Source organism: Sus scrofa, chromosome 8, assembly GCF_054392235.1.
Source record: "Sus scrofa isolate SSC_HxYL_T2T_F1_AM1 chromosome 8, Sscrofa_HxYL_maternal_Yorkshire_Landrace_v2.0, whole genome shotgun sequence".
NCBI lineage: Eukaryota > Metazoa > Chordata > Mammalia > Artiodactyla > Suidae > Sus > Sus scrofa.
In genome coordinates this window covers 100,994,846-101,139,024 of record NC_139390.1, presented here as the reverse complement: position 1 = coordinate 101,139,024, position 144,179 = coordinate 100,994,846, and positions in this window count along the sequence as shown.

The following is a 144,179-nucleotide window of genomic DNA, read 5'->3' as shown; positions in this document are numbered from 1 at the left end:
CCACTCTGAAAATATTACATGGAAAATCAAAGAAATAAATTCATAAGTTTTAAATTGCACACTGAATCATAGAACCTAAATAGAAAATGCAAAACTATTAAATTCCTAGCAGAAACATGGGAGAAAATATAGGTGACACTGAGTTTGGCAATGAATTTTTTGACACTACACCAAAAGCACAATTCATGAAAGAAAAAAATTGATAAGCTGGACTTAATGGCATTTTTTCACTGAAGTTTTTAATTTCAATTAAGAGAATGAAAGACAAGGCATGCCCTGAGATAAAAATTTTACAACAGACATGATAAAGGACTATTGTCCAAAATAATACATTACTCGTAAAACTCAAAGAATACAAACATCTTGATTAAAGTTGGGCATCACCAAAAAAAAAAAAAAAAAAAAACAACAAAAGCTGAACAGAATGCAAATAACCATTTGAAAAAATGCTCCACATCATATATCATCAGGTAAATTGAAATTAAAACAGTAAGATATAACCACATACCTATTAGAATGGCCAAACACCATCTCAAGTAGAGGCCATGAATGTGGATCAGCAGGAATTTTCATTCATTGTTAGTGGGATTGCAAAATGGTGCAGCCGTTTTGAAAGACAGTTTGCCAGTTTTATTCGATGCTATACATACTCTTACTGTAAGATCTAGCAGTTGACTTACTGAAAGTGGGGTTCATCTGGTCACCACTTGAAAGTCATTACTGAAGAGGCAAGGCTGGTAGAAAGGAAAGTCTGCTTTATTTTGGAGGCCAATAACCAGGGGAGAGAGCAGACTCATGTCCAAAGGCCACCTCCCCACTACAATTAGTTGGCAAGAGCAAATAAAGAGGAGTTTTCTGGGATGTGTAGGCAGAAGGAGGGAGCTATGTGTAGAAACAGCACAGTTGATTCTGACAGTCATCTTGAAATTGCTCATGCAATGGTCTGATCAGTGTCATCTTGATTATTTTGAGTACAGTTAATCTTTAGTTTCAGGGTTGATTTGTTCCCACTTCTTTGAAGCCAGTTCTCAGAATTGTGGCAGCCTGTGTCATGGCTATAGTCTAGTCATCATGTAGTTAACTTCTTCTGTCTGGTGGGGGTTTCAGTATCTGCAAAACAACTCAAAGGATATGGCTCAGAATATTATCTATAGCCCTTAAGTAGTAACTAAAGATCCTTAACTGTTTAATGGCTGAACTATTAATATTTGGTTCTGTTTTATTGCCTTCCTTTGTTTCTGCATTTACTTCTCTGATTAAACTTATTCTTTGGCTAGAGTTTTTCTTTTTTTTTTGACTATTTTATTTTTTTCATTTTTAATGATTTTTATTTTTTCCCTTATAGCTGGTTTACATTGTTCTGCCAATTTTCTACTGTACAGCAGTTTGACCCAGTTACACATACATGTATACATTCTTTTTTCTCACATTATCATGCTCTATCCTAAGTGACTAGACATAGTTCCCAGTGCTACACAGCAGGATCTCATTGCATATCCATTCCAAAGGCAATTGTTTGCATCTATTAACCCCAAATTCCCAATCCATCCCACTCCCTTCCCCTCCCCCTTGGCAACCACAACAGAAAGAGAAAGGCAAATACCATATGATATCACTTATATCTGGAATCTAATATACAGCACAGATGAACCTTTCCATAGAAAAGAAAATCATGGACATAAAGTTTTTCTACATACAAAAGACAGGTGGAGCACATGGGGAGGAAGGACCATAGGGTCCTGGTCCATTTCAGTTGCATTCCTTGGTTTTTACTCTAATGAGTTGGGAACTTGTTTATACACACTAAAACTTGCATGTGAATGTTTATGGTAGCTTTATTCATATTGCCAATACTTGGTAACAAAAAGATGCCCTTGAATAAATGAATCGATAAGCAAACTGTAGTACATCTAGATAATGGAGTATTATTCAGTGATAAAAGGAAATAAGCTATCAAGTCATGAAAAGATATGGAAAAATATTTAATGCATGTCTTAAAGAAGCAAATCTGAAAAGGCTACACACTGTATGATTCCAATTATATGATATTCTGTTAAAGACAACATTAGAGAAGAAAAGGATCCATGATAGCCAGAGTTTGGGAGAGGCAGAGACGGCAGAAAAGAATGATTCAGTGGAGCTCAGAGGCACCTTAGGACACTGAAACTATTCTTTGTGATGCTGTAATGGTGGATACTTGGCACTCTGTGTTTGTGGAAACCCATAGAATATATATATAAAACACTAAGAGTGAAACCAGTGAAAATTGTGGACTTTAGTTAATAATGTATCAATATTGGTTCATCAGTTTTAACAATAGCACCTTATAATGCAAGATGTTAATAACAGGGTGAACTATGCATGTCTGTGAGGCAAAGGGGGTATATACATCCTGTTCAAGTTTTTTTGTGAACTTAAACTGCTTCAAAGAATTTTAATAAAAAACAAAATGTGAAACAGGTGGAGTTGGCTTTAACTTTATTTTTAAAATTGTATAATTTCCCAATTTTTAATTAAAAAAATTTTTTTTTGTCTTTTTGTATTTTAGGGCTGCACCAGTGGCACATGGAGGTTCCCAGGCTAGGGGTCAAATCGGAGCTGTAGCCTCTGGCCTATGCCAGAACCACAGCAACACAGGATCTGAGCTGAGCATGCGACCTACACCACAGCTCACGGCATCTGTAACCCACTGATTGAGGCTGAGTATTGAACCCACATCCTCATAGATGCTAGTCGGGTTCGTTAACCACTGAGCCATGATGGGAACTCCCCACCTTTTTTTTTTTTTTTTTTTTTGATAGCTATGAACAGCAGTATCTCTTTGGTGTTCCAGGGCTAACTGCTAATATTTGTCATTAAATCCCCTCTGCCTCCTTTTGAGATTTTGCCTAGTTAATTATTGTATCTTCTTCATCAAATTTTCATTTTTTTAAAACCCCTATCTCCTTTCTTAGTATCTGTGAACACAAGCACAGGTGTTTCCTGGAGTTTCATCTTCACATTCTCCTTATTGGACACTTTCTTATAAATACCCACATGTCATTTCAAATTCAGCATGTATTAAACGAAATAAATACCTTTCCCTCAAAAGAAACAGCTCCATCCCATTCATCCACTATTACTTATCCTAAAGTTAGACATTGCCAAATGAAATTGAATTTTCCATGTTCTTTCTCCAGGTAGACAATAAGGTTACTGTTTTCCAGGATGTCTTTCACTCAATTTTTCCTAATTCCAACTGTCATTGTCTTGCCTGTTAACTTACTAGTCTATGCTTGGTTTGCTGAAACAGTTCACTGAATAGCCTTCTGACTTTCAATTGTGTCTTTTCCTGTCTGTATTTAAGAAACCACCTATATCAATCTTTAATAACAGATTAGTCTAACATGCTTCTTAAATTTTATCAATATTCCATCTCTAATATGGTCTTAGATATCAACTAAATCAAATTTTCACCAAACATGTCAATTGTATTCTTAAAGCTTCCATGCAATTTATGCTATTTTTATTCTGACATGCCTATCTTATACATGACAAACTAACAAGTATAAGAAAAATATAAAATGCTATTTGGTCAAATTTCAACTTCAGATCATCTACTTTTATTGCTGATATTAAGTTTTCTTTTTTAATCAACAGATAGGTTTTTCTCTCTTAATTCAGTTTTCCAGATTTATTTATCCCTTTTTTATTTATACCAGTTTGGTTGCAAACTGTTTCATTTCCACCTTCAACCTGAATGCATGTTGATATAACTTAAGATGAAGTTTCTGTACACATATACTTCTGTTTTCTAATTTTCAACTTCAGATGATCTAAAATTAATGACTGAGAAGTTGATGTCAATCTTTTTCATGTCAGATAAATGAAGTTTGGGAGGGGGGGAATCATTAAGTTAACAAACTTTTAAAATACCTATGTAACTAAACTTTTCGTATCAAAATTGTTTTCAACCACATGGTTAGTAAAATTCAAAATTGTACAGCTAAACTATGTATTAAAAAATAGAGGGCTTGTTTATCTAATAAAGAGCTTTTTACTCTGCAGACTTACATAGAAATTTCTGTGAACTTTTATGCACTGATGGACCTCTTTTAGAAGTTAAGCTTTAAGGAACTGATGTGCATTCAGTTGGAAGAGTTTTTTGATTATGGTTAAAAAAGTATGTATTGTAGCTTACCATAAATGACATTGCTTCATAAGACAATATAGCTGCCTAGAAATGTTTTTTCTAGAAAAAAAAAAAAAAAAGACCTTAGCAAATACTTAGGAAATACGTCTTTCAAGCAGTGAAATTCCTTAAGCCTCAGGCTTTTGTAGCAGCAAATGGGGGGGAAAAGGACAACTTCATTTATCTTAATGTTTTTTAAATGGGGAAGTAATTTTGTAAATCTTGTATTACCCAAGAAACATATGTATCATTAAATATTATTTTACATGGGATCAGAATCATCCAAATGAAATATTGCCCTTATGCCCCCTCATCTGTGTTCTAACAAGAGCTGAATTTCCAGTGGGATGTTGTACTCTAGGATGGCAGAGAACCAACAGTGGTGATGACCTACTGGAGAAGGCAAGTGGAGAGCAGTGACTGGACAAGTTTCTTACAAAGAAGAAGGAGAAGTCAAGGCAACCAGGCAGCTCCAGGGTGGGAAACTGGGAGAGCTCTTATTGAAGTGGGTAGAGCATAGGGATGGAGGGATATTGGAAGACAGTGCTCCCTTAATGCAATTTGTTGGAAAGGCAAAATATCCAGGTGCCAGGATTCCCTTTAAGAACAAAAGTATGACTGAGCCCTTGGAGAGAAACTCAGTTTCTTCTCGGGAAGAAAAGATTTAGAATGAAGCATGAGGATTAACATTTACTGATTGCCTGCCGTGTGCTAAATACTAGCCTATGTATTTTGCAAGAGTTATTTTTATTATTTGTCAACAGTTCAGTGATTTATTTATTCATATCCTTATTTCAATATTAAAAATCTCACACAGAAAATTGGTAGACTGGATATTCCATTTAATATTGTTCAGTTTCGAAGATAATTTTCTTATCTACTCTATTGGCTCCCTAATTTTGACAATTAAGGTATAGAACAGGGTTTTGTCATGCACTTGGCTAAGGCTGTCAGTGGTGGTTTAAGTGTACCGTCAGTGAGTAAAAAAACTCTGGAAGAGAACAAGTAGTAAAGATGAATTGCTGCTTAAGCCATGAAGTTGCTGTGCTAAAAGCCAAATTAATAGAAGCTCCAGCTTCACTACGGATGACTCATGCTTATTTTCAGTTAGCGGAGAAGGAGCTAGAGGGGTTGCATGTCTTAAATGCCTTTGCTTAGAAATGGAATGAAGCCCTTTCTTTCACAACCCATTTCTTACAACTTACAACTTGATCCAGAGCCTGCCTAACTATAAAGAGTGGGAAATGTTGGCAAGCTCATGGATATTTAGTGAGTAGTAAAAGAGAATTCTATAAAAGTTACATAGAAAAAATAAGAAACTGTATTTTTCTGCTCCTCTAGTTGATACGTAAATGAATTTCAATACAACTATATGTCAGATTTCCTTGAAAAAACATTTCTCAAACTTGTCATATTAGTTTTTACTTCTTTCTTAATTTTAGGGTTGCTTTTATGTTTTAAGCATTAATATTTATTTGTTTTAATACTTCATTAAATTTTATATGGGGATATGTTTTGTTCTAACTTTTAAGTTGTTATCTTTACCTGAAAGTTTAATTTCTTGCCCAATAAGGGTGTTTCATCACGTTGATATTTATTATTGTCACTTTGGTTTGTATTTTTGGTTGTTTTATATATTTTTAATCTATCCATTATAATTTTCTCACAAAAGGACTTTTATTTTGGCTCTACTTTCTGATGTGGCAAACATGATATATAAATCATGCCTTCGTTTAAGGGAAGTGTTTCAAGTTTAAATCTATTTTCTTAAATTCAAATTACCAAGGAGTGAAGGAGCATCATTTTAATTTTTTCATGTTAGATGTAAAAGTAACTGGCACAAAAGTATAATGTCAACTGTCTTTGGTTGTATATTACTTACTTTTAAAACATCACTTATGTATAAGGCCAGTTTATAAATTGTATTTATTAATATCAACAGGATTTTTAAAATTATGTAAGCAAATGCTTTATATGATAGACACTGATTGACAGAAAAATATTAAATCTAGCCTTATACTTTTATCTAACTCATTCAATCTACTTTTATTAATTATAAAAATTTTAATTGTTTTTATTTTAATAACTTAAAGTTGTTTAAAATTATATAATATTATAAATCAGAATTTATTTATGATTGATTATATGTTAAAGACTTTAATGTTCAACCTTAAGGCATTTCCAATTTTTTAAATCACTTCAAAATTTGTTCAATAACTTCAAGGAATTCTTTTCATACAATCTTCTCAGGTAGCATATATTTTTAATTCTTGACATACTGTGCATGTATGTATATCTTGTTATATTATTCATAATCTTTTCCTAAAAGGAATTTTTGAGAAATTTTAGAAATTAAGCCACTGTCTTTAAAAGGTCAATGTTGTGAAAGGGAAAACTGAAAGCCTATCTAATATATTTTAATTTTTTTGTGTTAAAATGCTTTTCTCTTCTTAGGATTTAATTTTAGCCTTAAAACTCAGCTTCTGCCAGATGCTGATTTCTTTTTGTAATAAACACAGATGAATGTTCAGCTCTATCAATCTACAGGGTCAGGTGTTGCTACAAGTTTTATTGTATTTTACTAAATATCCAACTATTTAGATCATTTGTTCCAGTTACTTAACCATAATACTAGTTTTTTTAAGGCTGAAACTCTATTCTTGTCCTACTTACTTATGAACTTTTTTGCATAACTTTCTTTTCTCTGCCTTGTGGTATTTTCAATCTGTATTTTATATATTCCTTACCTTTTTTATTATGCATTTGTAGGCAAAAAAACATTTTAATGCACATTACCAATAAGTGAATATTTATAAAATCTGTGTGTATATGTGAGTGTATACACACATATGTATATTTGAATCAAAAAGATAGTTTTCCACAATAGGTAAAATAATGACTCATACATGTATAAAATGAACATGTCAATCATTTTCTTTAGTTATTAATTAGGAAAGCATTGAAATGTTTTAACCAGTCCAAAGGAAAAACTCAAAGGATCACTTATAGGTCATGTGTCAATAGAGATTATAAAGTACATTTATAAATACATGAAAATAAATCTATCCATTGGAAGTAATCAGTTGCATTCCAGGTGACACAATTTATTTGCATATTTATTGTTAAGACCTGTTTGCTTTTCTCGAAGACAAAGTAAAGCTGATATGACCCTGAAAGGTGCATTAGATAGGAAAAAATGATCTTTTTGGTGGATTCTAAAGTCTCACAATTTTCCCTACAAATGAAAAATGTTACTTGTATTTATGAACATAAAATATGCACAATAAGAAATTTTTAGTGAGGTAAAAATAAAATAAACAATTTTAATGTTATGCTAACTCTGGTGATATTAACCAGAATCTGAAGATCTAAGTTAGGATAACAGTTTGTTACAGTATGGTGAATTAAAAACTCATACTTCAAAAAATCTTGATAATTTAAAAATTGTCTGAGCAGACTAGCCAGTGATAGTCCAAACTAGAGAATATAGCCCATTAAGCCACAATGAAATCACAATTTGCTGAAAAGAAAAGAATAAAGGGAGCTGTGGCATTAGTAATAGAATTCTAGCTTTATATATTAAGTGCATAATTAATATGCAGCCAAGTGCATAGTTAATATAACAGTTGCCTCTCTAACCAAATTTTTAATGTCTGTCATTCTTCTGGTTTATTTTTGTTGAAATCTAGAAAGGAATCTCCTATTCTCCCTCCTTGAATTTCTGTCTCTGGAGTGTCATACTGAAAAGTTCAGATGCCTGTATTTCTTCCTTTGTCAGAACCAATACTCTACAAACAATAACTCCCATAATGCAACACTTCCCTTTTCCTTCTCTGCCTCTTGTAAGTACTCATTTCACATTCTAGCTGTAATGCACAGCCACATGTCTACTTGTACCCTAAATGGATGTTTTTGAGTACCAACAATAATTATAGACATGATTAAATATAGAAATGTATGTACTGATGTGCCAACTCAGAAAACAATTTATAGATTGAGAGAAGTTACTGAATTTCAATAATGAAAGCCTTGTTTCTAAGTTAGGGATTATCAGTAATTATATATGAGATATACTTTTCTTTCCTGACTTCTTTTGTTAAAAGACACTCTTTTTACTTTTTTAGTTTTTCCTGTGAGTACTCTTCTGAGTCTAGAGAGTTATTGATGGCTATTTCAGATTTCTGTGTTTTTTTCAATACGGCATACCTTTGTATATTTTCATACACATTTCAAATTTAAGGAGGTAACAAAGTCAGACTTCAGTTTGCCATCCTAATTTGGATGCCCCAGTGTTGATGTGTGCCGAGACCAGCTCAGCAGGATGGGGCTGAAGAACAGGTGCTGTGAAACTTAAGGAAAAAGGTTAACATAAAACAAGACACAGAGACATTTATCTTAAGTAAAGGTGGGAACCAGGGAACTCAAAGTCTCAGGGACCAAGAGCACCACCTCAAGAAACCACACTGCTTTTATTGTGCTCTGTAGGATTACCTCGAGTGAGAAGGGGATTATAGGTGCAGGATATAGGTTTTTTTTAAATTATTTTAAAGGTCACATAGCCAGTTGCTGATTAAGCTTTTATTCTGACCTTTAGACACACAGCAATTATTAGTATTTGAGGAAGCTTGGTGTCAGCTATCTATGCATAGCATCTAGGGAATCACCATTGTGTTTCTGCAGACACAGCAAATTAGGTTTGCACCATGGTTCTTTCTCCTTGCCAATGCATATCCTGCTAACGACTCCTCATAAAGCCCTTGGGGCCATGAGGCTCCTCTTTCTTTTATTCTTAAGAGGACGTATCATGCTGTGCAAACGGCCCAATCTGTACAGGTCCAGCATGCCTAGACCAAGGACCAACGCATTAGTCCTCAATCATCGGACCCTATGAATAACTTATGCCTTTAGGTCTTTGTGCTTAAGCTTAAGTCATTTATCAGCACTGCGACTGTTTTCCAAGTGGAAAGGTAGGGTAAAGTAAAGCAGGACAGGATGGAGTTTTCAGCAAAGAGGCTAAGAAAATATTGTAGAAACATGTCTCATGACAGATGTGCAACCCTTGCTTTGCTGGACTAATTTTAATACTTCATACATTGACCACTTCTTCCCTGTCTAGCAGTTTCTTACACTTTTTAAATTTCCTCTTCTCTATCTGTTCCTTCATGAATTTTTTTTTTTGCATTATCTCTAAAAATAACTGGTCACCATGGACTTTATTTCTTCTAGCCACTCTTACTAGGTAGCTCATCTGTTTAACTGCAATCACAGCTATAGATTAATGACAGTATGCTATTGATCTCTTTAACTATATCCCAGGACAGTGCATGTCTAATAAATTCCAGAATGCCGTATTCTATTCTATAATGGAGTGTTCTTATTTGAATATTGGACATATCAAATTAGCAGTTAGTATTTTTTCTTAGCCCTCTCATATACTTTCATTTCCTTCATTTCTTAATATAGCCAGTGTCAATATTATCCATTCAGTGTACCAAAACCCTAATATGTAATTTATCTTTGAAATTTTTAAATCAAAGCCCTCATGTTTAATTGTACACCAAATTTTGTTGATAGTACTTGTTCAGTATCTTTCAAATATGCCTCCTCCTCTTTATCCTCACTGGCTATGCTTTAGTTCAGATCATTAATACCTCTTTCCTCTGTTAACACAACTACTTCCGAGGTGACTATAAAGCCCTTAGAACAACAATTCCCTTTTTATCTTGCTTGTCAGAATGATTCCTATAAATCAAACTGTTTTTAAGACCTTAAAGCCATTCTGTTTTTTTTAATCTAAGGCTTTCAAGAAAAAATCTAGCTCATTGTCATGACAGACAAGTGTGTAAAGACCTCTTTAGTGGCAGTTTCACCACTCCTTACATGAACAGTTAGGTTTTCTTCTGTTTCAGTGAATCTGTCTCATGCACCCCAGTCCTTTCTATCTGCCTAATGCTTTCAAAGAAAATCAGAGCAAGATAGCAGAGAAGGCAAGTTTTATTCAGGACTATTTCACGAGGGGATACTAATCCCTGATGTAGTACTGGACCCCATTCAAATGCAACAAGGGCAAGTAGGGATTTATAACTAAGGAGCAAGGAAGCTAGTGTATAGAAACTAAGAGGAGAGTGTTTGTGGGGGTGGGGTTGTTGATCCTGACTGAACTCACCTGGCAGGATTCCTGCTGAAGGCAGATTATGGTGATCAGGTACTAAGGGTGGAGAGTGAGAAATTTTAATTACAAATCAAGGGTGATCAGGTATCAAGGATAGGGAGATTCTTGCTAAACCTACTTAGCAGGGTTCTCACTAAAATTGTATTTTACAAGAAAATGCACAGATGGGCCAAGGAGAAGGCTCAGGAGCCTGACTAAAATTTGGTCAAGCAGAGAGTATTTGTCAGTGCCTCCTCATTGCACAAGACCAATCTGGGTAACAATATTTTGCATAAGATTTTCCTTGATTCTCCCATAAGGACCAGTGCCTGTTTCTGTTGAAGCATGCATTATACTACACGGCAAAATAGACTTTTGTTAACATTTCTGCAGTCTTTTCTACAACTAAACAATAGTTCTTTAGGAGATAACATTTTTTGGGTTCTCAATACTAGGCACAACATCTGACACATAGCAGATGCTCTATTTTTTTGTTTTTTGATAAAAATGAGGTGAATAATATTAAATTTACATGACTGATAGCATCTGTTTTTTATTAAGTGATTTTTAATAGAAATATGATGACGGTAAGAATCAAAGAGATATCAGAAAAGGGAAACAGTATTTGCTGAAAGCAAACCTCATCTGAGTTTCGTTATATACATAGTTACTCTGCTTAAGCAATGATTTATCTTGAATTCATAATGCAGTTTTATGAATTTCTATATTATGATATAATTCATATTTTGATAGTTTGAGAACTCTAATATTTAGTAGCTACAATACTAATGAAATATATTAATGCTAGATATTTAAAATTGGTGGTTAAATATTTACTACTTATTAGATTTTCTTACCTGCTGCTTCCTACAAATATCCTGATGATTTGCAGTACTAGGAAAGACTCTACATCTCTTTACACAGGGAGCCAGATGGCCCTCCGCCATGACCTTTGCCCAATGCTATTAGCATCCAAGGGAGCTGAGATACTCTGGCTCATTATCCACAACCAGATGTTTTCTACTTCTCTATCACTATTGCTAAGTGGCAGTTAATGTCTAGCACAATGGGTATTTGCTCGAGCCTATGATCCATGAAATGCTGTCTCTTAAAATACAAATACCACCCACTAGCAGAAACTTCTCTCTGTGCATTTGTAATTCAATCATTCTTCTTGATTAGAAATCCTGCTATAATCTTAGCACTATTTTATTTAATATTTTTCTCTCTCTCTCAGCTGTCAACAAGTAGGGCTATTTTAGCCTAAGAAAGAATAAAGTTGTACATTCAAATAACAGAAATTATTTCTGAATATTTATTGTTCCAGATAAATTATCACAATGTGTTAACTCCATAAACAGCACACAAACATCTAATTACCCCATCTCTTTCCTGAAAGTCTGATACTAAGAAAGGGAGTAGGAACTATTTTAGTTACTAGCAAGCTCTGTGCTCTGACAGGTTTAATAGTTAGTTTCCCCTGAGTTTGGCTAATGAAAGTCAGGCTTTTAGAGTCTGATCTATTCTGAGTAAACTGACATAACTGAAGTCATAGATAGACTCTAGAAAGTACCCTGACATAATTATGGGTGAGGTGTGGTAAATATCTTACTTTGTGCTATGCCAGGTGATATATGAAATATTATATCTGGTATGTGTTTTTTTCAGGTGTCTTTAAATTGCAAAGGCTTTTCATTGTATCTACTCATCTATAATGCCAGAGATAGTAGAAAGAAGGGTGAGTGTTATATACTATTGGTAAAGTGAATTCATCTATCAGGACCTACAAAATGGAAACTGCCTGTAACACATGACAAAAACAATTCCAAACCTAAGTCAGCCTGGACTTGTGGGAAACGCTTGTCAAAAAACATTAACATACCTCAATTGCCATCCTCCAGCTCAGCTTTTGCCAGCTTATTTTACCCTAGAAAATAGGACCTACTAACCTTAGAGAGAAATGCCTGACTTCCTAGACAATGATGGCCCTATTTTTGCATTGCCTTTTCTAATGCTCTATAAAACTCACTCTTACCCCAATGTTCAGGCAAAGGGCTCCGCTCATTACGAGGCATTGTACTCCCCTAACTCATGGATCGTTTTCCCTTGAGTAAAGAATAGAAAACTCCTTGGTACTAAATTGTTTTAGTTTTGTCTTGTGACATTATTAAAAACTTTGTCAAAGGCTGTTGCAGTTTTTATTAACTGGTAAGACATGCCACAAAACTAGCCCCTCTTTATAAAAATATTACATTATTTAGACTGATGATCTGTCAACTTTTACTTTTTCATCCAGTTAAGTATTTGTTACATGTTAGACATTCTCTGACAAACTGTGTATGTATTGGTAAGCATTAAAAGTAGAGAGTCTTAAAGGAGAATTGAGAAACCATATTTTGATGCTTTTATCCTTTTTCTCACAAAAGTATGGGGCTACAGTCTTCAATAAGTAAAGTTATTTTTATTTCAGTTGACTGTCTTATAAATGTCTTAAGTTAGATTTTGACTGCAGATTATATAACTTCTTTTCCCTTTGGAATTATTTATCATAATAATTTTAAACTTTAATTTTTATATAGCAATACAGATGGATAAAAGAGCTGCCAATATCCCATATCAAATGTAATAATGAAGTGTATCTGAGAAAATGCTGCTCCAAAACCAGGACAAATGGCTTGATGAGCAAATATGATTGAGGCAGGATTTGATATTCCCCTCAGTTCCTTGATGGGACTATTGTGAAAAACACATTATAGCCATATGGAGAGATTGGGCCTTCGATGTGATTTGTCCCCTGTTTGAGGCCTATTAAAAATGCTGTTTTGGGAGTTCCCATCATGGCTCAGTGGTTAACGAATCCAACTAGGAACCATGAGGTTGCAGGTTCGATCCCTGGCCTTGCTCAGTGGGTTAAGGATCTGGCATTGCCGTGACCTGTGGTGTAGGTTGCAGACATGGCTCAGATGCCCCGTTGCTGTGGCTCTGGGAACCCCCATATGCCACGGGAACAGCCCAAGAAATGGCAAAAAAGACAAAAAAAAAAATGCTGTTTGAATATGGCTCACTATTTATAAGGATTGAATTTTTCTTGCATTAAAAATAATGCCAATATATTTTTTATTTGACTTCATGCAAACATTAGTTGGTTCCTTAATGTGGTAAAGCCATGATCGCTTTCCCTAAGCAAAGCCAACCACATGTAGTAACTCAGATCTCCTAGAAGCAGAACCAGAAGCAAGGTTTAAAGTGTTAATACTTGGGAGTTGCAATGCTAGGGTGATGACACTGAGCAGAAAAAAAGAGTAAGGACATAAATAAATGGTGCTGTATAACCTTACCTACTTGGCTACTGCCTCGGTATACTTTGTAAGAAGGCACAGGAAGCTGTTCCTCAGTTATGTTTGCTCAGCATGTGAGCTGATCTGGAAAGTTTGTAGCAGTATTCTCTAGAGGAGAGGGGCTGGGGGAGCTATAGCAACGCAGGTCCTGTCTGATCCCTTTTGCATTAGTCGGACTATGTCATAGAAAGCTGGTATTCCAGTTTACCTCATCTTGCCCCTTAGAGCTTGACCAAACACCCACTGTGGGTAGGACTGTCTTATAAATGTCTTATCTAGATCTAGAGTTGGATTGGTGATTTGTTTCATGTTTCACTAAGAAAGAAAAAGGAGGGAGTAGGTGATAGGGGAATTCTCAGAATGCACACAATTTACGTGTTCAGTAAACATTCCCCCTGGGTATTTCCATAGCACTGAATTCTAATGGCTAAAGGCTACGTATAATAGTATGTCTTCATTTTTAATATGTCTGTGTCTCACTAGACTCCAGGGTCCTTGAAAACTAATATGGTACCTTTGTTGCCTCATTTATGTTTAGCATATTTCCTAAAGCCTAAAATATATGGAGTAAATGTTGAATTAATGGTTGGTTATATGAGGTAGAAAGCAAAGAGATGGGAATTCTCACACAAGGAAGAGTTTACGTATCAATGGAATCTAGCCATTGTGTTTAAGAACAGAAAAGGAGAGAACATTTATTCTTCATGCCTTAGGGCAGACATTTGGTGCCAGTTTGTTTTCACTCTTCATAATATTTTCTTTTTCATTTTACTGAGGATAGACACCAAATGGGTTATAGGGAGTACAATTGTCAAAAGCCTATTTATCACCATTTATGGAATTTAAGTTCTGGAGTGCCCTTGAAAACAAAGGAAGGATTCAGACTCTCTTCAGGGTCTCCATGAGCTGGGCTAATATCAGTATCCTCTAATTAGAAATAGAAATCATCTGTTTAAAAAAGCCAGCCAACCAAAAAACATTCTGTATCTACCACATGAAAACCATGTAATGAGTTCACAGACAACACTAACACATAATGTTTAGTAGTTGTGTATTCCTTAATAATTCTTGCTTCAATTTGTGAATTATCTATCCGAATTTTAGGAGTCTAAGAGTCACCAGAGGTGGGTCCATTTCAGAGCATTGGTTGGATAAAGAAGACTGAATAGGAGCAAGGCATATAAAACCTTATTATTAACTCTGTGTCCTTCAGCATATTGAGAGCTCCACTTACATAACTAATACATATCTCAAACTTAACATACTGGTTATTTACAGCCAAACCAATTCCTAAATTATAAAAATGTCAATATAAAATGGAAGACAGAATTTCATAACTGGAAACAGTTATGAAATTTAACATATTTAGCATATTTAACTTTACTGAAAATTAAAGTATCATATTTCTCTTTTCTAATGTCATAGGTAAATAAAAAATTTTATCATGTTTATGCCACTCTTTAACTTTGGAAATTACTAAATTAATCCATATTATATCGAAGAGGCAGTATCTAAAAGTGTGTGTGTGTGAGACATGTGTTAAAAAATAACCAAGTCAGTGAGCAGTAAAACTGGAATGGAAACCTGGCCTTTTAATATTTATTTTAGCATATTATTGCAAACCAGAGCAAATTAATTATAATTTGAGGTAAGCTATGAATCAATACATGCTTTCTTGCTGGTAGGTTTTCCTTATTGAGTTGTTGTTAATATCCTCTATACTCTAATTAAATTCTTTCCTTTTAAACTTATTCTTTTTCTTTCCTCTCCTGAAACCGTTCCCTATTTTCTCCTGTCCTTGTCAGAAGTCAGAGAACTTTGGGCTTCTAGCTAATAACAGACATTCCTAGAGGTTGAATGGTTTAATATAAATCTTCAGTGTTTGTAAGAATACTGCAAACCCTATTTGTTTACTAAATTCTAAGAAAATACTCTACTGTTAGGAAATATATCAAAATGATGAAACTCTTTGATGCCATCCATGGGAAAACAATCAATTCCCCAACAGGATAACTTTTAGTACATAGATTTTAGACTGAGCATTTTAATACTTCCCCATGGCTATGACACTTTAGGAGTTGGAAAGACTCTTCAGATTACCGAAAAGAATACCTAATAATTGTTATTTTAGTGCTTACGTTTTGTTTAGCAGAAAGGGAAAAATTGCCATATGTGGGCACCAGTAGACTCTGATAGTAGGTTGTCGTATTTCCATATGAGGGACATTTTATATTGGAAGGAGAAATACTTCCCAATGGAGCTAGAAGTGTGATGTATTTGAAGAGATTCCTTTCCCGTCCCAAATTTTTGCTCATCACCACTAGCTCTCAAGCATATGTTTATCTTTTTCCATTCACTCTGGTCACAATTGGTTTTTTTTTTCTTCACAGTTGTTACATGTGGTAAAACTATTATGGACTGCTTCCCCCACTATATTGCGTTTATCTGTTTTGTATGACTATGGGCCATTAGGATGCATTTACTCAACTGTCCATTTTCCATTTTTAATTTTCAGGGAATTAATAAATAAAACTCAGGATATAAAAACCACCAATTACTGGAACAAACTCTGTCCCTTTGTGTGCTTGTCTATATCAATGTAATAAGTTTTGATATGAACATTCATACTTTGTTTCCCATCCTTGGTTTTATACAGGAATTTCATACATGAAATGATCCTTTAAATGCATTGAAAGAAATAAGGCTTTTATATATTCAGAAACTGTTCTGATACATTTATAAAGGTCACAAAGGGACATTAAAAGATAATTTTCAAGAAAAAGGTAAAATCATGACTGGCATACAGTATCATAATGAACACATATTAACTTATTTATTTTACTCATATACTATGAGGGAATATGGAAATGCTATAACCAACTCAAAAAAAAAAAAGTCAAAACAGCACAAAAGTATATTAAGTAAAGGAATGTTGAAATGAATTACAAATAGGAACAAAACATTTTTTCCATAGTGGGGAGAAAGTCAATTAAAATCTCTACCCAAAGGACAGGACAGAATTTACATACCTATCAGAAAGGAATTTATTTAACTGACTCAAATGGAGGCTAAAAGGATTATTCAGCCCATGTACTCCTGGGAATGCTGAAGACCCAGAGTTGCCCCACTGAAGCAGGGTCAGGGTTTAACAGCATCAAGAAAGATAAGTACTTGTCTTTGAGGTTTTGGTTTAAGCATCAGTTTTTGATTTTAACTGAAACTTACAGTTAAACTTATAGTCTTATTCTCACGCCCTTTACCCAGGATCGTTGGTTCAAGGCCGAAAACCGTCAAAACAATATTTTCTGGAAATTATTTTTGGCAGCCTGAGAGTATTATTACCCAGCAAAAGTTCACAGGGCAGGAGAAGTAGATCACAACAAAGAGAGAAAAATGGCAATGGTGGAAGACAAGGAGAACACTGGGAATCCTCTAGAGTGTCTGTTATCAGCTTTTTTACAAATCCTATATTTATTCGAATCAGGTTGCCCTTTTACACAAGAAATGGAAATAAATTGACCATTGATGACTGTAATATAGGTTACCTTTAAAGCTAGACACTATGCAATATTGTCCCTAAGGAAGAATGCTTAGAAAGAAAATGTACCTGCATTGAGAATCCACCTGCCATCATAGCTACCCTTCCAGTAAGGACCTTTGAAGAGTATGACAGTCTGACCACAAAATCAAGCATAAAAACTCACAACACCCTACTGACCAGGAAATAGGTGGTCACAGAAAACTCTCCACCCTTGCGTGGCTGAACCACACTGACCCCATTTTGTCAGCTCCATCCTCCCACCCACTTCCCTCTCTTTGTGACTGAGCTGTAGCCTAACTCACAAGAATGAACCTAAGCAAAGAAATTCCCTGTCAGCTTTCACCCTTGCCTTTATCTGATATGAAAACTGGAAGAATGTCTTTTTGATGCAGATGCTTAATGGCCCACAAGGAATAACAGTCATGAGACACTATTGTTGAGAGGGGGAGGGGGTAGAGAGAGAAAAAAGCAACAACTGATTCCTAATATTGCAGACCGGCTTCTCTAGTAAGTCAGAGTCTGCTCTTAACTTTAGCCCCTTTAAGTCTCACGTGTTCCATTCCTCAATGTGTATCTGCTTTCTACTTAACAATTCTTAAATAGTGGTGTTGGCGTCAGCAAAAGTCACAGGGTGGAGATGCTTATGGATCTCCTGCCTGGGTTCCTGTACGTAATTTGCCCACAATAAACTTCATAGTTGCCTTTTACAGAGTTATTTCCTTTGTTTTTTAAATAATATTTTTCTTATTGGTTCAGAGAATGTTATTCAATATCTCTGCTGTCCAACAACCCTTAACATTGAATAATCCTCCCTTTACTGAAATATCCCAAACTGCTCCCATGGATGCTTGCTGACAACCCAGGACTGCCAAATGTGACTGAAGAAAGCAGCCTTCACTTCCAAAAATCCCAGTTTGACAGAATACTTGCCAATCCTTGTTTCTGAACCATGTCTATTTCAGCAATGCATAAGTTGTAGGAAAGCTTACAGCAGCTGAAATTGCATATTTTTTTTAAGTACTCATTAGGCCATGGACAGCCCAACTTAATCCTTTAAAGAGAATTATGAATGTATTATTGGCTTGCGTTTGTATGCTAATAACAGTGAGCTATGAAATCAGTATTAGCATAAAATGCTTAATTAAAAGTAAATGTGGCAGTAATGTGATAAATTAGAAGTTAAATTCAGATCATTTCTAATAAATGAAATGGGAACTAATTATCTGCTTCCTACTTAACAATTCTTAAATAGTGGTATTGGCATTAGCAAAAGTCACAGGGTGGAGGGTAAGACTGTTCACTAAATTTCATAGAAGAAAATAAATCAGTTACTCTTCATAAAACACTATTTGGGCATTCTTGTTTTTGCATTTTCCTAGAAAGCTGGGTGAAAATATTTCTTTCCAGTGAATAAATCTGAACTTGATAACTGATTAAATGTCTAATTCAATTGATTTAAAATTCTGGATTATAGCACAAAACATAATCTTCATTTAATTTGGAATTTTCTCCCAAATGCTCAAAAAGTAAGAGAAAAATGTAAAAAAATCTTTATTTGGATACCAGGCTAGGAGATACAAGGGGATAGATTTTTGGCAGCATTTAAGTTTAAAATTATATTTTTCTCCAATAATTATAAAAGTAAATAAGATAACTCATTTTTACTCTAATTTAGGAAAATTAGAGTAATTGCATGCTCGTACACATGCATTAACTATTCTTTGAACCTACTTACAAAACAGAAAATTGCATGCAAATTTCTAATAGAATAAAAAGCTTTCAATTCCAGTAATTCAGTTTGAACCGATTCAGTCACTATTTGGTGGAAATTTATATTTTCAGAATGTTGACATGGTTTTTTTTAACCTTAAAATAGTGCATATTCTTCAACCAATTTTGTTTTGAAAAAAATCCATAATATATATTATGTATGTAAAAGTCTTTTCAACTAATTAAAGCAAATCTAACAGTTTGTTTTTTTCAGTTACAAAGATTCTTTAGTTATAAAACCTAACAAAATCAAATTTAAACATTTAATATTATATATTTACGATAGTGTATTCTTGTTATTTGCTAGAGCATTCCTACTGAATAGTGTTTACCTTGCATAGTTGCATTTCTGTACAATTAAAAATCAAAAATATAAACTATGAAGCAAAAATATTAATAGGTAATTGTGTGTTCATAAAAATAATGCTAACGATAAGTAAAGAGGACATTTGATACTATTTTTATTCTAACTTTTACTTACTATATTTTAGGGGCATATAGTTTACAAATCATTTTTAAGTAGGTTTCTGATGATACCCTGATTCTCCACTATTTCCTAGAAGACAATATTATAAATTGTGTTAATATTGTCATTAGTAAACATAATAGATATTAATATTTTATTTTTAGATACTTTCTAATTAATATTTTTCATCAAGCTATCCATTTCTTATACACATTGGACTGTATAATTCACATGTATACTTCTAACTAAAAGTAAATGATTGTTCCATGTTAAATAAGAGCATCTCCCACATACTGTTTATCTTAAAGAACACCATCAGCCATGGTAAATGTGGTGTGATTATTCTTTAAAACAGGCAATTCTACAGAGAAAGGTAGGCATGTAAATATTACTCTTAAATTTGTATTTTGCCACACTGAAATGTATCCTATTATTCATTGAACATTCTTTTATACATGTATCAAAAGTTTCTCTCTCTAGAAATACTTGTGTGGCAAACATACTGTTTATAAAAAGCTTCTAAAAAGAAATTCATCTGATCCTATTTTTTCTCATTTTTTTCCAGTTGATTTATTTTTATTTTTTTTAATTGTTATTTCCCCAATACATTTTTTTTTTCCTACTGTACAGCATGGTGACCTAGTTACACATACATCTATACATTCTTTTTATTTATACATTTAATAAATATGTTTTTACTCATATAAATGAGTATGACACAATTCCGTAATTTGAATTGGTAAAAAATATTTTTAATACAACACAGATTTGTTTATCAAAATTTATTTTGTCTTAAGTATATAAAATTTTTAAATATTAAAGATGTATACATTATCAATTTGTTTGCTAAAAACTCCCTTATCAGGGCAAGGGTCAGTTTTGGACTAAATTCACATATTATAAATTTCATATGGTTTGTCTCAATTTGTTCATTTATTTCATGATTACATCATATTGAGAAATTATATTTATTTATCATAACCCTTGTGTGTTACTTGAATCCTAGAGTCTACTCTTAAGGATTATTGCATCTTACTAAGTAACTGGTTGAGAATAAATATATCCAATTATTTGCTCATTCAGTCATTCAACAATTTTTTTTTTTTTTAATTTAAAGCATGTTTGAAACCTACTTTGTATAAAGTACTTTGCTTTGCTCTGGAAGTAAAGAAATGAAACAGGCACAGTTATTTTCATGAGGTAATTTATAGTCTAACAGCAAGTTAGGCAGATGAAAAAAGTTTGCCAGTGTTAACATAATTTAGAGAAGAGTGGGAAAACCAAAAAGGTAGTGGTCAAATCTGATCGGAAGGGCCATAGAAATTGTTTTTTGGGAGTTTCTGTTGTGGCTCAGCAATAGTGAGCATGACTAGAAGATGTGGATTCCATCCCTGGCCTTCGCTCAGTGGGTCTGGGATCCAGCATTGCCATGAGGTTACAGATGGGGCTTGGGTCCCAAGTTGCTATGGCTGTGGTGTAGGCTTGGCAGCTGCAGCTCTGATTCAATCCCTAGCCTGGAAAGTTCCATATGCCACATGAGCAGCCCTAAAAAACCAAAAAAAGAAAGAAAGAAATTGTTTCTTAAAGCAGGAAATATATGTTAAATGATCAGGAAGTCAAGGGTAGGGAGATGTTTATAACATCAATAAGGGAAGGAATAGGAGAAAAAGCTTGAAATAGGTGGGCATGTTCAAACTACATCAAGAATATTGTTATAGTTGGACATAGAGTATTTGTGCAAAAAAATCAGGTTGCAGAAGTATGAAGATGTCAGGTAACAATGGCTAGAAATGGCCATATTGGCTAGAAAACAGTATATTTGGGATATGTAGCTTTTGAGGGATTTGAAATCATAGAATAGATGTTAAATCATAAATATTGTAACTCTCATAGTTCCTTTTAGTTGATAATAGAAAGGGACTAGATAAAAACTGACCATTTGAAGAAGGTATAAACAGATACTTTTTTTTCCAAGCAAGATTAAATAGAATGACTAGACTTATCTTCTTTAAACAAATAAATACTGGAGAGGTAATATAAAATATTTTTTCAAATATTGGATAACATCCAACAAAGGATATTGATAACAGCAGAGGGGATCCTAGAATTGCCCTAGGATACTGCCTATAGAGTTTCCACATTTGAGCACTTGAAGGGGAACACAAATGAAGCTCAAAAGTCAGATAAATTTTAAACTTAGGGGAGGACAAGAAATCTAATGTTTGCCTGACAGAGAGCAGTCAAGGAAGACCTATACTGATAAAGAGAAGTGAAGATCTACAGCAGTCGTAAAAGTCAAGAAAATTGATGCCTCCAGAAAGGAATACAGCTCTGCTAAGTCTTTGATTTTAGTCCAGTGATACTTCAGACTTCTGACCTCCAGAACTGAAAGGTCATAATTCTTGTTTTAAGTGACTATATTATAGCAGCAGTAGAAACCAATTTAAGAAGTGAAGATCATCGGACTTTAAGATGTATTATAAAGCTACTGTTATCAACATAAACGGTGTCAGTATTGACATCAAAATAGACAAGTTGATCTATGAAACAGAAGAGATTCATGAAATAGACCCACAGTTATATGAATACCTAACTTTTAACAAAAGATCTAAGACATTTCATTTGATAGACCAAGCGTTTTCTACAAACTGTGCTGAACCATTTGGCTATCCCATTGGAAAGAAGTGAAATACATATGTCAGAACGTATCAAGTTGTATATTTTAAGTATATGCTTTTATTGTACTTCAGTTATATCTCAGTTAAGCTATTTTTTCAAAACTCTTTTCTGCGATAACTCCAATTTCCCTAATTTCCTATCATGTGTTTACTTTATTGGTTGTATTAATTCAAGGTTATACTTTTCCTCTTTCCTCTGCCTGGAATATTATTCCTCTAAGATAGTTGCATGTTCTGCTCTGTCACTTTATGTAGATGTTCTGGTCAAGTGGTATCTGCAAAAGGAGCCTGTCCTTGCTCAACAGGCCACTGCATCTAGAGCAGATTGTCAAAAGTGGAACAATATAGAAATATAGAGGTAGCCAGAATTAGGTGTTACAGGTTCTTATTATTACTTCAGTGATTTTCATTTTTCCTTGTAGTAAAATAAGCCATTGTAGGATTTAAGCAGTGGCTTCTTACATTACTACAGGAGGAAAAACAAACATGATACTGACATAAACTTTAATAAAATCATTCTAGCTGCTGTGTTGTATAGGATTATAGGTGGGCAATAATGGAAGCAGGAGAGCATTTAGAGATGATGGTGATTAGAACAAACTGTTAGCTTTTTCTCTATTAATTTTCTGGTGGCATGAGTAATTCACTTCTAGAAATATTAACTATGTAATACAATAGTATTTGAAGTATTAGTTTGTGCTCAGAAAATCCTCTCTTCAACACAGTATGTTATAGACTCTTATTTGTTAAGAATCTCTACCAAAATCTCTTATTTGAAGCAGCTTAAATTAGATGAAAATAAAATCCATTTAAAGAACTGTGCATCTTGAGTATATAATCATGTGTTGTTTTTGTTTTCATTGTTTTTAGACTATCATGTTTTTGTTTGTTTGCTGGCTTGCTTGTATTATTTTGGCTGGTAATGATGCCTAATATGTAAATAGATATGGGTAGATGTATATGGTGGTATATGCTTGTCAGTGAATTGTGTGTGGTGTCTATATTTATTCATGATATTCCTGTCACTGATTTTTGTTAGGCATAAATCGAGCTAGCTGGACATCACGTGGTCTTTTCTAAGCTCTAGGGATAACATGTCTAAAATTTAAGACAATTGCATTTTGAAAAACATCTGTGGTAACTTACGGGCTAGTTGAAAGATTTTCTTTCTTAAATTGTTTTAGAGAATTCCTCAGTATGGACAATTTCCTTAAGTGACTTAAGCTCTTTACAAATCCAACTTCATAATTTATGTTCATTTTATTAGAGAACACCAAGCTTGAAAAAAAAATGAAAAATTTGTTTTTAACTCATTTGCTTTTAGCTAGTGATATACAAATATTCCTCTCTATCTTAAATTCACAATTCTACTAGAAGCCATTCTTAGGTTTGGTAGCCTTTAAGTTGGCCTCCATTGATTCCTGCGTCCTGGAATCCATGCCCTTGGATGTGGATTGGATCTAGTGACTTACTGCTAACAAATGAATACTGAAAAACTGATGGAATGCCATTACAAAGAGAATGTGAGTACCTTTTTGTACTCCCTTGCCAACTCATTATGAGGAAAGCCAACTGACACATTGTGAACTGGCCTGAGTCTCACGTGGCACAGAAATAAAGGTGGCCTCCAGCTACCAGTAAGCAAGAAACTGAGTTCCACATTTCAGTAGCCCACGAGGAACTTAATCCTTCTAACAGTCATGTGACATATTGGAAGACAATCCTTCTCTGATTGCCTTGAGAAGGCTGCAGTCTTAGCTAGCACATTGACCACAGCCTTGTGACTACACTAAGTCTTAGGACCCACATAAGTTATGTCCAAATTGCTGTAGAAATAACCTACAGAAGTGGTGCAATAATACAAAGTTTTTTGTTTTAAACTGCTAAATTTGGGTGTAAATTTTTTTTACATAGCGTTATATCACTAATATATTTTCCAATTTGTTATGTGAATTAGCACATTTAAAATGACATCTTAATTTAAGACATATAATACATTATAGCATGATATGGGGCTCCAATAATTTTCTAAACATTTATTTCTTAAATAATTGTTTATGGAGTTCCCACTGTGGCACAGTGAGTTAATAATCTGGCTTGTCTCTGTGGTATTGCCAGTTTGATCCCCAGCCCAGTGTAGTGGGTTAAGGATCCGATGTTGCCACAGCTGTGGCATAGGTCGCAGATGTGGCTTGGATTTGATCCCTGGCCCTGGAATTTCCAAATGGCATGGGTGCAGCCAAAAAAGAAAAACAAATTATTATTTTAAAACATAAGCCTTTTGAGCAATCTCCAATTTCATCTTCACATAAAAAGTTAAATAAACACAAACGTAAAATTCTCCTGGAGTTCCCATCATGGCTCAGAGTAAACAAATCTGACTAGGAACCATGAGGTTGCGGGTTCGATCCCTGGCCTTGCTCAGTGGGTTAAGGATCTGGCGTTGCTGTGAGCTGTGGTGTAGGTCGCAGACGAAGCTCAGATCTGGCATTGCATGGCTCCGGCATAGGCCAGCAGCAACAGCTCTGATTTGACCCCTAGCCTGGGAACCTCCATATGCAATAGGGTACGGCCCTATAAAGACAAAAGACAAACAACAGCAACAAGAAAATTCTCCTGAATGTTGTTGATTATCATAGTGCCAGTATTAGGCAGGACAGTCTTATTATAATTGTGTGTGTGTGTGTGTGTATAATAGTGTTAGAGGATATAGTAAACTATAAGGGTCCTGAGGGTCATAGATATGATTATTTTATTATAGCTAGAGTGGATGTTAGCATTTTTTTTTTTTTTTGGTAATTATACAGTATCCATTATCTGTATCAAAGATGTTCCCCTCTCTATTTGCATGCTATAATCTGTCAAACACTCTCCTAAACTTTTGCCCCCTGGGACATTAAACCTCCTTCTTAGCTACCTAGTTGTGCAGCACTGGCATCTCTGAATTTGGTATTTGGCTAATAGCTCTATTACCTTTCATGCTGAGTCCAAAGCTTTACCTCCTCCAATCTTTACTTTTGCCAACTGGAAAATTTTCTATCACGTCAAGAAAACCCACTGTGCAGTGTGCTTAGGGAACGGGCCCTCTCTTGCTGACTGACAGCTATTCAATAGAGAAAAGAGCCACAGAGAGATGCCGATACGTATTAAGCTCACTGAAGAGAATAAGCTTTGTATTTCAAAATGTCACTTTTCTTAGAGTTCAGTGGGAGTGAGTAGCTATAATAAGGTAATTTCTAGAGGGAACCATACTGTAGTTCATTGTATAAATAATTGATTTGATCAGCTGAAATTATTGTGCCTAGTCCTGAATGACCTTTCAGATGAATTGCTAGGTTTTCACTACAAAAGCAACCAGAGCTTATAGTAAGATGTCAAAAAAATCCATATACAGTAGTTTACTATAAAAAGAAAAGGGTATTTACATGGCATTATTTCCTTAGAATAACTACAGTATAATCACTTGTTCCCCTGTGTACAAAGTAGAGAGAGCATATTTTGGGATTAATTCTTATGTTCAAGGTCAAACACTAACAGTAAATTATTTCAACCACGTCTTATATGTGAATGTTTTAAAGAATATTTTAAACATAAAATAGAGAAACAAAAATATAAATGAGATTATACCACAGGGAAATGATTTTCTTTCTCAAGATGAAGACTTATCATTATAATATCTTAAGAGAATAGCTTCCATTAGAAAATTAACAAGCACACTTGGAATTCTACACAATGATAGACTCAATATCTCACCATGGTCTCATCCCTTACTTTATTTCCCAAACCTCATTATAATGAATCACTGATGTCTGTTCAAATAAATTTTATTCTTTCTGCTCAGAAAATTTACATAGTTGATCACATTGTCTTTCTTTCATATGCTCATTTAACACATTTGTTTTAAATTATAGAACATTATTGCTCCTTGTTAAACATTATCCAAATAATACAGATATAATAATTTAAAAATTCCTCATTCTCAGTTGCCCTAATCTCTGTTTCATTCTTCTACTCTCCATCTGTAACCGTGATCCAGTTTGTGTGCATTTTCCCAGACCTTTTAAAATGTACACTTAAGCATGTATCTCTAGCCAAATCTATGTGTATACATGTATATTCAAATATATATTCATATGAATATATTCAGTCACATATATTCATCTTAGCTACCATCTTATAATCATTTAACACAAGAGATCATTGTGCATGCTTCTCAGCATTTACCACTTAAATATTGTACATATTTTCCTCTTTTCATAATGTTTTTAATTATGAAAATTATATATATGCAAAGTAAAACTTCTTACAGTGTAGCATGAAAATAAAATTCCATGCCATATACCAGAAGTTCCTCTTTCATATTTAAGTAAAATATTTATAGCTGATTTCTTCTTAGTAGTTGCCCAGTATTTCATTGCTGAATGCATTGATATTGGTGATGGTTTTTTGGTTTTGTTTTCCCTTTTCCTATCTATGAGTTTTTTATTCATTCCTTTAAAAGTATTCTACTCACATCATGAAGCACTAAGCATTCATAGTTAAAATCAGACTGTAAAGGGCACATTTAGAGAACTGAAATGGTCTGATTCAGGTAGGCAGAACTTGGATTTAGCTGTTGAATGATTAGAACTTCTTATCACATGATCACAGTTCAATATAAACCCACTTCCCATCATCTGATCATGTAAAAGTTACAAGTCCAATTTATTTGATAATATAATGTTGGCTTATCCTTTTCAATTCTAGCAGTTCCATGGGTTGCTGTGACTGAGGGCACCAATAAATGGGGGGAATATAGGTAAAAATCAAGAATAGAATTAGCCAGTATCAGAATCCCAGGAAGATTCCATGGATGTATCTTTGGCATTATCTGTGGAAAAAATATATAGTTTTGTCAGTTCTTACATTCCTGGTCCAAGTTTTTAACTTTATCTGGAAATGACTCTGCCATTTGAGTTTGAGGAAGAGAGTTTGCTCAGTTTATCATGACATATTATTCCTCACTGCAGGGGAGTGCCACTTGGCCACCCACAATGTGAATGTGAGCCCTTTTCTTAAATTTGCTTCTGTTTTGAATAGCTAGTTCTTTAAATTCTCCACAAATATGACCTGGCCCTACTTAATTCAGTAGCCTCATTTTAAGCCACCATGCTTTATCCACATGAGTAATCTAGCATTGACTCCATTGAACCAAAGGGCTTTTCTAGTTGCAAACCTCCAAATAGGCTGCTCTTTAGAAGGCTTTGCATTTGGCCAATACCCTTTAGTTGGCTAGACGTATCACAACTTTAGCCTCCAATTACAAGGTCAAATCTGAGTGAGTCCATGTGTCCAACCCTACTCCTTTCACCTCCCTGACTAGCTAAAGAAAGAAAAATGCAAATTATTTGTGTGAACTATGAGCTCTATGAATTGAGGGTTGTCATTATATAGACGCTGCCTGGCACAGTGTTATTTGTTCAAGGCCGACATAAATATTTGTTGGTAGAAGGAAGGGAACAAAGTGGGAAGGGGGATATAAGAAGAAGGAGGAAAACAATCAGCTGTTAGAAAATGTGGTTACAGCAGTGAGAGAATGAATATACAAATAGGCAATGGCCAGATGACCTATAACAGTCAGCTCTCACTTAGAAGCCCAGGAAGCCGAATCACAGCTTCTGCAACAACATGCTCAGGACAATCAGGACCTGGTGAACAGCTACCAAATTCCATGTTTTACCCCCACTTTCAACTCAGAAAAACAAAACAAAACAAAACAAAACAAAAAAACAGTGAAAGCTAAGTTTGCATTTTCTGCCATACCAACAACCTCTAATCCGAATATTTGTGAAGGTTCCTCTTTTTCACACAGTAAAGCCTTCCTACTCCTGCCTGCCATTGAGTCTCTGCCAAACTCAAGTGATGGTAGCTGACTCCCTGCTGTAGCAAGCACTGAAGAAATGGCTCTGGCTTTTCTCATTTGATGGGCTTTCCTTTATTTCCATACCAGATGTAAGTATAACAAATAATCCTATAGGACTGTAAAATGTGGGAACATGATCAATATTGATATACCAGGTAACAAGTCATGTGTGTTGTGACCAGAATGATGAGTTAGCAGAAATTTGTTCTCAAATTCCATACTGAAGAATTCATGATGACTGGTTGGTAGTATGTAAATACTTGAGAAATTTTAATTTTTAAAAATAATTTTAAACAGTAAAAACAGTAGTAAACAGTAAAAAATACTATTTATTTCATTAATACTTTACTAGATCGTTGGTTTAGGTGCAGTGGTCAGAATCTAAATAAGTAACTCCTGGAATTCCCCTCTTGGCTTAGTGGAAACGAATCTGACTAGCATCCATGAGTTTGCAGGTTTGATCCCTGGCCTTGCTCAGCAGGTTAAGGATCTGGCATTACTGTGAGCTGTGGTGTAGGTTGCAGATATGGCTTGGATCCCTCATTGCTGTGGCTCTGGGTAGGCCGGTGGCTACAGCTCCACTTTGACCCCTTACCCTGGGAACCTCCATATCCTGTGGGTATGGCCCTAAAAAGAGGGGGGAAAAAAAAGGAACTCCTTTTTTTTTTTTTTTTTAAGAATTCTACTCAAAGATTATTACAGTATTCACTAGCATGTATTGTAAGCCCTTTAACTTTATAATGTTTAACTATTATACATGTATCCATATTATAAAGCAAATAAAGTTAATGCATTCCTAATATAGCCAGTTGCTAATAATTTTTATAAAGTCATTCAACAAGTTTTCATATGAGAAGGCTTTTTAGGAAATTCACGCTAATAAGGATGATAAAATCTGCATGAGGAATGCATACATGATAAATTATATTAATGGAGGTATAAACAATCTGTATAACGAGGTAATGAAATACTTTCTGTTAGAACAATTAAGTAAGAACTCATGGATAATGTGGCATTTAATCCATTGTCTTAAAAGTGAGTGTTTCGAAGTTGGTTAGAATCTGAATGGAAGGAAATAAGAGAAAAACCTCAAACCAAAAAAATAAAATCACAAAGATAGGAAATAGATGCTCTGGTGAGCTCTGAGTGTATGTGTGCAGAGTAGTTAAAAGGCAGTTTCACTGGAATATAGGTCTCATAAAGGAAAAAGTGTAGATAAAAGCCTGGAAACATAGGTTAGATTCAGACAGTAAAGGTAAGCACTTATTATGAATTATTGTAATGGACTGAACAGGCAGGTATTGCAGAGTGGGTCATTCACCTCCATTCTATGTCTGTTGTAACTTGTCCTACTTCAAGTTAGAGGTTATAAAGCTAAAGACTATGTTTGCCAGATGAGTTCTTAGTTCAGTTTCAACTTTGGCCTTGCTTCCTCTGAGCAGACACAGCTATATACATGTGGAATGCTGTTGGATCCCAAACTTGGGAGCACCTCACAGGTTGGGGGGCATTTAAAACTAAGCCCCCATACCCGAAGGGTGAGGAGAGACCCGAGAAAGAGAAAGCCACACTCCATGTTAGTAGGTGGCAGTTTGAATAAGCCAGAACTTACCCAGGCGAGTTATCTTGGGCGGCTGCAAGAAGAGATCTCCAAACATGCCTACCAGAACCTTAAGTTTTATTTAGAGGCCTTAGCAGGGGCCAGGCAGATGGAACCACCATTCAGTGTCATGTTTTTTTTGCCCATTCTTGCCATTGTGACTGTTAAAATGTGACCCCCAATCACTATCTATACACTGAGGATATCTGTACTGGCTACTTGGTTTTCTCTGCTTTCCTAATGCTAACTAACAGCCTGCTTTGCACAGCAGCAGGGAAAGACCCGATGCAGGGTCCAAATCAACAAAGGGCATATCTAGAATCCCCACTCAGAGGGAAAGGGCCCATATTATCAATTTGCCAATTCCTCCCCAGCTGGAAACTCTGGTGAACAGCCCTTGACTTCTTTGGAAGTTGCCTCAAGTGTTGTTAAGAACTGCATGGCATGCTGTTACTACATTAACCAAGTTACTGAATTTCAAATTCTGGCATCTTTGGCAATATGCCATCCCACTTGAATACTACCGTGGCCATTCTTCCTGTGCACCCAATAGGCTGCATCTACCAAAGGATCAGTTGCTAGGGCTTGTACCTGGGCTAGGGCATCAGCTTCCTAATTGCTAAGTCACCTCAGCGCCTTATGCACTGGATGTGGAAGACAGCGAGGGCTGCTTCAGGCTCTCACAGGCCAACCCAAATGTCTTTCCTCATATCCTGACCCCACAACACTTATAAATGATCATCCATCCTTTGGCTGCCCATTGTCCAAGCCATAGGGTTAATCCCTTAGGACAGCCCAACGATCATTGCAAAGCGGGGGTAACAGCCTGGGACTAATGAGTGACTAATCACCAGTAAAAGTGTTCTTAGCTTAGTACACTGGCTGCTGTGGTTCCTTCCTGTTTCCATCCAGATGGTGTCAGAGTTGGGCTGAATAGTGACTGCAGTCAGTGTGGGCAGATTGCCCCACTAGACCCATCTGTTATTCAGCGTCAGCAGCAATTTACCCCATTTCCTCTCTATAGGCAGCAGGGGCCACCATAAGAGTAGAGGTGGGGATTTGGAGGATCTGCATATTCTGTAGGACCTAGTAGAACCTACCTTTCCATAGAAAGAGAGCTTAGAGACATGGCATTTCTCTCCTGAAAGCCACTTAGTCAACGTGGGAGTTTGAGTCATGGCAGAGGTAGATCAGTGAAATGTATTCTCAATCTACCCATTGATAGGAAGGGAATTTTTTTTTTTTAACCATAGTATGCTATTTATGAGAGGCTTTACCTGAAGGAGTGCTGTGTACACTGCTGAGGAGGCCAAAAAGCCCTGAGAGGTACTGTGTGTTAGGATACATTCAGCTCTGATGTCAATCGGAACTATCATCTTTGGTTTCTGGGGACCAGTGAATAGTGACCCAAATGGGGCTTCTGATTTGCCCCCAGTGGCCCTCACCTGGGGACAGTCTTGGCCTGCAGCCTATTCCTGGGATGTGAGAAGCACTAACCTGAATAGAACCATATCCCAAGGTCTCTGCTGGAACAGGTGGGGCACTGAGGGAGTAGCGGCAGGATCCCACATGCTCAGGGAGATTCTCTGAGCATGTTGTTTAGGTTTAAGTCCTTTCATAGGCCAACCAACATAGCTTTGGCTTGCCAGTCTAATGTTTCAGGTGAAGTCCTGGTGGCAGAGGTGAAACCACATTTGCTTCTGGGTTACTTTTATTGGACTTTGTTCTTCTTGAGTTTTCTCTCTGTCTTGGGTCTTATCCCGAGTTCATAGCAATTTCCAGGATCTGTTGGTTTCCCCTAAATCAGCAGTGGACTTTCTGACATCATAAATGTCTTGTCTGTGGAATTTCTGCCTTGGTGCAACAAAAACGAATCCAACTAGGAACCATGAGGTTGTGGGTTCGATCCCTGGCCCTGCTCAGTGGGTTAAGGATCCAGCATTGCCATGAGCTGCGGTGTAGGTCACAGACGTGTCTCAGATCTGGCATTGCTGTGGCTGTGGTGTAGGCCAGAAGCTTGTATCTCTGATTAGACCCCTTATCCTGTGATCCTCCATATGTCATGAGTGCAGCCCTAAAAAGCAAAAAAAGGGAGGAAGGAAGGAAGAAAGAAAAGAAAAGAAAGAAAGAAAGAAAGATGGATGGATAGATGGATGGATGTCTTGTCTTAGACCTGTGTTCAGCATGGACCTCAGGGTCCCATTCCAGGTGCTAGGGGTGGAATGGAATACCTTGGGCTCTCATTCTTGTAGTGCATGAGGCCTGATTAGGTCCTTCAAGGAAAGGGACACAGATGGCCTCCTCTGTAGGCTTCTAGGATCCCACATGCTCAGGGAGATTCTCTTCTTTGAGCCAAGGCAGGATAGAATAATCCAGTCTGTTAGAGGATAATCCTTTAATTCCCTGAGTGTGATGCAGGCGCTGCTGGAGAGCAGGGTGTGTGGTAATCTGAATCATTTTCTCTGCCTTCTGCCCAGTGAGAAAAATGACATCCCACTGCCCCCCATCCCCGAGCCCGCAGCCGTGCAGTAACCATGCTGAATACTTTCCCTGGTCTTTTGTTGGAACTTGGCAGCTATATCAATAAACTCAGTGGGCATATAGTCTCTCCTTGTGAACCTCTCTTGAATTGGAAGCTGCTCCCCCCCGGCTGTGGTTGTCGTTGCTATGCTTTTGCTTTCCTTTGTATTTGAGATCAGAAAGCATGGAAGACTTCACTCATTTCACTGTCAATCACCACAGCATCCTCCTCTGAGCTTTCTTCCCTTTCCCAGGGACTCCAGCTCTGAACGTCCCAACCAGGCTTTGTCACAAACACTTAGACCTTAAGCCAAAACAGCTAGCGCCCTCCTAGCTTTGCAAAATGGTGCCTTAATTTCTCCAACTTATCATCCTGCCCTCCCACTTTGTTTGCCAGTCCTGAAGCCAGCAGAGAAGTGAACAACCTATGTGTCCTTTTTATTTGTTTTTATAATTTTCTAACTCAAATTTTGGCCTTTATTCAGGCATCAGTGTCCAGCTAAATTGCCCACAATAGAAGCCAACACCCTCTGGCAGGCATTTCTTTGCCAGAGGGTGCTATGTGCAGTTCCTTAACACAAGCATTAAACTGTTTTCAGGATGTCCACCTACTCATGTGATATTCCATAAGCACCTAATTTACGAGATATCCTTACCACATCAAGGTCAACAGCCAACATGGGATTTTTCCCACAATCTCCTCTTTCTCAAGGCCTGTTTCTTTGGTCTCCTGACCAGTAAGCTGGTTGTTGGTTCACAACCTCAGGAGTTCCTTAGCACAGGGTACTGGAAACTGGTCTCTGTACATGGAGAACAAGGAGAGACTGAAGAAGACAGGCCATTCCAGATTGGTAGGCGGCAGTTTGAATAAGCAAGAAAACACACTTGTCTTGGGTGGCAGCAAGACTGGTAGATTTCCATACATACTCTTGAGACTTTTAGGAGTTTATGTATAGAATCTTGAGTTTATATAGCCTTAATGGGGTTCAGTCATGTGTACAGTCTAGATCTCAATAACGCATTACTGTCTTAAAGATGCATCCTTGAAGTATCTCCTAGTACAGGAACAGTTGGTGGAACGTACATGATATCTTCTCTTTCTGCCGAAATGGTCATGTGTGTATACATCTGATTAACTTTTTGTTCAATGATACAAGAGAGCCTATGTATTCTTTTGGTGTTGTGGCTGTGGAAGGCATAGCATAGATTATCTGCTTTGTCACCATTGATCAGGTGTGAGAGAGTATGAACTTCAACTAGCAGCCGAGGCAGTGGTTTTGATTTCCCAATTTTAGGTAATGACAGAGATACCAGATTCCTGGTGGACTCATTTTGCAGTGTTGTTTTACTAAGATTTCATAGGAACCGGATCCATTTCTCAACAATTTTAAGTGCTTTAAATACATTTCTGTTTAAATTGGCTAAAGCCATTTCTGTAATAGGCAACTATGCTGTGTGACATGCATTAAAACAACACAAATATTTTCATTTTCTTTCATTCTAGATCAGTGGTCTGCTATTGTGGGTGATTTTGCCTCCCCTGAAGACATTTGGCAATGTGTAGAGACATATTTGAGTTGTCACAACTGGGAGATATGCTAGTGGCGTCCAGTGGGTAGAGGTCAAGGATATGGCAAATATATTATAGAATATGCAGACAGCTCTGCCACTGCCGTCACTACCATCACCATCTGCAAGTAAATTATCTAGCCCAAAATGTCAATAATACCAAGACTGATAAATCCGGACCTAAATAAGGTTCTAGGACTTTGTAAGGGTGAAGAGTAGGATGTAAGAAATATGTTCAGGACTAAAATTGATGATGCAATTAACTTAAAATGTGTATGGCAAGCCGAACATTTTTTGGAAAGGACATAATAAATTAACTCAGGATGCATTTAATGCTTTATGTTTAATTCATGAAAGAAATGCATATACAGGGTTTTACACATGTCACACACTTGTCTAAGTACATTGTAATTATTAACTTATTTAATTCTCTCAACAACTCTGTGGGATTAGTAACATTATTTTCCACAAATAAGTTAACTGCTATACCAAACCACTCTCAATTATCAGTGGTTTTATACAATTGAGGTTTATTTTTCACATACATCAGAGTCCAATGTGTGTTAGCAGAATTCAGGTTCCTTTCTTCATTTGGCTTCTCTATCCATTTTAGAGAAAAGATCCTCCCCAGTGTGCCCTCTTTTAATTCTTTAGCCATAGACTCATATGCATATTAAAATGATTATTTCACATTTAACTAGGAACAATGAAAGGATGTGTATTTCCTCCATTTCTATCTAATTGTTTACTGGAGGTGCTACCTGGTGCAGTAAGGAAAAAAAGTAAGAAAGGAGATTAATAAAACCTGTTTTATTTGCAGATGTTCTGCTGGTTGTACACAGAGCTATATACAAGATACAAAAGATCCTATAAGTCAGTGCAGAAGGACACAATGTACAAGGTCAATGTAAAATAAAAGTCATTGAGTTTCTGTGAACTTTTATTTCTACACATTTTTAAATTTAGAAAGCAATTTTAAAATAAAATTTAAAATATTTATACGGTTTACAATAGCGTAAACCATCTGAGATCTTGGACACTGTAAACTACAACATTTGGGGGGAGAAATGAAAGGAGATCTAATAGATGAAAAGCTATATTGTGTTCATACATCAAAGGATTCAATAGTATTAAGTAAGCTTTGACCAAATCTATGTAATCAAAATAATCTCTGTATAAGTCTCCTCATTATGTCAGAGAGCTAATTTTAAAATTACAGTAGAAATAAAAAAATATTCAAAATAATTTTTAAAAAGACCAAATATGAGTACTTCCACTATCAGAGTTCAATGTTTAATATGCTACTTTAATCAATGCAATATTATTATTGTAAGGAAAGAACTGAGTTTCATTGGAACACAATGTATAGTCCACAAATAGATTCTCACATGTATGGTCCCTCAAAAATGTGTCAAGTTAATTCAATACAGAAATGAATATTTTGAAACCCAGAATTCTCAGTTTATAAATCTTAGAAACCATCCTTGGAAAAACATAGTCCCTAGCTATATTCTTTATTTAATTACTACTTTCATCTTATTACCCATCAATGGAGCTTCCTTGTCTCCATATTCAACCTCCACATGTCAAATTATAGATCCAAATAGAAAAAAATATATAATCTAGATTTAATTATTTGCCTTTCCATTTAATTATTTGTATTCTTGAATACTAATATTCTAAACCATTAACTTATCTAATGTCACTTCTCAAATATCTTTGAAATATCTTTAAAGAGAACCCCAAAAATGTTCTTAGATCTCTGTCTAGCTATACATAATTTACTTGTCAAGCAACCAACTTACAGTAAATGACACAAAATATTATATCAATTGGAATTTTTGAAGGAACAAGTTTATTCTCTCTAGGTTTTTACCAATGCATAAAAATAGTTTAGATTAGTTGTATAAACTTTTAAAACTTTCCTTTTCTTTTTATTTGTGATCTACTGATATATTGTTATTCTAAATGTATACTGTCTACCTATTATGATTTAGCTTTATTAAATCTTAAACATAGCAAAGCTAAACTGAATGGGTAATGCCAATTCTATCTATGAGGCAAGTCCTTCAAACATACTCATTACCATTTGATATGTTAACTTAGCAGTGGATTCTACTCAGAACAAAAGTGACAAAATCATAATCATTTGTTTTGGAATAAATAAGGTCATTTTTCGGTGAAGAAAAGCTGATAAAACAATGTATTTGAGGGATTGTATCTTTTTTTTTTTTTTTTTTTTTTTTTTTTTTTGGTCTTTTTGCCTTTTCTAGGGCTGCTTCTGTGGCATATGGAGGTTCCCAGGCTAGGGATCTAATCGGAGCTGTAGCCACCGGCCTATACCAGAGCCACAGCAATGTGGGATGTGAGCCGCATCTGCAGCCTTCACCACAGCTCACAGCAACACCGAATCCTTAATCCACTGAGCAAGGCCAGGGATCGAACCCGCAACCTCATGGTTCCTAGTTGGATTTGTTAACTACTGAGCCACGATGGGAACTCCAGGGATTGTATCTTAATGTTAGGGGATAATAAGAATAAGGACTGAGCTATCTGATGGCCACAATGGTTGTTTTGTTATGTAGTTAAGACATTATTAATATAATGGAACATCTTCATAAAACAATGTCTTTGCTTGCAAGCCAGCTGCCAATGTGATACAAAAGCACTTACTGAAAACAAGTATCATACTAAAACTAAGATGACTTTCAAAACATGGGATAATGTTCTCATAGGTAGGCTTTATTTTTATAGTAAAATAATGTTACATCACAAGATAATATGATCCTGTGTGGAAGCAGGTGGTTAAGGAAAAAATAAATTGCTAGCAGATATCTAATTATAATATACTTTTAGTCTTTCATGATAAACAACAGATGTGTGTTTATGAAAATGCATTATAGTAGTATCAGGTCAATAGAGTTTAAATGAAAAAGGCTTAATTTATCTGTACTCCCATTTGAATTCAAGGGACTGGCCTATTTAAAAGAGCCACAATTTAATGTAACATGAGTTCAAAGGAGATTTGTTTAAACGGACCAATGAATAATTTTTTTATTAATTGTCCAGATAGAAAGGAAGATAATTTCATAGTGCAAATAAACATGTAAGAAAATAACACATCAAAACAGGACATATTAGAGCAGATATAAAAATAATATTTTAAAATAATAAAGGCTAAATCAAATCACCCTGTTTATTTCCTAAATATTGATAGTATATTGAAGTATTTCATGGTTTAATTTCCTTTCTAACATGTAGTGATGGTAAATTTATTTTGTATCATCAATTATCAATTATCTGAATTTCTTTTGTTAAAGAAGGAAAATAGGCATTTAAGGACAAAACAAGTAACCACAATAACTTGACTATTGAAATATTTCCTGTCTGTGAGTTGGAAAAATTAAAAGAATGAATTTGGAGTTCAGAGTGATAACAAACCCATTTTACTCATTAATAGCTGTGAAACACAGCAATACTTAAGTTGTGTTTTCAAAAGCTAACTAGATACATTTACAAACCTTATACTATGCCGTGAAAAGGAAGCAATATGATATTTGAAGTTATTTTCAGACCTTATTTAACTCTTCTGTATTATTATTTATATACTATTAATATGTTTTAAGGAACTGCATTGGTGCTATCAAAATATATAGTATTATTTAATGCACTGAATTCTCAATTACTAAAGGTTAATGACTTAGGTCATGTTTTTATGTATACTTTCTCCATTTTCCATGTAGTATGTAATTCATATTATCTAATCCTTTTATTTGAATTAGCCTATCACACTGTTACCATTTAGTATTGGCACAGCTCAACGAAAGAGACTATTTGCTATAGTCTTTCCTCTAATGGTAGATAATATAAATAGAGATATGTGGCATTTACACATGTAAATTAGCAGCTAAAATAAAGACAGTGGTTGTTGAAACCACACTTAAGTGCTTTAGAAGTTTAAAAACCATTAAAAACAGATTTGAAGGAATCCTTAGGCAAAGGTTCATGAAAGAAACAGCATTTAATCTGCATCTTTTATCCCAATTATCTATTGCTATATAACATACCACTGCAAGTTTTTGTGGATTAAAAAACAACCCTTTTATGACACTCATAGACTGAAGAATTCAGACAAGCACAGTGGAGATGCTTTGACTCTGTCCCCACAGTATGATCTGTGAGGCCACAATTTGCAACACTCAGATGCCAGAGGGATAGATCATCTGGAGGCTTCTTCCCTGATTTGTTGGCTATGTGAACAGAGATGCCTCAAAATCAAGAGTCAGTGGGAACTGCCATCCAGAGAGCATACACATGACTTCTCCTTTTGACTTGAGCTCCTCACAGTGTAGCGATTGGTTTCTGAGTGCAAGATCCAGAATGGGAGAGTCAGCAAGTGTCAGAGCAAGCTTTCCAAGAAGCTGCCTGGACCTTATCAGAAGCCGCATAGCATCACTTCTTCTGTCTTCTATTGGTCAAAGCAGACACAAGTCCATCCAGATTCATGTTAAGGGTATGTTAAAATGGAAACTATAGAGGGTCTGAGATAATATCCACTTGTTACATAAATGAGCCAAAGATGAATTAGGTATACTGGCCCTGTATTTACTTCACAGTAGGCTAGGGCCCATTTGCTCAAATGCCTACGGGTGTCAAATTTTTGCAATCCATTTATTTTAAAGACAGCCCAAGTAAGCAGATATTTTAACCATTTTGAAACTGATTACTTTGAATACTCACATGAAATTTGTGCTTCAAATCTGCAGCATCAGTGAGATAAACCCTGAGGTTATAAATGACAGCAAGGGCATTTCCTGCCCTTCAGAATTCTCTGACTCAGAATTTACCATTTTGCCGTTAACAGCATGCAGATGGACAGGTGAGCCCCTTTGGTCTTGTTCCTCCCTGGAAGTTTCCTTGCCTTCCTCATTTTTTGGGTAGTGGCCCCCATGCTATGATTTCTGGAAGGTCTCATGCTAGGATCCATTCCCCGTACCCCCACGCAAACCTGTCAAAGCAAACCCCCCCCCAAAAAAAGCTTGCTGTATGCTACTGCCACCTCGTGGTCACATATTTTTTCCTTGATCAGCTACCAAATCCATCTAACTCACTATTACATTTATATGCAAACAAACAAGTCAACACATTGTGTGTGTATATAGGCACGAGACACAAGCCTTTCTGGATCAGAGAAACAGACAGCTGGTTACTCATAGCAAAATGCAGCAGCCAGAGTCCCAGTCCCCACAAAGCAATATGATGATAATCAAACACAAAATTGAGATTCTGAGATTCTATATTGAATGCCCATCTCCCCTCCAGAAAGAGGAGAAGGATAGGAAAAGAGGTTCATTACCCTCGGATGTAAGCAGATGTCTCTAGGAGGGGAAAAAAGAAAGGGTATTAAGACTCTAAATCCCTTAAGAGGTTCCTATTTTTAGAGATTCTCTACAGCGTCCAAGTTTGTCATGCAAACATCCTTTCTGTGTCCTTTGCTCACAAGGCCTGGACCATGCAGAGATGTGTGTCTGTTTCAGCAAAATTGTCTCCCAAGAGGGTAGAGGCCCACCTTTTGAGAGGATAGCTTGTCTCTGTTTCATGTGTCTAAGGCTTTGGATAGGAAGACAGAAAGGGCTTGAGATGAGTCCCTTGCCTTGGGCTGCAATCTCCTGGGGGCTCCTTTACTCACATGTCTGGTGAGCTTGAAAGTTCTGCTCACTTGGGATTTTTGACCAGAACTCATACACATGGCTTCTCCATCTGTGGTGGAGTTTTCACACATGGACTCATTGGTCTTAGTGATTTCTCCACTGATCACTTGCCACAGCAAAGATTTCAAGAGGACTAGAAGGAAGCTGCATGACTTTTCATGACCAGCTTTGGAAATCACATGGAATCACTTCTGCTTCGCTCGACTGGTTAACACAATCACAAGGCTGACTAATACACTTTACACTATAGGAGGGGACATAAAGCAAACTTACCAATGAGAGGAATCAATTAAGACTGTTTTAAAATACCACAATCTTGAAAGATAACTGGAAGTGTGCCTCAGAGGGAGTATGTAAACAAAGATCCAAAGGTATATAAGCAACACTAGGCAAAAATCATAAGGTATATCAATTAGTAGTCACATCTGACCTAAGAGCAGGTATTAGAGTTGGAAGATTGGGTAATAAAACGCTAAAAGTTCATTGAGCAAGTGATCAGTATTCCTGAATGCCAGGATAAGTAGGTGTGTTTCTCTTTTAGGAAATAAAATTTGCTATATCTAAATTAGTTATTTTAGGAAAAATGAGAACTTTGTTAGACTATACTTTTTTTTTACACTTCACATTGTTGGGGAGAATGACATTTCCCCCTCTTTCCAAATTCTGGATGGTTTAAGAATTAAATTGACATGAGAAAGATTAACAGAAAATCAAACAAACTTTAATAAGGTGTACAGGGGAGAGACCCAGAAAACTTGAGTATATCTTGCCAAATGGCCAAACCCCTCACCTTAAATATCATCCTCAGCTAAAGACAGAAGAGGTTGTTGGTGGTAATGGTTTGGGGCTTGGAGGAAGGCGATTCACATAAAGGTGGGACACAGGATGAACTCTGATCTTTAGGCCCTGCAGAGTTTCCCCACCACATCTAGTTTGTATGCTCGACAGCTATCTCTGTTCTGGGAACAGCACCTTTATCTCCATTCTTTTTGTGTGTGTGTGTGTGTCTTTTTGCCATTTCTAGGGCCGATCCTGCGGCATATGGAGGTTCCCAGGCTAGGGGTCTAATTGGAGCTGTAGCCGCCGGCCTATGCCAGAGCCACAGCAACACAGGATCCTTAACCCACTGAGCAAGGCCAGGGATCGAACCCGCAACCTCATGGTTCCTAGTCGGATTCGTAAACCACTGAGCCACGACAGGAACTCCTATCTCCATTCTTTTAGGTACTTAAGTGGAAGATGACAAAAAACATTTCCTAAGACTTACTCGTTCTTAAAAGTAATCATCCTAAATTAACCCTCACTGCAAAGAGATACATTTTGAGCTGGCAACTTTTGCTCTTATATAACCTATTTACCTGTTTATTCTTATTATCTATTGAGATTTAATGTAATCTTTACACTATCCCTCTTGGTCTTATGATGCCTGGGCTTTTAATATTTTTTTTAAATAATTAAAATGTATCTTATGGCTAAAAAGGAAATTTTTGAAGAAAACATGTGATAGAGCTCATGTAACTTCTCAGAAAAAATGTTAAGTGGTCAATTCAAAGGTATAAAGGTATAATTGGCCATTTATGTATAATTTAATTGCCTGATAATTCAAAAGACTGAAAAAAGTTTTTCTTATTCCAGGAAAATCATAGATAAATAATTTATTATAATCTTCCCAATCAAGAAAGAGATGAACTACCATATTTTGGTGCCCGAAACCAAGGCAGACACTTCACTTAAAAGCATTAATTTAGGAGTTCCCGTCGTGGCTCAGTGGTTAACGAATCTGACTAGGAACCATGAGGTTGTGGGTTCAGTCCCTGTCCTTGCTCAGTGGGTTAAGAATCCGACATTGCTGTGAGCTGTGGTGTAGGTTGCAGACACAGCTCGGATCCCGCGTTGCTGTGGCTGTGGTGTAGGCCAGTGGCTACTGCTCCGATTTGACACCTAGCCTGGGAACCTCCATATGCCTCAGGGGCAGCCCAAGAAATGGCAAAAAGACCAAAAAAAAAAAAAAAAAAAAAAAAGCATCAATTTAACTCTAAAACCTATCCCATTTATTTTTTTTTAAAAATTGAGGAGTTCCCGTCGTGGCGCAGTGGTTAACGAATCCGACTAGGAACCATGAGGTTGCGGGTTCGGTCCCTGCCCTTGCTCAGTGGGTTAACGATCCGGCGTTGCCATGAGCTGTGGTGTAGGTTGCAGACGCGGCTCGGATCCCGCGTTGCTGTGGCTCTGGCGTAGGCCGGTGGCTACAGCTCCGATTCAACCCCTAGCCTGGGAACCTCCATATGCCGCAGGAGCAGCCCAAGAAATAGCAACAACAACAACAACAAAAAAAGACAAAAGACAAAAAAAAAAAAAAATTGAGAAAAATAATTTTATGCACAGATATCTTGAGGGACACAATCCTGTTTACTAATAAGTGGTAGAACCAGAATTCAAAGGCAGGCCCCTCTAGACTAAAGCCTGAGCTTTTCCTATACCATTTGTCCACCTGATTCCCATCATTAGACAGTTTGGTTGTGTCTTGTATTTTTGTTTATTTGTATTTGTATTTTGATACAAATCAAAATGCAAGTCTAAGATGTAGAGGCAGATGTTAAACTTGTTGGTCCAGGGAAATAGAAATTACTGTCTTGCTTTTTCTTGTGCTAAGATAAGATGTTACATTCTTTTTTTTTTTTTTTTTTCCAATGACCACACTTATGGCCTATGAAAGTTCCCCAGCCCAGGGATTGACTCCAAGCTGCAGCTGCAGTAACACTGGATCCTTTAAACTACTACAAAGATCTGGGGATCAAACCCACACCTCTCCACCAATCCAGGGTGCTGCAGCTGGATTCTTAACTCACTGTGCCACAGCAGAAACTTACTAAGAAGTTACGTGTTTAAAAAAAAAAAAATTATCTTTTAAAAATTCAAACTGAACACAGGATGATCCAATTTCCCTAAATTATCTTCCTATACTTCAGCTGTATCTAGATTAGACAGAGAAGTATTTTCAAGTAAAGGTATTAAAATATATTTTTGACTCATATTCAGAGATTTTAAAGGGATTTATTCATAAATTCTATTTTGAAACATTTGCTTCAGAGAAGAAAGGTTAGACAGAAAAATTTACAGAAGCATAAAGTTTCAAAAAGAAGTAAAAATGCTCATAACAAAATCTTTTAAGTAACAAAGTCAGTAAGATCCACTCTTACCAGGACCTTACCCTTCAGTAAAGTTTGTTAAGCTAGTTTTCTCATTATAAATTTTAGTCAGCTTTCCTCTTTTTTTTTTTTCTCTTTATTTCTGTGGTAAAGAAGCCAATGCCTAAGAGTGCCCAGGGAAACTGTTTAAAAAATGCTCTCTTTTGCTTCTTGGCCATAAAATAGAAAGTATAATATATTCATATGAATAAATAGACTGGCATCTGATTTCCTTATTCATGAAGTTGATGCAGTCCCGTGGTAGGATGTACTTTGCTTTATTACAAAAGACACTTTCTCCCATCATTGCAGAATGATCCATTAGGGCAGAATGCTTCATATCCTTGCGCACTCTTCCATTACCTAGAGCCCATTGGTGTTGCAACGTGACTCTGGATCACTCAGTCTAAGTGCAGACACATGGAAAGAATGTTGATGATAGCTCAGTGAAAAAGAAGAAGAAAAAAAAATGCTCTTTGTTATCCTAGGGAAAGTATAGTAATAGTATTAACAAATACAAAAATATTGAGAGAAATTAAATTTGTCAGGATCTCAGCAAAACCCCTATACTGAGGGAATACACCAGGAAAGAAAATGCATTTGAGCAAATAACTTGAAGGTAGGGAAAATTCACTACTTAAATACCCCTAACCCTCAGGACCCACTTACTACTTGAGAGAGGAAACCACTTGAGAGGAGAACTATGCTTTCTCTTTTACCCCACTATTGTACCTGTGGAAAGGTTAGATACATAAGTATATGCACAAAGGAAGGAAAGAGATGAAAGGAAGTGCACACATTTAGATATGTTAATAAAACATTTCATAGAAATATGGCTTGGAGACTGCAGAGTTTAATATGGTATATTGATAAACACAGTTCTCACAGAGTTTGGAGGCAAAATGACTCATCTTTTGCTTCTCTCTCTTTTGAGAAACAAAAGACATTTTTCGTTTTCTTCAGGATGCTAAAATAAAACCACTTAAGAGTGAAATTCACAAAGAAAGAACTATGTGGAGGAAGATGAGACACAATATATTCGTTTATGTTTTAAGCTGTCAAAATTTTTCATTTTCCTCTATGACTCATTTTACTTTAAAATATGAGATCAATGATATAAGCAGTGGCAGTTTTCAGCCCTAATTTTTCTCTCAAGCAGAAATTTCCTAACTTCTCTAAGTAAGGCTGAGGAGACTTTCTCATTTCATAATAAATACATGCATATTATCAGAAAATTACAGTTTCTCTCATAATTATGCTTTATTTGTACTTAGGTATACCCTCTGAAATTTTTCAGATTACTCCTCTTTTAGTAAATGTGAAGAACTCACTAATTATAATCTCAAATAAAGCTCTTTCAACAGGTAAAAAAAAATATATAAAACTAATTTTTGATTGGTCCTTATATAAAAACATAAAATTAAAATATAATTAAAATTATATGGCTACATCTTTCACTTCCTATGAATATTTTAATAAGCTCTAGGTAGCACAGGGTACACTCAGGAAAAACTCATTCATGTGTTTGTATACATGAATATTCTCTTGTTAAAGAATATTCATCTATACCAATATTCGAGTATTATAAATTTAGTAATTATATGTATTTCATAGTTAAGTAAATCTGCATCTCTCCATCCTATTGTTACTTATGTAATCTAGTCTATCATCATCTTTGAGCTGGAACATTGCCCTAGTTTCTAGTAATGAACATTTTGGATCTACTTCCCACACCACAGAGTAGGGTTTTTGTTTGTTTGTTTGTTTGTTTTTGAGATTCAGTGACCTCAGTGTCTTGTCACTTGCTTCAAAACATTTACTGACTTGCTCTTGGCTTCTGAATTGAGTTTATAAAGCTCTTTGAACAGAGATTGCAAATTCTTCATGGTCCAATACCTGGTTGTCTCCCTTCTTCTGGCCCTTCTCACTTTCCTCTGCCCTTCCCACTTGGCAGTCCAAGTTTCATGAATACACCAGCTACTGTAGTATGTTAATTATACCAATGGTGCTTCTTACTTTGGAGTGTCTAGATAAATTCTCATTCTTGAAGCCTGAATTTAGACACTGTTCCCCTATGAAGCCTCCATGAACCCTCTTATCCTTTTTGGTTGGGGATCCTTCCTCTGGGCTTCCATGATGGCTTATAGACTTATTCATATTTTACTGAACTGTGAGTCCTTGGTGGATTGGAACTGCGTCTTTCAGATATTCCACGTGCATATCAGGTGATTGCTTTACGTAATGAAACTGCTTGTCATGCTGTAGATGCTCAGTCAGTATTTATGGGATGAGACACAATTACTGAAGTTGCATGTACAAAATATAAACATTGCTTTCTTTTTTCCATTGAATGAGAATGAATTCTGGAATGTTTATCTCCATCTTAATTTTTTTTTTCCTTAAAAGTTAAATCTTAATTTTCTTGCAAAAAATTAAGAAATTTCTCTGACATCCTAAAAATGATTCCCATTCTAATGCTGAACAGGACTAGATACTCAATATTTGACCAAATCAAATACAAAAATACATATCTGTAAATCAGATCCATCCTCACCCTGAAATTACTTATTACTTCATTGTATTTTACATGATTTTTTTTATTGTTGACTTTACATTTCCATCTTTTAAAGTACTTTGAATTTACTTTATATGCCAGAGTACTTTCTATGCTAAAGTACTTTGTGTTGTTTTTCTGTTAAAAAAAAAATTTTATGCAAAGCAAAATAGCTCTTTGTTTACTGTCATTTTAATTACTTCTAACATGAATTTGTTTTTAGGTATATTGGGTTGATTATTCTTTTCTAGTTCATGTATTTGTTAAGATACAGGAATAGTTTAGAGACTGTGTAGTGTTTTCATAATGATAACTGAGAATTAATAACAAAATTAATTCCAAGCAACTATACAACAGTAAAAGAATGTTTATAAAAATATATGAATTCATAAATAGCATAAATTTTCCTATTGGTATAGTGGGACCTGTGTTTTTGAATAATATGATTAGTGAGATGAAGAGCATAAAGTTTAAGGACAGTTTAACATTTAAACATTCTGAGAAGGCTTGTTATCATTTTGACTATAAATATCATTAACATAAATAGTGTTATTTTGCTATAACATTTCTACAAAGTCGTGAAATTATCAAATGACTTCTGATCTAAACATTTATATAATTATGATAAAAGGCAATAAATTACATTTTCAAGATTATTCAAATGAAGCATTATTTGGCCAAATAGTTCAAACATATAAAAGAACTATGGTCACTTCGCAATGATTCCTGAATTAAATGTAAATGGAATGAATTACATAGCATTTTACTTAGAGGATTAACTCAGAAGAGCTCAAATGGGTACCTGACTTATCTAGATAATTACTTAAATTCCCTGTTTAATTGTCCCTGAAAGAGAAACTATAGCAAAGATTAAAGTCTAGATGTTAGCATGTCTTTGCATACTAGGGAAATATGAAAACATGTTCTGAGTTTTGTAGATCGTCTTAACTGGAACTTACAAAATGGAAAATGATCCCAAGGGAAAAATAACTCTAAATATTGTTAAACACTGGAAAATAACAATGGTGTATTTCTAAGATGTCACATAGTAGAACAAAATCTCTAGAAGGGAACTAAATCTCTAGAAGGTAACAAAAGAGTAACAAGCAGGTGGAAATACAAGTATAGAATGAAGAGTAGAAGTACATGGCTCTTTAAATGCACTAAAATAAGCCCAATATGTAAGAATTTTAATTAAAAATAGAGTATACTTCTTTATGTCTCAGTTTTCTATGGTACTTATATTTATTATTGCTGGTGAATCTCTGCTTGAACATTGTTCCATATGAAAGGGACCTTGGAGTTCCCGTCATGGCTCACTGGAAATGAATCTGATGAGTATCTATGAGGACACAGGTTAGATCCCTGGCCTTGCTTGGTGGGTTAAGGATCCAGCGTTACTGTGAGCTGTGGTGTAGGTCGCAGACATGGCTCAGGCTTGCATCTGGTGTTGCTATGCTGTGGTGTAGGCCAGAGGCTATAGCTCTGATTCGACCACTAGCCTGGGAACCTCCATCTCCTGCGGGTGTGACCCTAAAGAGACAAAAAGAAAAAAAGAAAAGGAAAGAAAAGGGACTTGGTAAAAAGGTGAATAGCCTTGTGTGCAAATCAAAACATCTTTCCAAAGACATATGTTCTAATTTAGGAGCCATTTGGAGATGTCACTTAAATTTTAGTTGTACGATGACAACTTTAAAATTTCAAAGTTTTTCCCACATCACACATTGATAATTGGATTTTTAAAAATAGTCCTGTTAAATAACTCCTATTAATGTAATTCTTATGAAATTGGAGAGATGCAAATGGATATTTTTATTTTATACGTAAGGAAATCTAAGTTTTATGTCTCTTTTAGTCAGATGTTGAACAACTTAATTGATTAATTGTATATATATTAGGTTCTTGTTATCTATATAAGTGAATTTTTGCCTAAGTGGTTTTTTTACAGTGATGAATCTTTTCTCACTCATTAAGTGTGTATTTTAATAAATGTAAATATGAATATAAGCATATCAAGTGCATAGGAACATATGTATGCCTGTATATATGTGTATATATACATGTATATTTGCATATATAGAGACATATATATATACATATATATATATAAATCCCTATATACTAAGGTAAATAAGAAATAAAGCAAATATTAGTATTTCTCCCAAAGAAAAATTGCCACCTGTTATTATTTATACTTTTAGAAGCAACATGTAGAGGTTTGCAATAATGTTGGCGTATTTGTAAACATGAAACATTAAAAAATTGGAAGTATCATATTTGCTTTTAAAAAGGAATTGTATATATTTATTTTTTAGAGGAAATTTCCCTCTTTTTATACAGCATAGTTTACTCTAAGCAGTAGTAATGATACATATAATGATCAATTATATTCATTATCTCCCTTTGTTTATAGTCTCATAAAATTTGAAATATGCAATCATGAGAATTGTGTATATATGGCATGTGATATTCAATGAAGAGAGAACAAATACCTTTTTAAATTACTCACCCATGACTTTTGCAGCTCTCCTTTATGAATACATTTATAAATCAATGGTCCTATTTCTTAAGATGATGAATAGCAAATGTTTGTTTAAACCCTGGGCTATTTACCAACACATACATCAAAAGTTAGGCATTACACAATTATAGAAAATGACTTTCATAACTGCACAAACCAAAGAAACATTTCTTTACTGCTAACATGCACATTTTAAAGAAAAGTAGAAAACAATTTCTTAATAGTAAAAAGAGTCATCACTTTTAGTTTATTTGGAATTTTGAAAACACAGGTTTTTAAATCTCTTCTGTAATACAAATGTAATTAAGCAAAAATATAGTTAGTTTTACTTTGTGTTTGCATATAGACATTCTGAACAGTTCTAAAACTTTTGTTGTCTTTTTAGTGAACAGTTTCATTTCTTATTTTGATTGAGTGTTCATCATCTTGTTTGCTCAGTTAACTTGCTTAACATACCTATTTTAACTGGCAATGCTATGATAAAACTTCACTTTAGTCTGTGGCTATCTGAAGTATCTCCAACCCTGTCCATATAGATTTTACTGTCTACATGTTATAGTACATAAATCGTAACATGTAGAAATTAGATATAAGACTGAATCATCATAACTAAAAATTAAACTGTAATTTCAATACCAATGCATTAGTTTAGTTTTATGTATTAAAATATTCAACAAATATTAAGTGTGTTTTATGTAGTGTTTCTATTCCATGACAATAATAAATAAAACAGTTATGCTCCAAAGTTATTGAAACTTATATTCTAGTAGAATTGAAATATAAGAAGAAAGTGTAGTCGATTAAATATTCTTACAAATTCTCTGTCACTCCTCTCTGTGGAGAGACAAAGCCTGTTTCTTTCCCTTTGTATCTGAATAGACCCTGCGACTTGTTTTTTATATACACAATGGAATGCTACTCAGCCATAAAAAAGAACAAAATAATGCTATTTGCAGTAACATGGATGAAACTGGAGGCTTTCATACTGAGTGAAGTAGTCAGACAGAGAAAGACAAATGCCATATGATATCACTTACATCTGAAATCTAATATATAGCACAAATGAAACTTTCCATGGAAAAGAAAATCATGGACTTGGAGAATAGGCTTGTGGTTGCCAAGGGGGAAGGGGAGGGAGTGGGATGGATTAGGAGCTTGGGGTTAATAGATGCAGACTATTGCTTGTGGAATTGATTAGGAATGAGATCCTGCTGTGTAGCACTGGGAACTATCTCTAGTCATTTATGATGGAGCCTGATGATGTGAGAAAAAAGAATGTATACATGTATGTGTAATTGGGTCACCATGCTGTACAGTACAAAATTGACAGAAAACTGTAAACCATCTATAATGTAAACAAGAAATCATAATATAAAAAAGACTGTGGAAGGTTCGGGGGGAGGGAGAGGCGAGCGTGATGTACAACTTCTGATGTTGGATGATAGAATATCAGTATCATCCATCTTCCCTATTAGGTATAAACCTTCTTGGAGCCCAGTTGCCTTGCTCTAGGAAATCCTCATTCCAGAGTAGAGGTTGAGGTCAAAGTATACCAAGACACTTCTGTGGAAAGACCCCGTTGAGCTCTCCACTGACAGTCAAAAACAATGGCAAGTTTTATAAGGAATTCATCTCAAATATTCCATTTAGCTGAGCTTCTGGATGACTGGAGCCCCAGCCAACACTACATGGAGAAAAACATTGCCATTGTCAACATTTAGAATCGTCCTAATAAATAATGTGTTGTTGGTGCTGTGTTAAATGGGACATTTTGGGGTGCAAAGGAAAAGTGAAACAGAAGGCATATTTAAAATTTTGAATTATGTTTGTGAGAAGATAAACAGTAGTGCTAACCATAAAAATAGTACAGTGTCTTTTCTTCCCAAAAGAGTTTGAAAAGTAGTTAAATAAATTATACCCAGACCTTCAATATAGTTCACTAGAAAACTAAAAACAGCCACTCAAGGTAATTTTGCACTAGAGATACTTTTAAATAGATTATTATTAAGTTACATAAATGGTGAGATCAGAGAATTGGCACTTACCTGAAGTTGGGATAAGCATATAGGTGACAGATGTGCTAGTGTGAGAAAATTAAAGAGACCACTACAATTCTCAACAAAGGAAGTAACATATCTAATTAGCATATATATTTAAGTGAAATTTAATACATTGCTATTTTGCTTAATATATATGTTTCTTGTGAGTTTGGCTGGTGAAAACCATTTCTAATAAATTTATACTCTATATCTCAGCATAGATCAACAATTCCCAGCCCCTGCATGTTTAATAAAGACTTTTGGGGAATAATCAACAATAACAACAATTCTATCAAAACCCCACTCACACCAATCAGTTTAGAATTACTGGGTATGAATATTAAGCATAATTTTTTAAAGCATTCTAGTTGATTTTAATATTTCTCATAGTTGTAAACCACTGCCCTAGTCAACTATAATTCTCTTATCATAGTGTTGACCATTGAGCTCCACTAAAATATTCAGCCAGACTCTCTAAGAATAATTTGTCTTGTCATACTCTTTTTTAAATTTATTTTTATTATAGTTGATTTACAGTGTTCTGTCAATTTTTGCTGTACAGCAAAGTGACCCAGTTATACATATATGTATATATGTACATTCTTTTACTCACATTCTCCTCTATCATGTTCCATCACGTGACTATATGCAGTTCCCTGTGCTATACAGCATGATGTCATTGCTTATCCACTCCAAATGCAATCGTTTGTATCTACTAATCCCAAACTCCCAGTCCATCCCAGTTCATCCCTCCCTCTCCTCTTGGCAACCACAAGTCTGTTCTCCATGTCCACATGCTCAGACTCAAATGTCTGACATGCTCAGAAACAGTGCTCTGTCATTGCATCCACATTTGACTGGACAAATAACGTTCATTTACAAACCCAGTAGTCTGTCTATGAAGCAAGGACACATACTCCCTCCACAAGGAAAGCATACCAAAGGCAGGAAGCAGAGTAGGGGTTTGGAATAAATACTACTATTTACCACTTATCAAGGTGCTCTTGAATATACTAACAACATGGTGTACTTTTAGTATCTAGAAAAAGTGACGCAAAAAGTATTTTGCTTTGCAAGTAGCTTTTTACATCTTGATCAAGCGTACTGATGACTTTCTTGTAGATAACAAAGATTTGGAATAAACAAAAAATCCAGGAGTAAATTGTTCTTTGTGAGCTGTAACTTATCTTGAAAAGTAAAGTATGTTCATGGCCCAAAAGATACTAGAGTGTAATAAGTTCATGTACATATTTGAGATGATGGCTTTATTTTAATTATAGCTTGCATTTATATAGAACATTACTATGGATAAAGTATATTCATATCATTTGGTAAGACCTCAAAATATCAGGGTGACATAGATTTGGTAGGGTTATTAAAATTTGATAAACTGCCCACCTGGGTTAAGAAAGTTATATAAATAATTCAAAATTAGACTATAGTCAAGTGTGAGAGTCATAAATGTAAGCCAGTCATTATGGTATAGATCCAGCATTCTTTTCACTCTCTTAAACATGCTCAACATTTATTACATACCTATAGCTTACTGGATTGGGTTCACTATTGTTTATAAAAATCCTATGGGAAATTTAAATTAGAAAATGAAATTACAGAACTTAAATGATTTGTCAATATTTTGCAAAAACAAATTTAATTTGAAGATATCTTCATCCTTTTTACTGCAACTTTCTTTGTACTAAGAATATCTAAAGTTTAAGAATTATGGTAGGACCCTAAAATATGGAAGCATCAGGTCAAGATATAATATAAACTTTTTCATTTATTTCCTTTTATATCCTCTTTTTTATATTTATTCAATGTATTTTTCATTTTTATTTCCCCTTCCTTTCCTTTCTCTTCCTTTACTTTCCCTTTCCCTCATTTATTGGTAAAATCATTGAGAAAATTAAATCTCCTGTAGAACAAAATTTCTATGTTGAATAGGAATAACGAACCAACATAGTTGACAGACTTCCCTTTTCCCCTTGAAGTAATCTCTGAGGCTTTCCTTGTCAACCACTGGGAATAAAAATATCAAAACTGTCTGCCAAAGAGAGATCTTCTATAATTGCTTTGTTATATAGCTTAGCTGTGTAATACAGAAAACAAGCAAAATTTAAAGAGAAAAACTTGCCATGCTATAAATAGAAGATTTAGGGGAAAAGAGGGAACAAATTATTAAGAAAAGAGAATTGAAACTATAATTTCTAATAATTTGAAAAAGGCCTTTAATATTGTATAATCTTATTACAACATTTAACAGTCAAGGACAAGCGGTCAGTGAAGATACATGTTGTGACTACAGTCATGTAGGAGAAAGGATCTCATGATAAACATCTTGGCCTCAACTTTAGGCATAGATTTCATTTTATTATTTTATTTTTTTAAAGAAATTTTTTTTTTAAATTTTCCCACTGTACAGCAAGGGGATCAAGTTATCCTTACATGTATACATTACAATTACATTTTTTCCCCACCCTTTGTTCTGTTGCAACATGAGTATCTAGACAAAGTTCTGAATGCTACTCAGCAGGATCTGCTTGTAAATCTATTCTAAGTTGTGTCTGATAAGCCCAAGCTCCCGATCCCTCCCACTCCCTCCCCCTCCCATCAGGCAGCCACAAGTCTTTTCTCCAAGTCCATGATTTTCTTTTCTGAGGAGATATTCATTTATGCTGGATATTAGATTCCAGTTATAAGTGATATCATATGGTATTTGTCTTTCTCTTTCTGGCTCATTTCACTCAGGATGAGATTCTCTAGTTCCATCCATGTTGCTGCAAATGGCATTATGTCATTCTTTTTTATGGCTGAGTAGTATTCCATTGTGTATATATACCACTTCTTCCGAATCCAATCATCTGTCGATGGACATTTGGGTTGTTTCCATGTCCTGGCTATTGTGAATAGGGCTGCAATGAACATGCAGGTGCATGTGTCTCTTTTAAGTAGAGTTTTGTCCAGATATACGCCCAAGAGTGGGATTGCGGGGTCATATGGAAGTTCTATGTATAGATTTCTAAGGTATCTCCAAACTGTTCTCCATAGTGGCTGTACCAGTTGACATTTCCACCAGCAGTGCAGGAGGGTTCCCTGGAAAAGATGTTTATTGAGAAGTATTGAGAGCCTACAGAATCTTAACAAGCCTGGATAATAAGTTAGGGAGAGGTTGGAACAAAGGTAAACTTTGCTGACCAACTAGACTAAATTTATGCCAATCAGTCTGGGGTGGCACCCTTCCACTAGTAAACACAACTTGTTGTGTCACTAGCTTCAACTTCAGACTTCTAGGGGCTAGGAGGAGTGTCAGGGAGTGGAGGTGGGGGTTCCCTTTAGCCCAGCCTTCATCCCAACTGTAGGTTTTAGCTGCCTAAGGGGGCAGCAAAGTATCAGGCACTTTCATCTTCTATAATGGAAAGTGAGCTCTGCTTTCTATGAAGGCATAAAAAGAACCTCCTCAAATATAGAAAGAGGGTTCAGATACAGGGTAACAAAACAACAACAACAAAAATCAAATGTCCACAGAAGAGAACAATCCGTTACATGATCAACAATTCCATCTCTAAGTATAAACCCTAGAAAAATTTCTTCATGTGTATAGAAAATATTTACTTGCATTTTCCTTGACACATTGTCTCTAGAAGGGAAAAGTTATAACCAACCCAATTTCATTCATTAGCAGACAAATATTTAAATGGTTTAGCCATACAGTAGAATACTCTATAGTAGTTATATAAATGAATGAGATCTACATGAATCAATATGGATAATCTTAAAAAAAAGTGTTGACTAAAAAAACAAAGTTGCATAAGAATACATACAGTATGATGCTATTTACATAAAATTTAGCCATATACAAAATTACAGTGTATATTGAGGTAAATATGGAGTTCCCATTGTGGCTCAGTGGGTTATGAACCTGACATAGTGCCTGAAGATGGGGGTTTGATTCCTGGCCTCACTCATTGGGTTAAAGATCTGGTGTTGTCACAAGCTTTGATGTATGTTGCAGATGCGGCTAGGATCTTGCATTGCTGTAGCTGTGGCATAGGCTGGCAGCTGCAGCTCTGATTCAACCCCTAACCTGGAAACTTCTATATACCACAAGTATGGCCGTAAAAAGAAAAAAAAAAAGTAATAAAAGTATAAACACATGTGTAGAAATGACACACACCTAGTTCAGAATACTTCAGGAGAAACAAAAGGATTAGGGTAGGGCGGAGCTTTAACATTTTATTTCTAAAACAAATAAACAAAAAAACCAATAAAAATAACCACCCAATTTGGAGAGTATTAATGTTTGCATAGTGGACAATGTTACTGTTTCATGCAGATCCCTTTGAATCCCTTATTAACTTCAATAAATGGTTTGCACACAACTGTCTTGGGTCTGCTTCTGGGGAATCTGCCTTAAAACAATCTATTAACACAAGCTCCTACCTCCCCCAATCTGAGCCCATAACTACACCTTTCCTTTGTTGCCTATGGGTGAATGTGCATGTTCAGATCTAAATCCAAATGATCTTGTGCACTAAATCCCCACGCCTCTCACAAGGGCATAACTGCAGCAGTTGTCCTCCCTTTCCAGCATTATTAGTTTTTCCTCCTCTACTAAATTTTTTCAAGGTATACAATCATATTTTTTTTGACACACCACAGCATGTGGAAGTTCCTGGGCTAGGGATCTTACCTGCACCACAGCAGCAACCCGAGCCACTACAGTGACAACGCTGGATCCTTAACTTACTGCACCACAAAGGAACTCCACAAACATAGTTTAAGTATCGTCTGTTTTTTTGGTTGCACCTGCAGCATGCAGAAACTCCCAGGCCAGGAATTGAACTGAGCTGCAACAGTGAACACAAACTACAGCAGTTACAACACTGAATCCCTATTCACTAGGCCACCAGGGAATATCAAAATAATCATCCTAAGGAAACCAAAATAACTCTCTAGACTCAATTCCCCTTCCTGTCATTACCTCATTTCTTCTCTGCTCCTTTTTTGCTAGAAGAATCCTTGATAGAATTGTCTAAACTTCGTCTCTCCAATTTCTCTCTTCCCTCTTACTCTTTTTTTCCCCCATTTTTAAAAGTTTTATTGAAGTATAGTTGATTTACAATGCTGTGATAATTTCTGCTGTTCAACAAAATGACAAAATGATTCAGGTATACATGTACACACATCCATTCTTTTTCAGATTTTTTTCCCATATAGATTATCACAGAATATTGGATAGAGTTCTCTGTGCTATACAGCACGTCCCCGTTGGCCAGTCATTCCATATCCCAGTGTGCACGTGCCAGTCCCACACCCCAAGTCCATCCTTCCCCCACACCTGTCCCCTTGGTAACCATAAGTTTGTCTTCAAAGTTCGTGAGTCTGCTTCTGTTCTATAAATAGATTCACTATCATCCTTTTTTTCTTAAGATGCCACATATAAGTAATATCATGTAATGTTTGTCTTTCACTAACTTCACTTAGTGTAATAATCTCTAGATTTATCCATGTTGCTACAAATTGCATAAGATTTTAGATGGATATCATCTTAATGAAGTTTTATTATAGCATATAATGATAATATTAAATGCATTATATATGGATGTCACTGTAAAATGAAATATATTTAAATATTTTATTATATTTAGACTAGATGACTGTGCCATTTCCTAGGAATTTGAAGTAATCTTCCAGATGCTCTTCTGCCTATCCAACAATCTCAGGGAACAAAATGTGTCATTTTATGAACTGGCCTGGAAGTTGTGCTCATTACTTTTATCCATGTTTCATGTATCAGAACAAGTCCCATGAATACATCTGTTTGCAAAGGGACTGAGGAGTTTATGCTGCCTGACTCCATATAGGGAAATGAATCGATCGGTGAACATACAGAAATAATGAATGAAATTGACATCAAGCCTTAATTAGGCACTCAGTAAATAACTCCTGAATAGAGAAACAGGTTAAAAATAAAGGGATGGCAAAACTTGTACCATGAAAACACTAATAAGAAAGCTAGAATAGCTATACTAAGAAAAAGCATACTTTAGAACAATGAATATTAGAAGGGATAAAGAAGGGCAAAACATAATGATAAAGTGGTCAATTTTCCATTTCTATAAATGGATAATTCCAACATTTTTAGGAGAAAACACATGAGAACTTCTGGATTTGGTGTTTAGTTTTCAGCTACAATGCCAAAAGCACACTCAGTGAATAAAGTGAACAAAAAATTAGATTGTAGTAAAACTAAATTATCTGTTAGAATTAACTTTATTAAAATTAAAAACTTTTCCCTTGAAAAAGATACTGTTAAGAGAATGAAAATGCAAGTCATTCCCTGGGAGATAATAATTGTGAATCACATGTTTCATAAAAAAACATGTATCCAAAATTTACAAAGCACTCTTCAGACTGAACAAGAATGCAGACTGTGCTAAACAATCTATATTGCCAGTATATATAATAACTCACTGAAAGAAGTGGGGAACAGGTGCTTGACCCAAGTAATTTTAGAAATGAGGGGAAACTGCGAGGCTAACAGCAAAATTATCTGTACATCAGCACTATTCTCTAGTTGTAAAGTTGTTTTCCATAGGGTACAGCTTAACAATTCTGATGCTATTATATATGTATTCTTTTTTAAACTGAAGTATACTTGATTTTCAGTGTTCTTAAATTCTGCTGTATAGAAAGTTTGTGTATATGTATATAATTTTTATATTTTTCTATTTAATTTCTGCTCTATAGCCATGTGTGTGTGCGTATAATTTTTTATATTTTTCCATTATGGTTTATCACAGAATGTTGTAACAGTTCCTGTGCTATACAGTGGGACCTTATTGTCTATCCATTTTGTATGTACTAGTTTGTACCTGTTAACCTCAAACTCCCACTCCATCCCTCTCACACCTTCCTCCTCCTTCACAACCACAAGTCTGTAATCTGAGGCTTTAAGTATGTTTCTGTTTTGTAAATAAGTTCATTTGTGTCATATACTAGATTACATGTGTAAGTGTTATCATGTGGTACTGGTCTTTGACTTACTTCGCTTGGTATGATCATCTCTAGGTCCATCCATGTTGCTGCAAAAAGTATTATTTTAATTTTTATGACTGAGTAGTATCCCATTGCCATATCTTCTTTATACATTAATCTGTCAATGGACATTTAGGTTGTTTCCAAATGTTGGCTGTAGTGAACATGTACTCTTAAATTTCACAATTAAGTCAAGGAATGCTGGGTGGTCAGGCCTGTGTATCTAACTCTTAGCATAGGAGGTTCTAGAAAAGAGAGGAAGATAAGAATGATCTATATGGGACTGGAATAGAGTTGGAGATAGGAGAAACTCATGAAGTGCTTAATAAAGTTGCAGAGGATACATATAGAAATATTTATAGATATGTGTGTATACATACCAGGTAGTAGTATCCATATCTATTCTCTTGTTCAGATTACTAAGAAGCCCAGAATGACAATATCCCAGTAGTCACCATCAGTGTCCAGCTAGTGATTTCTAATATCAATTCTTATACCATGCTACAACTAATGAACCAGAACAAAAAATGGCTGAATTTAGGTCCGGGAAAGCAATATAGAAGTTGAGTCTATGGCATCCTATAGTGCTCTAAAGTAAGGAAATGAAACGTATTGACACACACACACTTATACAGATAATGAGTCAAAAGGAGACAGGAGCCAACTAAAAGAGATTCTGAAGGCCCAAGCTAGAACAGTGCAGCAACAAGATAATAAAATAGCATTAAATTATAACAATGTATCAACAAATATCCATTAGTCCATATTATTACTACTAAGTGATTGACTCTATAAATGAATGGGGAAGAATAGACAAATCCTTCATGTAAAATAATTACAAATACTTTCTAGAAATATTCCTCCTCAAAAAGATTGCAAAACTCCCAGTTCCTTCATGTAAAACACATAGTTGTTTCTTCTAAATAGTACAGTATGAAAAAGATAAAAGATGAACTATGCAGTGGAAGAAAACCTGAAACACCCTAACTTTGCCAGGGAATCATGATTTTTTTCTTTCTTTCTTTTTTTTTTTTTTCTTTTTTTTTTTTTTTTTTTGTCTCTTAGGGCTGCACCAGTAGCACATGGAGGTCCCTGGGCTAGGGGTCGAATCGGAGCTATAGCTGCCAGCCTATGCAGAGCCACAGCAATGTGGGATCTGAGCTGCGTCTGCGACCTACACCACAGCTCATGGCAATGCCAGATCCTTAACCCACTGAGCGAGGCCAGGGATCGAACCCACATCCTCATGCATGCTAGTCAGGTTCATTAACCACTGAGCCATGACGGGAACTCCAGAATCATGATTAACATCCACAGTAGTAACACCAGTATTGGATAGTATGTGTTTTCGTGACGATGTGATGCAAATGGCACTTTATCTGTGTGGTCTTCCTTCCCTAAACACATAACTCCGGTCTTATCATGCAAAGAAAGTAATACACAAAATCCAACTGAGGGAAATTCTACAAAATACCTGACTCGTATTCCTCAAAATGGTCAGGATCATCAAAAGTCACACACCTGCGAAACTGTCACAATCTAGAAGAGTCTAAGTAGATGTGATGACTAACTGTAATGTTGTATCCTTGTTGCGAGTCTGGATAAGATGAGGGAAATTAGGTAAAAACTGAGGCAATCTTAATGAAGTATAGATTTTAATTAATAATTCTGAATAAAGTATAAATTAACAATGACACATTTGTTCTAATAACTATGCCATTCTCGTGTAGGTTGTTAACCATATGGGAGGTAGTGTTGGATGTATGGGAGTGCTCTGTAGAGGCTTTGCAACATTTATGTAAATACTGTTCAAAATATATCTGTGTCTATATCTGTATCTATTTAAAGCACTAAATAATTCAGCCAAATGATTCTCTCTGAAAGTTGTTATACTTTATATTCTCATAGGTTCATAGACTACCCGTGTATTTGCAACCTATCTTCCCAAGAAACTGTGCCATGTCTTTATCCCAAAGCTATAGGGTGTATTCCCATTAGATTCTGACGTGCTGCTCTATAATTGTGATTTTTTTTACCTATTAAATGACTAATCTGTTGCCACTGCCCCTGAGAGGTTCTGACACACTCACCCATGACATTGAATTTTTTGTTTAATGACACCAGTATAAATGGAATCTAAATCCATTACATCCCTTAGATAATGGTCATACCAGCCAGTGAATTTCCAGGTTATTTTCTATTCTCACAAACAACCTTCTCATGTTCTGTCATATTTCTCAGTTAAAAATCACCCAGATTATGCCTCTCTGTGTGTATGTGTGTGTATAGACATCCATTTAATAATTTTACTTCTTTAATTTCAAATATTTTTTAAAAAATTCTAAATGAGTAATACATAGGTTTTACTAATGTAATGTCACTCCGTCACTTTGTACATTAAATTCACTGAGAGGTAGTCTTTGAGTTGAATTTTTTTTGTCACCTTGCTTAAATCATTTATATTTCCTCAACCTAAACAGCTTGTAATGGAGTTTGACAGGTAAAACTTATCTTTATTGGCTGCCTACTATCTCTCTACACCATCACTCAACAGACTTTCACATCTAAAGATACAAAAAAACAAAGTTGTGATTGTCATGAAACTCTGCCAGTGAGAACTGTGTTAAATAAGAGAAAATGATTCTGCAGTGTCGTTCTCAAGTTGAAGATTGCCTTTTGCTTGTGGTCTTTAAAAAGCATCTTGCAGTAAAAACAAACTATCTGTCACTTTTCCAGGATAGGTATAGATCAGGGAAGAGTAAAGTAGGTTGTATAACCATCACTTTCAAACTATACAAAAGATTAGAAAACCTAGACAGTTTCTTAGTCCTCTAGTTAAGATATACTTGCTAATCTCATACACAGAATCATGATCAGGATAATGTACATGATTTAAGCCCCAGTATACTTTCTGTCAGAGACTAATATTTAAACACCTATGGTAATATAAGGGAAATAATTTTCTTTTTATTGGGTAACAACTGGATTCTTTCTGAATTAGCTGAAAGAGGGATGTATGACCACTACTTCAATACAGGTTGATATGTCTCCTATAACATCAAAATTGAATGAAGGAGAAGGATATAGTGTCCATGTAATGATTTCGCCTGTAACTGTGTTTAAATATTTATAGTGTTAATTTTAATGCTTATTAGATGTCCTATTTTTAATTTTCAATTAACTCTGTTTTTGTTTATATATTAATCATTCCCCTTGGGATTCTTCCATAAATTGTGTGTGTGTGCACGTGTGTGCATGTGTTTGCATTTGGTATAAAAATTAGACATGACTACTACTAATACAGATTTATATACATACAAAGTTGTTACAGATTCTTAATCTGGTAGGGAAAATTACTTAAATAATTTGAAAAAAAATATTTACCGTTGGCAAGAAAGGAGAACCATCTCTGCTCTATTATGTATATAATCTACAAATAAGACAGTAATCAGTGCCAGCATCTAAAAATTGAACATAACGCCTTACTCAAAAAAGAAAAAAAATAGTATGAGAATAAATTCACATGGAAAAAAAGAGAAAAGACTCGCCAAATAATCATTGTATGCTGTATGTGTTGAAGTTCTTTTTATACATGAAAAATATTCACATATAGTCAAGATGGAGATGAAGAAACAGTCTTGATCAGTATGTTTGACTGCATAGTAAAATGAGTTGCCTTTTGAAACATATAAAAGACGGCATGTATTTCCTTATTTCAAATGCTTTTAGGGTTTCTTTTAAATGGATTAGAGAAAAAGGAGATCAGAGAGAATTATGTTAGTTGATGGTTTTATAATATTCTTCAAATGAGTTGTAGATAGTACATTGAACTGAACAATGAAACAGTTAATTATCAGAGTTAAAGCATTACCATAAAGAAAGAGAAAGTAAGTTATGTATAGGGTGAGAATAATAATAGAGAAGGGGAATTTATGTACAAAAATATCTTACATGTAGATAAGGGATCTGAAGGGAAAATTGTGAGTGACTGATGTGTAATGCATTTTGGATGACCAAAAGTGCATAGTAGTAACTAGTGATTTTGTGTTGTAGATATTTGCAGAGGTCCTTTCTACTGATTTGAGTATTTTCTATTGATTCCATTTGTTTACAGTGTTAGAACTTGTTCTTAACATTCACTTCACTATGTTCACTTAGCTGATCTTTACTGTACTCATGCATTCGTTATTTCATTAAGTATTATTGATCACTTGTTATGTGTCAGATAATTTATTAGGCTTTATGGTCTACTACAGTGAACAGACAGATAGGGCCTCTGCCCTTAAGTATATCACATCATATGCATTTATATGTAATAACTGTATTAAAACTAAGAAAACAAAATCTATAAATGAGAATGTTAAGATAATCAATATGAATAATAGGCTTTTAAGTTATGGCATTAGAGACTATCTCATTATACATAAAAAGCAAGAAAGATGAGAATGAAATAATCATAAAAAATCATTCTAGGAGTTCCCAATGTGGCTTAGTGGTCACAGACCCAACTAGTATATAAGAGGATGTGGGTTCAATCCCTGACCTTGCTCAGTGGTTGCTGTGAGCTGTGGTGTAGGTCACAGATGCAGCTCATGTCCTGTGTTGATGTGGCTGTTGTGTAAGCTAGCAGCTGCAGCACCAATTTGACCCCTAACCTGGGAACTTCCATATGCCACACATGCAGCTCTAAAAAAACAACAAAAAATAAAAAGAAAAAAGAAAAAAGAAAAAATTCATTCTAGACTTAGTAGTGTGACTGAAGTTCTTAAGTCATTTTTGTTCATCCTTGTTTCCATAGCTTCTAGGAGACCAAGCTTAGTGTTCTTGGAACTCTCATTTCTACTAGAGTAATTTCATTCTATTTTCCTAGTCAAAATTATGGCAGACTTTGAAGGTATCTCAAAAAAATCTTTTTTTTTAATTAAAATTTTCTGTAGAGTCTTTTCATCCCATCAAAAACACAGCAGTAGAAGGGATTGATTTCTAACAACTCCTCAAATACTAGGATACTTTTCATAGGTATCTGAATTTACATCTGCAGTTTTGTTGCCATTTCTCAAAGGAAAATGCCTTGAGTAAAGTAACTTGTTATTAGGTATCAACTAAACTTTGGTGGCTTGGTCTTGTATTTTATATATTTTAATTTTACTTAGTTATTGATATTACATTTTTTTTTCTTTTTGATGGGATAAATTTAATTCTTTCAATCCAAAAATAGAACCACAGTGTCAATTAGAGAAACATTTGGTCTTCCTATATTTTGATTTTTGCCTGCTAGCCTGACAAATAGTCTAGAACTGTATAAAACCTTACTTGCAGTACGATTTTGTCCTTGTATCTGAGAAAAAAAAATAACAATGATTACCTGTGCTGTGCGATGTCCCTCTTTTAATGATAACTGAGTGTCGCAAACAAACCTTCAGTATCTGGCAGTGTAATCAAAGTCAACTGAAGAACACATCAAAAATTTTATCAGAATAAATTAAAAGAAGCTGCAACAGCAGTGGTTAATGAATCCGACAGCGAACCATGGGGTTGCAGGTTCGATTCCTGGACTTGCTCAGCGGGTTGAGGATCCAGCATTGCCGTGAGCTGTGGTGTGGGTTGCAGACGCTGCTCGGATCCCAAGTTGCTGTGGTTCTGGCATCGGCTGGTGCCTGCAGCTCCGATTCGACCCCTAGCCTGGGAGCCTCCATGTGCCGCAAGAACGGCCCTAGAAAAGGCAAAAAGACCAAAAAAAATAAAATAAAAAATAAAAAATTAAGCTGCAACAGCATAATTTGATTTTGATCATTGGGTGATGAAGTAATAACTGAGTAGTAGTGATCTTCCTTGCTTACATCACACATGGCCCAGTATTACTTTAATATTCTTCACAGGGTCAAGTTCCTTTTTGCTTGTTTTTATGCTTGAAGAAAATGTATTATAAGGTTTTGAAGACTGTTAGAATTTGTCATAGGAACACCTTCAATTTCAATAATAACTATTTAATTCATTGCATATATATTGCTGTTTCTTAGCTTCCATTGTGAGCTCTGCCATCTTCTATGACATGATTCTTTAATACATTTAACCAAAGATGAGGAAAAATAGAGTGCATGAGTCTCTGGTAGGTTTCTATTGGTTAAGCCTGGAAATAGTGTATATCATTTCTGTTAACATTTCATAGCAGAATTTGGTAATATGACCTCACAAAACTTCAAGAATAACTGGAAATGCATGTTAGCTGTATGTCCAAGTAGAGAAGGCTACCTGTCATAGTAAATATATAGTAACTTCTGGCTCAGAGTTGACTTAAAAGTTCATAAACTTTACCATCTCAGTTTAAGTTCTAACAAATTCTGCATGTAATTAAATTCAGTCAAAAAGAGATCAATTAATAAGCAGACATAACATCTTTCACAGGCTGTATGAAGAAAATGTTAATTTTAACTCCTTTTAAAGAAATATCACACTAGAAAACAATATCCCATAGTTGTGTCAAATTTTACTTTTGGCATTTTCTAGAATTTTCATCTTTATTCCACATTGTCATATAAAGCTCATAGTGTTCATTTGCGTCTCCCACTTTCTGTAAAAGTCTGTTCTAGGTTTCATATCATCTCTGCTTTTGTGTAACATAGTCTGGCCCTCCTGTAACCCTTAACTTATGTTTAGGTGCCTTTTTCAAGCAGGAAACAGGGAATTTTGCATTTTTCTGCTCATTTTGACATCTTATGCAAAATAATTTTGTTCTTGTAAGAGGAGTCTCTCTCTCTTCTATTTTCTTTCATTTCTCCTGCCAGTAAACATTAACTTCTTACTTTTGAGTATCCATTTCATCTTGAGTTTTGAGAGCTACAAGTTTTGCTATTAAAAAAAATTGACAACCCTCTTATCCTTATGAAGGGCATGCACACGTGCACAATTGAATGATGTAAAACTTCTGTGGTCCAGTATTAGATGAATTGTCTCTGCAGTTTTTGCAATACCTTCAGAACATTAATTCCACATTTCTGTTATTCTCAGCCTTGAATCTTTTGGTCTATTTTGCTTTACTTTGACCATATTTTAGCATATAAAGATGTAATGAAAGCATTATCTATATTCTAATCAAGAATACATTGATTTTTCTATAGGAAAAAGATATGTTCAAGCTTAATTTTTCTTGAGGGATAAACCTAATAATTAAAAAAAAATCTTTCAAATGGCTATCTTTTCTAAGATACATGGAGAATCACTGCCAACTATCTCATAAAGATACTTAAGTCAGTATTGCCAAATATATGTTTATAGATGTTTTGAAGAGAGAAATGACTTCTCCAGGAAGATCTTTGATGTCCACCACATTCACTTTTGCAGTAATTAATCCCAGAAGATTGAAAAGCCAAGTGATATTTAGGTATCACAGACTTTATTGGTTTTGTTTGTTTGTTTTGTCTTTTGTCCTTTTAGGGCTGCACCAGTGGCATATGGAGGTTCCCAGGCTAAGGGTCTAATTGGAGCCTGTAGCCACCAGCCTACGCCAGAGCCACAGCAACGCCAGATCCTTAACCCACTGAGCAAGGCCAGGGATCGAACCTCATTGTTCCTAGTCAGATTTGTTTCTGCTACGCCATGATGGGAATACCATAGGTATCACAGACTTTAAAACACATCAAGTCCCCCCTATTTATGTATGAACCACATTATTTAGTCTCCGGCATCTAAAAAAAAAAAAAAAAAACACCTTTCAAGAATATCAAAACGTGTGAGCCTCCTGACATCATCCTCAACTGCTTAAGGTATTCTAATAAATGATGTGACTCTTGTCCTAATTAAGGTGTGAAATTATTACTGTCCAAACAGTTGCTTTTGGAAATGCACCATGATTCAGTGTTTCCAGTAGTTGAAACATTGAAGAAAAAGAGATATTCATTTTACTTTCTGAAAAATTGTCCTAGTCAATACAGTACAGTCTACATCACTTTCCAAGTAATGATCAATTAATAATAGCATATTGAAATCCCATGCAATTGGATGGGCACACAAAGACATTATTCTTTTAACATGAAATAAGTCCTTAAAACATATGACATTAAATACCTCTCTAAAACACATAACTCTTAGAACCCCATAAGGTCTTGCCAAGTAGAATCCAAAACATGTTCATAACCAGAAGTCCTTTGTGGGAGGAAGGAAAGAAGATCCTTAGTAAAAAAGGGAAGGGAGCAGTGAAAGGAAGACAGAGTGATCTAAAAGCCAGGGTCCTGACTGTCAACACCATATTACTGACTGGTATCAGTGTAGAAAAGGATTGCCATGAAGTTTGCTAATACTGAGAGCTAGAAAATTAGGTAACACTAATGATAAAGGAGGTTATGGAAGTTCAAAGAGGTTAACTGTATTGCCCAAAGTCTTACTCTCAATCATTTGTAGAGGTGGAATTAGAATTCAGATCTTATTTCTAGTTCACTGTTCTTTCCATGATACCATACTTTGGTGTTCTGAAATGTAATTGAGCATGAATATGTTTTACACATACATACATATATATGTATATATGTGTGTATATATGTGTACATATATATGGGACATTTAGAGTCCATTTAAACCCTTAAGACTTTTATAATAACATCTGACAATCATGTTTTAATACTGTCATTGTCAAATGATTGCATTGTGGTACAAAATGTAGACTAAATGTCACTCTGTGACTCTACATGAGCTCTAAGGTATGGTTATTAGAATAACAAAGTGTATAATAAATTATAAATGTTTTCTACCATAAAAAAAAATAGCAGGAGAAAAACTCATAAACGCAGCTTCCAGGAACCCTTTACATATTGACTTGAATGATAAGCATCATATTGTCAACAGAATAGAGTTATATGAGATAAACATTGTGACTTCCTGTAAGCAACCCCATCACACAATTCTGTTTGAATTTTTGAAGCATTTGAAGCATTTTAATGGAAAATAGCTATTCACCATGGTGAAAAATGATCAGAATGCAATCTGGCACCTTTACTGGCAGGGGATAATCCAAGAATCAAAATTTTAGCATTTCATTTGATGTGAAAATACAGGTTTAAGAATTGCATTGATTATTTTAATCCCATGTCACACTAGAAATATTGTTAAAGCTCTGTGATTCCTCTTTGACTGCCATGTTCCTCACAGTAGAGGAAAAACTGCGATGATCTATTAGTAACCGAATAGACTGGGAAATATATATTGTACTAATAAGTTTAATAAATGGAGTAATGATTTAAAAAATTGGTGACCATATTTCATAATATCATTACCATAGCAATGGTTTAGTTACATGTCAAGTTAGATTGCATTTATATTTTCACACTGAAAAGTTATTAGTCATGAAATCAGCAAACAGAGCATTAAGATATATTTTGTCATTTGAAAAATTACAAACTTATTTAAACTGTGCAAACTATACTATGAAAAAACACATTGTATATTATATTGTCATAGGTCCATAGCTACAACTAGGTGGCTGAAGTATAAGTAACAACAAACAATACAACAAAATATCCTTAACAAAAACCAAATTTGAAATCCTTACAAACCATGTATTGGGAGAATAAAGGGAACTGAATATCATTCTGGATTAAATTATATTCCTCCAAAAGTCATAGACTGAGGCCCTAACTCTCAATGTGACTGTAAAAACATGTGACAAAGTAAATTATATCCATATATGATTCCAAAGATATATACTTATAAATTTGATAAATACATGAATGTTAGATCTTATGAGAAGATAACTTTTTTGATTATTAAAGAACAGTTATATTGGGAATTCCTGTTGTAGCTCAGCATGTTAAGAACCCAACTGATATCCATGAGAATGTGGGTTCACCCCCTGGGCTTGTTCAGTCCATTAAGAATATGGCTTTGCCACAAGTTGGGGCGTAGGTCACATGTGGCTGGGATCTGGTGTGGGTGTGACTGACAGCTGAAGCTCCAATTGGACCCCTAGCCTGGGAAATTCCATATGCCACAGCTGCAGCCATTAAAAAAAAAGTTATAGTTCAAAGACCATTCATGAGAAATATGATTATGTCATAATTTTATTCATTATTTAGTTTCTTTGTCTGTCTAGGCCCAAATGTGACATTTTAAGCTTTATCAAATATGATGGTAATGAAAGAGTTGCCATAAAATTATCTTTTCTCATTCTGTGTTATCAAAATGTATGTTGCAGTTTTACTATAAGAGATCGACAATTTTTTATAAGAATTTTAAAGCAAAGTCTCATTCAGGTTAGAAAAAAGTATGGTTATAGATGACTAGTAGTATTACAGAAAGGATCATAAAATCAGAAAAGTAGGATTTCAAATCATATTTGAAATTAGAAGAATTAAAATGGAATTGGGAAATTAAGTGAAATTAGGAAAATTAGGGCAAAAAGTCTCAAGATTGTTTGATATATCTTTATCTAATCTATCATCTATCTACCTCCCTACCTACATATCTTCAAATTATTACACCCCCTGACTGTCTTTAAACATAATGTTGAACATAAAATTGTGCATAATATTTTCATTAAACTCACATGGTATTGTGATATGTCTTATATTTGTTTCTATTGGACCAGTTCCTGGTGGTTTACAAATCATTTAATGAGAATCGGGTCGTTTTTCGGATTATATTTATTTTTAATTCATTTATTTTTAATTTATTTTTAATTAATTCAGCAAATATATTAAACTAATTCCATGTGATAGGCAGAATGTAATTTTGAGGATAAATAGGGAGCAAAATAGACATGTCCTTATCTCTTATGCAGCTTTCTTTCTAATGAGAAGACAAATTAAGATATCAATCAGTAAATGTATTATTTAAAATTGAAATAAATATTATAAAGGAAAATTAAAACTACTGAAATTTAGCCATGCAAAGAACAATATGGAACCAGTTTATTTTTTCTGTAAATTATAAACTAGTATACTTTGATTTATTTCAGATGCATTTGTCTTATTGATACCAGCCTGACAGTATTCATGCTATTTCCAATTATGTCTAAATTACCATTAAGGGATAGTTATAGGTGCTTTTAAATAAATATCTTAAAATAATAGAGTTGTAAGCATATATATGAAGACATACAATATTGGTCTTTAACAGAGTTTACTATAGTAATATATTCAAACTTTATTGAGAATATTTTATTCAATTTAATCTGTTTAAAATGTTCATGCGGCTTCACTTTTTGTGCAACAAACGAGAAAACATACAAGATTAATGCACCAGAAAACTGATCTTCTGTTGACACTGCAGTTAATGATAAACCGGTTACAGAGTAAAGAAAGCATAAATTATACTAAATAATCATTTTAAAAACAGAAATTAAAGATATTTGTATTTCTAAAACTCAGCATATAAACTCAACTATATAACTGGTTCTAAGGAACATTTTTGTTTATTCATCAATGTAATTTAAATAAAAGCAATTTTACCTCTATTCACAGTTTTTAATATTAAAAACAATCTACAGATCTGGTTAAAATAGAATAATAATAACCCTTGCAATTTTAATGAAAATTTCATGTCATTTATATCATTTTCAAAAGCTTTGATAACTATACTCACTATTGGCTGAAATTTTCTGGTTAATGAGATTGTGAGTTAACTACAACTGCTCATTTCAACACAGATTTCAAACTAGAAATAAGAAAATGCCTCCTAGGTACTTACCAATTTCATTAGAAGTGATGGATTTTTTTGTAGTATAGAGATTCTTTGGCGATGAAAAATACTGATTGCTTCTCTTTTCTAATATAGCAATAGTTCATGTCTTGGAACTAGTTCTATTGTCAAAGTGAATAATATTTTAATATGTTTAGGTATGGCCTTATTCTTCCTGATAGAAAAATGGAATGACTCTTGACATTAAGGGAGTTTGTTATCAGTCACTTGAGTAGTGATGATGCTTTTGAGCTTCAGGTAAGATTCTGGAGAAGAAAATGAGAGGCTAAAATGTGTGCACTGCATCTCTCTTTTTGGGTGGTTTGTGTAAGCCAAGAATCATATATTCTAGCAAAGTAGGAGGGCTTGTTGGAAAATGGGCCTTATCCAGAAACTGGATTTGAAATTCTATTGTTTTCATGGTGCTGTTTTTCAAACCTTTTTGTTAGCCTTCTAAAAATTATTTTGCTATAATAACCAAGCTTTCAGAAATTGTAATCTCTAAACAGCATTGAAACCACCAAATGGATTCTTGTCATATCAAAAGCACAGTTCTAAATATAATTGTGCCTATTAAGAAATTAATATATATTAAAATAATAATCTGATATATTAGATAATTATGCTGTCTGTCCTATGCTGACTGTCCCTGCAATCATTTGTTAAAGATTTGGAAACCTGCTTGGTATCCTATACATTGACAGATTAGGGGATTTTTGAAAGCCAGTGCCTTCTTGTCAGGTTGGTCACATTACAGCGGGGGAAGTGAAAATAAACACAGAGCTGACATATAGGAAATACTTTTTTTCTTTTGTTTTTTCCGGGTCACACCCATGGCATATGGAAGTTCCCAGGCTAGAGGTCGAATCAGAGCTGCAGCTGCCAGCCTATTCCCGGCCACAGCAATACCAGATCCAAGCCGTGTCTGTGACCTAGACCACAACTCATGACAATACCAGATCCCTAACCCACTGAGCAAGGCCAGGGATCAAACCCGTGTCCTCATGGATCCTAGTCAGGTTAGTTACTGCTGAGCCACGACAGAAACTCCCCATTTGGTAATTTTTAAACACTAAACGATCCAATCAGATTACCTGTTCTAGGAAAAATAACATCAAGGTGGGAATAGAACTAAGAGACAAAGGACTCCTAAGTTTCATGCATACTCTAATGATAGGGAAAAATCGAAGTCTATAAATACTAGGCAACTTAAGAGCACCAAGAGAGTTTGTCACCTGCATCTATACAAAATACCTTATGCAAAATTAACTCAGAACAGCATTGGTAGCACCACTGATGCAGATGATGAAAATTACAGTAACTAATTAATAAGTGTGCCTGTATTTCCCATGTTATTAAGCAAGACTAGAGAAATATAGAAAAATAAACACCCTCAATAATTACATGATAAACAGATAAGATGTGTCTGCATGTAGAGAAAACATTAACAGAATTTGATTAAAATTGTACAAAACATTGGAATCAATAGAATTAGTAGTTTTGAAATATGCAACAGAGGATTTCCCTTGTGGCTCAGGTTAAGAACCCGACTAGTATCCATGAGGATGTGGGTTCAATCCCTGGCCTCACTCAGTGGGTTAAGGATCTGGTGTTGCTGCAAGCTGCGGTATAGGTCACAGATGCAGCTTGAGTCCGCAGATTGCTGTGGCTGTAGCATAGGCTGGCAGCTGCAGCTCTGATTCAATCCCTAGCCTCAGAACTTCCATATGCTACAGGTGTGGCCCTAAAAAGGAAAGAAAAAAAGAAAATATGCAATAGAAAATAAGCTTTCCTAGGATATTAATACAATGAGGATTGTACATGTTTTTTTCACTTTACAGTTTTCAAAATGTTAAAACATGAACATAGCAACAGAATAAAGCTGGGAAGTACATATGTAAATATTCGATATAAAAATGCATTTGCATTTTTATTATAGTAAAAAGACTATTGAGTCAAAGCTGTTGACAATGTAAAATTAAAATAAAGGGAGTTCCCGTCGTGGCGCAGTGGTTAACGAATCCGACTAGGAACCATGAGGTTGCGGGTTCGGTCCCTGCCCTTGCTCAGTGGGTTAACGATCCGGCGTTGCCGTGAGCTGTGGTGTAGGTTGCAGACGCAGCTCGGATCCTGCGTTGCTGTGGCTCTGGCGTGGGCCGGTGGCTACAGCTCCGATTCAACCCCTAGCCTGGGAACCTCCATATGCCGCAGGAGCGGCCCAAGAAATAGCAACAACAACAACAACAACAACAAAACAACAACAACAACAAAAAAAAAGACAAAAAGACAAAAAAAAAAAAAAATAAAATAAAATAAAATAAAGGCAGGAGTTCCCTGGTGGCCTAGTGGTTAAGGATTCGGCCTTGTCACCGCTGTGGCTTGGCTTCAGTCCCTTGCCCAGGGACTTCAATAAATAAAGGTAATTTGATAAATGAAACTTCCATTTGAGTAATTATCTTGTCATCCTTAATTAATGTGAAAAGTGTTGCCAGGATAAATATGTATCATCTACTTGATGTTGCTTATAAAAAACACTATGTTATAGTCATCATTATTTGTGTCCAGTGAAATTCTCTAAGCTTTTCTAATATAGAGCTCTTACGATTCTGACCTTCAGTTTTGTTTTTGGTCAGTTGTAGTGGTTTATGCAATCCCACAGAATTTTAGTTCTTCTTACCCTCCCAAGAGTGATCACACAGGACATTATGGAGTTTATGATCATTCCATCCTTTTCAGGAGTATATAGTTCAAGACCAGACAAGTGGTTAGGTCAGGCCATGACAGTAGCCTTCCCATTTGCCTCAAGAACTCTGCAGCTTTTATTTCAGGCAGTTACTTATTCATTTATTCATTACTTCATTCAAAATTAATCCAATGCCTACTGGAGATAATGTAGAATAACATAAAGTGCTTCTTCTTTAGAGTTCAAACAAACTCAACTCAAATCCTGCCTCTACCACCAACCGGCTATCTGATTTTGTAAAAGCCACATAAATGCTCTTACCTTAGTTTCCCATCCTGTAGAAATGATCTAGACCAAGCTCCTTTATTTTTCTCTAGGATCAAATCAGAGGATGAATGTGAATAAATATAAACTATTTGGAGTGATGCATACCAATGATATGGTCTTTTTTTTTTTTTTTTTTTTTGGTCTTTTAGGACTGCACACACAGCATATGGAAGTTCCCAGGCTAGAGGGTGAATCAGAGCTGTAGCTGCCAGCCTACACCATAGCCACAGCAACACAGGATCTGAGCCGCATCTACAAACTACACTACAACTCAACAACTGCTGGTCCTTAACCCACTGAGTGAGGCCAGGGATCATAACCATGTCCTCATGAATACTAGTTGGGTTTGTTACTGCTGAGCTACAATGAGAACTCTGGTCACTTTTTAAATGTTAGGACAGTAAATTGTTTTATTATTTTTTCCTGTCATCTTTATTTAATGATTTTTATTCTTTGATTGCTTCAAGTTTTCTCTTGGAGAATAATATCTACCCCACTCTCAAGCCATGGACTTTGGGTAAGGTCTCAACTCTAGTGTTGAACATATGTCCCTAAGGCTGGCCAGGCAGCGTTCTGGATTTCTGTTGTTGTGCTAACTCCATGATAGACACATGACCCGCTGTTCTCTAAGCAGTGCATTCTAGGTCTTACAAAGAAATTTTCAGAAGCTGCTGCTGTTATTGGTCCAGGAAGAGGACCCCTATTCAACATAAGCTGTCTGTCAGTGGAATAGAGGTGGAGTTGTCAGGCCCAAAGAAATAAAATAACTAGGCCCTCAAGTCCATATCTTTCCCATCTTCTTATGAAACGGCCACAGTAGAAGTTATCTTAATCTTTTTCTTTAAAACATTTTCAGTTGAGGGGTTTTTTTTAATTTTTATTTTTTACCATTGTTATCAAAGGAATCCTAAATGATAAAGAATCTGCAGTTCTTTAGATTTCTCCATAATTTTTAAACCTTATTTTTTAGAGCAGTTCTAGGTTCATAGCTAAATTGAGAGGAAGGTATGGAGATTTCCCACATATTTTTTTAAGCAAAAAAAAGTTTACATGTTGTATTTTAGATATGTATATATTACTGCTATACTGAAATAAACATTTTTCATTGCTAGATATTCACAATACATACTATATCTACAATACCATATGCTAGATACTATCTTAGATGATAGAATCAAATGGGATTTCCTCATATTTGTCAGCTTATATGTTTTTGCCTTATAGTTATATATACGTTATCACAGACTTTTTAGTAATCCCCTCAAAAATACTTTTGAAATTTGAGACATTCCTCCACCAACTATCTCTTTTCTATCAGTAGTTTTCAGTAACAGAGAAAAATTAGTTATCATAGTTGTCATTATAGAGTTTCATATTTAGAACTCTAAACTTTACTCTCCCATTGAGTAGGATAACCTGTTGAATGTCTTCTATGAAATCAAAGAGAACTCAGCTCTTTGCCCTATTGATGAATTATCAATAGTCAGGACCAAAAAAGAAAAAAAATGGAGAACTCTATCTCCATATACCTTGCTCACTTAAAAAAAGGAGGAAAATGTCACTTGAATCTGTCAAAATCAGACACTCATGTTTCCCTTCTTAAGGGATATCTTGAGTGGCTTCTGTTACGTCCCTGATTATAGGTGACAGCCTGACAACAGTGGGACATTTTGATAGGAGCCTTTACTTCTGAAAACTGAGACCAAATTATCTTTCTGTTGAACTTCCTAAACCATGTGCATAGAGCAGAAACACTATTTTTTTGCCAGATTCATTGAACATAGATCTGTATAGTGCTGTATTGTTTGCTGTTAATACTATTCAGGTGATTTGGGTGTTGGTGAATAAGATATATATTGTGCTAGCTCTTTCATTGAAATGAAATGTTAATCCATCTTTGCATTTTGTTTAAATATTATTTATCCTATTTATGATTATAGTTTAAGTAGAATTGTTTCAACTATGAGATTCATGACCTGTTGCATTTTGTTGGATTTAATAAATAGTTTTTATGAGATATTTAAAACACAAATATGGTAAAATATTAGTTATTTGCCTGAAATTTCTGCTTACAATCCCTTCAGATAATTCTGTTATAAAATAAAACTTTTTAAAGGATTTTCTAGATCTTTAATTTGTCTCTGTTTATTAATGTTGTCAGGCTTTTTTCTTCCTGTCACTGGGATCTTGGGGCTTGTCACCACATCTATCACCATTTGCCAATATAACAGGATCAAAATAATTGTTACCTGCCCAAGGTCATACAACTTGTATAACTGGAATTCTTAACAAGAAATGACTTGTGAGCCCTAATCTTAATGGAACTGCTTGCCTGCTTAGTAGACCATTCTGCTTTTAAAGCTGCCCAGTGGATTAGCCTGCCTTGGCAGTGAAAGCTTGGTTATTTCCACCATATTTTTGGTCACTCTTAGGCATTAAAACTTAAACTTAGTAACTGCAAAGTCTTGTCATGTATACTATTCAAAATTTAGAACTTGGTTTAAAATCAAGACTTTATTACATACCTGGGCATAGATCTGTTGTAAACTGATTCTGCTTTCATTTTCCACTCAGTGTTTCAGCTTCTCCCCAGCTTGTCACAGTTGGATCAAGAATGAAAGAATGATACATAACGGTGTTCTTTCTTGTCTGGTAATGTCCAGAGATGGCGTCTCCCTCTCTGTATTAAGCAGGAGTTTAGGCTTACTCCTCCATACAGGAATCAGTCTTGTAGAGATCTGAGGACCCTCCTCCTCTCCCTCCCCTATTAGTTGGGAGTTCTCATCTAATAAGGGAGATGAATGGCATAGTAGCTTTCGATTATGTCTTACTCCTCCTTACTCAAACCTAGGAACATGTCTCTTGCATATGGCATATGCATAATTTATACCTAATCCACCAAAAGCATTTATGCTCTCATTTTCCCACAAGGTATCTGGGAGTGTAGCTGCACCCTAAATATCAGTCTTCTCTTCCGAAGTCCCTTGCTGATTCTTTCAACTTCTCTACTCTTTAGATACCACAGATGTTCCAACTTAATCCTTTTAGCTGCTCCAGGTTTCAAAAGACACACTGAATTCTTAGAGTTAATTTCAAATCATGGTGCTAACTTGAAATAAAAAACAGCCATCCCGCCGTTTTCTTTGGGATAGGTGATGTCCTGACCTAGAGAAAGTTACAGTTTAGCTGAACACATCTTTTTGTTGGACTGTACACAGAATAAAACAGAATTTGGCATACTATTCATGAGAATAATATAAAAGCAACAAAATAATGTTCAGTAAATACTAAGTGCAGCTGGCTCTTCTGCTTATAAAACTATGGTGGTGTGATTTAAAGTCCTTGAATTTTTTGTCTAACTTTAAGAAAAGCTAAGCTTTGATGACGTGATTAAAAACAACTTCCATATACCTTATATAGCTAACATCTTAGCAATTAGAACTGTCACCACCTAATCGGACTCCCTATTTCTTTGTGCCCATTCTGTAACTATATTTAGTCAGAGTGAAGGGATAAAATACTATGATAAATATGTACTATTAAAAGGATAGACACCACAGGACAGAAAGACATATAGCAATATGAATGAGGAAGGAAACTGTGACAAAAGAAATAAATGACACATGTAGCTTAGACACCTGAGTAGGGACAGTTTCGATGAAGATGAAAGACAGGAAAATTAAAACTAGAGGAGAGAGAGAAAAAAAGAGATTACTGGAAAATGATATAGACCTCCCAGGCATGGTTTCAAAAGCTCACTGAGATAAGAAAAGCCTTTAAAAAGATCATTAATCACTGGTATTTCAATTAGCTAATATTGACTGGGATGGCAATTATGGCATTGATAAGAAAGGGCTTCTTTTCCTGGAGGTAACACAGTCTGTTTCCTGACATATTCTTTTAACAATCCACAGGAGCCTATACTATTATACAGTTAGCCCTAAAGTGGCTGGAAAATGAGACAAGGATGAAAAATAAGAGAGTGGTATAGAGTCATCTCAAGTCTGGTGATCACAATGTCATCAGAATGTCAATGCCCTTGAGGTTGTATGTGAAGGTAACAGAACAGAAATTGGGCTTGAGTAAATAAATGACAGAGGCCATTAGGAAATATGGCATAAGTTTTTTAAAGTTGTTTAAATCAATTTGAGTAAATTTATGAAAATACATTTTTTAAAATGGCAAACAGTTGAATAGCTTTGTTATTATAGAAAACCTTTTTCTTTCTCTGAAAGAAAATGTAGTAATTTTACTTTCTAAATATTTTCCCATGGTTTTGGGAGAGATAGAGCAGTCTCAGAACTTCTTCTTGAGAGGTCAGTTTTTCAGAATATTATTTTACCTCCTGCTGGTTGTTATACGTGCATAGCTTTAAGTGTAGCTTTTTAAGTATTGCCTAAAAGTACCAGGCTATCATCATAGCACATGTGATTAATAGAAACAGGAAGAGTATATTGAGAAAAGAGACAGATCCACATACTAATAATGTTTTACAGTTTTTAAAAGCCAAAGAGACTCCAACTTTAACTCATTTTTTCCCCAGTACTTTTTTATTTTTTAATTGAAGTATACTTGGTTTATAATGTGTGTTAGTTTCAAGTATACAGCAAAGTGACTCAACTATATCTGTTTATCTGTACATTCTTTGGCAGATTCTTTTCCCTGATAGGTTATTATAAAATATTTAGTATACTTTCTTATGCTATACAGTAGGACCTTCTTGACCACGTATTTCATATGTAGTAGGTGTATATGTTAATACCAAATTTCTAATTTAATCCTCCCATAACTTTCCCCTTTGGTAGTCATAAGTTTGTTTACTATGTCTGTGAGTTTATTTCTGTTTCATATGTAAGTTAATTTGTACCATTTTTTTAGGATTCCACATATAAACAATATTATATTTGTCTTTCTCTGGCTTACTTCACTTAATACGATAATCCCTACATCCATCATGTGGCTGCAAATGGCATTATTCCATTCCTTTTTATTGCTGAGTAATATTCCATTGTATATATGTATCACATCTTCCTTCTCTTCATCTATTGATGGACATTCAGAATGTTTACATGTCTTGAGTATTGTAAATGGTGCTGCAGTGAACACTGAAATGCATGTATCCTTTCAAATTATGGTTTTCTCCAGATGTATGCCCAGGAATGGGATTACTGGATCATATGGTAGATTCTATTTTAGTTTTTTAAGGAGCCTCCATACCATTCTGCAAAGTGGCTATACCAATTCACATTCTCCATAGTGTAGGAGGGCAACTTATGCTAACTTTAAGAGAAAAAAAATATATCAAAAAGAAATATAGACATTAAGCTGTGACATTAAGTTATCCATCCATATTTTCTGGAGAACAAACTACAAAAACAGAAATTCAAACTTAATATTTTCCTATCTGAGATTGGAGAAAATAAAAAGAATATGCGATGAATGCAAATGCATTCACGTAAATATTTAACCTATAATATACTTGCATACTCTAGGCTCTGTGGTGGAATAATGTTTCATTAACTGCGTAACATAACTAATCAATTTTTTCTTAACCTTTAATTCATTAAATTTTTTTTAGAGATGTATTCTAAAGTGTGTTGGTGTAAGGCAGTGACTCCATCATCAGTGCCAGACCTTAAGGGACCAAGAAAAGGAGAGGTTTCCAAGGTCTATAGGAGAGTTATGCAGAGGCCACTTCATGGGTGGGAGAAGTGACCTTTTGGGGAAACACCTAGCCAGTTATTCTTCAAGGAGGAAACTGGGAAGATAAATACCCTGACCTCTCTTTCCTCATTCTGACCACCTGCTTGGTTCCCATTAGTGTAACCTATCAGGAAGCTAGAGGGGACAAGACACCATTGCTGTCATTTCTGCAGGTCCTATGCCTAGAAAACAGAGCAGGTGGAACAGTGTACTAGAATCTGGAGAAGCAGATGATAGGTGTCCAGCCTGATGTACAAAGTTGTACATGTGAAGACATATGTAGACACAGATTCTTAAGGGCCTCATTTTTTTTTATATATTTTTATTTTTTTCATTATAGTTGGTTTACAGTATTCTGTCAATTTTCTACTGTACAGCATGGTGACCCAGTTACACATACATGTATATATTCTTTTTTCTCACATCATCAGGCTCTATCATAAGTGACTAAATATAGTTCCCATTGCTACACAGCAGGATCTCATTGCTAATCCATTCCAAAGGCAATAGTCTGCATCTATTAACCCCAAGTTCCCAATCCATCCCAATCCCTCCCTTTCCTCCTTGGCAACCACAAGTCTATTCTGCAAGTCCATGATTTTCTTTTCCGTGGAAAGTTTCATTTGTGCTGTATATTAGATTTCAGATATAAGTGATATCATATGGTTTTTGTCTTTCTCTCTCTCTCTCTCTTTTTTTTTTTTTGTCTTTTTTTGCTATTTCTTTGGGCTGCTCCCGCAGCATATGGAGGTTCCCAGGCTAGGGGTTGAATTGGAGCTGTAGCCGCCAGCCTATCCCAGAGCCACAGCAATGCAGGATCCGAGGGGTGTCTGCAACCTACACCACAGCTCACGTAACACCACAGCTCACGGTAACGCCAGATCGATAACCCACTGAGCAAGGGCAGGGACCGAACCCAGAACCTCATGGTTCCTAGTCGGATTCGTTAACCACTGCGCCACGACGGGAACTCCTGTCTTTCTCTTTCTGACTTCACTTAGTATGAGAAGTGAAGTTCCATCCATGCTGCTGCAAATGACATTATTTTGCTTTTGTTTTTGTTTTTATGGCTGAGTAGTATTCTATTGTGTATACATACCACATCTTCTTAGTCTAGTCATCTGTCAGTGGACATTTGGGTTGTTTCCATGTCTTGGCTATTGTGAATAGTGTCACAGTGAACATGTGGGTGCATGTAGCTTTTTCAAGGCAGGTTTTGCCTGGACATATGAAGGGCCTCATCTTTAGTTGAGAAAATGACAAGATTTGAATATTGTTTTTTGGCTCCAAATTTTGCTGACTTACACATATACTTACCTATACATAGCAAATGACAAATCGTATTTTCAGAAGAGAGAGGAGAATGAAGAAAAATGTATCAAATTCCTATTTTCTGTCAGGCACTGTAGCAACATGTAGAGCCTAGGAATTAAAGAAAATAATGCAAAGGCAAACTGGATTTAAATCTCTGTCACTTAGCAAGTGTGAATTTGGTACAAATTAACTGTAAACTGAGATAGGAATTTTATCTCAAGAAGAGTGTATTTATATTTATTCCTCATTTCTTCGTTACTTATCTTGGGGTCATTCATACTACCTTCCAAAGAGAAAGTCTTCCATCTACTATATAGGAATTATGAGTGAAAAGGATCCCCTTTTAGAAACACTTCATGCCCCCTCATCGGGCCCCCCACTCCCACCTGCCACCAACTACCATGCTGCTTCCACTCTTGGTCTTGAATCCTGCTTCCATCTGTATCAACTTAGATCACCATTTTAACAAGGCTTGAAGAAAGAGATTTGGCCCCCAAGTAGTGGGTCTCTGAACTTAGATGAGAAGTGTATTGGAATCAATTTCTTCAGTTTGGATCTTAGTTTTTAATGGAAATGAAACCTCTCACTGGGATTGTACGATTATGCTTTACATTGGCTTTCCCAGCAGCTGTATGAGCAGATATACATTATCCCCAGGCAGTCATGAAGAAAGGGCTAAAAAAGCTTCCAGGGTCACACAGCTGGAAAGCCAAGTCTCCCTGATCAGGAACCTGGGCCCCCTCCATTTTATTATGCTATCAGATTTAAAAATAATAGCATAAGTAAAAAGCTAGAGTTCCTGCCAAGGCACAGTTGGTTAAAAATCCAACTTCAGTGGCCAGAGTTGCTGCAGAGGTGTGGGTCTGATCCCTGCACAGCACAGTGGGTTAGAGGATCCACTATTGCCACAGCTGTGGCACAAGTCCCAACTGTGGAGCTAAGATTCAATCCTCGGTCTGGGAACTTCCATATGCTATGGGCATGGCCATAAAAAGAAGGAAGAAAAAAAGAACTAAAAAGAAAACTGCATCTGAATGAAATATTCTAACACAAATTTGAATTTTTAATATAATCATTTTATTTAAAGGTAACTCAATAACATAGGATAGAAAATATTACGTACAATATTAAAGGAAATGTAGACTATTTTTTGTCTTTTATTTTTATTTATTTATTTTTTTTAAGGAACACATCTAGAAGTTCCTAGGCTAGGGGTCGAATTGGAGCTGTGGCTGCCCGCCTACACCACAGCCACCCAGATCTAAGCTGTCTGTGACATATACTACAGCTTACAGCAATGCCAGATCCGTAACCCACTGAGAAAGGCCAGGGATCAAATGCATATCCTCATGGATACTAGTCAGGTTTGTCACTGCTGGGCCACAACAGGAACTCCGTAAATGACCTTTTTTTTAAAAAAAAATTAATTAAAAGGAACAAATAATCAAATTAATATATTTTACACAAATGCTTGAAAGATCTATCCTAATAACATCAATTTTCAGGTGTTTGAGTGAGTATGTATTTATTTACTGACTTGTTTTACTACTAATGAGAACATTTAATAAAAGATGATTGTTTATTTGGGCCTGGGCCTATGGCAAGTGGTGTATGGTCAAACATTCCTTTAATACACAGCAACAATGAAGATTAGATACTATGCTTCTGAATGCAGACATGAAAACTGAATTATAAAGCGATTCAGTTCTTGGTCCAGGTAACCCAGCTAGAAAGAGGCAAAATCAACATCTAAATAGAGGTATTCAGACTTTCAAGCTCTTGCATCCTCCCACCCCAGTCACTGTGGTTCACCATTTTCTTCTCTTCATTTTGTCATTGTATTTTATTGTTCTGGTGTGTGTGTGTGTGTCTGGGTGAGTTTGATTTGTTTATTTTATTTTAATTTTTTTTGATAAGTGTCCCTCAGACTCTCTCCCTTACCTGAGGCAGTTCTACCAAGGGCTGTCTCCTTTGTTGCCATATTCCCCTGAAGTTGGCCCTTAAAGCACCGCTGAACCTTCTGTAGAGTGTTGCACAGTAGGCACAGGTAGTGACCATGAACCTTTTCAACCACTCTCCTCCTTTGACTTTGACCACCCCTTGTTTGCTTTTTTGTTTTTTTAAATAGAAATAGTTACTGTTAATTTTCTGACTCGTTTTCCTTTGGGTTACATTTTAAGGAATTGTTAAACTATTGTTACACTTCAAGGTATTTGTCTATCTTCTTAATCTACTCTGTTGGGGGCGAATAAATTTTCCTCTCCTCTTCTAGGTTCATGTGACTTTTCTGAGAAAGTGACATGAGGCAGATTAACCAGAGAAAATTCAAACAGAAGTTTCATAACATGTATACAAAGGAGAGACCCAGGAAAACTGAGTAATTTTCCAAAATGGCCAAACTGTTCACCTTAAATATTATCTTCAGTGAAAGATGAAAGAAGGGTGCTGAGACTTCAAATGGTGGAAGGTAGTTCACATGGAGATAAAATAGCAGTTGTTTTTGGACAAGTGTTTGCTGGGACTCTTATCTCTAGGCCCAGCTGAGTTTCCCCTACCATAACTAGTCTGTTCTTTGCAGATAACTCTGGTGATAGTTTTGAGAACAAGGTCTCTATCGAAATTAATTTAGGTAGTTCAGGGGAAGATAATAGGAACAACTCCCTGAGTCTTGTGTTTCTTGCAAATAATCAGCACATATTACTTCTCATGCCAAAGAGATGCAGTTTGTGGTTGCAAACTTTCTCCCCTACAGTAAGAGCCATAACACTTTTCTTACTATATTTCTTCAAATTTTTGGCAATCTTTTTTTTCTATCCTGTTAAAATAACAAAAGTTTTTATATTATCAGACAATTGCATGGATAATACCAGTAAACATACCTAGAACTGATTAATTCATAAAACTTGAAATTTCCTATTATTTTGGGATTGTTAGAGGAAATGTAATTTTGAATGATGGAAAAGGTTTTAGTAGCTATCACCTGTTTTTAATATCAGCATATTTTTATTTTCATGAGTTCAAAATGATTGTGTGGTTCTTTTTGACTGTTTAGTTCCTGAGAGCTAAATAATGACTAGATAACTAAATATAGGAAAATGAGTAAAGCATTTGCCACAAGTCCTTGGACAAAACATTTACTGTTAATTCATTTGGATAGGTACCAAGGAAGTTAATTTTCCTCTTTAAAAAAAAAGGTGACAATATTAGAATTGACTTGCAGGTTCAGAGATATCTACATGATGAAAAATTAAAAAAAATTTTTTTTTCGTTCAGAAAACTTCACCTATGGCTTTTTTATTTTCTCAAAGCATTTTGTCAACCAAACAGTTTTTTTTTTATTAACCTTAATTCTGTCCTTTTCCTGTGGTTATTAATCAGTTGCTATTGAACATTTTCTCAAATTCACTCAGCTCTATTTAAGAACTTGACAAAATTTTGTACACTAACCATCCAAATAAATATATCAATGTAACTCTGTAATTGACAATTCCTAAACAACATAAAAATTCTAAAATTGAAATATACTTGAGAAACTGACCAGGAAAAAGGACTGAGAATAATTGGGGGGCGGAAATACTGATGCCTTGTGCCTGCTGTAAAAGCATAGAAAGTAAACAAATCATTAGGTTGCTTTGCTAGAGAAGTGAAATGTAAATCTGGGGAGATAGGATTTTTATCACTACAAAGAGACACTGGATTTCATCTGGAGTTCTTTCTGCAAAACTGTTCTTATAGACCAGAAATTACCCTTGAGGGCCTTTGGTGAGAGTTTAATTTTCATTCAATAAGGCTGACACTAGGCCTGGAGGGTAAGGGAGTCAAGCTAGCTGTTTGCAAATTAAATTATGAGGGTAAGATAAAGATGCTGGGCTTGTCCCTCTGTCAGTTGGATAGGATATTATTGAAGCATGTAGATAGATGATGACAATAACAGCTGTTTAGATCTTCCCCTTTTGACTTGTTGGATTTACAGAATGGACTTGAAGATGTAAGAAAATTTTTAATTTGTGTTTGGATTTCTTTTTATAGAAACAAAACAATTTGAATATATTCAGCAACGGGTATAACATTCAGTTTATATATATGTGTATATATATTTTTATGTATTTTGTGAAAGTGTCAACACATAATCCAAATAATTCTTGAAAGTGTTCTATAAGTATAGTTATAAATTTATAAGTATTATATAATCTGAGAAGAAAATATTTCATTGGTCACATTAATTATGTACAGGTTATTTAATAAAGTGAGTAACTCCATTTATATATATGGATTATATATGTGTATATATGGATTTATATATATGTGTATTTATATATGTATATGTTTATATATTATATATATATATATATACACCTGAAAAAAGGCATTAGAACTGAAAAACTGAGTTTCCTTCTGCTTGCAGTAGACAGTAAAATTGACATCAGTTGTTTTTCCAGAGAGTATGTTATCAAATATAATGTTTATTACATAAGCAGATATCTGATAGCAGACTACAGCAGATATTCATTGAAGTTACCACTGATAGACTGAGTCACAAAATTCATAGCTGGATATTCTTTGGTGTGACTTAAGTAAACTCTTGTCCAAATGTTGTATTATATGACCCTTCCAGTTAAATCATTTTATGGACTGCTCGAAAAAGTAATGCAATTTTTTTCACTTACTTAGATAAATAAACATAGCAGAGCAGGTTAAGATTTTGAGATGGTATATTTTAACACATATGATAAGGTAATTTAGGTAAGATTATAAAATTAGTTTTTCCTCTAAATGTCTTGTGTGAGAGAATGAAATAAATATGAGCTTTATATGTTCAAAATTAATATCTCTTGAAGATAAAATGAGTATAATCAGAAGAGATCTTTCATCAACATTATCTACCTACCTGCTTGCAGATACCCACCTGCTATGAGTGATAACTCCAGGGACTCCTGGGAATTCCAGCCCCATCATTAGTGCACTGGACTTAACCTCCTTCCTGCAGACCAAAGCAGTCACTCTGCTAATCTTCCTCTCCTTATAGTGCCATCAGGTTGTTCTTCTCTTGACCAAAGTATTTGATCTGCATATCTATGTTTTTTATTTCTTGTTGATGATAAATAAAACCAAAACAAACACACCAAACACCACCACCACCACAAAACATACTTCTCTTAAACAAGACATTTTCTTCCAGCTTCTGCCTTCCCCCTCCTTTTTTTTTTTGCTTCTTTTTAAATTAGCAAAAACTCTTGAGAATATTGTTACCCACTGCCTCTTCTTCCGATCCTTGAAATTCTCGCTTCTGATTTTCACTCAGTGGTATGCTGGTAAATGTTAAACAACCAGCTTTCTGGAGAAAAAGCCCTAATTTGAAATATTTTCTGATTTTCATGGTATAAATACGTACTCCTGCCAGGGCCGATTTCAAGCTATCCAACGTGGTGTGTGAAAGAGATGTGCTCTGTTGGTTTCCTTGAAGTTTGGAAAGTTTTGTGTTTTTTTGTATTTGTTTTTGTTTTCTTGTTCCTTTCGTTTTGTAAGAGCTAGTCCAGCATACCAATCTTAACCACTATCACTTGACTGAAAATACTTCCTTAAATCCACTCCAGCAGGGCTTTTAAATGCCCCCTACACCAAAACAGCAACACTAAGTTTACTAAAATTTGAAGTTGCTAAATCCAGGATTTCATTAAGATCCTCTTGCCCTAACAGTGATGTTTTACACAATTGAATACACTTTGCTTGTTTAAATACATTTCAAAATTTGCCTTCAGGATTCTACACTTCCCTCTTTGTCTCCCCACTTCATGGGCTGTCCTTTCTCTCCTTTTTTGGATTTTTTTTGGAGGGGTTGTGGGGTAGGGAGGGTTGGGAGACTAAACCTTTTAACAATTGAAAGTGGCCCACTCCTAGGATCTGTTTTTTTCAAGGCTGTTACATTTGCCCCTTTAGTGATCTCAGCCTATCTATAGGTTTTGTATATCACTTATAGGCTGACAATACTCATATTTTTACTCATATGTATATATATATATGTATATATAGGGAAAATAAAATTAAAAACAAAATCCCCCCCATCCCCACAAAAGAGATTTATTTCTTCTCACAGAAGACTAGGAAAACAGTTTTATTATTGAATAATCATTAAACCATAATGTGATATACCTTACAGGCAATCTGCTAAGAGACTGCCATGACAGAAAGAAATCCTACCCCTTTATGTAGCCAAGCCAAGATAAAACAATAACTAGTGCTCAAATAAGAGGTTTTGACGGCACACTTTGGTACACAAAGTTCATCCTAAACTGAAGTGATCACTTGTATAAGCTAGAAGGTTTTATCCAGAGTAAAAAGAAACTACTTACACCCTTATGACAAGAGGTAGTTTTGCAACTTGGAGAAGGAACCCTTTGAAGCTGGGCTTCTATTCTCCCACAGAAACCAGGATAGGGTGCATCTTCCTTGATGGTATTTCAAAAGAATGGTTCCCAGGTTCTTAAGAAAGACATTTTTGGGTATGGGAGCTGATAAGAGGCTTATTTAATTATTTAGCTTTTAAAAAAGATTTTTGTATATCCCAAAGTTAATCAAATGACTTTAGATCTGCCTTTTCTAGTCTCTACTTGTAAGTACCAGATTTGTTTGTATGTTAATTAAATGCTTTGCTTTTCTACATCATCCTTCCAATCAAATCAGTCAATAAAACATTTTTGTATTGAATTTAGGACTTGAGCACTTGCCAGTATGTTAATTACTTTTACTTTGTTATCAAAAATTACTACTCAAGATGTTCCAACATTTATTTATCAGTAATAAGATCACTGGATTTATAAATCCAAGTCCTTTTTTTGCTGGGAGTACAATTTATAGCTGATCAGAAATTAGACTACGGGGTTATTACTGGAAATAGACAAATATAAAGTAATGTAACAAATAACGTGTTTATTTTCTAGTAAAATGTGGTTCTTGAAGTAATCAAAATAACCCTACTATGAATAGAACAGCAAGGCAGTCTATGAGAATATTAATAAGTCTGCTAGAATACTTCCTTTTAGTTGAGTTCAGTACTGATCTTAGTTACTATAGTAAACTTGTTTCTGAGTCCTTTGTAGGAACCAAAGTCAGTTGGGAGAACAGATACAACTGTTTTTTTTTTTTTTTTTTTTTTTTTTCAGTTTGATTTATCACTTTGGTTTGATGACCCCCACATTTTTAAAAGTTAAAAAAAAAAATCAACCACCCAGGTCATTTTCAGCACTTGGAGAAGAGGGTCTCTCCTTCATGTGGGTACATCACATCTTCCTTTTTTTTTTTTTTTTTTTTTTTGGTCTTTTTAGGGCCACATCCGTGGCATATGGAGGTTCCCAGGCTACAGGTCAAATTGGAGTTACAGCTTCCAGCCTATATACCACAGCCACAGCCACACCAGATCCAAGTTGTGTCTGTGACCTACACCACAGCTCACAGCAATGCCGGATTCTTAACCCACTGAGCAAAGCCAGGAATTAAACCTGCATCTTCATGGATACCAGTCGGGTTCATTAACCACTTAGCCATGTTGGGAACTCCTCATCTTGTCCTTCTTGTGGAACACTTTTATGTGGCCAAAGCTGTTTGATAGGCATAACAGAATCCTTCTTGTGCCCCTCCAGATTCTTATGACTTAGTGTCTCTGGGTTCCCAGGGAAGAAATAAGTTTTTTATTAAACGTGACTATGAAAGGATTCAGTTAAATTAAACACAGGATGTTGTCTGAGACCCAAATTGAAAGGTCTGCCCCATATAAATTCAAAGGAAGAGATTCAGAGTTTGTTCATGGGTGTCACTCTAGTTAAATAATAAAGCTGGTGATAAAGATCTAGCCTTAACATAATAGGTTAACCGGTATTAGATTGCATTGGAGGTTAGCATAGTAGGTTAGGTAAACATAGTAGGGTTTTTCTTTTTTTTTTTAATGACTTTTATTTTTTTTCCATTATAGCTGGTTTATGGTATTCTGTCAGTTTTCTACCTTACAGCATGGTGACCCTGTTACACATACATGTATATATTCTTTTTTCTCACATCATCAGGCTCTATCATAAGTGACTAGATATAGTTCCCAGTGCTACACAGCAGGATCTCATTGCTTATCCATTCCAAAGGCAATTGTTTGCATCTATTAACCTCAAATTCCCAATCCATCCCACTCCCTTCCCCTCCCCCTTGTCAACCACAACAGAAAGAGAAAGGCAAATACCATATGATATCACTTATATCTGGAATACAATTTTTTTTGCTACTGTACAGCATGGTGATCCATTTACACATACATGTACACATTCTTTTTTCTCACATTTTCATGCTCCATCATAAGTGATCAGACATAGTTTCCAGTGTTACACAGCAGGATCTCATTGCTAATCCATTTCAAAAACAATAGTCTGCATCTATTAACCCCAAGCACTCCATCCATCCCACTCCCTCCTCCTCCCCCTTGTCAACCTAAAGTCAGCAGAAGGAAAGAAATCATAAAGTTCAGAGCTGAAATCAATAAAATAGAGATTAAAAAAACAATAGAAAAAATCAATAAAACCAAGAGCTGGTTCTTTGAAAAGGTAAACAAAATTGACAAACCTCTGGCTAGACTTAAGAGGAGAGAAAAAACCCAAATAAAATAAGAGATGAAAAAGGGTTTTTCTTAATAGGCTTTAATTTTCAGGTTACTTTTAGTTTCACAGCAAAAGTGAGTGGCAAGTACAGAGAGTTCCTGTAAACTCTCCTCTCCACATCCCACAACCTTCCCTACCCTCATCCTGTAGTACATTGTTTACAGTCAAAAAAACTACACGGACACATCATAATCACCCAAAGTCCATAGTTTACTTAGAAATCACTTTTGGTGCTGTACCTTCTGTGGCTTTTGTAATAACATACATCCACCATTATAATATCATATGGACTATTTCACTGCCCCAAACCCTCTGTGTTCTGCCTTAGTCATCTCTCTCCCATCCCTATTCTGGTAGTTATTAACCTTTTAATTGTCTCCATGTTTTTTCATTTTACAGAATGTCATCTAATTAGAATTATATAGGATGTAGCCTTTTCAAATTGGCTTCTCTTATTTGTGTCCTCCATGCCTTTTCAAGCTTGATAGCTCATTTCCTTTTAGTGATGAGTAATATTCCATTGTTTGGATGTCCTTTACGTAAATAACAGAGTGTGATTGCTGGACCATAACATTAAAATACGTTTAGTTTTGTAGGAAACCTGACTCCCAAACCATCTTCCAAAGTGGCTGTACCATTTTGCATTCGCACTAGCAATGAATGAAATTTCCTTTTATTGCACATCCTCACCAGCATTAGGGGTTGTCAGTGTTTTGCATTTTGACCTTTCTGATAAATATGTAGTGGTGGTATATCATGGTTATTTTAATTTACATTTCCCTGATGATGTACCATATGGACCATCTTTTTGTATGCTTATTTGCCATGTCTATGTCTTATTTGGCGAGGTGTCTATTCAGGTCTTTTAATCAAGGTCTTCATTTACTTAATTGTTAATTTTTAAGTGCTTTTTTGTGTATTTTGGGGTAACAGTCCTTTATCATGTATGTATTTTGCAACTATTTTCTCTCAGTCTGTGGTTTGTTTTTGCATGCTCTAGACAGTGTCCTTCACAGATGAGAAGTTTTTAATTTAAATGAAGTCCAGCTTATCAATTCTTTATTTCATGGTGCCTTTGGTGTTATATCTAAAAAGTCTGAAAATATGTAGATTAAAAGTCTATATCTAGGTGTTCCAACTGTGAGACAGTGGGTTAAGAATCTGACGGCAGTGGCTCGGGTCACTGCAGAGGTACAGTTTCAGTCTCTGGCCTGGAGCAGTGAGTCAAAGGATTTGGTGTTGCTGCAGCTGCAGCATAGGTCACAGCTGTAGCTCAGAATCATTCCCTGGCCTGGGGAACTTCCATATGCAACAGATGCAGCCATTAAAAAAAAAGTCTCTATCTACAAAGTTAAGGTCTATATCTGAAAAGATTATCCAACATCAATTGTAGATTTTTTTTCTTATATTATCTTTTAGGAATTTTCTAATGTTGCATTTTACATTTAGGTCTATGATCCATATTGCATTAATTTTTGTGAAGGGTGTTAAGTCTGTGTGGAGATTCTTTTTTTTTGTATGTGGATGTCCAGTTATTTCACCCTCCTTTGTTGAGAAGACTGTCTTTTCTCCATCCAAATGATTAACAAGTTTGTTAGAGTTTGTTTTATTCATTTAAAAAAAATGCTCCCCTAATTCCTGGACAGTGGTGGAAATAAAATTACTTCCTCTGACCTAGTCAAGGTGCTCTAGTACCCCAAAAGTGGTAATTACATATTTTCAGAAAAACTTTCTCACTGCCTAAAAAATCAGCTATTAGGGTGGGAAGGACTTTAGATCCTTGGGACATCATACACATCCTAAGTAAACAAAATCAAAGGGATTTAAAGGTATTCTATGAAATCCAACTGTCACCAGATTCCTGGTGTTCTTGGTCAGAGAGAACTTTGTGTGCTTACTTGGGGATCACCTGCAAATGATCATGATGACAAATGACATTTCTCTTTAACAGGTTTAGAAATTTTTATCTTTTCTGGTAGGCATAGTAAGAGCCTAGAGTTTTTAGAATCCACCTTTATTTACATGATATTGTGATGTCACAACACTGACCACTGACTGTTACGGGAATTATTTCTAGGTAATTCTCATAGTGCAAATTTCATTTAATTTCTTTTATAATCCATTTTCTTTTGTGAACAAATTTTTTAAGTGAGCAAAAGTTTCTTACTGTATTAAAAGTGCAACTTGTAAATTTTGAAGTCTTCCATGTATTAAGAGCAACTTTTGCAGTTTTCTGGCAAAAATGTTATCATTGGAAACTCTACCCTTCTGTTCAGTATGAGCTAGACAATAAATTACTAATATCTGAGCAAGCAGTTGTAATGGCTCTGTTACATAAGCTGATGTCAGTTTTCATAAGACATTTTGGTTATCATTGAAGTAAAAATTCTATATTTTTCAAAAAAAATATGCATACATTTACCCTCTAGTGCAATTAATTCCTTTGCTTTTGCAGACTTAATTCCAGCTTTCATTGTTTTAGGAGAAGGCAGCACTGATAGGAAACATTAAGTTTTGCGCCACTTTATTCTGAGTCCAGGATCCATCAGTAAACATTATTGAAGATGCAGCGTGAATGGGAATGTCAGATAAATTGGGTTGGGTTTTTCAATATTTGAAATCTCCAAAGCTGGGAGTGAGGTGATAGCCAATTTTAGTTGTTCAACAGCCTCTTCAGATTCTAGGTCCTCATCTAGAGGATCTGGAGAGTTTTCATGCAATTGTTCTGTCAGAGCATTTGTCTGCTCTACAAAAAGCTGAAATCTAATACTGTACATGTCTCTAAAATTGTCTACTTAAAAAAAAAAAAAACTTCTTTCTTTTAATAACTGCAAAATGAGCTGACTCTTAGATTGTAACACCATGTGGCCTACAGCTGATGAGATGCCCTAAATATTTTACCTCATTTGCGCAGCACTGAGATTTGTCTAGTAGAGCTTTGTGGTCCTGTGAAGTAAAGAATTGTCACAAACCCAAAAGTATAAACTTTGCATTTCTTTTTAGTTTCTGAGGCCACCAGCAAATAATCTACATTTTGGATAATTATAGATCCTTCTAGTGGGAAAAGTTTTTCTATAAGTAAAAATTTTTATTCTATTTTTCTAAATGACTAGGGAGAATAGGAGAGTCCTGAAATCCTTGAGGACTTCTCTGCCGTAAATACTGGATTCCTTCATAATGATGGGGCTCAAGACATGCTATCCCAAAATATGGCATGTTGACATATTGAATATTTTAGGCTGTAGGAATTTAAGAAAATGGTAGAAGCAGGAAGCTCACTCTGACCACCTCCTTACCTCACCCAGTCCTGAAACAAGTCACAAAACTCTCATGTGAAAGGGGCCTTCACAGATAGAAGCAAGGAGCATCTTTATCTTGAAAGAGAAAGGAATGCCAAGAAGAATGCTAACATCCCTGGCCAGTTTCCCCCAATTTACTACAGTTATTTCATGCACCTTAGCCTGTCATATTCTACCATGACTGTCCACTCTTCAAACCTAACATAAAATACTCAAGTCTGTTTCTTTGGCTCTTCATTTCCTTATGAAGGCTTCCAAGTGATGTAAAATTTATATTAAATAATTTGTATGCTTTTCTTGTTAATCTATTTTTGTCAGTTTGACTTTCATACCTAGCCAGGGACTCTAAGAGGAAAACTTTTTCCTTCCCTTCATTAAGCAAACACAAACAAGACTTAGATTTGTCTACTAGAGGAATGGAAAGGAATAAATTGTAGACTATAGATCAGATATAGAGAAGAACTTTACCATGGTTCTGAAGTCAGGATAGTTTAGAGTTAGAAACAGCAGGAATTAATGACTAAGATTTTGTACAAATGTGTATAGTAGTTTACCATTTTTATCCAATTAACCCTCCTTCTTATTGGAAGTATAGGGGTACTTCAGGGTAGATGTTCCCTTTGCAAATATTTCCTATTTTTCTAATTGTTTATAACCAAATTCTTTGCTTTTAACTGAGCCCTCAGTGAAGAATGTTATTTTACAAATGACTATGGCCTATTTTTCTGGTATACTATTTGTTTTGGTTCTATATCTTTAATTCAGCTAGTATTAGTGTACGCTAGGGATCAAATTAATCCATCTTTTTTTTTTAACCCCCCATTCCAAGGGCTTTTTTTGGCATAGTATGAGTCTCTTCCATAACCTTCCATAAACTCTCTTCTATACCCCTTTTCTTTGAGAAGGCATTTTGTCACAATCAGATGCCTTTTCTCCAAGAAGTTCACTGACACTTGACTGTAGCAGCAGAATATGGTAGCTTTTAAATTGCACAGCAGGTCTTTCCACAATTGATATGTAGGAGAATGGGGAGAAAAAAAGAATGTCTGTACCTCAGTCAGACTGCCTATCTGCTATGGGAACCAAAGAAAAAGGAAGCCATTGAACGTTAACTCCAAATGTCTGCCTCATATATTAATCACCAAGGGCAAAGGGAAAATTTTTCAAGGCAATTGAAGAAAATGTAACACCAGTATTTATCAGAAAATGTAATGATAAATTGGCCTGAGGAAAAGTCATTGACCCAAATGGTTTACCAGTTCTCACCTTTGAGATTCCCCCAAATCCGTGCTGATTTTTACCCATTTGGCTTTGTTTCCTAGTTACCCCTTCATTCATTCTGCTGTAGTCACACCCTGCCATTCTAGCTGTTATTTTCATAGACAGGCCAGTCACTCCTGAGCTTTAAAGCCATTTATGACCACCACCTTTTCTTCTTTCTACGATGTCCACCTCCCAAATACCTGCGTTTTTAATTTCCATCACCTCCTTTAGTTCTTTCCTAAAATATTGTTTTCTGTGATGTCTTCTCCAGTCACTCTATTTACAAATTCAAGTCCCTTCTACTTCCTATCTGCTCTGATTTTTTTTTTCTTCTTGGTAGCATTATTTCTTTCTAGTATAACTTATTTAAAATGCTTATTTCTGTCTCTCCTCACTATAAATATAAACTTGCTGGTACAGGAAACGTTGCATGTTTTACTTACCAACTGTAATTCCAACACCTGAAACAGTGCCAAGAACATAGTTAGTATTCGATATGTGATTATTGAGAAAATAAGTGAATGATAATAGTTATTATTTATTGTGCATCTGGTGTGTATTATTTACATATGAATTGCTTTAATTTTCAGAGTAATACTGCAAATATTTTAAATACATTTTACTGAACGTTGCTTCTTATTCTATTCAATAAAAAATTAAGAAGTTTTAAGAGTGGAGTCTAGGCCATGTTTCTTCCTAATTTGGTATCTAAACACGTACTAATTCTAAACTCATAGAAATTTACCTCGTACCCTTAACCTTGGCTAAGTTCTCTAGGCTCTCTAAGTTCTGCCCACTCCATGAAGTTTTGTGAGTTGTTCTTCTTGACGTTTCTTTGCAGTGAAGTTAGCCAATTCAGTCCTTTAGAAGCACTTTAAGCATACATCTATAATTGCACCAATTAAATTATATATCATTAAGAGTATATTTTGCTGCATGAATATGGAGAACTTCTTAAGTATAAGAAGTATGACTTTCCTATCTATGCATGTCTGTTTGTTGAATTAATAAGCCTAGAAAACTTCACTAATGTATTTAATGTTTAAAGTGAAATTTTACAGTATACTTTCACAGTTTTTTAATTTGAGTACATAATAATCTGTACTAAAAAAATCGTATTTTAGTAAAATTCATTATTTTTCGTAAAAGACAAAATTTATCTAAAATTTGAACTGAATTTATAGCTATAAAAGACCCTCAAAAAAGAATAAAAATTTAAAACAACTTAAACACATTGTTAGTTTATACATAATTTCACATGTTCAAAAAATGTAATTAATATTATATATTCAACTAAATTTTTAATCTATTTATTTGTTTGAAATGTTTTCTATTCAAATTTTTATGCATAATTAGATTCAGAATAAATATTATTGGCAAATTTAAAATAAATCCTATGATATACATTTGTAGGTGATTTTGATTAAGTAAATTAGGTAAATATCATTCTCTAATAATTATTCCATTAACTTAAGAAATTATGAGTTCCCATGGGATATAAGGATAGAAGGTAGGATATAAAAGATACGAAATTTTAGTATGGAACTTTTCAAAATGTAAGTAAATTAACCAATTTGTAAAATATATGTATTTTACAGATAAAGTAATTTTTGCCAATGAGTATACAGACATAGAAAAAGGGACTTCATCAGCTCAGATATTAGGCTCTATCTCTAAATTCATATAATATATCTAGTGATAATATAACAATATTAATAGTAACTTTTTTTTCATAAAGTGCCTTGATGCTCATATAAGTCTGCATTTATTCTTCCTGCCTGTTAATTGAATGCTTTTTTTTTTTTTTTCTTTTTTGGCTACTGTGTGGCATATGAGCTTCCCAGGCCAGAGATCAGATCCAAGCCACAGTTGCAACCTACCCCACAGCTGTGGCAACACTGGATTCTTTTAACCCTATCTACTGGACAGGCCAGGGATCAAAGCTACATTGAACCCAGGGTGCTGCAGAGACACCAGCAATCCTGTTGCCACACAGCAGGAGCTCCTTATGCATATTTTTGTACACTGGAAATGTGACAGTTATTTGGTTATGCTGAATTAAAATAAAATAAATTTAAAATAGCTGTTTTATTTAGATTCAAACTTTTTTAAATTTATAGAGTATAAATTAGTTCTCTTGTCTTGCAGTGGGTTAAGGATATGGTGTTGTCACTGCTGTGGCTTGGGTTCAATCCCTGGCCCTGGAAATTCCACATGCCATGGGCATGCCCCCCCCAACAAAAAAAGTCCAAATTATTAGAGTAGAGAATCTCCCACAATATAACCTATAAGAATCATCCAACTTAAAACCAAAAGTGCAAAATATCTACACTCCAAGTACATGACGTGAAATAAAATAAAATGAATGCAACCACACAGAAAAGCACCTTACCCTCAGAACTTGGGCTTTTATTACCTTTTAAACATCATTTCGTTTTATAATTTGAATATAAGAAAAGGAAAAAGAAATCTAAGGAAAATTAAATGCCAAGTGAAATCACTAAACCGAATGCTGCCTCAGCAAATTAAACTTTGTCTAGTAGCACAGTAACTTTCTATTCATTTATCATTTCATACTAATTTTACAAATTAACCTAGGGTACTACAGAATATGGATTATCTCAATTATAGGAATGTGATTTCCATTATCATTCCATTATTATTCCATTCTACTTATATCTATGTTAATAAGTCTCAAGAATAGCTTTGACTTAGAATTCACTCCTAGAAATTTCTCCACCGTGAGCTCACTTGTTAAGTATGGTTATCCAGGATTCACATTTGTTATTATATTTAAATATAATTTTAAAGATTAAAGTTCTTATTTTTCCAAAATGAAAGGCTAAATATTTAAAATAATAATAAAATGAGTAAATTCAAGGCATGTAACCATAAACATTAAATAACCCCAAACCCTCTAGGAAGGCACTTGGCAAAGTGTTCCAGTGTGGGAACTTTGGACTCAGAACACTCCTCCACTAATCAAAACTATGCCAATTATTAGCCATGTAAACATTCCAAACCTCATTTACCTTGTGTATATGCTGGGGACTCTAGTAGAATTTACTTTATAGTTTATTGTAAGGAATATACAATAACATTTATCTAAAATACTTAGAGTTCCATTTTGATACTGTATGTTCAACAAGGACTGTGAGAAAAAAAAACAAAGCAGTAAATTGTATCCTCCCAGAGTCTGATTATTATTATTATTTTCATTGTATTGAAGTATAGTTGATTTACAGTGTTGTGTTAATTTCTGCTATGCAGCAAAGTGACTCTGTTATGTGTGTGTGTGTGTGTGTGTGTGTATACCCATATATATGTTCTTTTTTACATTATTATTTTTTTTTAAACAAGTGGCTGCACCTGTAGCACTTGCAAGTTCCTGAGCCAGTGGTCGAGCCACAGCCACTATAGAAGCAACACCAAGTAGTTAGGTTGTGAGCCACATGAGAAGTCCTTTTTTTACATTCTTTTACATTGTGATTTATCACAGAATATCAAATAGATTTTCCTGTGCTGTACAATAGGACCTTATTGTTCATCCATCCTATGTATAACATTTTGCCTCTAATAATTCCAAACTCCCAGTCCTTTCTTTCCACACCCTCTGTCCCACTTGGCAACCACAAGTCTGTTCTCTGTACCTGTGAGTCTGTGTTGTTTCACAGATATGTTGATTTGTGTTGTATTTTAGATAGGTAATATCATATGCTGTTTGTCTTTCTGATTTACTTCACTTATTATGATAATCTCTAGGTCCATCCATGTTGCTGTGAATGACATTATATCATTGTTTAAGGTTAAGTAATATTCTATTGTGTGTATGTGTATATATATACACAAACATAACCATATCTTTATCCATTCATCTATTGATAGATATTTAGGTTGTTTCCATTGTCTTGGCTATTGTAAATAGTGGTGCTGTGAACATAGAGTTGGGTATCTTTTTTGAATTATAATTTTGTCTGTGTATATACCCAAGAGTGAGATTGCTGGATCATATAGTAATTATATTTTTAGTTTTTTGAGGAGCATCCATTATTTTTAATGAAAGTGCACATTTCCCAGCCTGATAAGCTGAAAATGCCAAACATTTTTGTATCTTCCTATAGCCTCCACTACCAGATAAAATGTTTTTATTCTCATATAGATTGTTCTAATTTTCTCATATACCGTCAGACTATACCAGTTGTCAGCAATATTGTGGATCAGTTTCTCAGTCTAGCACTCAGATCATCAAGCTAACACTTTGTTTCTTCTCCTGATATTTCCCTTATTTGTATGACCTGTCATTCAGGTTTGAATATCAACTATTGCCAAAACATGTAGAATGCTCATCTGAGCTTTCGCCTTTCAATATTTTGTTTCATTTCAATCCTTGCTGAGATTCTCACCAACCCTCAAAATCTATTACAGTCTTGTCTGTTACATTTTGTTGGCAACTCTCATATGGCTCCCTCTTGCATCATAGTCATTTGTTTTTACTTGATTTCAAATGTTGGATTATAGTTTCCTTGAACAGCAGTCCCATATCTTACTAATCTTTGCGTTTTAAGCATTGCACATCTGAAAGATGTAGAGAACACAGTTAATTGGAAATATTTTCTAATTTGAACACAGAGCATGCACTCTTATATACACTGAAATAAATAAGGAAACAGAAAATTTAGAAACTCACTTGCACTCCTCCAGGATAGGTACTATTTGTACCTTAATATATTATGAAGCTGGGAAGAAAAAATAATTTTTCAAACAAAGAAAACTTTTTGCTCAAGGTCAAAAACAAGTTAAAATCTTCATGGGCTAGAAATGCAATTTCAGGCTATAAACATGAGGCATATAAGTGTGGCATTAGGTGGAGATGACTTGGAGCTTTCTTCTAGAAGTGATGTGGAAAACAAACCTTCCAAACACCAATTGGGGTATAAGATATATTCTCACCACTTCATTCTCAGAAAACAGGCTTAGGAGGTTGCAGTGATCTACTACTGAGGCTACGCCTTATGCAAATGACTGCCTAGGGATGTGGGAGCCAACAGACACAGCCCTAGAAGCAGGGACTGAGCCGAAATGCCACTGCTTACTACTTGATATGAAATATATCCATTATCATAATGTGGCAGAGGCCCTAAGCAATCTAGATGAGTCTAGGTATAGAGGGGGATTCCCATGGGAAGGTTAGAGTTAAGCTAAATATGCAGTAACTGAACAACATGGGTGGGAGAAGAGGGTGTGGATGAGAGAACACTCAAAATAAACTTGTAGACCTGTGTTATAAAATAAAATATAACCCTAAGAAAGATAGTGAGCCAAAGTAACAATTAAAATATAAAATCATTCTGGATGGAATCAAATGAGCAAAATATACTGAATAACATGAAATTGCATGCTAATAACTTCTAAATAGGTAAAACAAACAAAAACCCTTTCAATTGGTGTATTTAAAGTGTTAAAAGACATGAAAGTAGCCATATGATTTTTTTTTTTTTGTCTTTTTAGGGCCACACCATGACATATGGAAGTTCCAGGTTTTGGGGTCGTGTCTAAGCTGTAGCTGCCAGCCTACACCATAGCCACTGCAATGCCAGATATGAGCCAAATCTGCCGTCTACACTGCAGCTCACAGCAAAGCTGTATCCTTAACCCACTGAGAGAGGCCAGGGATCGAACCCATGTCATCATGGATACTGGTTGGGTTCATTACCGCCTAGCCACAATAGGAACTCTGTAGTTATTATATTTTTAAAAATAAAATTCAGTATTGAAATTTTAGCAAATAATGATATTGGAAGGTACTAAGTATTCTAAATGACTGTCCTTTTTGTTAGCATGAAAGGAAGCATGTAAGGATGAAAGGAAGCATGTAAGCATGAAAGGAAATAATTATAAATTATTATCAATGAAGGCAAGAAGGGAGAGGAAAGGGAGAAAAAAGGAAAGATAAGTAAAATTATAAAAAGTGAAAAAATATAAATAAATTCTAATATAAAATAATCACAATGTCAATTGGTTTAATGTAAGCTTTGATTAAAATAAGGCTTATTAATTGGATTTTTAAATTCTTTCATGCACTACTTACACGTGACAAACAGAACATACATCTGAACATGCAGACTGGTGGGCAAAAAAGGGATCATAAGGTTAGGCTAGTCAAATAAAAACTAAAAGAAACACACAGACACACACACACACAGAATTAAACAAAAATCTACTATAAAGGATTAAAAAAAAGAATGTTGAATAGCAAATGAGGAAAACACAAAGAGGACATAATAATCATAAAATTTTATAAACCTAACCATGTAACATTAAAGCATACAGTGCAAAGTCAGGCAACATTAAGAATTAGCAAGATCACAATCAGAGTGAATAGCTTAAATATACCTCCTTAAAAGCTAACAGATAAAGCAGACCAGTATCTTAGAAAGGATGGAAAAGATGTGAACCAGTGAATTAGTCAGGGTAGGTGGGTCTCAGAAAGAAAGTGCTATTTAAACAATGGCTTTCAAACGGTGAGAAAGTAAGCACCAGAGAAGAATATAGGTAGGGGGAATAGCGGTGCAAATGCCCTGAGGTAAAACAAGCTTTCTGTGTTATAAGAACAACAAAGAGGTTAGTGTGGCTGAAGAGAGAGAAAGAGAAGAACGGGGAGGGAACAGAGAGATATTGAAATCAGCTTGGAGTGGATTCTTTGAAAGAAGAAAATTCAACACACAGTTATATACACATAACTCCATCCAGGATGTTTTCCACACAGAAGAGCAAAGAATAGGGAAGAAGCTCAGAGGAAAAGTGAAGTAAAAAGGTATTGCCTTTATTTGGTTTCTTAGATGTAGGATATAACACCACCACCACGTTGGCCTTGAGAGAGGATTCTTTTTGTGGGCGAGGATGGGATGCGGTAACCCAGTGGAGGAGGCACCCTGAGGTCACAGCTTGAAAGGCAAATGTTCAAGGATATTAGAAAAAAAGAAAATACAGTTAACTCTTGAACTACATAGGTTTGAACTGCATGGGTCCACTTATAAAGGGATTTTTTTTTCCTACAGTAAATACAGTTATGCTACAAGGTTCATGATTGGTTGAATCCATCTATGGAACTGTGGATATGGAGGAACTGCAGATATGGAGGTCTGACTCTAATTTATATGCAGTTTTTTGACTGAGAAGAGGGTTGGTGGTTCTAACGCCCACATCATTCAAAGGTTGACTATACATTTCATCACAGAACTAGTATTAGGCTGGGTGTCTAGGATCAACAACAGAAACCAAGAGCAATCAGATACATATTCTATAATCTTTTGCTATTCTATCTATACATACTCTATAAAATTACCAACAGTTGGGGGCTGGTTGTCACCTTGTTGCTGAAACTCAGCCTCTGTAAACAGATACCAAATTGAATCTTGGAGACAGAGTTCCAGTGAAGGAGAAAATAATTGCTTTATTGCTTTGCCAGGCAAAGGGGGATCCAGCAAGTTCATGCCTTCAAAAACTGTGTCCCAGGATTTGGTGAGGAGTTATATAGAAGTGGTTCAAGGGCTGGATTGTTGCTAAGGATCAGGTGTTCACAGTACCAGTATTCCTTTAATATGACCTCAGGGGATCTCCTAATATGATCTCTGTGGTCCTGAGGTTATCACACTGTGATCTTCTCTGTGGAATGTAGAATGCTTCATCAAGTAGTTAACATCTTCCATTTGTTGGGGGTTTTAGTTCTGCAGCAGAACTCAGAGATATTGTTCTGTGTATCCCTTGAGGCAGAACCAGGACTCTGCCCCCATGCTGCATTATTGTTTCTAGGCTATCCACCCCCCTTGATTCTGCATTTCCTCCCTTCCCTGAATAGCAATTGATGAAAACTGCACTTTGGAACTTCTAGTAGGTCATGGAGGCTGAAGGATATTCCCTACACATAAGAAATTGGGACAGAGAGGAGCTCCCCACCATGACACAACGGAAACGAATCCAACTAAGAACCATGAAGTTGCAGGTTCAATCCCTGGCCTCACCCCGTGGGCTAAGGATCTGGCGTTGTCGTGAGCTTTGGTGTAGGTCGCAGATGCAGCTTGGATCTCGTGTTGCTGTGGCTGTGGTGTAGGCCAGCAGCTATAGCTCCAACTGGACCCCTAGCCTGGTTACCTCCATATGCCATGGGTGCCACCCTAAAAGGCAAAAAAAGAAAAGAAAAAAGGGACAGAGAAGGGCTTCTGTGCCCAGGAGCCCTACAGGGTCCTGCTTGGTTTCAACTTTTACACAGTACTACATTAATGACCCTAGCACAGAACTGTGTTAATCCTTACTTAATATATTTCATTCAGGTGTGGCCAAGGTCAGCACCATGGCTCCAGTAATGCCCAGGGGCAACTGTAGAGTAGCTGTGAGTATTAGTTAGCTTAGTGCATGCAACGAACTAGCTGAGATTAGGTACTCCTTCATAGCCCCCTTAATCTTGACTGTGTAGCAACAGTGATTAATCGTAATCATCCCAATCCACAGAGTAACTCTGCTTTTGCTTATTTTTTTTATAAGAGATGAAGATTATGAAATGAACAAGTAGTGGATTATGTCTACAGGTTAATGTAACAGTTCTGTTCTTTGACAGAAAACCCTTTCTTTGGCTATGAAAGAACCAATGGAAATCAGCAAAAACAATCATTATTTGTCGTAGGCTGAAAAATGACCCCCAAAGATATAGCTTATAATTCCTGAAACGTAAATGTAAATGTAAATTTTACCTTTTTTTTTTTTTTGGAAAAAGGATCCTTGCATGTGTGATTAAATTAGGAATCTTGGAGTTGCTGTCGTGGCTCAGCAGTAATGAACCCGACTAGTATCCATTAAGGCGCAGGTTATATCTCTGGCCTTGCTTACTGGATTAGGGATCCCGCATTGCCATGAGCTGTGGAGTAGTTCACAGATGTGTCTTGGATCCCATGTCGCTGTGGCTGTGGCGTACGCCAATAGCTCCAGCTCCAATTTGACCCCTAGCTTGGGAACTTACATATGCCACACCCACAGCCCTAAAAAGACCAAAAAAATCCCAAAGCAACAACGACAACAAAAATTAGGGATCTTGAGATGGGGAAATTATGTTGGATTATCCTGAAAGGCTCTCAGTGCCATCACATGTACTGTAGGGAGCCAGAGGGAGACTTGACATGTATACAGAGGAGAAGGAAATGTGACAATGAAACAGAGATTTTAAAATGAAGGCCTTGGAGTTCCTGTTGTGGTGCAGCGGAGACAAATCCAAGTAGTATCCATGAGGATGTGGGTTTGATCTCCAGCCTCTGTCAGTGGGATGGTGATCCAGTGTTTCTGTGAGCTGTGGTGTAGGTTGCAGATTAGGCTTGGATCCCGTGTTGCTGTGGCTGTGGTGTAGGCCAGCAAGTGCAGCTTTGATTTGATCCATAGCCTGGGAACTTTCTTCCATATGCTGCGTGTGCAGCCCTGGAAAGCAAAAATATAAATAAAATAAATAAAATGTAGGCCTCGAAGATTGGAATGCTGCAGCCATGAGCAAAGGAATGCTAGAAGCTGGCAGAGGTAGTGAACAGATTCTCTCCAAGATTCAGAGGCCTATATGCCCTATTGACACATTGATTTCAACCCAGCGATACAGATTTTTTTTTTTACATCTGGCCTCCAGAACTCTGAGAGAATAATTTCTACTGTTTTAAACTATCAACTTTTTGATAATTTTTTACAGCAACCATCAAAAACTAATCCACTAACTGTAATATTACTCTCACAACCTTTTCTTTAGACCCTTGTATCTAACTAAGGAAAAAAAGAACATTGTATATGTTACAGACTTTTGAAAGAATATCCTGTATCTTGCAGAGCTGGACCTCAAGGTCCCAAGATATCATCTCTTGGTTTACAAGTTTTCCATAGATGTTTTCATGATCCTCTAAGAGCCACAGCTTTGGGGTAATAAGGTGTATGTTAGGAATAGTAAAAAATCTCTACTAGCCAATGGGAATAAAGACAATTATCAGACAAAAACGATTTTATCTAGTGTGTTACATAGCAAAATGACCCTAATATTCAATATACGCTTGTGTATTTTTGCCATGTATCTCTGATGTTCTTTATTCTCATTCTGGGTTCAGCATGGCTGCTTTAGCTAATGGGATGTCAGCCAATATGACACAAGCATCCTCTTGAAAAACACTTGAGCCATTGTGCCTGTTTAGTCTTGCCTCTGATATTGTTATCAGAAGAACATGCTCAGGCTAGCCTTCTGGCTCAAGGAGAAGGATAAGAAGTGTGTGAAGTTTGTCATCCATTCAGTGTCCTGTGAGGTTAGCCAAAAGCCCTCTAACCCTCAGGTGCCTAAGCAAACCCACTTCAGTTAGCTGAGGCCAGCCTAGCTTGTCTGACGCTCAGCTGTAAAAATCAATGACTGTTGTTTAGAGTCACAGATTTATAGTATAATTTGTTGTGTAGCATTATTGGGGCAAGTTGTAACGGATACTCTTGGAGTACCAGTAAGTTAACAAGTAGAGTTTAACAGCATGGCAGGATTGAATGTGAAATCTTCATAAGTGGGTTTTATTTTCCCTCCTCTCTTCAGACAAATTATTTCCCCTCCATAATAGAAAAGGTGCAATGTAACATTTTTTTTTCACTAGACAATGATCTGGATTATCTATGAAATTAAACCTTATTTCTCTGGTTTGGTCACTGCTCCTGGAGAATTAATCACTCAGCAGTGGAGGTAGCCATTAGTAAGGGAATGTTCATGTTTTACTGACCCCAGAGATGACTTCTGTCACTGAGATCATGAGGGATGAAGCAAACTATATTCAGTTTGCATTAGTGGAATAAAGAATGCAAGCCTAATAATGAAGAAATGTTAGAATGTAGCAAACATTAAAGAATGCCAAAATAATAAACTCTGATAACAGCGTAGTAGAAAGTGTAGAGAGAGTGTCATTTGTGTGAGTTTTTGAAAACACAAAACATTTAGAAAGAGTTCCTGATTTTTTAGAGATACAAAGTTAAGTACTATATTTGAGAATTTCAATGAGGGTATGTATCTATTTGTGTCTGGGATTTAGTTTTATCTACTTGACAGCCTGTTACTGTTTCCTGAATGCTGGAAGAAAACAGGAAAGAGACTCCCATGTAAGAGATTAAATGCTCTAATATTCATTTATTTTGTCATGTAAACAGCATCAATATATGCTATGTATTGATTCCCCTTGTACCTAAGCAGATGGGTGAAGTGGGGCGGCACAGATGGTTACTGCCCATGCAGTGAGTTTGTTTTACATATGAGAAAATTTAGCTTGGGCAATAACCTCTTTCATAGCAAGCAATAAGCAGTAAGTTTTCATAGTAAGCAATAAGTCCTTTGTCCCAAAGGACAGTACATGCATGTTAAACATCAGTATCAATTGGCCATAAACACAATATACTGAATTGGCCCAGAGGGCCTCAGGTACAGGCCAAGTAAGTTTCCCTTCCCCAGTGATAACCCTGCCCAAATTCAGTTAGCTGAAATTAGGAGCTTCCTTCCTCCACAGGACCAAGTCCAAAGATATTTGAGCTTGGAATGCATGGAGTGCAAGGAGAAAGGGAAAGCTAGAAGATGTGGGGAAAGGGAAGATCTGCAGGGAGGACTTTTTTTATCCATTGACCTCCAATGCCAAGGTCATTGCAGGCAAGAGAGTGTTGCTTCTTCCTCTCTGTATTACCTCGACACAGAGACTCCTTTTTTTCTGCCCTTTGCATGCCTGTGTACCTCTGCCCCATTGCAGAGTACCCAGCACTCATGAGCAGCACCATATTGGTAAGCAAGGTTTCGCATTCACTTCTGCATTTGTGCATCCACTTTCTTGCTGATCAAGCAAACAAACTTTTAATAGTTTTGACACATCCAGAGCTCTATATTGAATGAAAGTTCCTTATTGCTGAAAACTTTTACTTCATCTCTGGGAACTGCACAGCCACAGCAGCATTGACTTCTAGCTCTGGCAGTACCTCACCGCCATCACAGTTCACTTCCTTCTCCTACTCAGAATTGAATAGACAACAATCAAATAATCATTCACGGATTGGTTTTCAGTTTTACCTCTAATTGTTTAGCCTCATTAATAGGGTATTGAAAGACCCTTATTCTTATGCAGCCCATTGCTTGGGAGAGAGCATTGTTACCTGATCTCAGAGAATGTGCCCGTATCTCCAAATCCAGTGTGTAGGGTTCGTGACCATCCTATTATTTACTGTCATTTTAAATATGACACACTCATCAACATTCTATACTCCTCACCAAAATAGTTGGGTCTAGAATTCAGCATTAGCCTGCTTCCAACCCCATATGTTAGCTAATTACTATACCCAATGCAGGCAAAAAAAACAAGACTCCTGGATTAGAGTCAAAGGAGAGTACATTAAGCAGAATACAGTCAGCCCCCTTCCTGCCAAGTCCCATGGGGTCAGTGTGGGGATGGGGGTGCTGGTGGATATTGCACATGCTGTGGATTTGCATCATAGATGAGAAATATTGACCTGGGAAATACACATCTTTCTGAGCAAGTGGTAAGAAAGCTTCTTTTTGGTTTTAGAGGGTGACATTACCTCATCCCTCAAAGTTCTTCACAGCAGACATAACCCTGAAAAATGGCCTAGGTGTAAAAATGGTCAAGCCTTGCAGTCTTGGCACATAGGTATGCAGGAGTGCTCTGAGTTCATAGCTGACTGCCTCACTCACCACATATAATATTCCACATTTCCCTGAGAATCACAAGTATCATTTGCCATTAGTCTGTGTAAGCCAAATAATAAAATGAGAAAAAAATTCCATAGAAAATTGCACAGGAAATCAAATATTGGCATTAATTTGAATATTTGTAAACCTGAAAAATATTTTAGTTGACCTGAGTTCCATTTTATATATACATATATATGTAAATAAATAGATACGCACATATGCAAATGTATGCATAAGTTTGAAAATATATTTTATGAATATAAATATTTATAAATATTATATAACATAAGCTTTCCTATACAGGAAAACATGTCAGAACAAATGTTTCATTATATAAAGAAAATTATTTTTTTTAATTTTATAAAAAATAGGATAAACATGCATAAAGAATATAACTTCAACTCAATGAAGAATATAAAGGGAAATCAAAACAAGTAGAAATATTAACTTATAAATATTTTACTTCTTCCAAATGTAATCTTTTAATTTAATGCAATTTTAATCAAAATTCCAATAGAATTCTGTACTAGAGCTTGACCTATGTATTCTAAGGTTCACTTGGAGTTATGAATTTGTGAGAATTGACACTTCTTGGCCCAGTGGAACTGAACTATTAACCTGAATATAAGTAGCACACCTAAAGGTATGAATTTCAGGAAATGAAAATAGATTATTTGAAATTCATACTTTCCTAAGAACAGTGACCATTATCTGATTCCAAAGGCAAAAATGGATACTTCTTCTGTAGGCAAGTGACAAATGTCAGTCTCAGATTTGATATTTCCTTTCAAAGAATCCATTATTCACACTTCCACAGATAACCCTCTTGTGTGAGTGTATATTACTTCTCAAAAGCAATCCTCTTACTAAAAAGTTTGATTACAGAAGAACACAGTCTATTATACTATTACCTAGTTAACTTAATTGGGGATACTGAAGAATATTCATCCTTAGTTTATTGTAGTAATGTCATTTATTCACAGTGTATTGAAATCTAAGCTTACAAAATCCAGATTCCTGCTTCTCTATTCATAAGAGAATGAAAATAGCATACAACTAAAAAAGCCCCCTTTGGAAAAATATGAGCATGTGTGTGCATGCACGCATGTGCATGCATGTGTATGCGTGTGTTTGCACACAAGCATTCATGTGCTGAATGTCACTTGCTGTATTATGTTCAAGTTAGTTATGTAATGGTAATATGGATTAGTAAAGAAATCTACTGATTGATAGAGTGATTAATAGAAGCTAAAATGGGTGTATAATTGTTTAATTTATATTTTGTATATATCTAAACCTAACATAATTTAATCATGATTTGCACAACTTTTTTTTTTTTTTTTTGCTTTTTAGGGCCCCACCCATGGTATATGGAGGTTCCCAGGCTGGGGGCTCTAATCAGAGCTACAGATGGCGTCCTATACCACAGCCACAGCAACACCAGATTCGAGCAGCCTACACAACAGCTCATGGCAATGCTGGATCTTTAACCCACTGAACGAGGCCAGGGATCAAACCCACAGCCTCATGGTTACTAGATGGGTGTGTTTCTGCTGTGCCACAATGGGAACTCCTACACAACTTACTTTTGTGAAAAGCCAAATACATGTTTAAAGGAAAATGAAACCATGATTTTAATTAATGGATAATTGTTATGCTTGCTTCCAGAAGTGTATGATCTTCATCTAATCTTTTGATATTTCTTACGTCTATTTCATCTTGAATATAATAATGCTACTTTATTGGGTTGTGAGGATTAAACTAGATAATTTTAATTCAGGTAGATCGGTATGGAAAATGTTCATAATATCAGTTATTATTAATCATTTAGTTTTGTTTCTAAGAGAAGATATGATGATTAAGATTATCTAAATTATTTCAGGATGGGTGCACAAAGATAAAAAGGGAAATATGAATATGATTGAACAGTGAGATGCAAATGTCGACCCTGACTATTTAAGGAGCTGTTGAAACATATGAGTAAAACGTTTCCAACAAGAATTTTGGACATTGGAGGAGATATATTTAAGCTGACTTGTGACCTTAATAATATTTTTTATTACTATTTGTAATTAACAGAAACAAATAGTAACAGGTAAAACAGTAAGTATATAGGCTCCATATTATTCTTATTTTCTCTTTTTATTAAAATAACATGAATGCTATATAAAAGTGAGGTAGTTTAGTCTGACCCTGAGTAATAAAAATTTGAAAAAATAATTGAATATGCAAAATAAGCTGAACATTTATTATTTTTCCTTTCTTTATAATTTCATATATGCATTCCAAGGTTGGTAATGACTCACAGTCCTTTCGTTCCAGTATTTCATTATATATGTTATAAACCTCATAATCATGAGGTGATTACATCCTGTGATTATTTACCTAAGCTTAACTTTGAGCTTGAAGGTGAGACCTATTGAAAGATGAATCTAGTTACAATTAGTTTTAGATTGTTTTTAAAGACTAATGTAACTTAACAGCTATAGAATATTCTATAGAGGGTTGCTTACTCCAAGAGCTAGAATCAATAAGAGAAGGTTTCATTTAGTTTTGAACAATAAAATTTATAATACATTGAGAATTTTATTTTAACAAGACCTCTTACTAAATACTGTGGAGGATTAAAAGGTAAATCCCCGGATGTGTCAATGTTAATTGCAACTAAAAAGTATACAGGGAAAAGTATGCAACAAGTAAAAACAATTTAAGTCAATCAAGTAGGCACATTTCCATAAATAGATATTTTATGTTTCTCATTTTATTGGATTTTGTATTTAGTGAAAAAATAGATTTTAATTTTAGTATTTTTTAAAACATAAATTATCGGTCTTTATCCTCACTTGCCTTCAATCATAGTATAGGGACTAGGAGATCTATAAACTTACTAGAGTCTCAGTTCTCTTTTCTCTTTTTTCTCCTTCCTTTTCTCCCTCTCTCCCTCTGTCTCTCCCCTCTTCCTTCCTTCCCTCCTTCCTTCCCTTTCTCTCCACTTCCTCCTTCCTCCTATCTTTATTTCTTATTACAATAATTATTTCAACTGATTATCCATAAAAAGAAACATTTTTTAAATTTACACGATTTTTTTTTTCTTTTTTTGTCTTTTATTCTTTTAGGGCCACACCTGCATCATATGGAGGTTCCCAGGCTAGAGGTCTAATCAGAGCTACAGCTGCTGACCTACACCACAGCCACAGCCACTCGGGATACTTAACCCACTGAGCAAGGCCAGGGATTGAACCTGCAACCTCATGGTTCCTAGTCAAATTCATTTCCACAGTGCCACAATAGCAACTCCTAAATTTACGTCATTTTATTAAACTTTCATATTCTTTTTGTTAAAGATACTGATGAGTTAGGATTTTGTTAAAATCTATGACAGCCATATGGTATTTATCTATTTTTCGTAAATAATTGTCCATTCCAAGTAACTATCCCTGGAGAGGAAAAACAAATAACTATGAGGGATTTGACCCAAGGGAGTAGGGGGATAGAAACACTGCAGCTTTGGCTGGAGATAATTTACAATGAGTGTTTGAAACACTGAGTTCCAGTTCTTCTATTCTTTTGTAGAAGAAGCAAATCATCAGTGCCTTTATAGTAACCAATTTACATGTCTGACCCTGGAATCCTCTCAAATTATGTGTGATAAAGCTCTGTAAAGTTATGTGGGCCATTCTTTCACATGGCAATATTATTTGCCTTTGATTTTTCTGAATTTTCTGTATGTTTGATTATAAAATCTTAACTAAATCCTCATGAGAATTTGTCAGAAGTCTCAAAATACCATGCCTGTCATAATCCCTTCATTATGGATAACTAAGTCAGTGGGATAGCTCAGCAGTATCTGTTTTGATAACATCCACATTCATATAATTAGCTGAGCTATTTAAACACTTTATAAAGTTCTGCAGTTGAGTCTTAGTATATTGATTAGCCTTACCCTCAGCAGCACATGACATTTTAATACAGAGAGAGTAATGTATTTCTCTTTTTTTTTTGGTACTGCCAACTCTGATTATTAAAGTAAAATGTACTTAAAAGTAAAACCTCAAATTATTTTATCAATACTTTGATGTAGCCTCTCTGGTTTCTCTCTGTGTTTTAATTTGAATCATTAAGAAATAGATATGCATCTTCCCAATAGGAGCCTACGAATGAAAGTTCAGCCCTATAGTGAAAAGTATGGACTATGGTAATACTTAGTTTTGAGTTTAGGTAGCGCCTTTGTTTTTTACTAGTCATGTGACCTGGGACATATTTATTTACCTGTACAAGGAGAACAATAATTTCTATCTGATGTATTTATTATAAAAATAAATTATATAATACACTTAAAAGGATCAGCATAGTGTCTAATATACAGTGAACACTCAACAAATGTTTTCTATTTTAATTACTAGGAGTAATAGCATATTAGTTATAGTAATACTAGAACTAGTAGTGTAATTACTACTAGTAATAGTGGTAGCAATATTGGTAATAGCAGATGTAGTAGTGTGTGTAGCAGTGGTAGTTAACTGTATGATAATTCTTCACAGTCAAAAGGTTATGATGATGAATTGGGAAATTACTTGCAAAGTAATCTTTTTCTAACTAATTCTAGATTTTTTTTTTCTTTTTAGGGCCACTGCAGCATATGGAATTTCCCAGGCTGGGGGTTGAATTGCAGCTATAGCTGCCCGCCTACACCACAGCCATAGCAATGTAGGATCCAAGCCACATCGACCTACGCCACAGCTCAGGGCAACACAGAATCCTTGACCCACAGAGTGAGGCCAGGGATCAAACCCACGTCCACATGGATTCTAGTTGGATTTGTTTCTGCTGAGTCATGATTGGAACTCCCCTAATTCTAGAATTTTAAGTATTAAAAAACTGTTTTTCTTAGACTCTCAACCATTCCTAATTAATGCTAATCTTTGAAATATGAGAACTTAAAATTTGGATGGATATGATATTTTAGATGACACAGAAAAGCAACCTTTATGAAATCCAACCAAAATGGATTTTCATGTGTGTTTGTATGTGCATGGGTATACATATAAATTAATTCTACATAAACATTTATGGTAGCATTTTCATACCTGTAGATATTAAGTTTATGAGTAAAGTTTTATTATGAATTTGATGCTCTATTTCATAATATCTTTATTCCTAAACCAAGCAATTCATTTGATAAGCAACCACTGGAGTTGAACAATTGCACTTAGATTACGTATCAAAGGCTCCAAGCTGTACTTGTCTATCCTGAGATCAATGAATGCCTTTCTTTTTTCAAATTCTTTTTGTGTGTAAACTCACCTTCTTCCAAATTTAGTGTCATACATTAAAATATCAAAAATAATATAATCTTTGTTTCATAAGTAAACATTTCTATTGCAAATATTCTTGAGAGTTTCATCATACTAGGTTTTCTGTTGAATCACATAGTGTGTTCCAATTTCAAAATATCATTTCCAAGCTTGTTTAATTCTTCAACATCTTTCAGCAACTTAAAACAAATTCCATATCCCTGGTGCCTTCTTTTTGATAAATAGTAGAGCATACTTTCTGCTCTCAACCCCTTAACAGCTGTCTGGTGTTCTTTCCATCTCCACTCTAAGTTAAAACATAGTTATAAATCCTTTTAATGGGTGTACTGTAGCCTTGATTTTACATTCTAACCAAGATGTTTTATGACATGTCTGGGAATACACACCTTTCCAAATTCCTTGCCAAATATTAATTAGTAATTTTATAGCAGGGTTTCAAGGACCAAGGGAATATGCTTTTAAAAAGAAATATTAAGGGGCCCTTGTCATCATATTTTGGGTTTTATTCTGCAAAGTGTACTAAATCGAGCATTACATTTTCACCCATAAGGATGTAAGGAACATGTTGCACTTCAAGCAAAATTGCAACAGTAGTCTCTTCACTTGCATTCTCTTTCCACATTTATCAATGTTCTCTAGATTCTCTCTCCTCTGACTCTATGGTCAAATATTTCACCATCTAGCTTCAATCAGACTGTTTTAACAAAACTAAATTCATGCCATTGACATATCTCTATTTTATCCAGTGTCAAGAACTTCTACTTTATATTCAAACGTTTCTAATTCTATAAGTTATAAAATCCTGTTTGGTTCCTTGAAATTTTCCCAGAATCTTAACCTTTTCCTCTTCCCTTCTACAGGATTATTCTCCAAATTATTCTCCACTTTTCCTTAAGTTTATGAGTAAAGTTTAACTATGTATTTGATGCTCTATTTCATAATATCTTTATTCCTAAACCAAGCAATTCATTTGATAAGCAACCAAGGAAGAAATGTTCTATTACTGGTTCACAAAGAGCCACACAAGTTTTCATCAAAGAACATAAGCAGCGTTTGCCTTTATCACTAGATTCTAAAGTCTAAAGGGGATGTTTTTGATCAGTTTTGCTCACATTAGAAGTACCAGGAGTTATGTAATATATAGCTTATAGTAGCCACATTTATAGAATAAATGGATAACTTATATAAGTTCTTATTTCACCTCAAAAAAATTTTTTTTTCAGTTTCAATTGTGACTCATAGTGGTTTAGGGACCTAAAGTTATCTCTCTGAGGTTGTGGGTTAGATCCCTGGCCTCACTCAGTGGGTTAAGGATTTGGTGTAGGCCTATGCTGCAGCGTAGGTCACAGATGCAGCTCAGAACTGGTATTGCCCTGCCTGTGGTATAGGCATCAGCTGCAGCTCCAATTCAGGCTCTGGCCCAGGAACTTCCATATGCCACAGGTTGGGCAGTAAACAGAAAAAAAAATTTTTTTTCTTGGCATTTCTTTTTTTTTTTTTAAACAATAAAGTGTTAGCTTTCCTGTACTTGTGATTATAATGAATACCTTAAATACTTGTAATAATTTCTTTAAAAAACTATAACAGATATCTTAATCCTTACTTTATATTATAAATCAACTATTCAATTGAATAAGATTCCTAAAAGTCATTCAACATAATATGTTAAGAAATATTCTTGATTCCTTTTTCTCTAAAATTTATTTCTGCTCTTGACTTCTCCTTTTAAGTAAGTGATATTTCTCTCCAGCCAGTTATTCATGTAAAAAGCTTTAAAGTTAACTCATTCTTTCTCTTGTGTTTTCCATCCAACCCATCAGAAAATACTGGTGGCTTGCTCTTAAAAATACATATACATAGGTACTTTTTAAAAACCTTTACCGCGGAGTTCCCGTCGTGGCGCAGTGGTTAACGAATCCGACTAGGAACCATGAGGTTGCGGGTTCGGTCCCTGCCCTTGCTCAGTGGGTTCACGATCCGGCGCTGCCATGAGCTGTGGTGTAGGTTGCAGACGCGGCTCGGATCTCGCGTTGCTGTGGCTCTGGCGTAGGCCGGTGGCTACAGCTCCGATTCAGCCCCTGGCCTGGGAACCTAAATATGCCGTGGGAGCGGCCCAAGAAATAGCAACAACAACAACAACAAAAAGACAAAAAGACCAAAAAAATAATAATAATAATAAAAAATAATTAGCTGGGATCTGCGTCGATGTGGCTGTGGCGTAGGCTGGCAGCTGTAGCTCCAATTAGACCTGGGAACCTCCCTATGTCAAGGGTGCAGCCCTAAAAAAAAGCAAAAAAAAAAAAAAAAAAAAAAAAAAAAAAAAACCTCTACCGCTAATGCCATAATCCAAGCAAGCCTTAAATCTCCTCTGGAGAACTGCTTAGCTTCCTAACTTATCAGATGCTTCAAACTCTCCCATGACCAGTCCCTCGTAGTTGATCCCTCACAGCAGCCAGAGTGTCTTCTAAAACCTAAACCTGATTATATCACTCCTTTGCTTAAATTCTCATCACTCCTGAAATAAAATGATTAATTGGCTTATACATTCATGGGTGGTCTTACACAGAAGGTGAGAACACTAATTATTATTGTTTTATGTTTTTTTTAGCTGTTTAAATACTTGATGTAGCATATATAACTGCTTTGTTCAATGTAAGACATATAATGTTACTTTGTATCTTCATTTTCTTCTTTGATTCAGTTGTCTTTCCCATTTAAGTATTTTCTGTTTTGAGAATGAAGTAAATCAGGAAATTACACACATGTTATTAGAAATATCATATCAGTTTATCATTGAGAAAGTTTCTTTCACTTCAGGCTCTCACTTTTTGGTGTTTGTTTCTGCACTGGATTACTTAGAATGCTTTTCTGTCTTATAAATCTGTATGCTTCAGGTTTCCTGTGGATAAGTTGAATGTTATATGGTCCTAGAAAGGCCTGTTTTAATATAATTCTATTATGTTAAGCAAAATGTTCTTTTTCCATGTACTACTAGGAAAGGGTCTTGAGTTGTTGTCACCTGTATTACTCAAGATATGTTACTTATAACAAGTGTTCTGAGGAATCAGAAGGGTTTATATGAGCAAATTATTCGGGGTACACTTATGTTAAGCAAAGTTGAGTAAGGAATTTTACTGTAGGAATTTGCAGCTTCTTTAAGATAATATGCTCAATAGTATATCATGGAGTTGTTTATTTCATATCTTGATGAAGTAATAATTTTGCAAATAGACTGCTTAACTCAAAAGGCAACTATTGACAAAAGATTAACAGAATTGCCCCAGAATCTTATAATAATGTTTTCTTAATCTTAAGCTATGAAAGATTTTTTAGCATACCAAGTTTTGTAGACTGAACTATGTTCCCTCCAAATCCATATTGTGAAATCCTAACACTTAAGGTGACCGTGTTTGGAGATGGATTTTTAAGGAGGTAGTTACGGTTAAATGAGGTCATAAGGTGGGTCTGTAACCCAATATGATTGTTGTCCTTCTACAAAGATGAGACAACAGAGATATCTTTGTTCCTGCCTAGAGGAAAAGTCATGAGAAAAACAACGACCTGCGTGTTACAAAGAGGGGCTCCATCAGTTACCAACTCTGCCAGCAACTTTATCTTAGCTTCTGAAACTGTTAAAAAATAGATTTCTGTTGTTTAAACCACACAATTCTGTAATATTCTATTATGGTATCCCTAGCTGACTAATGTAATATGTCACTTGGTTTAATCAGTTATCTTAAACAGTTGATTAGAGGTGGGCATTACATTGCAGTACCTTTTGGATAGATAAATACTCAATATTATGTCCCTTAGGTTTTTGTCAAACTATACCCAAATTACATACTTAGGTATGTGTTCTTTTCATTTCACAAGTAATAGGTTTCCTACAACTGATCATATTCTCCTGATAAGTGTTGGTGGTTAAAAGCACTGTATTTCCTTTAAAATTTTACTGATCCATATTCCATAAGAAATATTATTATATTGAAGAGTTTTTATCATTTACTACAATTCATGTGATTTTAAATACACTTACACAGGAACAACTAATAACTAATAATTAAAAGAAATCACATGCAACTCTTGAAACAGTTTCTTAATTGCAACTCATTAAACAAAATTGCAGCATATTATCTCTATTATAGTACCCAAAATAGAATTTTGTAATGGACTTTCTGTCACTCTTCCATGCATTTTAGCATTAATTTATAATATCTGATATTAAAGTAACTTTTATAATCGAATAGACTTTACATTATAAATCATGTAATCTAAATGTTTTTAAAGCTCAGAACTTATTAGTAGGATAATAGTTGAATTTTCAGTCAATATTAATAGCTCACTTGTGGTTAGAAGAGCCAAACTAGATGAATGTAATTTCTATCATTGGCACAGTCTCTTTTAAATCAACTTTTATATCTGTAATAACTCATTCTCTAGTACTTTAATATGCTATATTGCTAGAGAAAAAAGTGATTCTACTAAAAAATTGCAAAATAAAAATGCCATGCTAAAATGAGTCTGTATCTTCCATTTGAAGTAAATTCTTAGGCGTTTAAATGGAAATCACAAATATTCTGATATAACTCTATTTTGTGTGTTGCTAGCCCAAGTCTAGTTAGTGTATATTGAATTTCCTATATGTCTTAAATACCAGTAAAACTGTGCAATGACTAGAAAAACCATAGATGCACATTTACATATAGAAGCTATTATCTGTTTTTGAGTTTACATGTGTTATGACCAAGGAAAGTCAATGTTGACTACTGAGAAAGTAATCAAGCCATGGAAAAAGAGATTCCACCAAACAAAGAATACAGTTTTCAAATGAATTTTTAATTGTTTTAAAGAGTTTAATAAGTAAAAACCAAAGTAGCATATATGTATATATATGTATATATATGGGTGATCTTCATCCACATTTTCTATCCCTGCTTTTAAGTTTCCTCAGGGTAAGAGTCCTATCTTTTAGTTTGCTTATTGTTGAATGTTTATAATGACATTTTATTGCAAATCTTATAAAATAACCAAAATCATTCTTAATGTATATGTTATTTTTCTTAAATCTAAGTGCAGTTATGTCATGATATCACCATTTCATAATATTTTATCTTTTTAATTTTGTCTTCCACTTCTACAAAGAAATAGGATCAATTTCATGTAAACTTTTCACTTATAATCCTTGCTGCCCTCATGCATGTCTGATCAAAGCTGATCTTCATGATAGAGTATTGATTATCAAAACAAGTGTTCCATTGTCTTCAGCTTGTCTTTTAGCAACTCTTTTACTCTAGGTTTTTGTTGTGTATGTTTATGTATGTGCTTGCTGGAAAATGCATTTAGATGTCTTTCTCTTTATAAACAAACACATAAAACACATAAAACTAAACCAAAAACAGACAAAATAAACTTGTCCTATTTTTTGCCACTTGAATTAAATCTTTTGCTGTTTACCCACAATCAATCCACTTCCCATTTCTTTTTGTCTACTTCCATACCTTCCACCTCTTGACACATAAAAAACCACTAAGGATAAACTCATCAAGTTGAAAGTCCTATTTTTATCTTGCTAGATTTATGTTGTGGCATTTGATGTGGGTAATGACTTTATACTTGTGGAAACACAAAGCATCTAATATTTACTTCATGTCACTATCTTACACTTCCAGTTTTCTTTGTAGCTCTTAGAATTTAGTGTCTTTTTATTTTTATTTTTTTATTTCTGCTTTCTGCATTGATTTAAGTAATGCTTTTCTCCAGTGATCTAGCCATAGCTCTCTTCATGTTACTCTTTCTCTGAGAGGTTTCAACCACTTTTAATCCATGATTGTAGCTTCTAATTATCTCCTGTGTACTCCTATTACCTTTTAACCCATGACTGTAGCTTCTGATTATCACCTGTGTGCTCCTGTTACCTTTGGCTAAGCCACCATCATCAGTCACCTGGACTATTCAAGTATTATACTACTCACCCTTTTTCCATGTTCCACATTGATTTCTTCTTACACTCTGTACATGGTAGCTAGGAGCTTTTTTTAAAAACTCTAAATCAGACATGGACAAACACTTTCTTGAAATACTCGGAGATTCTCATGGTATAGAACATAAAATTTGACCTCCTTACCGTGGTCCTCATCTCTGGCATTGGATGTTATAGTGTTCTATGTCCCCCTCTTCAGGCCTGGGTCCCTATTCCCTTGGATGCTCCTAAGATTCACCATTTAGCCCCCCTCTAGAAATTTACTTTGATTTAGAGGTTATGGCCTCCCTTCAGCAAACCCACATTCAATGGCAGGTCTATGAAGGCCTGACCCCCTTGCCTCAAGCCTGATCATCCCAGCTCCACAGTTCCCCACAACACCCCTTAGCTGTATTCCAGTTCACCTCCTTACTGTGCATAATGATAATTCCTTTACTCCCCCACGTGTTCCTTAGATCAACTTCCCAAAAGACTTTCTGCATTTTAATCTCCGTTACCTAGGAACTAAAGCATCTGTTGTGATTCTAGTCACTAATTATTAGAGAAATGCAAATCAAAACTGCAGTGAGGTATCACCTCACACCAATCAGAATGGCTATCATCAAAAGTCTACAAATAACAAATGCTGGAGAGGATGTGGATAAAAAGAAACCCTCTTAGATTGTTGGTGGGGATGTAAATTGGTATGGCCACTATGGAGAACAGTATGGAGGTTCTTTAAAAAACTAAAAATAGAGTTACCATATGATTCTTCAATCCTACTCCGGGGCATATACCCAGACAAAACTTGTAATTTGAAGATATATGCACCCCAGTGTTCATAGCCACGCTGTTTACAATAGTCAAGACATGGAAGCAATCCATTGACAGATGAATGGATAAAGAAGATATGGTATATATCTATACACACACACATATACACATACATACTATATATGCTATATAGTATATATATAATGGACTATTACTCAGCCATAAAAAAGAATGAAATGATGCAATTTGTAGCAACATGGAAAGACCTAGAGAGTATCATACTAAATTAAGTAAATCAGACAGAGAAAATATAACTATCAAATCACTTGCATATGTAATCTAAAAAAGATACAAGAGTTCCTGTTGTGGTTCAGTGATAATGAACCTGACTAGTAACCATGAGTACATGTGTTTGATCCTTGGCCTTGCTCAGTGGGTTAAGGATCCAGTGTTTCCATGAGCTATGGCATGGTCTCAGACACAGTTTGGATCTGGTGTTGCTATGGCTGTGGCATAGGCTGGTGGCTACAGCTCTGATTTGACTCCTAGCCTGAGAACTTCCATGTGCCACAGGTTTGGTCCTAAAAAGATAAAAAAAAAAAAAAGTAATAGAAAAGAACTTATCTCCAAAACAAACAGACCCAAAGATATAGAAAACAAACTTAGGGTTATAAAAGGTAAAAAGGGAAGGGGAGGAATAAATTAGGAGTTTGGGATTAGAAAATACAGACTAATATATGAAATAGATAAACAACATGGTCCTACTGTATAGCACAGTAGTAGTAATCTATAATGGGAAAAAATTCGAAAGAAAATCATATATCATTTTTATCTGTGTTACCACCTTACTATACTGTTCATTTTTTGAACTCACACTTGCTTCTACCTGGAAGAAGCTTCTTTTATCTTCACTATTTGGGTCTCAGTTCTAGTATGATTTCCACAGAGAGAGTCCTCAGGAGTAAATCCCTTCCTTGTCCTTTTTCATCTTCTGCCACATTAGGAAGTTCCTTTTTCTCTAAATGCACATCATACTATCTGAATATAACTTGCTTATTCCTTCATGTATTATTAACTTTCTCTTTCAAATAGAATGCAAGCTACAGAGAGAAGAGAATCTCTCTTTTGTTCACTGTTGAACTGAATATAGGGCAGGCATGTCTCAGTCGGTTTGCGTTTCTTTAACAGAATACCATAGACTAGGTGGGTTGAATAAAAAACATCTGTTTGTTATGGTTTTGGAGGTTGGAAAGTCCAAGATTAAGGTGCAGGCATATCCAGTGTCCTGTGAAGGTACCCTCTCAGGTGTGCAGATATCCCTCTTGTGATTTCACACAGGTCGAGTGTCTGTGTGTGTTGCAGGGAGGGGAGAGGAGAGAGAGAACAAGAGCATTCTCTCCTGATTCTTCTTAAAGTGGCACTAGTCCCTGAAGGTTTCTCTCATAACCAGTTTGCCTCCCAAAGGTCCTCTTCCAGATACCATCACTTTGGGGATTAGCGTTTTAACATGTGAATTTTGAAGAAGATGGAAATTTTAGTCCATAGCAAAGCATATGGTAGGTATTCAATAACTATTGAAGAAATAAAAGTAGAAGTATAGAATTCCTCAAATCATTCCAAAATGCCAGATTCACATTTTCAAGCATCTGGAAGCTGCAAATAATTTTCAAATTCATTATGTACAAACTGATTTAGTAAATTAATCCCAACACTTCCGTTTAACATTCTTGATTTCCTGAGTTGCTGGATATCCCATCTCAAGCCATTTCACTACTTGGTCAACCAAACCAAATCTGGGGTTATTGTTGCTTGAGAGAGTACACTACTCATTTGGACCCCTCTATTTGTCTCGTCATCTTATCATTACAGATTCGTCACTAAAATGCTATAACATCTTTCAACCCATTAATCATCTGATTCTACCCACCTTTTTCATATCCACTGACAGAATATTAAGTTCTGCCTCATCTTCTCTCCCCTGGACTATTATAAACACTACATAACAATTTTTACCGCTTTCATATATTTTCCCAAGTTGTGCCAATCATTTCCTGCTTAAAGGAATTTGATGATTTTTATTGTTTACAGTAAGTTAAAATATTTTAGAATAACAGTGTTATTTAAAATGGATAATATTTAGGCATCTATATATATTTCCCCTCTCATCTCTTAACGTTCCCATTCTCAGACCCTATTCTGTGTTCCCAATAATTAGTAGAATTTTATCTCTGTGTATGTACCTACTGTTTCATTTCTTGGAATTCCTTTTTTTTTTTTCCTATTCACCTAGAAAATTCTTAAGATCTCACTAAAATACCTCTTTTGGGAACATTTCTGATTTCTCTAGGTTTAGAATTCTTTTCTGTAATTTAATAGGATTTTGCTTAAATTCCCTTGACTTATTTCTTTGCAAATCTATCTCTTTCAGAGACTGGTAGCTATTATGGCAAAGATTATGTCTTATTCATCCTTGTTTTACTAGTGCCAAGTGCTATGTTTGGCACCTATGTTGTACTCATAAAACACTGAAAGAATAAATAAATGTATGATGAATGAGGACTGTGGCAGGATCAGAGGGAAAAATGTGAGATAAGAACTTGTTAAGATATATTTTATTCTCAAGAGATTGTAAATACAGTGTTGGCGGAATACAAAAGTGATTTATGATCATATAAAAATAATGTAGTTATTTGGGTTGGAAGGAGGGTCAAAAGATTAGTAATATTTGATTTAAACGTCAACAAGTACATACAAAAATATATCAGAATGGGATTTAAAGTTTTATTTGCACAGGCTATTAAAGTGAGCATTCCTGGAAAATGTACACAGTGAAAGACAAATTGGGTATTTCCAATTAATAAAATAAAAAGATATAATGGAATCATAAGTACTAGAAATGTGCATTGTGATTTTCAATGCCATTTGTTTTTATAAGTTATTCATTTCAGGAAAGCCAAATGATAATTTATGATCTTTGTTTTCTCTAATGTCAGAATAGAACATAATTAATGTCTGAAAGGGAATTTTCAATATCAATGTTAGATTGTGTCCAAATTTTGGCCTATAGTTAAGTGAGAAGAAACTGTTGCCACAGTCTCTCTCCAGTGCTTTCATATATCTGTATACTATATCTCAACTGGTGGTTTTCTGATTAAATTACATTTAAAATGGATTCAACAGTTGAGAAAACAAAATATATGGAAAGTAGTATCATTGAATATAAATATAGTTTGTTGGTATAAAAGAATAATCCAGACACAAAAGATGAATAAAACAAAAGGAAAGATTCATTTATTCTTTAGATGTTTTCTTAAAAAGCACAAATAAAAATTAAAGTAGTCTTTTTGTTTTCTTTTTGGTTTCCTTTACTGTGCAAAAGTGTGTCAGTTTGATTGGTTTATTTTTGCTCTAATTTCTGTTGCTTTGGGAGACTGACCTGAGAAAACATTTGTAAGGCTGATGTCAGAGAATGTTTTGCCTATGTTCTCTTCCAGGAGTTTGATGGTGTCTTGTCTTATATTTATGTCTTTCAGCCATTTTGAATTTATTTTTGTGCATGGTGTGAGGGTGTGTTCTAGTTTCATTGATTTGCATGCACCTGTCCAGGTTTCCCAGCAATTCTTGCTGAAAAGACTGTCTTTTTCCCATTTTATATTCTTGCCTCCTTTGTCAAAGATTAATTGACCATATGTGTCTGGGTTTATTTCTGGATTCTCTATTCTGTTCCATTGGTCTGTCTGTATGTTTTGGTACCAGTACCACACTGTCTTGATGACTGTCCACAAATAACAAATGCTGGAGGGGATGTGGAGAAAGGGGAACCCTCCTGCACTGTTGGGGAAAATGTAAGCTGGTACAACCACTATGGAGAACACTATGGAGTGGCCTTAGAAAACTCTACATAGAACTGCCATATGACCCAGCAATCCCACTCTTGAGCACATATCTGGACAAAACTTTCCTTGAAAAAGACACATGCACCCACATGTTCATTGCAGCTCTATTCACAATAGTCAAGATATGCAAATAACGCAAATGTCCATGAACAGACAATTGGATTAGGAAGAAGTGGTATATATATACACAATGGAATACTATTCAGCCATAAAAAAGAATGAAATAATGCCATTTGCAGCAACATGGATGGGGCTAGAGACTTTCATACTGAGTGAAATAAGTCAGAAAGAGAAAGACAAATACCATATGATATCACTCATATCTGGAATCTAATATATGGTACAAATGAACCCTTCCACAGAAAAGAAAATCATGGACTTGGAGAATAGACTTTCAGTTGCCAAGGGGAGGGGGAGGGAGTGGGGTGGTTGGGGAGCTTGGGTTTAATAGATACAAAATATTGCCTTTGGAATGGATTAGCAGTGAGTTCCTGCTATGTAGCACAGGGAACTATGTTTAGTCACTTAGGATGGATCATGATAATGTGCGAAAATAGAATATGTACACGTATGTGTAACTGGGTCACCATGCTGTACAGTAGGGAAAAAAGTTCAAGTAAAACAATGTACATTTGAGTATATCTATTTAAAGAGATAGTGTATAAAAATTCTGAAAGTCATATAATGAAAGTTTTAGTTCTAAGTGGTAAATATCAAATGCATAAAGTATCAGAATCAGATATAAATGGTTTCAAATATATTTGTTTTCTTCCTTTCTAACCAAATTTGGGGGAAGTTGCATCACTTTTATTAGGTTTCCTCTTAGGTAAATTGGAACAGTAACAGTTGGTATGTAATATGAATGTAAAAAATAAAAGAGATAGTGATGCATGCAAGATGCTTAGCTTGGTGCCTAATTCACAATTATACTAGTTAAAATTCTCCTTATTTCTGAACAGTATATGGGAGAAACCCACCTTTAATAATATAGCTCTGCTGGGTTGCATTTTGTTAATTTATACTAAGTAGTAAAAACTCAATTTTTTGCCCAAACAAGTCCATCTGAATGAAATATTAAATTGTAGTCATTATAAACATAATTTTTGAACTCACCAGTATACACATGAATTATATACTTAGAGCTTATTCATGTTGAAAAGCAAATAATAACTGTAGATGAACAGCTTTGACAAATATAGATGTTCTGGAATTTTCCTTTTTCACAGCCACACTGAATACTGATATATTAGGGTATATAAACTGTATTAAGGCCAAAAATTCATGATGGGGTCACCATGGTCTGGTGTCAACCAAAATATATTTCATGACTGAAAGGACGTAATTTATCTGAAAACTCTGGCGCAGCATCCAAAATAAAAAGATTTATCATTTGTCATTTTTAAGTTATAAGGATGCAGTTAACTCTCTTAACTTTGCCTCAAAGGAATTGTCACAAACATGTTATTGCAGATGATATAGACTCATCTGTATTTTTTTGAAATAAAACTGCTCTGAAGATCAAGGTTGTAAGAAGGATGACCTTATGGAGGACATCCTATATGGGAATTAATGGAATTAGAGAGAAGGTAGAGCATGGTATAGCTGTATAAATGGACAGAAAAGCTAAAGCAAAAGTTAAAATAACTAGAGGGGAAAAAAAAAAAGCAGAGACAAGTTAATTAAAATGTCTCAAAACCATACATTATTAAAGTTATAATTCTTATGTCTAAGCACAAACACAACCAGAAGATTATTTATTTCTTCTTAACTTCATATAAACTTGATGTCATTCTTCTTAAGGCAAATCCGTGAAAATAGCATTTATTTTTACCCTGAATTGTAGATACTTAGACTTGCTTTGTAGAGCCCAGGAGAGAAGAATAGATGACCTGAAGGGGAGGGGGAGTGAGACGATACTCCGTTGTTTATAAGGGGAGTTCAGTGCCATCACTAAAATTGATCAACCAGATCTGCTAATGTTGACCTCTCCACCTACCCTTCCATCCAGGGAAGAGAATTGAAAATAAAGTGGTACAACCACAAAAAGCAACTTAAAACATCCGTCTCTCCCTTTCACTCATTAACTCAGAGGTTTGCCTTCAAAGAAATTTTCCTACCGTATATATTACAGTAGTTTTAATTTGAGTTGAAGGATTTTCAACACATCACAAATTTAAGAAGAAAAAAATTCCAATTCAAAAAATATCATGGGCTATAAATTCCTTTTTACATTTATACATTTCACATTGAGTGTTTTTTAATCATTTAATCTCATTTATATATAAGTATTATTTCAGGCCACATTTTGAAGCTTCTTGTCGCAAATTTTCTCTTTTGATTATTACTATTGATTCAAATCATTCAGCGAGAACCCTCTTGTTTTATTTAACATTCCAGCTATTATTGTCTTTTATAGCTAAGAAGCGTTCTCATTTATATATAGCAGGATTTATTGTTGATTATTAAATAGCTCAAGTAAAATAAAGCAATAATTGTCCGATGTAAACATATTAAAATAGTACACATGTAAAAAAGCATCTCAAAGGTAGATATGTCTTACAAAAGACATAAATTACCAAATGGAAAGCAATTGTAAAAGGCAAGTAACAGGTTACTATTATCAGATACAATTAGTACACAGTGAGTAAAGTAGGGCAGGAATTTTTATAAGTTGCATTTGAAGCTTTTCCTCTTCACCCATGGTATACATTACTCAAGAGTGTGTACTGGACTAGAAGTGATGTCTTTTGATGTCTACTCCAAGGATCTTAGAAAACCATGTTTTCTACATAAACTACTTCTTTTTCCATAAATGATAATCATTAGGATGATGAGGAAGAGGAGGAAAACTTAAAGCCACAAAGGAAGAGGCTGGTAAAACACTATAATATAATGTAAAACAATAAAGATAATGAGCATAAGAGATACCTAAACTAAATTGAAAATGTGGATGGAAATTAACAAAACAAATAAATTTGGTTAGGGGAAGCATGAATAATATATCTTCAAATTTATTAGAATAATAGTTTTCCCATCCTGATAACTGAAAGACACACAAATAGCATAGATTTGGATTTTTCAAAATTTCTATGTCATCCATATCACACGTGCAGCAGATTTCTAGTTTTTATTCAGGTAAACAGAATTGGTAGTTAGCCACAGTTAGAGAATAACATTGATTACATGTATACTAGACTCCATTTAGTTGAAAAATGAATGTTCACTTGTTGTTTAGAAAGTCTCAAACACCACATTTAACTCTTTTAATGATTTGTGTAAATTTTCTAATTATTTTATTCATGCAGAGATCAAGATTGGGGGGATTTTATTTTTGTGTAAATATAGTTTCAACTATAAAAAGGAGGAGTACCTTTAAAAAATCACTTCAACAGAAGTAATTTTTATCCTCAGGTCAGAACTGTGGCAGCCTTCCTGATCATGGTAGATTGAGTAACTTGCCTTTCACTTTTTCTGTCTGTAATTTGATTATCATTAAATGAACCAGAAAATAAATTTGCTTCAACAGTGAAAACACACAGGCTGACATGTCAGTGTTTTAAAAGATTTATTCTAACAGATTTATTCTTTATAAGAAAAATTATCTAACAAAAGGGAAAAAAATTCTTACTGCATAGCTTCAGGCCAAAGACTGAAAATTGGAGATAAAAAAAAAAATGTGTTAAGACCTAATACATAGGAGTTCCCATTGTGGCTCAGCCATAATGAACCTGTCTAGTATTCATGAGGATATGTGTTAGATCCCTGGCCTTGCTCAGTGGGTTAAGGATCCAGCATTGCTGCAAGCTGTGGTGTAGGCTGGCAGCTGCAGCTCCAATTCGACCCCTAGCAAGAGAACTTTTGTATGCCAAAGGTGTGGCCCTAGAAAGAAAAAAGAAAAAAAAAAGACCTAGTGCCTAAAATATCTAACAGGATGTGTAATAATGTAATTGTACATGCCTTGCCGAACTTTGGAAAGTTTGGTATGGGAATCTTCCTTGTGTCAACAGAATCAGTGGCCTTAGCTTCACCCCCCTCTATGTTCAATGCTTCCATCTCCCAGAGGGACCTGAGAGCAAGAGTAATGATGTCTTTTTGGTAATAGTTAGCATCATGGCCCGTGATTGTCACTTGAGACCTCCTTTAATTCAAGCATTGGCAGATTCTGTTCTTTGCCAGATGTGGTATATCCTGTCTCCAAGTCACAGTTGCTTTTTGTCTTTTTCCACTCTTGCCTAGTTTATGCTTGTTAAGATTTTGCCTCTGCCTCTTGTAGTCACCATCTCTAGCATAGCCACATTCTACACTTGCAGCATACACTAAGCTTTTCTGGGAATTGAGAAAAAAAGTTTCCCCTCTGTTGTGATCACTATGAAGCAACAGAATGGACTGCTAACCCAAATTTGGTTTGAATATTTAGATTAATGATAACATGTGTGTACCAATAGGAAGTGAATATATTTATTATAACTCACATTATAAAGTAAATGGTGGCTCCCAAGCAGAACTGAAAATGGATTGAGAGAGTCAGGAAATGAGACTGACTTGGGAGTTTTACAGTGATTAGGGTGTGGGGACTGAGTGAGGGTCCCCTGGAGGCAAGGCTTGTTTGGTTTGACCTTCCCACTGGTACCAAGGGAGGAGTGCCCAGGATTTCTTATCCGCTTCCTCAGATGTAGGGTGAGAGAGAAAAAGATATGGATGTGATTGAAGGTTGTATCCAGTACAATATCCAAAAATAAATAAATAGATAAAAGAACACTCTTTATTAAACCCTGTGAAGAAATGCATTTTTTTAAAAAAATGTGTCTCTCCTAGGAAGGCCTGTTATAAAATGGCATGCCTTCCCCTGGGACAATGCAGCTTCACAACGTGCACAGTTTGATGGTAGTGCTTGTTAGATTTTGATCCCTAATTCCATCAATTTGGTCAGTAACTCTGGATAGGGCACAGCCTGTGTGACTGTTCATGGGATGCACAGATGGAATGCTGAAAGAGCATGGCTCTTAAGGAAAGGAAGGATGAGGATCTCATGGGTTGACTACTGAGATTTGAGACAATTCCATGGGAATTTATAGCAACATATTGAATATATTCTTTGGCCAAGAAGGCAGTAAATTATTCTTCAGTGAATATTAATGAGAAATAATTGAGAAGATGATAGCAGGGAGAGTTCTGGGATGTAGGTTCAAGGAACCTGCCAAATACTGTTATGATTATTGCTAATATTCCTCTAAGAATGGACACTTTCTTACCAATCTGTGGTCGATCCTAAGTTGATCTCATTGTAATAAGTAGTACTGTGATTTGCCCTGAATAAGCAGAAGATCCCCACTCTTTTAGCCATCAGTTACAGAAATAAGCCCTTACACTAAGCCCTAAAGGACAGAAATTTGTGATTGCTATGGGCAGAAGCGAGGTAACTCTTTAAAACTCTGGCCAGGTTGCCTTTAAGATGAGCGGAAGAAAGACTAAGGCACATTAAGAATGATGGGCAATAGCTGGGGCATCTTACAGCGTAGCTCCTCCTACAGTCCATTACCTTACTTCAAACTGTCAGGTAAAGGTCTCAAGAGTTGTTTTAGAGTGTCCTAACTGCTAGAAAGAATTTTCCCCTTTTTATTAGGATGCATGTGTGTGATAGACAAAGTTATTTGAAAAAGCATATATGAGGCATTGACTAGCAGTAGAGCTCTCATTGCTCTAAATTGGATTTTAAGTGCTAATCAAGGTGATAATCTAGAAAATAAGAAACTCATCAAACATAGTACCTATAGTTACAATATTATATTGTATACTTAAACTTTTGCTAAAAGGGTAAATTTTATGTTAAGTATTCTTATCACTAACAATAATAATAATAATACATTAAAAAGCATAAGAGGAAATTTTTTGAAGTATTGGATATATATAGCATATATTGTAGTGATAATTTCATGGGTGCCTACTTATTTCCAAACCCATCAAATTGTATACATTAAGTATGCATGGCTTTCTGTTTGTCAATCATATGCACTTGAATAAATTGTTTTATGACAAAATGAAAAAAAAAAAAACTACCAAAAGTAATCTAGATAAATTCTTACACCATTGAAAACTCTTCTTGCTCTAATGTTAAAATTAGGTGAGACTTTAGGAGATAGTGTGCTGGCAGAAGGGCAGCAGATGCACCAAAGTAAAAACAGTATCATTGCGCAAGTCAAAATTGAGAAACCAGTGAACTCAAGTCCCCAGGTCTCAGCTCGAAAGCAAAGTGGCTCTGATAACCAATGGGCTTGTGTGCAGGAGTCTCAGAGAATGGTAGCAAACAAAGGAGAAGTTCTGAATGGGTGCAGGAACCCCACTGCTACGTGGAGCAGGCTAGAGGGAGATTTCAGGAGAAGAATCCACTGGTTTCTGGATCTCTGGGAAGGATTACAGCCATCCCCTAGATGTGTGCTGAATTAGAAAAACAACTTTATGGTAGCGGCTTTCAAAGTATGTAGATGGAGCCCTTTCGGGGAAAGACTGGGAGAGGAGCATTTCTACCTGTTGCTTCTGCGCTTAGCCCTGGAGGGATAGAAGCATGAATGCTCACAAGATTATCAACCACTGTGCCTGTGTTTGCCATGGTCTTGTAGATCATGTGGCCATAAGCCTGTTGGCTTTCAGAGCGAGGAGTTTGGGGGGCATCTTTCATATTCCTTAAAGCTGGGGTGCTAAATGTGGGGTTCAAACCTTTCGCCTCTCACGGAGTTGGAAGTTTTCTCCCAGTTGTACAACACTGTACCGGGGTTAAGTTTACCACAAGAGGATGTCTCAGCCTTTCTCACTCACCTGTTGTTGTGTGGGAGCCACTTAGTTTCTGAATTTTTTTTTTTTCAGAAGATAATGCTCCTTGTGTAGCTGTTCATTTAGCATGTTTCTGTTTTATATTTTATCAATTTTTTACTCTGATTTTATCATTTCATTGATTCCACTTGATTTGATTTGATTCATATTATTTTACCTAGTTTTTTTTTTTTTTTTTTTTTTTTTTTTTTTTTTTTTTTTAGCATGGAACTTACTTTATTGATTTGAAGTAATTGGATACACTCTCTTTCAGATCGCATGGGATAATCTGAATCCAACACTAAAAAATATACATTTCTTTATCTCCTTGAAACATTTCCAGTGTCCTAGGTTCCTTTTCTTTATTTGTACTTCTTTTTTAAAGAGAAAAATTCATATCTACATACAGAATATCCTTCCCTGTGAAATCATATAGTTCTTTTCTAAACTTGATAATACCCATATTTTGATTAGATCATTTTGTATATGAATCAATGCCATAAATATATTTAGCCCTGAAAATTATTTCTCAAAATAGATTCTCCAAGTTTATCCTTCTTAGACATTATAAAGTCCTGATCTTATTTATCTACCCTTTTTTTTCCCCAAAAGAACTCTCCCTCCAAAGAACTTCTATTTCAGTATCTGCCTTTATAATTTCAAATAATGGCAAACTGACATAATAAATGCGTTTATATTCCAATTCTTTTGGCATGACTCTAAACTTAAAGTGAAAATAAGAAGGATTTGCAAATATTCAGTGTGATTATCTTTACCCTGTCATGGACAATTGTCATTCAGATTAGTTGGGACAGCTAATCTGTGCTTGGGCAGAATAATTAAGGGTAAGAATAATACTTTTATTATTCTTTTTTTAAACAAAATATGTATATTAAATTTTATTGGATTATAGTTGATTCACAATGTTGTGTTAGATTCAGGTGTACTTCAAAATGAATCCAAGATATATATGAATATGTATTATGTATATAATATATATTTTCATTCTTTCTCAGATTTTTTTCCGTATAGGTTATTACTTATCTACTCTTAGTTTTCTTGGTAGTTAACGCAGTAACATCATGAAATTATCAAACAGCAAACATGATTTTGTTACGTGTGTATGTGAAAGAGTGTAATGGAGATGTAGATAAAGGAGTCCCTTTTTTTGTATGTTATAGTTCTATCAAAATATACCTAAAATGCAAAAAAAAAAAAAAAAAAAAGGCACAAACTAACCAAAAAAAAAAAAAAAAAAAAGGCACCAAACAATAGAAAAACATGAGTACAACTTGGGAATAATATTACCAATAGATGGCACTATACTCTTTGTAATACACTACCCAGTGTGATCAAGACAATTTGATGTGAAAAACTCTTAGAGTTTCTCTGTCAAGAGACAGATACGAAAATAAGCCTTCTCATTTTTTGAAACCAGAAAGTTGCCTTTAGGGAACATCAAAGAATGAGCTATTTCTAATAAATCTTTACACTGTTCAATTTAAGGCAATCATGAATTTAATCCATAAAATCAGAATTATTGTAATTATTCAGCTTTAAATATATATTTTAATAAAAAGGACCATAATTTTTATATGAAAGAAGATATTTCTGTTTCTGAAAACCAATGAAAAATCTATCAGTAAATTGAACAACTAACAGAAGCATTAGGTTTATGTACATGTTAAACAATTTAAGAAAACATGGAAATATAAGAATATCTGAAAAGTTATAGAATGTTTTGTTTTCATTATATTTGTTATTTGAAAATTAGAGTCTGATGGTTTATTTCTTCGCAAGAGTCATACATAGTTTCTGAATTATATGTTTGTAAAATGTATATATATTTTTTTATTTTTAGGGCCGCACCTGCGACATATTGAGACTCTCAGGCTAGGGGGTTGAATCAGAGCTGCAACTGCCAGCCTACACCACAGTCACAGCAACTCAGGATCCTTAACCCACTGAGCTAGGCCAGGGATTGAACCCACATCCTCGTGGATCCTAGTCAGGTTCATTAACTGCAAAGCCATGAAGGGAACTCCCAGATGTTATAATGTACATTGAATCTGGCCCAGACATGAGTATTAATTGAGATTATTAGGTACATTCACACACACACACACAAACATACTACTTGAATTTAAAAAACAAAAAGTCATATCAAGTCATACCATGTGCTTACTGACCTGAATATATAAATCTGAATTGAACTTTCTCTATCATGTTTAGATATAATTTAAAACTTAAATTGGTCCTAGAAAATATAAGATTGAATTTACATTCAACCCATTTCCTGAAGTTTTTTTTTGTTTTTTTTTTTCCTTTTCTTTTTTGGCTGTCCCAAAGAATACAGAGTTCTTGGGCTAGGGGTTAAATCTGAGCACGGTTGCAACCTAAGCCACAGCTGCAGCAATGCTGGATCCTTAACCTACTGTGCCTGGCCAGGGATCAAACTGCATCCCAGTGCTCTCAAGATACCGCAGATCCTGTTGTGCCACACCAGGAACTCCCCAAAGTATTATTGAATGGTGGTTGTGTACTATTTGGAGTTGGAGGGTTTTTTCCCAACTTATTAAACCAAACCAAAAAGAGAATGCCTATTATAATTCCAACAGACTTTATTTTTCTTCTTCCTACTCCAGACCTCAGCATTCAGATGTGTGTATAATCTGTGGCTTTTTTTTTGCCACTTGTCATGATTTTCCAGACAAACATTAGACTGCAATCAGTTCATCTTCTAATCTCATTTTAACATTTTATGATAGTTACTTAAAGTTAAAATAGCAATAGAGTATAGCTTTTAGCATTGACATTTGTGGAAAAGTTCAGGGTATTCTGAGAGCAGGGTGATCCTACGTTCTTATGTTTATAACCATACCAATAAAAGTATTATTCATCCTTCAGAAAGCAAAGATACATAAATAGTTTGGAGTTAAAAATCCCTTATGTAATTCAAATGAAAACCATAAGAGAGGTTATTTTAATCAAATAATAAATGAATCTGAATGAAGACCACAAGATGCTGAAAGATAAAGAACATAGATACAATGGTGATCCTTAGTTCTTGTAATATAAATATAACTAAAGCTAAAAAGATAACCACAACCTTGGGAAAATGTGAACTGACTGCTAAATAAGGACTCCATAAAAGCATTGATTATATGGTGCTGCCTACCTCATTTTGGGGTCTCCAGGTATCTCCACAGTTTGGTGGGTTCCCTCCATCCTCCTAGGGACAGTACTGACCCAAATCAGACTACTTCTGTGCAAACAACATCCAAGGCCTAGTATTTTTATCTGAGAGCCTAAAAAGGAAAGGTGATGATTTTGCTGAGAAATAATAGTGTGAGAAGAAAACCTATAGATTTCATATTTTTATTAAATATTTTCTACCATTCGTGGGATCTATTAGATATCTCATAATTAATAATATCTCGATATTATGTAAATTTAATTGAATACATTAGATTAATTCAGTGGAATGGTTAATGAAAATATTAAAATTATACATTTCAAAATTATAGTCAATAATAGAACCAATATTTACATTTTATCTTATAATTATTACCTTCTTATTTCACAAACATTGCCCTTAAGGTCTAATTCTGTTAATTACATATGACAATTGGTTTCTGTACATCAGTCTTTCTTTGGATTATATAATATGTTAGAAAAATTGTTTTTTACTTAGCATTGTTTCACTTCAAATCATAAAAGAAAAAAAAGAAATCATTGTTATTCTACTCATAATTAATGACTGAGAACACTTTAAATGTCTTTAATGTTGTGAGCAGAAAGGCACAGTTTTAAAAATGTTACTTCAAAGATAATATCCAAAACATTAACTGTCACCAAGCTAGTTCTTAGTTTTCCAGAGCAAGTTTAAAGTAGTGAACATTTTAATTCTAATATTTAGTGCATATTCTTCAAACAGGATGATAGGTGTAAGTATTTCACTTAAAACCAAATAGGACATTATTTTTAGCTGTCTGAAATGCTCCTTGTGCCTATTCACAAAGCAACCCATATAATCAACTTCAGAACCTAATAATATTGTTCGAGTGAAATAGGAATATATGAAGCAAGACTAAAGAAAGCCAAGTGAACGTAATAGAGCACTTCACTTCTGCAGTTGGACAGGTAATTATTATTTCTCGTGATGCCATAGTCCAGCAATTAAAAATTTAAAAATTAATTTTAGAAATCTCAATTAAAACAAATTAATGGTTTCTATTATAAAGAATTGCCAAAAATACTTTTGTAGAATGATTGTGGCGCATTATCCTGGGTGTTGCATTAAAAGTTAGGATAACTTTTTTCTGTGATTTAGCTGAACTTGTAATAGTTTAGAAAAGTATTAACATGTAATTTGAGAATACTTTGAAATATTTTATACTGTTAGTGTACTATTTGCCATTTTTAAACATCCACAATATCTATTTTGAAACATGAATAAAAAATAGCATATGACAGCCAATACATATTACAGAGATTGTAATGCAACATATAATAAAGTATTGGTCTGCCATAATGTGTTCTTTATTAATCTGTACTTCTGTTAAATAGAAGTGTAGATATTTTATGGCTAAAAATCTAACATGATTTTATGCATATTTTCACTAAAGTAAAATTTACATAGAGTGAAATGAACAAATCTCAAGTATAATAGTCAATTAGTTTTTAAGACTGTATAGATCTATAATACAAACACCACCCATCAAGAAACAGAAAATTTCTATTATGCTAGTAGCTACATTGTGGTTCTCCAAAAGTCCCACTCAGAAAACACTTGTACTCTCCTTTCTTTCAACATTGGTTAGTTTCACTTATTCTATAAACTATTATAAATGTAATAGTAGTTTCTTCACTTGGAAAAATTTTACTTTTTTCTTTAAGTATGTTTTCCATATTTATTCATGTTGTTGTATGTATCAATATTTTATTCCCTTGCATATTGAGTAGCATTCTTTCTTATGAATTTGCCACATTGTTATCATTGATTCACCAGTTGATGGACATTTTAGTTTGTGTGGTTTGTGTATTATGACTAAACCTCTTATGTACATAGATGCAGAATTCCTTTTTAGAAAATAAACACATTTCACTATCAATCAAGTTGAGAGTTCCATGTACATTTGATTTTTACAGTGAATGTTCCATTTGAAATTAAGAATAATACATATTCCGTAATTGTTGGTTTTATTGTTCTTTACTTATCAGTTAGGTCAAGTTGGTTGATAATTGTTTAGATGTTTTATGTCTCGTACATTTTTTCTTTGACGGTTCTATCAAGAATAGAGAGAAGGCTATTGAAATTTTCAACTATAAATGTGAATTTATTTCTCTCTTTAGTTCTTCCAGGCTTTGCTTTAGAGATTTAGAGTCTCTTAGTAACTAATATATTTCCAAGAATTTATCCATTTCTTGCAGGTTAACTGATTTTTTTGTCGAATGGTTTCTAATGGTCCTTTGTATTTCTTTGATATCAGCTGTAATGTCTTTTATTTCTGATCTTGGTTATTTGAGACTTCTCTCTTCTCTTCTTAGTTTAAGCAAAGGTTTATCAATTTCATTGATCTTTTCAAAAAGCCAGCTCTTAGTTTTATTAATCTTCTATTTTTCTAGCCTCTATTTCATTTATTTCAAAGATTTCAGGATCTTTGGTATTGCCTTCCTTCTGCTAAATTTGGGTATAGTAAATTCTTTTTCTGGTTACTCAGGATATGAAGTTTGGCTATTTATTTGATATATTGTTCTTACTGTAGGTATTTATCACTTTAAACTTTCTTCTGAGAACTGGATCTGTAGCATCTCTTAGGTATTGATATTCTGTGCTTCCATTTTCCTTTGTTGAAACCCATTGGTATTCAGGCATATGTCGCTTAATATCCACAAATTTACAATTGTTGACTACTTAAAAACAGGCAAGACTTTTTTTGGCCATGCACATGAGGGTAGAAGTTCCCAGGCCAGAGATCGAACCTGTACGATAGCAGTAGCAATGCTGGATTCTCTACTTTCTATACCACCAGGGAACTCCCAAGCAAGGCTTTTTAATTGTCTACATAATTAAGGAAATGGAAGACTTTCTCTCTCAGTATTAAAGTTATTTTTAATTATGATTGGTTCACTGCAATGTTAAAGCCAACAATAATTTTTATGGTATATTTTGTTTTTCTAAATTTTCATGTTAGGGCTATTTTCGCATTTAATATACAATGACACCCTTTTATTTTTAGGATCAAATTTAGAATTCTATATTATTTGAATATGAATTTTATTTTAAAGCCCATTGAAAACAGAAAACGGGTTTATTTTTAATATATACATAAATTTGTTACTATAGTGCAATCATTAATGTAATTTAGTAGGTGTCTAATTATGCTTGCTCTTAATTTTTACCTATGTGAGATGCCCTTCAAGGGCATATATATTTTTTTTATTGCTAAAATTAAGATATATTTTACCTCTATTGGTGGGTAATTTATTATCTTTTTATAAGTAGCCACTAACATTGTCTTGATTTCAAGACATAACAGAAAAGAAAATTAGAATCCATTTTATCACAAATAAGCATAAAAAAGATTCTCAAAACACTTAGCAGCAATCTAGTTGCAAAAGATGAATCATAAACAGTAACAAAAAGTTCCTTGAAAGGGTTAGAATACTGACTAGAAAAGAAGGGGTACTCTGTGGTGGCTGGCATTAACTTATTTTATCTTTAAATTGCACACAGGATATAGGTAAGCCCAAAAGATTTTAATACTCTTAATCTCATATGTGCCTAGTATATACGAGTAAAATTAGATGTTTTATGATACTTCTTTAATGGTGGATATACATATATATTTTTAGATAAAAAACCCGGAAACTAATATACCAGATTTTTAATATTCTTTGCAATGTATGTGAAATTGACATATTAAAGATTCTTATCATGTGCTAGATGTATTTTTTCTCTAAACGTGTAGTCTTCACATATTCTTTTGTGGATATTACTAGAGCACTTACACTGGCCTCCTAGATCATCTGATTATTCTGTCATCACTTTTACTTCAAACTCACACATTTCTCTCTTGCCCCTACTTACGTTTCATGAAATGTTTTTGAGTTTCAAATACCCTGTGATACTGTGGTGTGGTCATCAAAGCGTGCTGGGGCACACTAACATTCTCTGAGGGGAAAAAAAAAAATGATATTTTTAATTCTAAAAAAAATCTTTATAAAATCTGTATTCCTTTATAATTTTACTGTAATTTTATTTTTTAAATAGATATCTTCAAATGAGAAAAAGTCAATTATGTAATACATATAATCAGGAAATTAAAGTAAACACTGCAGAAAGTGATTTCCCAGTGAGAATCAGTTTATGTGTTTCCTGCTCTTTAATTCTAATGTATGAATCCTGAGGATTCTTGATTCAGAAGTTTTGCTTAAACTCAGCCACATTCCTGAGGCGAACACCACCAGGAGGACTGAAGATCTCTTATTTTTGCATAAAAATGGAAGCACACTTCCTCTGGCCCAGGCTGGGGACTCATTCCTGTTCCTGCCTCTCATCCACTTGTCCCAGGGTAAATTCCCTCTTGTTTCCAAAGAAAATGTCAATCTTCCCCTCCAGTTCCTACATGTACGTATGTCAGGCTAAAATATTGCCTCCAAGAATATCTTTCCGTACTTTATTCTAACCACATCATCAGATCATAGCACTCAACACTTTTTTAACTTGTAAAGGAGTTGTCTCTCCATTATATTTTTCTTACAGATTTGTAATTAATGCAAAATATAATTTTAAAGTTATTTATTCTGTCTGTACCAATAGAAGCTCTTATGTGTCACCAGTTGATTAAGTTTTCTTTATGTATAATAGTAGTAATGGGCAGAAGGACCTTTTTTCTCTTCCTGTAAATTCCAACTCTTATTTTTACTTTATACTAACCTTCATTGTATACTAATGATTCTCTACAAAGATAAATTTCACATTTTTGTTTGTCGCAACTGGGGGATGCCACTTTTATCTATTGGAGAGAGACTGGGGATGCTGAAAAACACCCTCCCGTGCACAGAACAACCCTATGAAAAGAATTATCTGACCTAAAATGCAAAAGTACTGTTAGTGAAAAACCATGGAATAGATTATTCAGACAATATTAAGTATATAAGTTTTAGATAATAGCTTTATTTCCTGAATTTAGAGAAATACTTTTTAGGAATTACATCAAGTGTGACACTGATGTTTTGTTTGAAATTGTTAATGTTATTTTTTACATTTCGTTAAACATGTGAATGCACACAGAGTATATATGTAAAATCATAAACATCTTCATGGAATAATTGTAGCTCACCAAGTTTATTTTTTCTTTTTCTTTTTAGGGCCATACCAGCAGCATATGGAAGTTCTCAGGCTAGGGGTTAATTGAGGCTGAGGCCTACAGCACAGCCATGGCAACCCTGCATTGCAGATTGTGGCGATGCTGGATCCTTAACCTACTGAGTGAGGTCAGGGATCAAACCCATATCCCCACAGAGACTACATTGGGTCCTTAACCCATGAGCCATGGTGGGAACTCCTCGACAATAGTTTTAAATTATTCTTTTATTTTTCCCTCTTTTCCTTCCTAACATGCCATATAACTTAGGAAATATATGAATTTTATTAAGAATGCCATATTTCTCTCCTCGTTCTAAAAATTATACACACACACACACATTTTTGGTCATTTAGTGGCAAAAGAGGATTATATATAAGTACTATAAGTACAGTTTTTACTGTTGTTTCTTTACATTCTACAATACCATCTGGTGGAGCTTTATTTCATTTTTAGAAAGTCTATTTAATATTCATGGCATGAGTGGGGCATTTGTTAAACATGTCCCTTATTTGCCACTCTGAACAATTCTGCAATAAACAGACATAAATGCACACATATATATGTATACAAAATATTTGAATACATATATATGAATATATATCAAAGTGGACCTATTTTTATGTGGTTGAATATGCTTGGTTGAAAAGATATGACATTTTTCAGTTTAAAATATATTCATAGCTTAATAAACACCTGTAAATTTAACATTTCAACAACAAAATGGAAATTTGAATCTTTTTTATGTATCTGCTATTATATATATATTCATTGAAATTTCCAAGAGCATAAGGCAGCAAAAAATTTCTATTGATCACTGTACTTTTATTATGATTAAATAACTTTTAAATATTTTTCTCTATTATTAACTATTACATGCTTTATAATTTTTAATAAAATCCATATTTATGTTACTGGTATTAAATCATATTTGTGTGTATATATACATATACATTTTTTAATATCTGAGGATTACTCTCCTCTTAGATTGTACAATTACCCTCCAAGATTTTCTTATAAGAATTATGTTTAATTATTTTGCAGTAATTTTTTGAAATCACATTAAATTATATCTAAATATTGAAAGATAGCAGTATGATTTTATTTTAGACCATCATCTTAACAAAGCTTAATAGAATTATATACATGGTGACTGTCCATTTAAAACATTTCTATTCTGATATAGCCAGTTGTTCTTTTCTTGATTAATGTTATTTCTTTAAGACTCCGATAGAATAAGTTACGCTTGAAACCTTAGATTTTCTTTGGTTTTGTAGTTGTTGCTATTTGCCTCTTGAATAAGCAGTAAAGCTCCATTATCTCAATAACAAATGTAACTTTAAAGCAAAGAATTTCTCTCAAGCAGGACATGATCAATAAAACAAGATTATAAATTGCCTCAATTTCAGTAAATAATTCTAAATAGTAATTCTATTTTATATAAGAAAACAGAGAGAGAGAGAGATTCAAAATATATGCACATTTTAATGATTTTTCTGAAAACATTAAATATTGTCTTTTCCTCATTAGGCTTTTCAGCTCAGAAAAGAAGTTGGAAAGGGACCTCCGAGTTTAAAACAAAGGACAATGTATTCCATAATACTTATCTGATTATACGCTGATTATAAATTCTTCCATGCCAGCATAGAGACTGAAGTGGAAGAAAAGAAAGTGTCCTGAGTATCAATTTACCTATTATCACTAATGAAATTAAATAATGCATGAGGGACTACAGCATGTAATAATAAATATGCATTCAATACTTAACAATGCAAAGAATAAGGTGATCTTTTTAATTCATCTACAGACAAATAATTTTCAGCTTTTTAAAAGTTAGGTTACCCAGATGATTGTATGGTTAGCCTAAGTATCAAAAAGGTATGTTCTTTCAGGAAGAGTAATCTCTCTCATGTTAAACCAAATTGATTTCATATTAAATGTTTCAAAAATGGAGTTCCACAAAATATTAGAACAAAAAAAGAGAAATAAAGGCTAATGGCTAAAGATACAATGCTTCGAAGACTCATTAATTGTATGAATTTAGGAAACACTGTGATTTTTTTTTGTGATTGTTTGTATTACTATTAACTCTTATGCTTATAGTTTTAGGCCAGTGTTTTTTATCTTCTATAGTTACCATGGCATAGTCTAAAAACTTAAAATTAATAGGATATTGATGCTCTTAAGTATTACTTATCTATTTTAACATTATGTCTTTAAAATATAATAAATAGAAGTGGATAATATAGTGGTGATTATGTACCACAATTGTACTCTAGTGTTAAGTTGCTTATGATACTATGATAACATATATATATAGCTAGATATTAAATTTTATATGTTATAAAACACAATGAAATTTAGAAACACTAAAATATATTTTGAAGTTAACAGAATGCTAAATAGCTTAGAAAATGAAGCATCACTTATGTTTGACTTCATCTGTCTGGTCAAATGATATTTGAATTGAGTCTCAACAAAATCAAATGAAAAAAAAAATCAATCAGACAGAATATCTATTTGGGGCAATCCCATTCCCATATGGCTTAGTCAACATAATCCTCAAACACATTGCAGATTTTAATAGCACTGACTTTGAAGCCAAGTGTTAATAGAGTTTGAATAGCATCACTTGCTCTAAGTGATCTTGGGTGATAATGCTTATTTTCCTTAGCTTCAAATTTATCATCCATTGAAGCTTCCTTTATGATAATTACACTGCTCCATGGAATTTTGAATAAATCAATGACATAAAACTTGTAAATGTTCTGGCAAAGAGTCTGGTACATAGTGAGTGCTTATCATTAAACATTAGCCCATTACCTTTATTATCATTAGTATTCTGTAAGTCTGTATTTGTTTCTGAAAAAACAAGTTTTTTGTTGTATTTTTAGTCTCTGGTGAAAGAACATAAAAAATGTTTATTAGAAATTGAGACTGAGGAGATGAGATTAACATATATGAGGAGGTAAGGAAGGAAGGAGGGAAGGAAAGGGAGAGAAGAAAGGAAAGAGAAAGGGGAGCAATACAACATATACCAAAATGGTAGATTTTATGATAGATGGTTTCTATTCAGTGGGAAACCAAAATGGTAGATTTTATGATAGATGGTTTCTATTCAGTGGGAAACCAAAATGGTAGATTTTATGATAGATGGTTTCTATTCAGTGGGAATTTAGTTTAAATTGCAACAGAAAATAGAAAGAAGTGGTCTTATAGAGAAGCTGGATGTAGTGTTATTCATAAATGGGATTTAAATTGGTAGACTAGCAAGGAGAGGCCAATTCAGTCAGATTAATAGAAGACTTAGAAAGTTATGGGGGAAAATTATTCTTGAGCAAAGAGATGCAGAGTATAATTTAAGAAGATTAAATTTGATAATAGTGTATATTATTATTGAAAAAAGAGAGGTTTAAGGTGAGAGATAAATACTCAGTCTAGTAATTTAGTCAGAATGTTTTTTGTTGACAGTGGTAAAAGAGAAATAAGAGTTAAGTTGCATGTATTCTAAATCTGAATCTTTGATTTGTCTGAGTTACCACAAGATTTAGTTATACTGGATAGTTCTGCTTTATCCCTTGTCTCAGCATAACTTTTTTAAAAAGTTCTTTGATCTCGTAAGTGTCTTAGTCTGGAAATATATACTTATGTACTTTTGTATATACAAATACATATGCATATATACGTACATGCATGTGTGTATATATGATTGTTCACCGACTTATAACTGGTCTTTTATTCAATTATTTAATATATATATTTTTTTTCTTTAAATGAGTTATGTTTGACCTCAGCCTTTGAGTTAGAATAATCTAAATCTTATATTTGTCTGCACTTTAATCACTACTATCTTTATATTTTATTCACTTGATATCACACAATTGTACAGGTACAAGAGAAAAATAAAAATTTAAAGGATTTTAGTTTCTTTTAAAATTATCTTACATTTACTTAGGTTAAGAGCAGAAATTTCCATTCTAGAGCAATAAATTGTTTACATACGCAATGTTTTGGGGTCACTATGTGGAAATGAGGTGTGTTTCTGCCAATTCTAGGGTGGTTGTCAAAGTTATGACACCCATCCTGCTAAGGCAATTTGAGCAAGTTTATTCTTCACACAACAGATACATGGAAAGCAAGGCTGGCCAGACTGAATAATAGGGGTGGGTGGGGTCTTTATGGGAGAGGATGTAACTGAGGGAAAGCTCCTAAGGTGGGCTGGAGAGTTGTGAGGTTTAAGTTTCTCACCAGTGCCAAAGGAGGAGATGAGCAAGGGCTTGTCCAAATGTCAGGTCAAAGAAGAAAAGAAGCATTAGACTCACAAAAGTTAGTGGTTAAGCATTAAAAATAAACTAGATTGTGTAATGTACACATGCATTCTTTCTTTCTTTTTTTTTTAGGGCTGTACTTGTGTCATATGGAGGTTCCCAGGCTAGGGAATAGGCCAATCAGAGCTATAGCTGCTGGCCTATGCCACAGCCAGATCAATATTGTATCTGAGCCATGTCTGCAACCTACGCCACAGCTCATGGCAACGCCAGATCCTTAACCCACTGAGCGAGGCCAGGGATCAAACCCACAACCTCATGGTTTCTAGTCAGATTCATTTCTGCTGCGGCATGGCGGGGATACCCACATACATTGATTTTAACACTGGAGTTACTTTGAGCTATGAAATGTTAACAAAGGTAGGAAACAATAGTATTATAATTTCAAAATAGCAGTAATTACAGTTAGTAGTAAAATAGCAGTAATTACACTTAGTATTTAGAATTGAAAAAAAGATTCACACCACTTAAATGTTTTTGATTTACTTATATATCACTATAGATACATTAAGAAAATTTTAATTTTAGTTGCACATTTTTTACAATAGTTGGCCTAAAATAGTTTATGGCAAAGGTAATACTATGTTGTATACATTTCTAAATGTAAGTTAAATGAAGACTATGTAATTATTAAAAATTAAAATATAAAATCATACCTTATATCAGTATGTTTCTACTCTTAATAATATTTTGACAATATTTAAAATATATTATTTTGTTTCTGAATACAAGTATTTGTATTTTTACATGCTAATTAAATTTTATATTATGGATAAGGAATGTCAACATTTTCCCCCACATTATATTGATTTTTTAAAAAGTGAGAAATATTAATTCAGTGATAATCTAGGTAGCAACAAATAAGATTTAGAAGAGACAGGAGAGGAGTACAACATTTAACAGTGAAAGTAATTGCAGACATTACCCTAAAATATATATTTTCTGGAGGGAACATCTGATCATTTCAAGAAGATCAATTCATATTTAGCAAAAGAACAAATGACATCAAATGAAAGGCAAAATCAAAAAGATAGCCATAGATGTGTGATGAATTTTAAAAAAGAACACACTGTATAGAATAGTTCTGAGAACGAAAGTAATTTCATCAAAATGTATTAATTTTTTTTCCAAAATTCCCTGGCCCAGATCACAGATGGATGAATAAGGTAAATAATCTCAGGAAAATATATTGGAACTACATGATCCTCTGTCAATGTCAAGAAATATTTATCATGCTATTCTTTGTTTAAAACAGCTTTTTTTCTCTACCTTAAAGTATTTTTCTAAAACACACGTCCATATGAAGCCTCACTAGCCTGATCTTACTGGATTCTAATGTTAAGTTCTTTTTCATTGTACATTCCCTCTCACATAGTTAAGATCAGTACTACAGAAAATTTGCCCTCTCTTCCATATTATTCATTTTTCGCTCTCAACCAGATCATCCCCATTAGCAAACATGTAAAATTTCTCTAATATTAAAAATAAACAAATAAAACTCCCCCTTAAATTCACATCTCCCTCTAGCTAATAATCCATACACATGCCATGCAGGGAAAAAAAATGTATCCTAAGGTTTGTCTATATTTACTGTATGTAATATCTCACTTTATTTCTTAAACCCATCATAATCTGATCTTAAATCATTATAATTTTTAAGGTCATTAGTGCATTAGTGACTGCTCCTTTGCTGTATCCAAATTTAATTCTCAGTTGTCATTTTACTTGACATGTCATTGAATGAGCCTGCCAAAAGATGTTGTATATATAAATTGCAAATAGATAAGTACCTGTCTAAAATGGCATTTTATATACCTGTTTGCCCTTCTAAGCTGTGCCATATTTGTGGAAAACAAATAAATTAACATTGGATTTCACCCCAATTTTATGTATTGTAATGACATGATCAGATTTGTAGGTTTATATGGATAAAATATAGTCAAGTAGAAGAAATATAAAGACCTGGGGGAAGGAGAAAGTAATTACAGAAAGATTTATGGTTCCTACAAAGAAGAAAGTAATCTTTCTAGAGGCTTGACCTGGCCAGAATTTAACCTGTAAAATGTATCACCTAAGACATCACTTCACTGTCACTATGCCATATTTAGGGGTATCAGTGACCATTATTATAATTTATTGTATCAAGTGCCTATGATACAGCCCTGTTTCTAAGAGGAGATGCTCTCTGGATATGACAACACCAGTAAGAAGTGTTAGCAGAGATTTTCAATCCTATTGATAAAACATGTGATTTTTTGCTTTGAAAATTATTCTTTCCCTTCAAAAAATTTCAGGCATGATTTTATATTAAAATGTGGAGTTGCTTGTCATTAAAACTTGATTAATAAGAATATGTTTAAGAACAGCTTTAAAAGGTAGCAGCATGCAAAATATCGCAACCTTCATTAAGCTAGTTGATTGACAAGTTTTTATAGTATTGAATAAACACTTGGTAATTCCATGTACTGCATCCTTAACAGTCTCCTAATAATATAGCTTAGCTATAGTCTAAAATTTATAAAATATGGAAGAAATATGAACTAGCAATGGTCAGTTTAAGATGTTTAGTATAAAATTCAAAACTTTTTTTTCTAAAATTCTTAAACATTTATATATTCAGATGTTTTATTCCAGTATTTTACTGGCCATAAACTAAAGGAAGCAGAATTTTGTGAGAAGTTTTATCCAGTAGAAAGTAAACATATTAAGTATGAGAACTTGCCGTATAGAGATTAAAAGACAGCTTTTTCTATCCAAGAATGTCATAGAAATTTTATGCAAGAATCATATAAATGTCACATTTATATTTGTCATCCCCTTTTAAATCTTTTTCAAATTTAAATGTTAACAATTGATCTTTTGATGATTCTTTAATCTGTTGGCTGAATATAATATATGATGCATTTTAATTTCGTTTTCCATTTTTAAAACTGAAAAAGAAATTGGTCTGCAAACCATATTTGGATTTTAGTATATTTTTCAAACTTCATTATTCTACTGATATTTCTTTCTTGCATTTCGTCCTGATCCATAAACATCATTTTAAAAAATCCCTAGCCAAGGCTAAATTACTTTGAGAAGCCAAATCATGTTATACTTCTTATTTTAAACATTCTCATTGGATAATAGTTATCTTAATTTTACCATAGTCTACAATAAAAGTATTGTATTAAATTATTAAGGGAAAAGAATCTTGTAATAGAGGACTTGAATTCAAGTTCCAGCCCACATTTACTGAATTTGGAAAAATAGAAATAAAGATATAAAACTTATTTTCAATATCTTTTACAATGAATGACTGTCTCTCTGGGTTGTGTTGAAGTTTAAATAATCTAGGTGAAGACAGTTTGTTCACTATAGCAAACTATAAAAATGTTGAAGATTACTACTGTGTTGATTTGGCATTTATTTTAAAATTTATTCCTTTTTAAAATTTATGGGTCCCTTTATTGATGTCAAAGACAAAACTAAGTCTGCTGCAACATATACTATGGCTGTTTATGCATAAAATTGCCACGAGGGAATCCATCTGCTATCACTTACATTTCAGCAGGGGTTTAAAGAAATTAGAAAGAATACATTTTTATGCAGTAAAAGGAGAAACTGAGTCTTTGATTGACAAGTTTTCTATCAAGGGGGGGGGGATTTTTGAAAGCAGGGAGAAACTCTAATTGGTCTTCTGCAACATTTGGCAGCCCTTGGTTGGCTACAGTGGGGCGAGTTAACAGTTAAGGGTTATTTCAAAAGTGGAAAAATTGTTCCATATTTGAGACATATAGAGTTTTCCTTGGCTAACTCTTTCTGGAACAAGTGGGGAGGGGGTTGACATGGTGCTTTTCTATTGTCAAAATGTCACAGTCACGAAGTCCTTATGTGGGGTGGACTGACTCCATGGCCGGAAGTTTCTCATTGGAAACATCAAAATTTGTAAAATACTCTCTTCAGCTTTATAATTTTACTTGGCAACTGCTAACCATATGCTCAGCAATTATCACCCCCTACTCCTTAACATTTGCAGTTTTGATTTATAGAGCATCATAGCACTCTTCCTACCACTTTTCAGTGTCCTCTCTCTGCCTCAAAGGTTTAGTTGTTTTTTTTTTTTTTTAAATCTTTCTCCTAATGTAAAAATATTTTATAAGTTCGGGCTGTGGTTATCTATTCTCAACAGTTTCTTTTTTCCCCTTCTTATTAGTTTTTCTTTCAGATCTACATCTGAAAGACAAAAGACCTGATTATTCAATATGATTGCATTAAGATGGGTTCTAATTGTACTTCCTCAAAAGATCTCCAATTATGATAAATATGATGAAGCGTTTTTGTTTTTGTTTTGTTTTCTTTTCTTT